This window comes from Phaseolus vulgaris, chromosome 2, assembly GCF_000499845.2.
Source record: "Phaseolus vulgaris cultivar G19833 chromosome 2, P. vulgaris v2.0, whole genome shotgun sequence".
Classification (NCBI taxonomy): Eukaryota; Viridiplantae; Streptophyta; class Magnoliopsida; order Fabales; family Fabaceae; genus Phaseolus; species Phaseolus vulgaris.
Window position 1 is genome coordinate 29,105,401 of NC_023758.2, and position 144,179 is coordinate 29,249,579.

The 144,179-nt window shown below is 31.0% G+C and overlaps 11 protein-coding genes, 1 long non-coding RNA gene and 1 other non-coding gene across 16 annotated transcripts in view; 4 read left to right on the plus strand and 9 right to left on the minus strand.

Annotated features, from left to right (window-relative positions):
• Positions 1–446, minus strand: part of LOC137811281 (transcription factor BHLH3-like) — a 2,034-nt gene extending 1,588 nt beyond the window's left edge. Inside the window, exon 1 of one of the 2 annotated variants that reach the window (XM_068612968.1) lies at positions 1–446. This exon is cut by the window's left edge and continues 481 nt beyond it. In XM_068612968.1, the coding sequence (XP_068469069.1) occupies positions 1–302 (302 nt within the window). In that variant the 5' untranslated portion in view covers positions 303–446. The other variant, XM_068612967.1, reaches the window with a different exon arrangement.
• A 20,930-nt stretch (positions 447–21,376) lies between these two features.
• On the plus strand, positions 21,377–26,484 carry LOC137811282 (probable beta-D-xylosidase 6). The gene is made up of 6 exons (XM_068612969.1): positions 21,377–22,226; positions 22,928–23,094; positions 23,211–23,308; positions 23,406–23,753; positions 24,081–24,497; positions 25,804–26,484. The coding sequence occupies exons 1-6, from the start codon at positions 21,510–21,512 to the stop codon at positions 26,409–26,411; spliced, it is 2,355 nt and encodes a 784-aa protein (XP_068469070.1). The 5' UTR covers positions 21,377–21,509; the 3' UTR covers positions 26,412–26,484.
• A 3,537-nt stretch (positions 26,485–30,021) lies between these two features.
• LOC137811283 (uncharacterized) lies at positions 30,022–31,336 on the plus strand. Its single transcript, XR_011081045.1, has 3 exons — positions 30,022–30,443; positions 30,738–30,825; positions 30,937–31,336. It is a non-coding gene; the product is annotated as an uncharacterized lncRNA (long non-coding RNA).
• A 3,371-nt stretch (positions 31,337–34,707) lies between these two features.
• Positions 34,708–41,056, minus strand: LOC137811284 (glycine-rich domain-containing protein 1). The gene is made up of 9 exons (XM_068612970.1): positions 40,608–41,056; positions 40,038–40,223; positions 39,470–39,587; positions 39,089–39,343; positions 38,187–38,642; positions 36,984–37,510; positions 36,003–36,195; positions 35,636–35,791; positions 34,708–35,542 (listed from the first exon to the last, which is right to left on the minus strand). Exons 2-9 carry the CDS (start codon positions 40,193–40,195, stop codon positions 34,934–34,936), a joined length of 2,472 nt encoding a protein of 823 aa, XP_068469071.1. The 5' UTR covers positions 40,196–40,223; positions 40,608–41,056; the 3' UTR covers positions 34,708–34,933.
• A 3,226-nt stretch (positions 41,057–44,282) lies between these two features.
• On the minus strand, positions 44,283–47,871 carry LOC137811285 (uncharacterized protein At4g37920). Its single transcript, XM_068612971.1, has 6 exons — positions 47,554–47,871; positions 46,815–47,089; positions 46,267–46,432; positions 45,676–45,920; positions 44,885–45,072; positions 44,283–44,792 (listed from the first exon to the last, which is right to left on the minus strand). Exons 1-6 carry the CDS (start codon positions 47,750–47,752, stop codon positions 44,576–44,578), a joined length of 1,290 nt encoding a protein of 429 aa, XP_068469072.1. The 5' UTR covers positions 47,753–47,871; the 3' UTR covers positions 44,283–44,575.
• Positions 47,872–61,172: 13,301 nt separating this feature from the next.
• Positions 61,173–65,298, plus strand: LOC137809326 (ABC transporter G family member STR2-like). The gene is made up of 3 exons (XM_068610454.1): positions 61,173–61,658; positions 63,131–63,849; positions 64,085–65,298. The coding sequence occupies exons 1-3, from the start codon at positions 61,173–61,175 to the stop codon at positions 65,058–65,060; spliced, it is 2,181 nt and encodes a 726-aa protein (XP_068466555.1). The 3' UTR covers positions 65,061–65,298.
• Positions 65,299–67,498: 2,200 nt separating this feature from the next.
• Positions 67,499–77,396, plus strand: LOC137811286 (nodulation receptor kinase-like). The gene is made up of 15 exons (XM_068612973.1): positions 67,499–68,217; positions 68,522–69,020; positions 69,659–70,125; positions 70,530–70,677; positions 71,121–71,192; positions 71,294–71,362; positions 72,692–72,763; positions 72,875–72,946; positions 73,026–73,201; positions 73,895–74,121; positions 74,317–74,443; positions 74,515–74,583; positions 75,900–76,089; positions 76,621–76,753; positions 76,847–77,396. The coding sequence occupies exons 1-15, from the start codon at positions 68,118–68,120 to the stop codon at positions 77,183–77,185; spliced, it is 2,760 nt and encodes a 919-aa protein (XP_068469074.1). The 5' UTR covers positions 67,499–68,117; the 3' UTR covers positions 77,186–77,396.
• LOC137811288 (protein BRICK 1) lies at positions 68,481–80,123 on the minus strand. 2 transcript variants are annotated; one of them, XR_011081046.1, is made up of 4 exons: positions 79,893–80,123; positions 79,552–79,701; positions 73,750–73,806; positions 68,481–68,959 (listed from the first exon to the last, which is right to left on the minus strand). XR_011081046.1 is itself a non-coding variant. In XM_068612975.1 (2 exons), exons 1-2 carry the CDS (start codon positions 80,023–80,025, stop codon positions 79,577–79,579), a joined length of 258 nt encoding a protein of 85 aa, XP_068469076.1. In that variant the 5' UTR covers positions 80,026–80,123; the 3' UTR covers positions 79,460–79,576. The 2 variants fall into 2 exon arrangements, 1 of the variants encoding a protein (XP_068469076.1); XM_068612975.1 differs by lacking the exons at positions 68,481–68,959; positions 73,750–73,806 and having other exon boundaries at positions 79,460–79,701.
• Positions 80,124–82,944: 2,821 nt separating this feature from the next.
• On the minus strand, positions 82,945–92,254 carry LOC137811287 (probable cytosolic oligopeptidase A). The gene is made up of 16 exons (XM_068612974.1): positions 91,825–92,254; positions 91,529–91,696; positions 91,120–91,243; positions 90,579–90,655; positions 89,917–90,060; positions 89,597–89,827; positions 89,437–89,527; positions 89,006–89,127; positions 88,296–88,403; positions 87,961–88,206; positions 86,198–86,343; positions 84,486–84,603; positions 83,868–84,059; positions 83,617–83,682; positions 83,279–83,350; positions 82,945–83,171 (listed from the first exon to the last, which is right to left on the minus strand). The coding sequence occupies exons 1-16, from the start codon at positions 92,179–92,181 to the stop codon at positions 83,085–83,087; spliced, it is 2,349 nt and encodes a 782-aa protein (XP_068469075.1). The 5' UTR covers positions 92,182–92,254; the 3' UTR covers positions 82,945–83,084.
• A 7,709-nt stretch (positions 92,255–99,963) lies between these two features.
• TRNAN-GUU (transfer RNA asparagine (anticodon GUU)) lies at positions 99,964–100,037 on the minus strand. Its single transcript has one exon. It is a non-coding gene; the product is annotated as a tRNA-Asn (tRNA).
• A 20,147-nt stretch (positions 100,038–120,184) lies between these two features.
• On the minus strand, positions 120,185–133,751 carry LOC137811289 (MADS-box transcription factor 23-like). 2 transcript variants are annotated; one of them, XM_068612977.1, is made up of 8 exons: positions 133,434–133,751; positions 133,122–133,332; positions 124,117–124,195; positions 121,804–121,865; positions 121,018–121,117; positions 120,864–120,905; positions 120,738–120,779; positions 120,185–120,640 (listed from the first exon to the last, which is right to left on the minus strand). In XM_068612977.1, the coding sequence occupies exons 2-8, from the start codon at positions 133,301–133,303 to the stop codon at positions 120,482–120,484; spliced, it is 666 nt and encodes a 221-aa protein (XP_068469078.1). In that variant the 5' UTR covers positions 133,304–133,332; positions 133,434–133,751; the 3' UTR covers positions 120,185–120,481. The 2 variants fall into 2 exon arrangements, with proteins under 2 accessions (XP_068469078.1, XP_068469079.1); XM_068612978.1 differs by having other exon boundaries at positions 133,122–133,345; positions 133,434–133,634.
• A 9,208-nt stretch (positions 133,752–142,959) lies between these two features.
• On the minus strand, positions 142,960–143,427 carry LOC137809327 (mediator of RNA polymerase II transcription subunit 15-like). The gene has a single exon (XM_068610455.1). It carries the CDS (start codon positions 143,425–143,427, stop codon positions 142,960–142,962), a length of 468 nt encoding a protein of 155 aa, XP_068466556.1.
• Positions 143,428–143,562: 135 nt separating this feature from the next.
• LOC137809328 (protein MAIN-LIKE 1-like) overlaps positions 143,563–144,179 on the minus strand; it is a 1,384-nt gene continuing 767 nt past the window's right edge. The window contains exons 2-4 of the mRNA XM_068610456.1: positions 144,144–144,179; positions 143,987–144,074; positions 143,563–143,907 (exon numbers count right to left, since the gene is read on the minus strand). The exon at positions 144,144–144,179 is cut by the window's right edge and continues 50 nt beyond it. Of these exons, the coding sequence (XP_068466557.1) occupies positions 143,563–143,907; positions 143,987–144,074; positions 144,144–144,179 (469 nt within the window). The remainder of the gene's footprint in view (positions 143,908–143,986; positions 144,075–144,143) is intronic.

Sequence of the window (144,179 nt, forward strand, 5' to 3'; positions counted from 1 at the left end):
AACTCATTCAACCCAGTGGACAAAGCACCCCAAGTGTCTTTTCTTGGAGCAAGCAGCTCATCCAGAAAACCAAGTTGAGAAAGCTCCATCTTTGTGCTGTTATTTTTTCTCTCTCTCTCTCTCACACACACACACTCTTTCTCTATTCCTCTTCCCTTCTCTCTGGAAAGGAAGTGAATTGTGAAAAAAAAGCAAACAGGGAAGGCTTGATAAGATGAAGTTGAAGCAAGTGGGAGGAGTTTGTTTAAATAATAGTGTAAGATGTAAATATGTAATAGGCTAAAATAGGGTCCATTCTTCATCAAACACCTATGATTACAGAATGTATTACAGTGAAAAGTCTAGTGAAATAGCACCTAGAGGTAGCCTCAGATTAAAATGGAATCTCTTTCTCTTTCCTTCTTCTCCTTTCTCTCTCACTCTCAAGGTGAATTAATGTCCTTTTCACCGAAATAATCACCCAGACAGAATTTTTATTTAATTACCATTCCTTGAGAACTTTGACCCACAATTCTGTCTTTAACGAAAGTGGGTAGAATTAGCATCATAGATTGTCAGTACTTCTTCCATTTTTAATGCAACCCCTCTCTCTTTCACGTTCAAAGCGAAATAATGCATCTCTCCTTCCCATGATGGTTTAGAGTTTAGACTCCACCCCTATGCACAATATTCAATAATTTTGTTTATGGAATACAAAATGAAAGAACAGTTAAAAAGTATTCATCTATGCACACTATTTAGAATTGTGACAATTTGGAACATTGTTCATTTTTCATTAACTACCATTCCATGCATTTTTTTAATTTCTCCATGCTAATCAGTTTCCTTTCACGCCAGCCTGTTTTAACTTCAATTATAGACAAGTGTCTATAATTAACAAGGGGCTTATTAAAGTGGACCAAGTATTAACACACAAATACATTTTAAGTAATGAAAGTTACAGATTTGGGCCTTTTTCTTTGCCTTGTTTGTTTTCATTTCTTTCAAATACTTTATGTATCTTTAACTTAGAAAAGACTAATGAAAAACAGTTTCTCTTTTCTTTTGCTACATTTAGTGATTCCTTTAATCAGTTAAGATTTATATCAGTAGCTAGATTAAGTATCTGTATCCCAACCGGGTATAAAATAAAATACAGGTTCCAATCATTCATTGTTCTATCATTGCACCCTAAAGCTTATTTCAGGCTGAGCTGATAAAATTTGAAGGGTGGTAGGGAAATCTGGCCCTTTTGATCCGTGTAGGTCCCGTAAATAAGTTTACAGGCCTCAGAATTTTCCTCTTAAAAATCTCCAATTGCCAACGATTTTCACCCACTCCCGAGGCAGAGATGAAGTGTGTAATCACGTTGGTAGAACTAGAAGTACTGGTACACACTACTAGCCGACAATTTATACATACAATAAGCATGCATGGGTCTGGATTTTGTGAAATCACCATACAGTTCAGTGAGAGAACACGGTAATGAGCAAAACCATGTTCACAAAATGATGACTTTTTTTCTATATTATAAATTGTTCACCTGTCCTTGTAGCCTGTGATAGTAACAATAAGCCAGTAATGTGCCAAACATTGAACAGTGAGCGATCGCGTGACCAAATTGGTTTCTCATTCAGATGGCTAATCTAATCAAATTAACTTCTTTATTAATTACTTTGCACGTTCATATCCACATTAGGTGATCGCATTGCACCCTCAATTAAATTATATGCATACCCAATTAGCCAATAAGCAAATTACACCTTCATATTTCACTTCTACTACATGCATCTTTTGTTTTGGGTCCAGACTATTATGAACTATGTAGGTTGTCATATAAAGTTAAAATTGCTCATCTGTCAATATCAGCTAGGATGCACCAGAATTGTCACTAGGTCCCCCCACTGATTGTTCAATAGTATTGCGTAAATGTAATGGCAATTTTTTTTGTATTTTGTTGGCTGCTAGCCCTGTAATTAGAAGAAGAAGAAGAAGAAGAAGCATTAGGTCGTATCTGATGATCATTAATTGATTTGCATTTAATGTGCACAGGACCACCATGCCCAGATTTTGCATGCTTGACTTCACAGTTCTGAATGTCTGGTATCACATTATTATAGACTCCTCTCTCTTAAGACTCTGAATTGGTTTATGGCCACATTATTGTATGGCTCTATCCATTGAAAGATGTGAAGTCTATGCATGCTTGCTTATCTCATTTGTACGCTAACTTTAGCTTTATTCTTTTTGTTACTATGAATGCATTATTGTTCAAGTTGAAATTTTAAAAACAAAAAACGAAAACCAGGACTATAAATTATCCCATCTCGAGATTTTTCTTGGTGGTTCAGATGGTTTACACACATTGATTATGCTAAAGAATAGTTCAATGAAAATGTTTAAATGATGAATTGTAATTAAGGCAACAAGATGAAGAGTAGAGTTTCACTGTTATGGACTTAATTTGGAAAAATGTACCTCTCATTCAATTTGTGTGGTTGGTTTGTTGCCTATGGTTATGGGTAATTAAGAGACTTGGCTATAATGTTTGTACTTTCTTTGTTTATGGGTTCCCTCCTTTTTTTTACCTCATTTTAGGAATTTTTTTTGTGTATGCATGCGTTTTTTTTTCTTCTGTGATTCACTCCAGTGAAATTGAAATTTCGATGGCAAATATGTTTTTAAAAAATTTTAATAGATGTTTTACTCACCATCATATTTTTCAATTATCTCATTTCAATCTCTAGATTTACCATTTTTAAAAATATTTAAAACTTTAATTCCTTTATATCCAACTATTTATTACTATTATTAATAATAATATTATTATTACATTAGTATCTAAACATGTTTTTTTAATGATTATGGCCTTGTAAGATGTAAAATAACTATTAACCTCGATATTTCATAATTACATTGACTTTGATTTGAGTTTTTTTAGTATTAGTTGTACGCTCTTTATCTAATAAATGTATTGGTCTTTTTAGTGAATTTGTCCACTAATTAAATGATTACCCATTAGTTTGTTTAAAAAATTGAAATTAAAAGCCAAACTTATATATATAAGCGAGGGAAAGCCTAAAAGTTTTATAGAATAAGTTAATGACAAGTTTAAACATTGATGTTAAACTCGAATAAAATTTGTCAAGGTGTGACAATTTCCCCGTCCAAACCATAATTGGTGTATATTGAGAATTTTGAATTAATTAATTTTAATGATTCAATCAATAGAGAATAAAAAAAAAATAGGTTGAATTTTATCAATATATAGCAGAGGAGATATCAGAGAGAAAATCATCTTTACACATTGGTTAAGGGTGCACTCAAAAATACTTTGAATGTTCTGGACATAAGATAGATTACTCCTTTTTATCTAGAACAAGTTTTAAAATTTCTATTTATTTTTCAATGTTATTAAAAATATACATTAACTATTAGATAATAAATAATAAGTTTTAAATAAAATATTTTATCGATTAGAGTATATTTTTAATTGGTAATTTATAAATTATTCAAATTAGAATATATAAAACTCTGTGATTCTCTCATCCTATCCGATCCTTTTAATGTTTCAATATGAAATTTTAAGGTCATTCTTACTGAGAATTTAAAAAATTTGATACAAAATTTTAAGGTCTTTTTTTATAAAGAATTCAAAATATTTGATGATAAATATATTATTTAGATAAATAGTTTTAAAAGATTAAACTTTTAAAATTTAATGAGTAATGGAATTACAAAACTAAAGAATTTCAAACTTTACCAAAAAAAGGTAAGATTTTCAAAATCTTCCTTCTTATATATTTATGTCTCTTCTTCTTTTCATATTATCTCATTACTTTGATTTTGGTTATATCCTTGTTTGATTAACACTAATTCGATTTTGGTTATATCGTTGTTTGATTAATGCTAAAAAGTTATTAGGATCACTATTTTTTGATGTCGGGTAGGTTTTTTTATTCATGCTGATAAGAAATTATTACTATTGTTTTATTATCGTAGACCGTTGTATTTCTCGCTCAATATTAGTTATAATTATCTTAGCCAATGTTGGAATGTTATTTTTTGGCGAGTATGAACTAAAAAAATTCGATTCATATTTATTGTGGACAATTTTTTATCAATGTTTGCATTGATTTATTTCATTATCGGTTAATGTTATTATTTGCAATAATTCGAGTTGAAAAACTTTAACCAACATCAATTAGGATTGTTTTTGTCAATCTCTACAAGGAGTTTTTTTAACTCACATGTATCAATAAAATCTTAAAAATAATACTAACTAATATTAGTCTAAATAATTTGGTTAACATCAATTGAAAACAAATTTGGTCCATGTGAATTGAGAAAAAAAAATTGTTAATAAATTAATAAAAATCTTGACGAATTTTGCCTTAAAAATAATATAAATTAGTATAGATTAAAAAAATTATTAATATTGATATTTTTGAATTGTTAATAATTATTTAATATTAAAATGCTTCATCCAAACAAAAATAAAATATAATAAATTTGATTCTCTTATCTTAAAAAAGCATTTGAAAAATAAAGCCGTTTAAAATATCATCAATTTAAATAGTGGTCGACGTTGACTACTAATTTTGTGAAACCAAATTAATATATTCAAATTAAATGTTGTTTTAATGTATGATCTCTTTACAAAGACATTAGAATTCATTATCTATATATTCAAGATAATTTGGGCTAACTTCTCTTTCTAATACACTTGTAGTACACTATGAACTCTCCTTAATCATCAACAACACTAACTCCTGTCTTTATTTTCAAAGAAAAAAAAATTCATAAACGATAATTTAATGACGAGATTAAGATTAAGGCTCCACAACTCTCTTAGATTTGATTGAATTCAAACTTAGTATATTTGAATGTTTAAAAAAATTCTATTAAATGATACATATTTGATCCATCTTAGCTTCTAACATAGATTCAACTTAAATACGTGTTAATTATGTGAAGGAATTAAAACAAAATCATTTATTCGTTTTGTTATATACATGTCAAAAAATAAATTCATTTTTTTAATTTTATGAATGGTTAATGGTGTATTTATTATTTTTTAAAAGTTGATGAATTCATTTATAAATACTTAATATATAAAAATTAATTAGATTGAATGTTTTATTGTTAAATCTTTCTTAAATTTACTCTTTTAAAATGTTCTTAAAAATGTAGTTTAAATATTTCCTTAAAAAAATTCAAAGTTTTTATAACATATCCTTTTTATAACATTTAATTTTATAAAATATTCCTCCTTGAAGAGATTGTTAGTGAATGAATTAAAATGAACTTTTATTAAATAAATCTAATTTGATGTTATTTTCAAATAAATATTTATGAAAAAATGAATTAAAAAATCTTTTTATCCGATTTATGATCGATTAAATAAAATTGATCCAAATCTGTTTGGGACTACCACTTACATGTCGTAGGCTAAATTAAGAAATCTTCCCCCAAAGCCTTTTCTCATTGGATTCAACACTCTTTCTCATTATTTCACTTTTAGTATAAAGATGAAGACAACTACTTCATTTGGAGTAGGTGCATGCAAACTTCGACCAACATGGACCTAAGTCTTTTCTTTAGGTCCACCACCACTACTTATTTTTTATTCTTAGTAATTTATAGAATATGTTTCGATACATTTTTAGATAAACATTTTTAAAAAATAAATGAGATTCTCCATAAACTACTCATAAAAACTCTCCCATATAACTGTAAAGTTCTTACTTTTAGTTTATATTTAAGTTAATTTTAACTTTAAAAAATGTGTTTTAATTTTTTCTTGTTTCCTTTATTTCTAAAAATACTCATGAAAATGTTTATTGATTTAACAATCTATTTGGTTCTACTATTTTTTAGTGTATTTTTTTTAATTAAGTTTCATTTTTAAAAAATAGTTTATTTCATTAAATTGATGGAAATGGTGTTAAGAAAAGTATGATATAATAAATATGTTACTCGTTGAAGATGCGACATTCACTAAATAAAACTAATTTATAATATATAAATTAAAACAATTTTTATCTTTTTAAGTTAGTATTATTTTTTATTTATAATATATGAATTAAAACATTTTTTATCTTTTTAAGTTAGTATTATAAGAATGAGTTAAATTTAAAGTAATTATTTTAATAGGATATCAGAACATATTTTGCTTTGTACTATCCGTTATCGTTTTATTTTTTAAAAATGAATTATAAAAAAAATGCCTTAGAAAAATAAAGTATGAAAAAGATTAGTAATCGACAATGGTAAAAAAAGTATTAATCATCTATAAAAAAAATTATAATTAATTTCCATAAAAAACTGAATACCTTTGATCACGTTTTTATTGATAAAATTCACATTTAAAAGATGGTTCCATTTAAACGAATTTAAATTGGGTGAGGAGTAAGCATATACATGAACCGTGTTGGTAAGTCAAATTAGTCCTTAATGATTACATCACTTTGTCCATTTCATGTAATTCACAAAATCACATTCACACGTATTTGATTGTGACTTTGAGATTGATATTTGATACCACACTTTCAGTTTTTCACCCATAAACTAACCAAGCCTCACATTATTTTCTCCTTTGTTTTTCCAATCATACCACATGCCATTCATGCCCTACCATCAAACAACTTTCTGTTCCTCCTTCTATTACTTTCACCATCTCTTCAATATTCCTTTTTTTCTTTTCTAATTTTTTTCTCTATACACACCACGGTTAAAACTACCACTTACTGTTTTATTAACTGTTTCGTAACGTGCGCATTATCAGTGAAAAATATCTCTGAAATTTTTTATATCCATAATTTTTTTAAGTGGGTAATTATAATACTTGTACATCCTATATTCAAATATTTATTATGAAAAATAAAACATAATAATGTTAGTTTTAAGTATGAAGATGGAAACAGTGATGAAAAAGAAGGTGATGATGATGGAAATATGAATGCAGAGGTTGTTTGGTTGAGTTGAATTGAGTTCAGAGAAGAGAACATAACACAAACACGAGAAAGACAGAATCACACAAATGAAATCAGCAGGTTGCGCCCACAGTATTCAATATCCCTTCAAAACCGCCATTTTTTGTCCATTTCCTATTATTTTTGGTCCCACCCCTTCAACCTTTTTCCATGCATCTTCTCCATTTTTTTTTCTATTTTTATTATGCTTTTTTTAATTTCTTCTTACTATATTAAATTTTTTCAATTTTTATTTTATTTTATATAAATTAATATAATTTCTTCTCACAAATTATTTATAACAATAATATCACGTTCAGATACAACGCAAACAATGCATAATTGTTTATTATCGAAAATAATAAAATATCCCAAAACGCCGATTTAATAAAAATAAATTAAATGAAATTAAGAATATTCTAAATTTAAAAATTAATTAGACGAAATTGAAGACATTAACATAATAGTAATAAAAGAATTATCACTAAGGCTTTTATATTTATCAAATAATAGTCAGCTACTCAACAAGAGATCAAACCACCAAATCTGTGTTATGTGCTTACTTCTAATTACTGATTTTAATTATATTAAATGTTAACAAGAAAATTTATCATTTGAAATAAAATATGACTATATATGTATTTATCATTCAAATCTTATTCGTTTTTTGATTTTTTTAATATAGGAAACATATATAGAAATAGAGTCATTGATATAATTGCATTGGGAATAGTTGTTTTATTTAATTATTATAATACAAATTATTTATTTTCATAAAATGTTTTATTTAATTATTCTAATACAAATGATTTCTTTTCATAAAAACTATTTATTAATATAACATGAGATTTTTTTTTTTTTTTCTGGATTATTATCTATATTGATATTAACTGGATGAATGTTGGAGGACTACATAAAACAGAACATGTACATGTCTTGAATAATTGTACAATATTTTATACATGGGTTAGACTATTCCAAATACTCTATTATTTATGTATTTTTTTGAGAAAAAAAAACTACTGAATGCAATTTTTACCTGTCTTATACTAATTTATTTATAGAATTTTGAATAGGTTTGTGTATAGGTTTAAATGGGATTAATATGATTCTCAAAAGTGAAAACATACACTTCACACCATAATAAATAAATATTTTATTTTTTAATTTTAAAAAATTATTATATTATTATAGATAATGTTAAATATATGTTTTTTATTATTCATGTGTTAATAAAACTTTATGATATCAATAAAATAAAAATAAACAAAATATTAATTTATTATGGTATAAAGTGTGTGTTTTCACTGTTAAAGATGTTAATATATTAGCACCCACCATAATAGTTCAGACATTCACATTAAACGTTACATTAGTTTTCTAGCATATATTCAAGATAGGATCGTTTTAATTTTGCAAATATAGGATTGAAATATTGTTCAAATACTTTTATTTATTATATTTTTTAATTATCAATAAAAATATATATTTGATTATATAATTTTTTTAATCTAACGTATACAGATAATTTTGTTTCTTAAAAGAATGATGATGTTAATTTTGAAATAGATGTTATTATTTAAAGATATGATTATATATTATTGATTTTGTAACATAGGATTGTATTGCAGTGCATGATATGATATGACAGAGGGTAGAGGAGATAGAGAGGTGTTGCAGTGTTGCCTGCTGAGGATGGAAGCTCTGCCTTAAACGTCAGAACTCGTACGTTTGCTATTGTATTTTAGCATCTCAGATGAACAGTGGGGCATCCAAACTCATCATGCTTCTTGCAATTGCCTATTGCTGAGAACACTCATGGGTCCTATCCTTTCTCACCACAACACAACACCACTGTTATCCCAAATAATGAGGCCAAAAAGTGCCATAAAAAGACGAGAATTTTAACTAACATTGCAGAAGGGAACACCCCTCCTCCTTCTCCTTCACCCTCCTCTTCACTTTCAAACATTTTTGTCAAAATCATCAACCCCCTTTTTTGTTTTCCTCTTCCTTCACCAATACTGTGTTGGCCCAATGATAAAGTTCCACTTTTATGTCATGAATTCAAATTCAGAAACAATTTCTTGCTACATGTAAAGAGAAAACTGTGCACACATAATAACTCACTTCAGTTAAAGTATTAGTTAGCTTCTTTCACCTATCAGTTGAACAAGGTTTTGTTTAATTTAGAATTCAGTTATGCTGGTGTCTGTATTTAATTTGTAGGATATGATGTTTCCTCTTTTTCTGTGTTTAATTGGGTTCCATTGAACCTTCTAAGGTAAAATTGCAGTAATGAAGAGATAGTAACAAAAAAATGTGATCTGCAGAATAAAAACATTTGGGGTCAATAATGGGTGTTGTATAGTCTATAATTCGATATATTAAGAACAAACAGATGGGGACAAGTGTATGTCTATTCAATTTTCCTTAGCAGAATTTGCGGACTGGACAAAGTTACGAGGTCTTGCCTGGTCGGTCTGCAGCTATAATGCATCAACATTGCATGTCGGTAAAGTAATCCTTCCTTGTGTCTTACAATGAACTATGCAATCTATGGTTCTAGAGAAAAACTAAAAAATAATAATAAATCACACACAAATATGTGATGGAGACGTATTTATTATGAGAAAGGGTATGTAATTGTTACAGTTAAATTAATCATCAGTAATTTATATAAATATTTAAATTCAAATCTTTTGCTGTTCGTTAACGTAAAAACGATGTACTCCTTCCATTTCAAGCAAATAATCTCTTAAAAGTTTGACATACTAAATATTTAATTAATATAAAGTTAGACAAAGAAAAAGGTGCATGTGATTAAATTCCATTTTTTTAATTATACTTTTATTTAGCCTAAAATTGATTTTTTACACATATAATGTATTTAAGTTAACAGATTAATTAAAAAAACTTGACAGTTTTAAGCGTTTATTTAAAAGTTTTAATATAAAATGGTTGCGTCATCATCCACGGCACTTCTGATATTTCCTAGTATAAATTGTGAAGATTAAATTATAATTTTGAATGAAACTCTAAAGTCAATAAAAAAATGGTGTTTCATCTTCTATTTCTTGTTAAAAGTAAATAAGAGAACTGTGAATCATAGTTTCGTATGATTGTAAAAGAATGAAGTAAAGGGAAAATTGTTTGTTCCTAGAATGTTGTTCATGTTATGAATTAACTGAGTTAGAAGTTTAATATTGAGTTTGCTCTTATGATTTATAGAGTTTGACAAAAAAAAAATTATAATTAGATGTTGAATGAATTGATCTTTGTTCAATTTCAGTGTAAAGATTGAAATACTTTCTGAAGTGTCTTTTTCTATTTTATTTATTTTTTCTTATAAAAAGAATATATGTTATTTTAATTTTTTATATGAATAGGTGTTAAAAAATTTTAATCTCACAATAACCCACAAGTATTATACAAAAATCTTGCATTGAGGTTTTCAGTTTGTTTTCTCTTGAAAGAAACTCACATGAGGTTTTCAGTTTATTAATTAGTACAAAATTTTGTATATTTGAACTAAATTATTCTTAGGTGCAGTCTTCCACAAACCCTCTCTTCATTTCTTTTTATAGGTACATGAAGTTTTTTTAACCTTTAAATTAATTATTATTTATTCATTTCAATATAATAATTATAATTTCATTCTATTATTGCCTCCAAATAAATACTTAATAATTATATTTGTCTGCTATAAACTTCAAACCAATTAGATGGAAGAATAACCTATCTAATGTTTCATAACATTTTACACGTGTATACAATAAAATGTAACTATATATATTTAAATGCTCAATAATTACCACGAAGAATGGAATAGGAAATAGTATAAAGATATTTTAGTAAAAAAAATCAATTTAATGACTAATGTATTTTTAAAATAATAATAATAGTTCTTTTTTAAAGTCAATTTTTTGTCTACATGGTCACCTCTTAAGTTCTGAGTTTTTTTTTTATAAAAAATAAAATAAATTAATGTGACACATTTAAAGTGTCTTCGAAACCTTATAAAAAATCACAGGTTACTAACATAATTATAACCTTAAAAAAAATGGTATGAAGCTAATTGGTCCAAACAAAAATCAGTTACACATTTTAAAACTCAGAAAATAAAGTAGTTAAATGAGAACTTAAAGTCCATTATAGTATTATTGTCCCACAATGTTTCTTTCACCTTCAGATTTCATCATCAGTGTTATAAAGCTGGTACTACTCTTCATCCTAAAATTCCACTTTTGTTAAAACTGTTATGTTAAGCTTACGCTATATTACAATAAAATTATAAAATATAAACTAATTTTTAATAATAAAACATAATTAATTATTATAGTGATTAAATTAGATATCATTTTTAACAATTTTTTTTTTTGTTTTTAAATTAGTTTATATTATTGTTAAATGGTTTCTAAATGGGTATCTAATTAACAATCAATGTTTTTACTTCCAAATTTAGAAACTAAATTCCAATTTAGAAATTATTTAACAATAATAGAAACTAATTTAGAAACTATTTTTTTTTTAGTTTTTAAAATTATCTCTAATTTAATTATTATAATAATTTTTTTTTTCTATTTCATGTTTTTCTTGTAGTGATAAGAATTAGTAAAAAATTTATATAGATATTTAACATATTTATTTGTATTTAAAGTCTGAAGTTAAAGTTAATTAATTTTACATTGATCACGCGTTTAGTGAGTGATAAACAATAATACTTTCGAGATAAAATCAACATACTTTTAGAATGGTGTGAAGAATATTAATAGAATTATTTTAAACTTCATATGTAAATAACATAAATGTTTATATTCAGATGTTTATTATTTGTTCCAGTTCACACTGCATCTTTAAAATTAGTTTTGTTGAGTTTAAATTTTAAACTTAGATTCGTCGTATTCCGAAACGAATATGAGTTTTACTTTAAATAATTCGTTTCAAATTTATCTATATCCTTTAAACATAATTTTTAAAAAATATGTATGTACTATTATTAGAAATATTAGAACTTTATTTGACACACTAGCGAGTATTATTTTGTATAATACGGTATTATATTTATACCGAAATAATTTATTTAAAATACATATATTATAAAATATAATCTAATAGCAGTTGTAAATTTTACGATTTAATTATATAACATTTTGTTAAAAAAGTTAGAATGATACTGTGGAATCTCAAGTTGAGTACTGTTTTTAAAATTCAATAAATGTTCCTATTAAATTTTAAATAAATAAAAAACTTTGTTTAAATATATCTTACGTAAAACTTTTAACTAATGCGCATAGCACAAGTGATTGCAACTTGTAATCCTCAAAATGGTGGCTATAGTGACTAAAACAATCTAAAGCAATGCACACGTATATGCTATCAATCATAGAAGTAAGTTTGATTTGAATGAATGAGATTACTTCCAACTTTTAATGAAAGCACACACAAGTGACTGCAACTTACGACACTGAAATTCATGGCTGCAACAATGATATATGTAAGTTAGATCAGAATAACCCAGATGGCTTATACCACTTTTAAGAGTAGTTGTAAGTAATTAGTTGCAACTTGCAACCCTCAAATTCATATTTAACAATCACATGAAAGAAAAATAAAAAGGTGAAAGAGGGTGGCAAACTAAAGTTAGCTGCATTCAATGGCAGTTGTCAATTACAATGGAATGTCAAAGTGAGATATATCAGAAACATGATACGAAAAGGGTATTTGCTAGCTAATGATGAGAATAATATAAATATGATTAAAGTTGTAAGTTGAGTTGATTGCTAAACAAAAAGTTTAGTTTGCTTGGATTTAATTTGGACTTAAAATGCTGATAATTGAAAATGGTTTCTGAGTTATACACACTTCTACATTGACTTTGCTTATGCCTCAAACTCAGATATTCTATTTAGCTATCATTTCCATTTTGTTTTGTTTGGTTCATGGAGATATCACTGTTGCATGAGAAATCAAGTGATACTCATGGTTTGAAACTTTATAGGCTTCTAGCTACTAATGAAAACAATAGCTTCATGTGGATCCAACTATTCACATCCCTCGCTTTATATCACATCGAATTGAAACTTCTATCTCTGTCCTTTTATACTTGTCTGCTTTTACATGTCACTAAATCACCATATCAAACCAAGATATCATTGTTGTAACCTTTTTCAAAACTCTCATGCTAGATTATTTTCCATAGAATGTGTGTAAAATGGGATGCTCCATCAACAAAATTCCAAAAATCAGATCCTGATCATTAGATATTCATGCACCTTACTTGCATATGCATCAAGAAACACAAACTATATATGTGAGCTTTTATTTCTGTTTACAGCCGCAAATTCATACACGAGGTGGTGGAATTTTTAGCAAACATTTTCATTTTTTTTCATTGATTGCAAGCTTGCAGCAGCAATGTCAAATACTAGATAATGATGTTTGTATAAAGTTCATACCCACATTAGATTTATGCTTTGATCAGCAGTTAGATTTTTAAGATATAATATAAATTGTAAAACCATGCTACAATAGGACAAATAATGAAAAACGTGATCCACACTTTCTTGTCTTAATTAATCCAAGTTGTCATGGACTGATTCTATTTTGTTGTTTTGGTGTCTTGAGGAAGAGTTAACACACACAGAATAATACATTGATTGGCACATACTTTGTTTGTTGTATTGATGCATGAAAGTATAAAGTATATGAAATTGAAAGATTCCAGGACAAACGCTATAGAACCTTGGTGTAATCGTCCAAATGAGACAGGGGCTATCCAAATCAAACTTTATTCATAAATTTTTCTGACTGAATTGGCGTTAGTTGGGGTTTTTTCCATTTATAGAGAGCCTCTGTTTTTTCCTTTTGACGTGAGGAGAATTCATTCTAACTTCATCCTATTTTCAACATGTCGATCAAGACTTGAGACAAACATAAAACATAGATTACGACAAAGTTTACTTGATTTTCTCGAACCAGATTTTCTACTGGATATGTTCACACCACTATAATGGACTACTTCTTCCTGCACCCTCATAGGTTCTTGCACCACCCCTGTAATAACAAAATTATCTCTATAAAAAAGTTAATTTTTTTAAGTGTTTTCATATTTCAGTGCCTTCTGGATTAAATAAACTTAAATTATCTTCTAGATTTGAGGTTAAATTTTAAATTATGTAATCTGAATGTATTTTTATTTTATTTTTTATTATATAATTTGAAAGTCTTTTTTAAATTTGTGAAAAAAAATTAGATTGTATAATCCAAAATGTATTTTTAAAAAAAATAAATTCTGAATTATGTAACCCATAATGTTATCATAATAAAAAAACAAGAAACCTTCTATCAGTGAAAATTGCATTCTGGAAGTGCCTTGAAGTGCTGGGGTACTTGGAGTGCATGAGAGAAATAAGAAGAAGGAGTAGGATGAAAAATGTAGGTGAGGTTTTAGGGTTTATTTATTTTTTAAGTAAAGCACAAAATTGTAACTGCATAATTGCTATGGGTGTCACAATAACCTCTGGGAGTGCAGGAAGAAGCAGCCCTATCATGAATGGTGAATCTTCTTGTCTGGGCGTACTACCCAATCTATAGTTGGGCCTCCAAGTTAAATTTAAGCCCAATTAGTGCATTAAGCCCAACTCAAAGTATTCATTTAATAAAAAATGTGTCAATCATGTTTCATGGATAGATTTTGTCACATCATTCAGAATGAAAATGTACAAGTCGTACCGAATATAAATTCCTCAATAAATTGCTTGAAGTAAAAGCATTTATATATTATTGTTAAAACTTGAGGCGTGTCATTATTTTAAGAAAAACATTTCAATCCACCTTATCTTGTTAATCTAAGTGACAGCGAATTTATTTTTTTAAAACAAAGCTTCAAAGTCAAGTATTATAAATAAAAAATAGATGTAAAAAACTAAATAGCAAACCATTTTTATATTCATTAATAAATATTCATAAAAATTTGAATTCCAATTTTTTTAATAGAAATACGTTAATTATGTAAAAAAAAATACTTTGTTACTTAATTATATATGTTACCATATAAACATATTAACTTTTGTAATAATTATTTGAAAACTTTAGTTAGAACACACTATCTATACATAATTGATTTTCATAATCCTGTCATGCATGACATTTTTATAATGATATTGTGTCATACGAGTTAACTATACAAGTAATTTCTTTCAAAATCTGTTTATATTGATAAACTTTTGACAAAATTGTATCATATTTAGAAAAGAAAACCCTATAAATGCTCATGTGCATAATTATAGATGTTTTGTTGAATAGCAACTGTTTAAGGTTTTACATCATTAAAAAATTATGTAAGGTATCTCTTTGTATGATAACTAGCGGGAAATAAATAAAATATTTATTTTAAAAACCAATTGTATTTTTAAAATAATTAATTATAAACATATAAATTTTAAGATAATTACTTTCTGTAAAAATAATTATATTAACATAATATATAAATATAGTTATTAATGAGAGAGATATACAAAACTATTTATAATATGTACTTTTTCAGATTTTTAATATTTATAAATATAATTATTAATAATATTTATATATTAATTATTAAAGTGAATTAAATCATTTATATTCTTTTCGGTAATGTTTATAAATATATCAATTATAATATTTTATTATTTAAACGTTATAATTTAAAATTAATCTTGAAATATGATCACTAAATATATAAAACAACACTTTAGTAATATTTACAAAAACAATTCCACTTCAACAATATTTAAAAAACAATTCCACTGTAATTTGACTATAAGATCACTATAATATTTTTCATAACATTTCAACATAATATAAATAGTCCACTGAATCCCTTAATCCAAATTTTTCATTTTCCTTCAGTATTGTTCAAGTTCAATATAGATTTTTTTTTTCTTATAATAATGAACCATCCCTTTCAACCTAATGCTTCAATTTTTCAAAAATGAAATTACAAAAATATAGAAAGGTTTCAAAATTCTATGGAAGATAAAATTTTGCAAGAAAATAAATAATAATATTAGCAAAAATAAATATTTCAAAGATTATAATGAATTGTAGAAATAAAATATATACCAAATGTATAATAGAATATACATCCACTATTATAGAAGGTTAAGATATTTAAAAGTTGTAAATTAAAAGAATAACTATTTTGAAAGTCATTTCCATTTGATAACCCATTTGTCTTTGATCCAAATCTAAAATGAAAAAAGGAATCTCAAACAATTAAATCAAACAAAATACTTTTATTCATTTCAGAATCATGGCTATCAGAAGAGCCATTAGATTTGCTTTCGTGCAATCACATAAATATAACAATCACGGGAAGAACAAAAAAATTATTAAAAGAAAGTACTTAAAAATATCATGTTAAATAAATTGTCACTAACATATATTTTGATTATATATCTGATCCTATAATATCAAAACTATTGTATATAAAATAAACATGTATCACTTCCATCATTGATGTTTAGCACATTAGACACTTTCTTCTACTTTGGTGCAAATCATTTTTACATCTTGAACACGTTTCACATCTGCAAGACAAATACAACATCAATATGTAAGTAATTTACATCAGGTACAAACAAAATTACTAATTTGTAAAAGTAAGACTCTTCAACAAAGGTTGAAACTTAAAGAGATGATTATAAAATGAAATCAACCTTTCACATTTTTCCGCAATCAACAATAAAGAGAAGCACTCACCATATGTGTAACAACGTTTTTTTTAAGAAGCAGAAGCCAAAGACGCCCCCCCCCCCATCACGCACATTCTTTCTTCCTCTCTCTCCCTTTAGAATCTGATCATACCACGTTGTAGTAGAGGAGTTAATGAACATTTTTACCCGATCAGATTTTCAAATAGAGTAAGTTCATTTTTGCTCTAAATATCCTTTGTTCTCTGTTTTTTCTTAGGATTTAGTCATCAATCTTGGTGGGGTCAGTTGAGAAGTTTAATCCTCTCAACTTATTCTATTATATACTGAATTTTTGTTCTGTTTGGATAATTTGCATTAGGCCCGTAAAATCTTGAAGTTTATCCAGACTGTGGGGAATAAAATTCTAAAAGTTGCTTGGAAAGCAAGCAATTGAGGTAAGGGAAGCTAAATTTAATTTTTAATAGAACCCTAGGCTAGAAGATCTGGATATGGAAGGGACGTGGTCCCAATATTCAATTTCTCTTGCAGGGATGTTATGTGTTGATGTATATTGAGTTGTTTGTTTATATATTATTTAAATTTGTGGAAATATTGGGTTTTGATGATTTAGTATTAAAGTTCTATTTTTTTTATGTGAAATAGACTTTTGAATATTGTTGATCACTTTTTGAATGATATTGTATGACAGAATGGTATGGAATTGAATTCATACATTTGGGATAATGTATGGACTGATGTTTGTTGTGTATTAAGTATTGATGCCTATGTGGTAACAGAGATCTCCGAGCTTCACTGATGATCTAAGTCACATAGACTAAGATATCAGGTGGTGAGAAACTGATGGAGGAGTTCATACACACCGTGACATATGAGATGCACAACTTGGGTTGTATTGAACTTACCCTGATCCTTTCTGTTGGATTCGTTGGTAATCTTTAGATCAGGTGTTAGTCTCTGGTAGGACTTACTTAATACGGGTCTTCCAGAAGACGTTGTTTGTTGAATATTCTGGATGTGTAGATCCATGAGAGATCTATGTGATTGATTTATGTTGGAATTTGAAGAAGATTGAATAATTGAGAAATTGGCCATGTAATTTGATTTTCTCTTTTAATTTAATTTCGTATATTATAAAATTTTATTTTCACTAGCTTACCCTTGCTTTTTGTGTTGTGTTTAAATTGCGATGATTGTACTATGTACATGAGCAGATGACCATATAGGTGCAGGAAAGCCTTAGATGTTTCAGAGTTTTATTTTGAACTATGGATATGTAAATATTTGTATTTCTATAAATCCTAATCATGTATTAGGAATGTTTTTGAAAAACTCCAAGTTTGTATAGAAATACGTAGAACTTGTATTGTAATAGTTAGATGTTATTTTCTGGGGTGTTACAATATGCCTTCAATAGCGACATCAAAAGTTGTCGTGTAAATCCTTGGCTCAAGTCATAAACATTTAGAGTAACCCTGTGACCCTCCTGCAGCCAAATATTAAATTTTAGATGTTAGGGAGAAACAGAAAATTATGAAAACAGACACATCCGAAAACATCACTAATACCACATACTAATGGTAAAATTCATATATTTTAGAAAACAACTAACCTTGTCATCTCTCTTTGTTGCTTTTCTGAAATCACATGAGTGAATATACGATCATCATAAAAAAATTTGTCAAATATCAAAATAAGTAACAATTATAAATTATTATAGTATAAAAAAAAGTAAAAATAGGGCCACCCAACGAACTTGGTAGACAAAATCAACTCACTAGTTCCTTTTTGAATCTGCCTCCGGTTTTAACAAAATAAAATTTAGCAGTAAAATTTAATAAATAGAAACTTGAAAATAAACACTACATTGACATTTATAAAATTTAAATGAAACATAAAAGAAATTATTGAAGCATAACATATGAATTCTCGGTGAGTGATATTGGTGTGTGCTAGAACATATTTCAGAGAAGAAGTCGTCGGAGCTTCCTCGGTTGGCCAACTAAATGAATGAATCGTCCTATTTTTTCTTTGTGCTTGTATGAGAGATTTAAAAATAAAGAAACCACAATGTCATGTGATAATAAAGTAAAACACTTTACATGAAAATGTGTTTCTCATTGCAGTAGAATAATCTTATCTAATACCAGGAAGATGATGGGTGGGGACCATCTTACGGATTAAAGTTTTCTTTTTCTATGCAAAACTTGGATTAACGCAGTTTGAATAATTTTTTGAATATCCCAAACAACATATCATTTTTGTACAACAATGTCATCTGATGGTAAAAGTGGTGATGTTTCAATCCTTGGTTTCCATCAAATGACTCAGGAGGCATTTGGTGGTTCGACCATCTGACTCTTGTTATTATATTCAAGAGCGAGACTATGTGTGCAAAAGAAAACCTAGTGAAGGAGGACACAACAAATATCTTTAATTTTTTTTTAATAGAGAAGAAGATCAATTTAAAACAGAAAAGTAACTACCAATCTCTGCGGTCCACATCTAAAAATAAATATTAACAAATATCTTTAATTTTTTATTTAATAGAGAAGAAGATCATTTTAAAAGAGAAAAGTAAAATATTCATCTCTCCACTCTCCAACAAGTTAAGTAATAACAAATAAAATAAAATATTATTTGAAAATTAAAAAACTGCTTTATTAACTTTTAAAATTATAAAATGTCCAAATAACCAAAATAAATTAATAAAATAAAATATTAAGTAAGGATAAAATAGAAAAATAATTTAGAGCAGTTAAAGTGAGGAATCGCTTTCTATATAGATATAGAATAACCAAAATAAATTAATAAAATAAAATATTAAGTAAGGATAAAATAAAAAAAAAGAATTTAGAGCAGTTAAAGTGGGGAATCCCTTTATATATAGGTATAAATATGTAGATATAGATTAATAACAATATTTAGTATTCTCTTTTTATTAATTGTACTAATGATACCTTATGATTAATACATAATTAAGAAGTTAATATGCATTTATTTCTTATTAATGGTACTAATGATACTTATGATTAATACAAGACTAAGTAGTTAATATTCATTTATTAATAGTAGCTTTGATAAAATGGTGATCCTAAAATTAATTAATTTAATGTAATGCATTTATCATATATTAATATTATATGATCTATAATAAAAGATTGAATAAATAATAAGAACTTGTATTTCATACATACATGTAGTTTGTTTTGTGAAAAAGTTATTATAACGACCATGAACTGGTATAGAATTCTGTTTTCTACCCTGTTAATGGACAAATAATATATTTATTAATAAAATATTATTTCTTTTGAATGACATGGAAGTTGAACAAAACCTCAATACCAATTTTATTTGATGTCAAGAGAAATTTATTATTGTAAAATCATGACATTACAAATTATTATTTTATTTTTTAAAACATATGTATATAAAATATATGTTATAATCTGTAATAATAATTATAAATGTACTATATATTAATTTTAAAAATATAATTATTACAAACTTATAATCCATATTATTATGATAACTAGCGGGAACATAGGCACTGAAGTGCCTGTGTATCCGCATTTTTATCTTTTTAGTATTTTTTTTATTTTTCAAAAACAATTTCTTTTGATAACATTAAAATGAGAAGTTAAGGAGTATACAGTTAAAGAGTAGTGTGTATCCGCATTTTTTATTTCTCTTTTTTTAGTATTTTTTTATTTTTCAAAAACAATTTCTCTTAATAACGTTAAAATGATAAGTTAAAGAGTATACAGTTAAAGAATAGGTTAATAAAATAATAGAGAGCGGTAATTAAAAGTTACATATGGTAAAGAGAATGAATGAATTTTCAAAATTTAAAATTCAAAATTGCTATTTGAATTCAAAACCGTCTCTCATAGAAAATAATTAAATAGAATTTGAGTTTAATATTTTTTTTATAATTTTTAATATTTTATTAATTATGGGTAAAAATATATGTAAAATATCCAAATAACCAAAATAAATTAATACAATAAATTATTAAGTAAGGATAAAATGGAAAAAAAGTTAAGAGCAGTTAAGAGGGGAATAAGAAATGACACAATGACCATAATACAATAATAAAATTAAATATTAATATAAGGATAAAATAGGAAAAAAAATTAAGAGCAGTTAAGAGGGGAATCCCCTTTATATATAGGTATAAATAATATTTAAAAACTACAAAAATTTATAAAGATGGTTCCTCTTCATAACCGTTTTTTGGTGTAGATAATTTTTTTATTATTCTACCTTTATTTAATATATCTCATTTTATTAATACAATAAAATATTTTATCATTCATATGAATTACTTAAAAAATAATTTTATTTTTTTAGATTAATATTAAGGGACAATTTTTATATGCAAACTAACTCTTGACTTTTTCCTTAATTCATTATTTTATGGCAACATCATAAAGAAAGAAAGGAAGAACATACCCTCACCCACACCAAATGTCACATCAAATAAAATAACCACTATTTCTAATTAGTCTCTCCATTCCATTTCAAAGCAACTCTATTATTTGTTAAAATCATCATTATTTTGTATTTACCATCAAGTGAATCATAACCTTAACGTGAACATCATCAGACTCTCTGATCCCAAAATTGTAAATGAAAAAAGAGAAAAAACTTGAAGAAGAAGAAAAACTCAAAACAAAATAAAAGAAAAAAAGGTAACAATTATAAATAATAAATAATAATAATAAAATTAAAATAAAACATAAGCAATAATGTTTGTAACTGACATGAACATGTTAGCAGTTGTAGTGGAAGAAGAACCAAAGGAGCATAAAAGCTTGTGAACACTTTAACTTGATTGTATATCAAAGAAAGAAAGAGTGAGATGAGGAAGCAATGGGCATGGAGTTCCATGATGATGTTGCTTTTGATGTTCTTCCTTGTCTCTGAAATAGCCACCACAAGAAGCAGCGACTACGCTTGCAAATTACCCCATCACTCTTATCCTTTCTGCGACGCTTCCCATCCCACTCTTACTCGAGCGCGCTCCCTCGTTTCTCTCCTCACTCTTCCGGAGAAGATCCAACTTCTCTCCGACAACGCCTCTTCCATTCCCCGCCTCGGCATCCCTGCCTACGAGTGGTGGTCCGAATCCCTTCACGGCATCGCCCCCAACGGCCCCGGAGTCTCCTTCAATGGCACCATCCCCTCCGCCACCGGCTTCCCCCAAGTCATCCTCTCAGCCGCCTCCTTCAACCGCTCCCTCTGGTTCCGCACCGCCGCCGCCATCGCCCGCGAGGCCCGCGCCATGTTCAACGTGGGTCAGGCCGGCCTCACCTTCTGGGCCCCCAACATCAACCTCTTCAGAGACCCCAGGTGGGGCCGGGGCCAGGAGACTCCCGGGGAAGACCCCATGCTCTCTTCTGCCTATTCTGTTGAGTACGTCAGAGGCCTTCAGGGGCTTAGCGGAATCCAAGAAGCTGTTGGTGATGATGATGATGATGATGATGATGCACTTATGGTGTCTGCGTGTTGCAAACATTTCACTGCTTATGATTTGGACAAGTGGAAGCAGTTCGCGAGGTATAACTTCAATGCTGTGGTGAGTTCTCTTATCTTTCCTCTTCTCAGTGATCATATTCTCTGATGATTAATTACTTCTTACTTTATATAGAGAAATGAATAATAGTCCTAAACAGATAAACAAGTATGGATATGTATTTAATATCTTGAGAATTAGTAGGAAGATAGTGTATGAGTGTTTTTAGAATTGGAATTTGATTAAAATGCACACCTTACCATCATTATCCTCTACGGCTCGAGACTTAAGGATTATGTACCCTCCTAGATTTATGCTAGCCTTTTTGTGACGAACTGATTCGTATACTGTTTAGTTCTTAGGCAACCAGGTTAAATGTCGTTAAGGGGATAACACAATCATACTGGGGTACTGCCACGATGGAGTAACAGTCCATGGAGTTTGGCACTGACCCTCGGTCATGCCAGGAAGCAAGAGAATACACACTTGAATAGACAAGAAATGGTAGAGCTTTAGACCATCATCTAAGGCTTTCCTAAATTCATTGATTTTTATAATAATTACTTTTTTTTTATCAGCAATAAAAATTAAATAATTATAATAATTACTTAAAAAGTCATTCTTAGAAGTTAGAATTAAATCTGGTTATTTGATAATGTAAAAATATTTACATTAACAATGCATATAATTGTTCTTTTTGTAAGGCTTTTGTTGTTATTTGTAATGTGTTGGTTAGGTGGCATCAATTGGTTCTGTGATTGTAGGTATCACAACAGGATATGGAAGACTCATATCAGCCACCGTTTCGTAGTTGTATCCAGCAAGGGAAAGCAAGCTGCTTGATGTGTTCCTACAACGAGGTGAATGGTGTTCCTGCTTGTGCTAGTGAGGAACTCCTGGGACTGGCTAGAGACAAGTGGGGGTTCAAAGGGTAAGATTTTTGGGTCTCTGTAATTTGTATCATCGTGAAAAACTATAATGAAAAACAAAAAAGAAAATAATCTTTTGTTGATTATCAGGATTGGTGGTTTTGACTTTTGATTGTAGGTACATCACCTCAGACTGTGATGCTGTGGCCACGGTTTATGAGTATCAGAACTACACCAAATCCAGTGAGGATGCTGTCGCTGATGTTCTCAAAGCAGGTGCTTTCGTTTGTCTGATTAAATGCATCTTTCATTGAATTTGTTGCAGCAACATTGTATGAACTGGACAGTTTTTGACACTTTCTCAATTCATCAGGTTTGGATACTGATTGTGGAACGTTTATGCTTAGACATACTAAATCTGCTATTGAACAAGGTAAAGTTAAAGAGGAAGATATAGATAGAGCTCTTCTTAACCTTTTTTCTGTTCAACTGCGCCTTGGACTGTTTGATGGAGACCCTGTAAGAGGCAGGTTTGGTAAATTGGGACCAAAGGATGTTTGTACCCCAGAACACAAAACACTGGCGCTTGAAGCTGCAAGGCAGGGAATTGTACTGCTGAAGAATGACAAGAAGTTTCTTCCCTTGAATAGGGATATTGGTGCCTCCTTGGCTGTCATTGGTCCAATGGCAACTACAACCAAATTAGGTGGTGACTACTCAGGTATTATTTTCATATTGGAATGTTGTAATTTTTACATCTTCATTTGTTTGTTTCATTTAATTTTCTTGCAGTAGTTACCTGTGATCAGGATATCCCTTTTACAAAACCCTACTCTCCAATACCACTGCTTTATGTACACAGGACACTCATGCCTGCTAAAAGGCTAAATACTTTCTCTATTCTGAAATAATGGTTGTTTTAGCAATTTACGACTTGTCTGTTTAACAATTTTTTGGTCCCCTCATTACTTTAAATGTTTCTTTATCTTTTAGAAGACCCCTCACGTCCGTGATACTGAACTGCATGATTTTGCACCTAATAATGTAGGAATTCCTTGCTCCTTAACAAGCATATACGAAGGACTTAGAGAGTTTGCAGAGAGGATATCATTTGCTTTAGGTTGCCATGATGTATCGTGTGAGTCTGATGATGGTTTTGGTGAGGCTGTTCACACTGCAAAACAAGCTGATTTTGTTGTTATAGTTGTTGGGCTTGATGGAACACAAGAGACAGAGGATCACGATCGAGTTAGTCTTCTCTTGCCTGGTAAACAGATGGACCTTGTATCTTCTGTAGCTGATGCTAGTAAAAACCCAGTCATTCTAGTTCTTATTGGCGGAGGACCTCTTGATGTCTCTTTTGCTAAAGAAAATAAAAAAATTGCAAGTATTCTTTGGGTTGGGTACCCTGGTGAAGCTGGCGGAAAAGCCCTAGCTGAAATAATCTTTGGAGAGTTTAATCCAGGTATGTATACTTACAAGTTATAAACGAAAATGCTGTTAGACAAGGGTGTCTTTATCCATTTTGAACATTTGAAATTAGATGAGGCTCTTTGCACTCCAAGAGTCATAGTTGCTAATTTAAGCTAACCGCTGTTAAGTGAGCTTTTTCTTAAATCATTCTTAATTAAATGTGATCGGATGAATCACAACATTATTGAAGTTTGACAAAAATCAGCAAAACTCTAATTGAGTGCAATTTTGGGAATTGCATAGACTAGTTGCTAGGATTGTCAAAATATTCGCTTCAATGCATAGGATTGTACAATCCAACATGTTTCGTGCTACCATTTGTAAGAAAAGCTTTGCTTTTTGATTTATGTTTGAGGTCCTAACCTGTTGTGCCACCCTTGACTTGTCATCCTTCAGATGTCTGTGGTTCTTTGTTCTCATTTCATCCTTCCAGCTTGCTCTTCTCTTTTGGGTTTGATCATCTCTTTCTCTTTATCCAACTCTTTTCTGGTTCTCTCTTCCTGTCTGCGGCCAAAGTTTGACTTATTTTGATCTGGTTCTAAAGGTTGCCGCAAACTGCATTTTGTTGTTAACTGGAATTTTCTTTTTATGCTTCAGTTATGTGTTTTTGAAAAAACGTATTCACTTATGACTTTGAGTTATACAACACATTGCAAATAAATCACAATTTTTTTCTCTCTCTTAATCTGATTTGATTTGAGAATATAAGGACTTACGGATACCAAAGCTTCTCTCAATTTAGGCATAAGAAATCACTGACAAATTTATTGTTTTGAACTAATATAATTATTTTTCTTAAAAGGTGTGAATTAGTTGAAAGAGACTTACAATTAGGGACTGTGCATGGATATTTTTATTTAAATAGAATTTCACTTTATAGACGAATCTTACTGTTTGCGTCTTTACCTCCCTTCTGTTCCAGTGCTCAAAACTCCATTTTGACGACCTGGGTTGTTAGCAGGGATTGTAAATGGACAATTAGGGTTTATTTTACCTGGTTAAGGCATAATTCTACGTTAATTATTGAATTAGGATTGGTCCAAAACAATTTACTTGAACTTGAAATTCAATGAACTCTTTTTTATAGAAATTCAATGAAGTCGTTTGCTTTTCATGTGTATGTATAGTTGTGCCTTTGGCATTAAAAGTCACAATTAGGTGTTTTAGTAGCTTTATTTTTAAACTATATGTGTTTATTGTGGTTACTTATGAAGTACTGTATGCAACACTTGAATTCAAAATTTTCCTTTTCAAGTCTCAACAGAAGAGTTTATATCCATGTCCATTTTTTTATGCAGTTGGAAGACTGCCAATGACTTGGTACCCTGAGGCGTTTACTAATGTTCCCATGAATGACATGAACATGCGAGCTGATCCTTCACGTGGTTATCCAGGAAGGACCTATCGCTTTTATACTGGAAGTAGAGTGTATGGATTTGGGCATGGTTTAAGTTACAGCCATTTTTCGTACAATTTCTTATCAGCTCCAAGTGAAATTAGTTTGTCAAGAATAACCAAAGATGGTTTCAGAAAAAGATTATTACATCAGGCAGGGAAAGAGGTTAATGGAGTTGATTATATTCCAATTAACGAGTTGCAAAATTGCAACTCATTCAGTTTCTCAGTGCGTATTTCTGTGACGAACCTTGGTGATTTGGATGGAGGTCATGTTGTAATGTTGTTCAGTAAAGGGCCGAAAGTTGTAGATGGTTCTCCAGAAACCCAATTGGTTGGGTTCAGCAGTCTGCATACTGTTTCTAACAAATCTACTGACACAAGCATTTTGGTGCATCCTTGTGAACACTTGAGCTTTGCAGATGAGGAAGGAAAAAGGATTTTGCCAATGGGCCCCCATACTTTGAGTGTAGGGGATGTGGAACACATTGTTTCAATTCAAATGTATTGATTGCTTGTAAAATGCTAAATGTGTAACTTATTGAAAAATTTATAATAAAATTCAAATTATGTTCGTGGAGAAACCAAGTTCTTTAGTCATGAATTTGTTTATTTAGTTTTGTACCAGATCCGTAGGACAGCTAGAGGGCCAGCATGATGGACACGATTAAAATGATTAACAAGATTAATCAGTGGTGAAATATTATATTTTTAATTATGTTTCAAAATCAACTTTGATCAAATAACATGAAATAGGCGCACATTTCAAAAATAGGCAAGTCATCGAAATTTTACTTAAAACGTGAAAGTGTGTTTTTTGTGGTACCCTCTAAATTTGGAGTTGACAAAGACTAGGAAGTAAAAAAAAAAGCACGGAAACGTAAAGAGAGAAGGTTATATATTCTTATGTCATGATCGTTGGTCACTGGTCCCAGTTATTTTTTAAACACTTCCCATCTAAATTACAATAGTTCGCTATTTTCACGCTAAAACTTTGAGGGTATATAATGTTTTTATGTTCAAATATGATTCAACTAGAATTTATTCTAATTTTATAGGAATAATTGAATTTTCATTCCTTCATATTCACATCCAATTCTATAATAAAAGCAATTTGGTGGAGAATTTATTCGCATTTATTTATTATTGTGGAATTTAGCAGATATTATATTATCAACCATGAATACGATTCTAAACCCAACCATATTTTCACACTAGCTGCTTCCAATAATCTTTTAGAGCTCCTTAAAGAAACACTTGTTGAATTTTAAAATACTTACTTAAAAGTTATACAAAAATTCGATTATTTAATAATTTAAAATAAACTCATAAAACTTTTAAATGTTCTTTATAATTAGATTTTAATTATAATTATGACTTAAATGTGTTTTTACTCTCTATACAATAAGTAAGCTTTTCTTTTGGTTTCTCTACTTTATTTTTGATCCTTTAATACTGAACAATTTTTTTTTTTATAGTTTTTATCCAGTTTTAAAAATTTATTAACTATTTATGTGTTTAACAAAATATCAAATGTCAATTTGTGACACTTTTATTCAATTTTTATGACTAGTAAGATAGATGATATTTATTTATCATAAATTTATATTAGAAACTAGAAATAGTGATTTGAATTTTTTGAGAGATAAAAAATAAAGAAAAGCATTTTATAGAAACTAAAAATAGTAATTTTAAATTTTATAGAGGGGAAAAAAACAAACTTTTCTTTTACTTGGATCTTAATAAAGTTTGTTATTTTAAAAATAAAAAATTATTAATCCTTTCATCAGTCATGTATAACTTAAAATTATGGTTATTAATGTCTCATTTTATATATATAAAAGCGTGAGAAGAAGTGATTGGACCTTTGGTTAACAATGACAATTACCAACATATTTAATTAAATAAATCCCCTAAATTCTGCCCAAGAAACTCACATTTTGATAAAGATGCTGAACTGGGACATTGACATGGCAGTGAGTCAGAATAATTTTTAATTAAAAGAATACTTGAATCCCTTTTATTTAATATAACTTTTAAGGTTTTAATTAACTTTTTTACATTCTTAATCTAACTTTAAAAAAAAGTAATTTAAAAGATAATTAGATAATTAGCAACCACTCCAATAGGCAAATAGCTATCTCATCGTCATGTTCTTTGGAACTTTTCATAGCTGTCAGCCATCATCAAACAACTACTTCAAAAACACCATCTCACCAATTCAAATTCAACTCTCCTTTTCATTTGCCTTTATGTATTTTTCTGACATATTCTTTCCAACCACCAAAATTTACAAAGGAAAAATGTGATGTGAAATTTTTTTAGTATTCTGATATTTGAATAACGAGTGAATATCAAAATTTAATTGAATAAAATTACTTTTTAAAGTTTGTTTGTATTTATAGATATTCAAAGTCTATCATATATATCTATAACGATATAAGTAGGATGTTAATTTATACATAATTATCTCAAAATTTATGTTTTATATTTTTATATATCTTTACCTATTAATTGGTTATATTCATTTATTATAATCTATAAACTGAAAATAATTATAAATAAAATTAGCATATTAAGATTATCCAGAATAAATACAACTCAGTTTCTTTTAGTTATGATATATTCATAAAGTTATATAGATATTAATAACTATATTTTATTCACTACAATAAAATATAGAAACCAAATTTTTGGGATAAAAAATAATTAGCTGTTATAGTGACTAAATTAGATATCGTTTTAGAGACTAAAAAAAAATTGATTTCTCAATTAGTTTATATTATTAGTAAATGATTTTTAAATTAGTGTCTAATTAGTAACTAATGTTTTTTGTTACCAAATTTAGAATGTAAATAATTAGTAACAAAAGTTTAGGTTACTAATTAGACATCAATGTAAAAATTATTTAACAATAATATAAACTAATTTAAAAACTATTTTTTTTTTAATTTTAAATATCTAATTTAGTCACTATAATAATTAATTATTTTTGCTAATTATTTTTGTGTATTTTTAGTTTTTATTTGATGATTTTCTTGTATTGATTAATTGATACAATATGTATTTTATTGTATACTATATATATATTTATTTTTTCCTTCTTAAAAATGTATGAGTTCTGTCTTATTAATTTTTTTGTAACGTGGCTCTATAAGGCATTGACATTGGCAATGCAGTGATACAACAAATATTTGTTTTGTGAAGATTTTATATAGTTTTGAAAGGAAATGAAAATGCATGGATTCCTATTTCCAAAGGAATTTTGAAATTTGCAATGAATGTATGTGATTGCATTGTGGCCGAAAGTAAAAGATAAGATGTTGTTTGTTTTTGACAAAATGGCATCACATAATAATACCTAAACAACTAGTACCAACGCGCGTCACTTCTTAGCCTGTGGGATAAGGTTCTTTCTGGGGAGTAACACCCTATTTTTAAACAATTCAACATTTTTAATCTTCAAAATTCTATTCTCTCTATTCCTTTTAATGGGAAAACACCTCTCAACCCTACACCATTAGTCAATACCTAATCCATATAAAACAGATAAAAAATAAGAAAAATGTTAGTTTAAAAAATACCCTTAAAAGAGATCACTTTATAATTTTTAACCTTCTATTTTTAGAATTATAATATGGACCAATTACGATTGGTTGTGAACATATCATCACTAATAAAAAATAATTATTAACTCATTACTTATTCATCAAGGCCATACATATCTTTTTCTTTTCTCTCTTTATATTCTCTTCCATACTAATAAAAAAAATTCTTCATTAATGAATTTAGAGCATTGGTCCAAAAATGGATTTTTATTAAAAAATTAACAATGCCCTCCTTTGTAATTCTTAATATACTCTAAATAAAATTTTCTATTTTTTTTTTCATTTCTTAACTAGTGTCTACAAATTAAGTCTAATTAAATATATTAAGAATTTTTATATTATTAACTAGTAAAAAATATATACGTATTTTTTGTTAAACCATAATTTTTATTCTCTAATAATTTTCTTAACAGAAAAATAATTTCACTCTTAATCAGAGTTTTAAAATTCTAATTAACTTTTTCCGAAGCATGTGGGTTTAAGTTTATAGCGTAAAGCTATTAAAATAAAATTGTTGGCGTAACTCTCATAATAGGAGATGAGTTTTGAACAGGGGTAGGTTCTGGGAGATCTTGGTACGTGAGAGAAACGTTGGAAAGTTGTTTCTTCTTGTACATCATTTTCATCAGAAAAATAGGTTTTGGTATTGGTGAACGTGAACAAAGATAACAAAATAATGTTTTTAAAAATTAATAATAATATATTTCTAAAGCTAACAAGGGAAGGTAAGAAAAGAATAAAATGCTAAGTAGATTTTGCGCCTGAAAAAAGCATACATAACTCAGGACTTTCTTCTTCTGCTTCTGCTTTTGTTTCGATTTTGTCGCAGAAGACTAACTCATATCACACCTTAGATTAGAGTCATAAAGCTCTCTACTTTGTGCCACAAATGAGTGACCCCAAGTATGCATATCCCTACCCTCCTCAAGGACAAGGTAAACTTCTATTCTTTTTCTTTTGATTATGCCATGGATCAAACCAAAGCATTTACATATTCATTCTTAGTTACATGCTGCACTTTGGAAAACAACTGCATCGTGATTGTACTCATAATAAGTTTCATCCTCTGAATTCTGGAACAAGTCTAGTGTTGTTTTTCTCTCATATGATATGTTCATGGAGGATACAAATAAAATTTCATTTATCTTTTTTTTCCAGATTTGGTTGTGTTCTTTCTTTATGCATCAATTTTATTTATTTCTTACTTTGTGGAGAACTTTTGTTGGCAGGGTACTATCAAGGTCCTCCAGTGATGGCACCACCGCAATATTATGCTGCTCCACCACCCAGAAGACAAGCTGGATTCCTTGAAGGATGGTTAGTTCCCTTCACTGCACACCTTTTCCTCTATTACTTGTATTCTTTCCCCTTCTTTTTTTTTCATCAACTTTGTGTAATTGACAGAATCCCTCTTTGTTCCTGCCTCAGTCTTGCAGCTCTGTGTTGTTGCTGCCTCATAGACGAGTGCTGCTGTGACCCCTCGATCATATTTATCAGCTGATGTATAGCATCAAAGTTTAATACTGCAAGTGGAAAAATAAAATAAAGAAGCTTCAAATATACATGGTTAGAATAATATCTGCACTGTATATTTTACCTTTATAACATGTCTGTCTTGTTCTTGATTAGCATAGTTTTTTTTGGAACTTGGTCATTGTTGTTCTTGGTGTGTGTGGTTTAGCCTACGGTTCTTCAGTGATTTCAGCTGTAATGTGGAAATTGGAAACAATTGCTGTGCATTCAATTGGGTTGGTCCCTCGGTTCCCCAATTATATTTGTCTTAGGTCTAATCATTTTGAATTTGGAATGTGGAAATTATTACTTGGCATACCAATGTGACTTTATATATCGAAGCTGGGTGTGACCCTGTAACTTAATAGTACAGAATCTTTAATATTGAAGTTTTGATCATGATGAAGTTATTTTTTTTTTTATTAAAATGGGGTCCGTTTTAAAAAAATTACAAATTTAGGTAAGTCATGCCAATTCGGCACGACTTCATATGCACAAATCGTCTCAATTAGACACGATTCTGTTATGTCATACCGAAGTCGTACCAACTTGACACGACTTCTGCCTTGTCATACTGAATTCTGTCCTGTCATACTGAAGTCAAACATGATTCATACACGATTATCCAATTTTTTGTTCCTTAAAACTAATACTCTTAGAAAATTATGTATCAAATTAATTTTTAATATTACATAACTTACTACCCAATATATAAATAATAAAATAAAAAAAATAAAAAATATGACGTGTCAGAAGTCGTGCCAAGTTGGCACGACTTCAGTATGATAGGGCAGAAGTCGTGCCAACTTGGCACGATTTCAATATAACATGACAAAGTCGTGTCTAATTGAGACAATTTGTGCATATGAAGTCGTGCCAATTCGTAATTTGTAATTTTTTTTAAATGGATCCCATTTTGGTAAAAAGCAAAAAAAAAATAACCCATGATGGTAAAAAACCCCTAATATTGAGCCTTATAACACAGAAATTAAGAAGACTAAAATGGAAAGAAGCTATTCATCCATGAGATAATCTTTTCAATTATAGAATAACTTGTCTTATTTATAAAAAAATTGTAACTCTTCTTATTTTTAATTTAATTTTAAATAATAAAAAATATAATGAAAATAAGTTAATCAATTTAAAATTATGACATGTGGATAATTTTTTGGAGTACTGCACCTCCATATCTTCTTCTGGAACTTCCATAACATAAAAATACATTTTTATCCTTCTTGTGCCACCCCCATAGAATAACTTCCGGATTATGTAATCCAGAAACGCATTTGAAAAAAGACTTCTGAATTACATAATCCGGAAGTTAAAAAAGACTTCGGATTATGTAATCCGGAAAGTAATCACGCATATGAAAAAAGACTTCTGGATTATATAATCCGGAAGCTAATTATAAATTTGAAAAATCACTTCCAGATTATGTAATCCAGAATATTACAGAGGGGTATTTTTGGAAATACGAAAATCTATGGAGATGAGAGGAGAAGGTATGGAGGTGCAGGAAGAAGCAGCCTTACTTTCTATAGAATGCCCTTGCTCTACCAAATTTGCAGGATATATGCCCCAGGCCCACAACTACAATTTTTCTTAAAACAATTAATACGCATAATTAACGTATTTTACGTCTTACATATTCAATATAAATTCAACTAATTCCAAATATAAAATCTATTAAACATTAAATCACGTAAAAAAAAAGAAACAATTTCATTAACTTTTTATTTTGTCTCTTATGAGTATGATTTATTTTTACCTTTTATGCCTAACTTTTTTTTTTTTAATTTACTTATACATTGTTGTAACAAGAATTTTTAAAAAAATTATGCGAGAGTTTGAAAGATAATAGAATTTACAAATTTACAAATATGTGGCAATAACAATAATTTGTTAGTAAGCATTGTATGATATATAATTGTATTTTTAAACTTATACAAAATCAATAAATATTAAATTAGATATTATTTTTTTAATCTATTCGATATTATTTTATAGATTAAAAAAATATTATTATTTAAATTATTATTATTTAAAGTGACTTATATTATTTATAAAAAATTATAATGTAATTTTTAAATTGGTATCTAAATTAGCTATCAAGATTTTAGTTATTAATTATATTGTTTTAACCTCAAGTCGACCGAGAAGATATCACTAGGATCAATTACCACATTTGAGGTATTGTATATTTTAGAGATTGAAGTTCCAACACTGTTCTTAAAAAGCGTCTCTTTAGAAGGTTAAAGAATAAAGATGTATATAAATTGTCTCTGATCTCGACTCTTAAGCGATGTATGACTAAAGAAATATCGAACGTATTGGAATAAGTCCCCCAAATGAGGGTCTAAAGGAACGAGTTTTCGATTTCCAATATGACGCTAATGTTCTGACCTAAAGTTTGTTGAGATTGGCATCCGTCAACAAAATGATCACCCAAAGATGATCATCTCGTGACTATTGAGAGCAAATCAAATCAGATGCTTCTATTTCTTATTTTTAATGTTTTCGATCTCGGTTCCATAGGAAGATGTCATAGAGACCGAGAAAAATAGATCATTCACAATCATTGATGAAGGATTCCTTGAAAAGTTATTAGTAATCCTTTTGAAAATTCAAAATAGAAAGGATGGTGATAGTGCAAATACAATCTGTGTTTTTAACCCAACCCAAGCTTAAGAAACTTATTCAATGGTATGCTAATCGCTTTTGGTCCCAAATCTTTGGGGTTGCTTTTTCCAATTACATTTCTTTATGTTATTTGTACCAGTAATTGGTTTATGGATGAGTGCTCTTAGGATAGTCGGTTAGGCCTTGACCTTACGTGCTTATGATTTCGTTTCTCAAGAAATTTTGCGCAGCGGAAGATCCTGAATTTGATATTTTATACACCAAAAATATTCTCTTAAACGAAGGTATTCGTGTGTGGATTGCAGCTCAAGATCAGCTTCATGAAAACCTTATATTCCCTGAGGAGGTTCTACCACGTGGTAACGCTCTTTAATGGAACTTTAGCTTTAATTGGTCGTTACCAGGAAACTACCAGTTTTGCTTGACAGGTTGGGAATGCTCGACTTATTAATTTATCTGGAATATGTATTTTTCACATTGAATTGAAGTTCTGCCACGATTTTACCTTTAAAAGATGTATCGGTGGGTTAAAGGAGAAAGGTATAAGAAAAGTGTATATAATTTATCATTGATCTTGACGGTAAGCAATCTAAGACTATGTTGAATATACCGAACAATTATTATTTAAAAATTTATAAAATAATTAAAAGTCGTAAATGTTGAATATTGATGGAAAGATAATGTATATGCATACAATAATGAAAAGTTAATAAAATGATTTTAATTTACGCAATTAAATGATTTTTTTTAAATGCTATGCACCAACCTTAGCGAAGAACTTCAATATTATTTATAAATCGGATAAAAAAATTAGTTCCACAGATCACAAATTAAGACATTATGTTACAATTTAATTCAATAACAAAAATATAGTATTACAACATATATTACTAGAGCATTTCTAAAATTCACATGCTCTAAGTAGCAATTAAATGGATGAATGTTGAATAAATAGAAGCAATTTATTCAAGACTCAGTTCAATCTTTCAAATTTGGCTATCAAAATCCATAACATCATGAAGGAAGAAAATATTGTCACGAGTAGAATTTATTTCACATCATAATATTTTATATTTTATATCCTTAAGCATTCACAAACATAGGACCATAAGAACACACTCAGAGGTATGTTTAGTTGATTATTTATTACACATTCAATCCTTCCCCATGCTTTTCTGTCCAACAAAGGCAGTGATGGAAGAGAAGCAAAGCTTAGGTCACAGACACACGTACGTTCATATATACGATGATAACATGCATAATCATGCATGCTTCATGCAGTAACTGCTTCTTCGTTCACGTACTTTAGCTCCTCCTTCAAATGTCCATCGATACCACTTATGTCCTCACAACCACCACCCTTCGACATATATCCGCCCGCTCCTCCACAGCCTCCACCACAACCGCCACAACCACCACCACAACCGCCGCAGCCACCACTCTTAATCATATTTCCACAGCCTCCCCCACAACCACCACCACCACAACCGCCGCAGCCACCACTCTTAATTATAGTTCCACAGCCACCAGCACCACAACCGCCGCAACCACCACTCTTAAGCATATTTCCACAGCCTCCGCCACAACCACCAGCACCACAGCCCCCGCAGCCACCACTTTCCACTGCATTCCCACAGCCACTCCCACAGCCACCGCCACAGCCACTGCCACAGCTTCCACTGGAGAGTCCAGACTTCTTAGATATACCATCCTCTTCACTGCACACATTAGAACTCAGCCCCATTCTGTTCAAGACTGCCCTTTCATTCACCTTCAAATCTTTACTGTTAGCAATGGCGCCTTCATATTCTTCCTTTTTCATTACATTAGCAGCAATAAAAGCCAAAATGATTGCGGGCAGCACCATCCACTTTTCCTTTGCCTTTACAAAATGAGCAGGAGCAGAAAAGCAGAAAACAAATTAAGTAATGAAAAACAAATGTCTCTATAGAAAATGTGTAACATATATAAGTACCGTGACATGTTTAAATCTCAAGTCCAGCAATGCCATTGCTTTGCCATAAGGCTCTTCTACGGAGAATTCAATTGCTGTCAGGAAGTCCATTTCATTTCTCCGTTTTCCATGGTGTCCCAGTTCATACTCTAGTTTTCTTCCAGGAAAAAATTTCAACTGTAAAAGTGACATGAATTTAATATTATAACTTTGAATCTGTCTCATTTGACGCATGTTTAGAAATCTTATGTGCAGCAATGCTATTGAAAATTGTACTAGTTACTGGATATGTGAAATATCAACTGAGTAACAAAGAATTCAAGATCCAAGAGAGCTCTTGGCCAGGACAACATATTTTAAAATAGAATACTTCATAATAAATACATACAGTCTTGGCACCAGTAAGCTCAAAGAGATGGCCATCGTTTGTGCATTTGTGTGGAAGGTGGAAGAACCACAGATTCTCCAAAACAGACCACCCATTTTCAATAAACTCAGCTAGAGTGCGAGTTTCGCCGGACTTCATGAGGCCAACAACCTTCGTTCCAGGGTTTCCTATGTTCTTTGCATTCTCCAAATCCCTAAAATGTAATTCGTTATTGGGAAGATCATCATTAGCTTAACTAATTGAGAATACTTCATTACAAGAGACAGTAATACTGGATAATGTACATAAGATAGACTGTGTGGAATTCTAAAACATGTATGACAAACACAATAAGATCTAGACACTGTCAGAATTTTTCATATTTTTTTACAACTTTTCTTACCTATATTTTATGGAATTTTAAAAGTTTAGAGAAAAATTTGCAGAAAATTCATTTCTTAAAAATTCCGTAAGAAAAGTCTAGTAATGAGGGAAAAACTTCTTTAGGGACGTAAATCTGTTCAACTGGTTCAACTGCTTTACAAGTATACTCTCTCTCTCCCATATGAATTTATGGACTAATGATCTTATTTTGGAACCACAATTAGTCATAATTGTGCTTGAATGTTATACTATTTGTATCAATAAGAATCCAACATTATGAACTGTTTATCATATATTGGGGTACACTGAATGGCAAACCTCAACAATATCTACATGCAGAAAGCTACAGTGACAGTAAAAATTGGTTTTCAATTTACACATCTAATCTAGGAATGAGATGACCGCAAGCACTTAGTAGGAACAGTATTCACATGCAAATACAACAAGTTGATATTTTCAAGACACAAGACAAGCAGCAAAGCAAATCACTTTTGAAGCAGTAACTAGAACGCATCAATCACCTAAGACCAGTCCCCAACAAGACCATAATAAAATGAAGTACACATTTTGGCAAGGACCTCCAATTGTTATCTGGCATAATATAGAGGGTAGATGTACCTCATTTTAAGGCGCATGATCCTGTTTCCATTTTCATCAGTGACATGAGTCCAGCTATTAGCATGTTCAGATCTAACAGAAGGGTTAAAGAGGCATTCGTTTTTGGAAGATGGACGAGACAGAGTCATTTGGAGTTTATATGGGGCAGGAACTGGGACAGAAAATGAGATGGCTACTCGTAACAAGATGGGCTTTGAGCTCACAGTACCAGAACTTGGTACCAACTCAAACCATTTCTCAACATGGAGTTTTGAAACTGGGTCAAGATAATCTTTTACAGAGAAAGAAGCTGAAGCGATTGTCTTTGTTGATTTTCTTAGAGAAGAATAGGACGTGAGTTCAAAAAGCAGCTCTCCCGTAGGTTCACACTGGAAAGATGCAACCTGTTTCTCTCTAGATTGTGATAAAATAGTCAGTCTTCTTTTAGCACCAAAGAATGCATCAGGCTGTGATTTGGAAAATAAAACAAAGATATCTCCTTCCTGGCCTTCTGGTAAGTTTTTAACCCCAACGAACTCCAAGAGAACCTGATTGGATGTACGAGGGAATTGCAAATGTTATCTCATATAAACAAAAGCTGTTTCAGTGATGGTTATTCAATTTATGCCTATATACAAGCAGAAAGAAGACGAACAACAAGAAGTAATAGCATTATGATCCCCAAAATCAAGAAAGATTGTCCTTATACTATGGTTCCATGTGAAAGCAGACAAACATACTCAAGAAAGACAACTTGTTGGAGGCACTAGTATTATGCGATTAAGCTCCTGGTCTGTATTTATATACACAAGAATGGTTACATTTTGTAGCATGTCCATTATTTAACAGTTACCTACCTCTCTAGAACCCAGATAACATAACATGACTGGCTTGCTGCTAACAAAATCCTAACCCTGACGGACCCTTTATAAACAAACCTTCCAACTTCATTGATATAATTTCAAACTGTTTATATCGCTGTTATGATGAAAAGCTTTACAAACCACTGAACTATTCTAGGGAGAAACATTTAAACTAAAATTGATCCAATAAAAAATTAGTAATACAAACTTTTCATGATATGTGGCATGGAGTTATACTTGCATATTCGTGTACATGACTCAATAAATTTTGCATGGAATTATTAATACACGTATACACGTAATTCAGAGCTAGAGCTTAAAACGTGTAAGATATGGAACATAAAAGGAGATCTTAAATTACCTCCATAACTTTCCGATCTGGTAGTGAAATTTCTTGTGGGCACTCATTTGAAGAAACAACCTTCTTGAAAGTAATGTTAGATGAAAGAGGGTTATTTGTTATAGGAGATGGTGCATTACCCCTATACATTGCTCCAGCCTTCCAATATCTTGTACCAAATGTGACTTCCCACTGTTTGGTGGTTCCAGAAAAACCAACATCCAGTTTCTTGCCTTTAGTTCTGTCTGCGTCTGTATCGTCATGTTCCAATACTTTTCCAAGTGCTTCACTGAGGTCTTTACAATAAGAAACTGGGTGTAACTGATGAGAGTGCCAGATTAGGTCAATATCATATGTTGGAACACAAAAGCGTTTTATACCCTCTTCTTTGTTTTTCTTGATAAGATACAGAAACCCTCTGTATCTGGCCACAGATTCCTTGATAAAGAGATCATTTTTCATGTGGGGTCTTGATACCTATGACAAAGAAAACATATATTGAATCCCTTGAGATGATGCAATATTATGTACTGGCCACGCACAAGAAAGACTATTGGTAAATTAATTTCTCAAAACTGTTTGTAATTCAACTAAACTGAAAGATGCGTTCATATATCACCACATGATAGTAATGTTATTTGGAGATGCTGTCAATTAAGAATGTTGGAATAAAATTGTCTGAACCTTAGATTTTTCAAAACAAGGTAATTTTGAAACCACATGCATGTATTGGCAAGAAAACAAAACACAGTCAACCACAAATTGATAAAATTGAAGAAGAGTCAGGTTGAACACAGCCTAAAGCATGCTAACATTTAAATCAGGGCTTTGATTTTGACAGAGCCAGACTAGAACTGGCCTGGTAAAACTTGGTAATTCTGTTAGAATATCAAGCTTATGAAGAAACTCTAACTTTCCTTTACCTGGTAAAAGAATGGACTCTGCCTTTTAGCAGCTGAAATCAGATCATACTTGGTGTACTTTTCAAGCCTAGAAATCCTTTCAGAGATATCCCCTGGGAGAATATTAATCAAATCAGCATTGAAGAGCTCATCAGGGTACAGTTGATTCCAGATTTCTTCAGTTTGCCTGCCACAAACTCCTTCTACACTGGAGACAACACCAAAGTTGTCAAGTACCCGTCCATAAAGCTCCTCACAGTCAGTTTTGTATCTTACCTGTGTAATAAATTGGAACCAAATTTTATTGCCAGTACCTCAACCCAATCAAACAGCATTGTTAATAATCAGGAATAATATATATATATATATATATATATATATATATCCTGGTCTGAAGCCTACCGGGTTGAGTCTGTGACAGTGCCAGACCCATTCACAGTCAAGAGGAACTACCAAAGGTCCTTCAAAAATCTTAGACTCAGAATGTTTGGCAAGCAAGGGAAGCCAACAAGCATTGTACCTGAATACACACTTTCATTGTTATTAGATCAGCAGAACTAATTCCTTGTTTGGTTGAAAAGATGCTGAAGGATGAAAGAGGATATAAATGATCTTTTAAAAGTGGAAATCACCTTACTATTTTCTCAATCTTTGTCTTCATCTCTTCTCTGTTTCTATTCTACTAAACATTTTAGTTTTCTATTTTTTTATCTATTTCCACTTTACTAACTAATTTCTATAACCTATTTTTCTCCTCTCTTCCAATCAGAACATAAGAAATTGATCAACTATAATGAAAAGCTGTGATTTGACCGCAGATACATGATTTCAAAAACAAATTATAATCCATAATAATTCTTGAGTCAAGCTTAGTGAACTAAATAAAATAGTAAAAATAACAAGCAATTGTTCTTTGAAACTAATTAAGCACGAAACTTTATCCGCAGGAAATACTTCATGGAGTGTTCACCTATAAATAGCCCTCTCAAGGGCAGGGCCATCATAGAGGTGACGGTTCCTGTCAACAGCTGCAAGGAACTGAAGCTGCCTTTTTGCTACAACTAAAAGATCCACGCTTAATGGAATCTTCTGAGCTTCATTCCATGCCTTTTCTTGTTTTGCATCCATCTCTCAATTTAACCTGAAATACAGCAACCTTCCAGAAACATTTTGGTGTAAGTTAAAGTGCCCTTTTAGACAGTTGTCCCAAAATTTGCAGTCAAAATGGAAAATTTATCCGCAAGAAAGCATGCTCCACCAACATGTTTTGTGTTATCCACAATTACCTGAAGATATCTTATAATAAAAGAAAAACATCGTATTTGAAAAGGGTCTAAAGAACAAATATAAAAGAAAGGTATCTACAGGTTGGTCAACAAGAAGTTTTCAAGAGAAAAAGGAAGGAAACCTTGAAAATCTATAAATTAAGCTCATGTAACAAAAACAAACATATTACGATCATCCACAACATACAAGCAACATACAAATTCATAGTATCAAAACCAAAATAAGAGAACAAAGAAGGGCATTTGGGGATTACCAGTTTCACAGAAACTGTGAGGCAGAGATGCTATAGCTGCAGAAACGGAAAATCCTCAAAAGATGGATCTGAATTTGACTGAGCTTCTTCTTATGTACTTTTCTGACTCTGCAACATCACAATAGACATTACATGATTCAATTACTGTCTTATGTTTTGTATATGTGACTTGTACTGCAGCTCAAACTACTCCCAACCATGTTGTACGTTTGATCTAATTAATAGTACCGCAACACATTCTATCCATAATCATGACTTGTACCAAAAATTCCAATAATTTTCTTGAAATAGTAAATAAGGAAAAAATATATTAGTTAATTTTTAATAAAAAATAACATTATTTTTACTTTATTGTTACAAGAACTTTTGGATTTTGATGTAAAAAAGAAGGAAGAACCTTCTAACTTTTGTTAAATGAATTATTTATGATATTCCAAGACAGTTGTCTTAAGAAAAAAATATCGATGCTATAGAAAGGTTAATAATTCTTTTGAACAGATTATGTTCATATAATTTTTTTAATCCCTATCTTTTTCATCCAGCTCTCTTGAAATCTTTTTCTTATCTATTTTAGTCCTATATTCAGTTCATTTTCCTTATCATTTTATTCTCAATATAAGTTGTGAACTTTTATCGTCTCATTGAAAAAAAAAACATTTAGTTTTTTATTATTTACATAATATTATATTTCTTTTATAATATTTATTAAACACGCTATCACTTATTTATTACGAAATCTTGAAAGAGACTCAAAAGGATTTTAAGACGAAAAGAAAAGACATTTTGTATAAAAAACACTAAAAACTTATTATTTTTTATAACATATTTTTTATTTTTTTATCAGCAAATAACATAACATATGGTTATGGTTAAATATGCAGGGACCTTGTCCCTCTTTTCTATTCTATATCGTGTACCCTTTGCTAACTGCGATAACGACCATTGCGTGAACAAATAACATATGAATATAAATATATTAGAAAAAAGATAAGGCCCAGTAAGTTGCAATGAAAATGGCTGAGTTGATACTATAATATGATTTCAGCACAGTTTTCCATCAACAAAAATAAATGGATCATAAACGTGAAAGTAAAGTTGGAGAACTAGAAAATCACGTCATAATTGTGATTGGAACTGCTTCAGTGCAGATACTTCGTTAGGAATGCAAGGGGATGCGGAAGATATGGGTTTTACTGTTTATATTCTACAAACAGATATTTACGTAAATTTATACTTACTTTATTATTTTCTCCAATATCAAATCTGTGTCTTATTTTTTTATATTAGACAATTACTTTTTTACAATATTCTAAATTTTAATCATTTTTTTTATAAAAAGTAAAAATAATAATAAAAAAGTAATATTATCAATAATTTAATATTATATATAAACAATTATAAATAATTAAAATTAAAGTTTTATGACAACTATAATCTTTATTATAGTTATAAATGTTGAGAAGAAAATATATGGAGGATATGAGTAAATTTGGTGAATATGAAAAGAGAGAAGAAAATAAAAAATAAAAATCAAAGAGAAAACAAAATATAAAAGTTAAAAATCAAAGAGAGAACAGAATATAAAATATTTTAAGTTCTCTAATAAATTAAAAGTTTATACTATTAAAAACTTAAAATTGATAGTCAAACATCTTTATTGACAAAAAAAAAACAAAAAATAATAAACAACAAATAAAATATTAAAATTGAACGAAATAATCAAATATGTATTTTAAAAATGATTTAATCCGATAAAATAGAGGTTTATGTGTTCTTGAAATGCAAACAATGAAAAAAATGCGTAGTTGAGACTATGATGAGAGGAGAAACATTTTGAAGATTTAAGTGAACTTGGTGGATATAAAATGAGTTGAACATTTAAAAGAGGAGAAGAATGAAAAATTTGTTGCAAAAGAAAGATTTTCATAATAAAATGAAACAAAAGACCTTATAGAATAATGAAAATAAGTTTTTTTTTTTACTTAATAAACTAAGAATATTTTTATAATATAAATCAAGGACACGCATGAGAACCAGACGAATATGTATATACGAATTTTCGTTCTTATACTTAATTTAAAAATTAAATATTGGTCATACTAATATTCAGTTAATGCAGAGATTTTTCATTAAATCTGAGATGAGTTTAAACAATATCCACAAATATAATATATTTAATGTTTATGAAAAGTGCCTAAGGAAAAATTGAGGGTCTTTAAGGTCAAATTTTACTTCATAGAGATATCTTAGGAAAAAGTCAAACATATATAATTTTGATTAAGTACGTAAGTATAATAAAATGTGGTCATCCATCGTCTGCATGGTGAATGTTTTTTCCAGTAACAAATCATGAAAGACACAAGTGTTTTGTTTGTATGATAATACAATACTTTGGAGTCTTACCTTATGTATGCTAAGGGATTTATATGCTCACGCGTACTTCTCTAATATTTATACACTTATTTTATGTTGCAGGAAATATTCGTTATTTTTGTTTGTCAAGAAGATCCCTTCAAGCTCCAATCACATTAAATAATATCATGGATGAAGAGCTATAAAGTTGCTTTCTTCAATAACGACCTAACACAAGTTCATTTCAATTCTAGTCCAACTAGATGTCCATTACTGTGTGCATTTTTACCATATTTTTGGTGCAAAAGCCTATGCTATTTAGGGAAATAAGTATTGCTAGCTATAAAAGATGTTGCTTAAAAAAGAAGACACATTTAAAGTAGCATGAAATGAATTTAATGCATAATACATGATGTTAGATATATAGAAAGGATACTCAAGTGAGCTAAAACTACTGCTCAACGACCAAAAACAAATTTTCAACCATTATATTCTTTCAATACCTTTATAAAACTACCTTTCAAGAAGAAGAAAGAATAGAGGACATTGCAAATGCTGTTAGATTTTGTATGCCTCAAAAGCTTCTTAGATAACACTATTAGTGTTCATCTAGCAAACAAGGTTAGAGCACATAAGTCTTGTAATTGTTAAAAGACACAATTCCTGTCTAGTATGGAAAATTTGATGATACCTTACAAAATGTTTTATGTTAGCCAAGAGTGGTTATTTGGAAAAGAATACTCATTGACTTAGAAATAATTTGTTAAAAAAATATATGAATATGGTTGGTAAAAAATGATTATGTTCCCAAAGAATACTCGTTGAGTCAGAAATGACGTGTTGAAAGAATAATTGAACCGGGTTAACTAGGAGTAATTGTGATCCAAAAGAATACTTGTACGTGACCAGTCAAGAGTAATTACAATCATAAAGAATACTCAATAGATTAGTCAAAAGTGACTAAGATCCCAAATAATATTCAAGGTGTTAGTGAAGTGTGGTTACAATTCCAAATAACATTCGATTATACTTCACAACATTAATCTGCCTAGTAGATCTCAATCTGTTGATTAAGAACTTGATGTAGTTTGTTGTGTCAAATGAATCAATATAAAATATAGTGTTTATTTCTTCTCTCTTTTTCTCTTTTTCTTTTTATGTTATGATCGTCTATGTTAATTCAAAAGGAGAAATAACCTCTCTACTTTATGGTTCTAGAAATCAAAATATGAAATACAATTCAATCTAAACAAATTAAGATTTTTTCTTCCGATCCAATCCGAACGAATTCAAATTTTTCGGTTTTGAGTGGTTCAAATTAGATTGATACGTTGATGTGCCCACCTCCACTCAAAATGATTTATCATCATCCAACTTCCTCAGGTGGATGCTTCATAATTTACAGCCAGAAGTACAATCCTCAACTTTGCAATGAAAATCAGATGAAATATGGTAATATCCAACTGGAATGTATTACAAAACTTTGAAAGGGTAGTAACTTCTTTGATCTATCTCATGTTGAGTCTTTTCTCCACTTCAACACTTCATACTCTTGATCTAAAAAAAGGCAGGGAACAAGAAACATATTGGCAAGAAGGATGTTCGTGAGACGCAACTTAAAACTCTACTGGTTTAGAGTCATCTTTAGTCTCAGACTTCTCAGCTGTATCTTTTGGCATATATTCTTGTTCAATAGTATCTTTGAGGATAAACAACCTCTGAATTACAATAGGGTCAGTCATCTGCCTTGCTTCTCTCAAATCTGTTTCTTCCTTGTTCAGATGATACGCATCAAGCATGATCTTAATCCACTTGTGCAGCTCCTTTGGGGTGCTGCTTAACCACATCAAAATTAAAGCAATATATCATATTTATCACAACAAAAAGATAACAGTTTAGAATGAACCAGGAGGAAATTCTCTTACGTGTATAGAGCATTAGGGTCTTTGGCTTCATTTTCATTACCAGGGGAGAAAGCCGTTGCCAATGCAGAGAATCGCTCCTCAGGATCTATGATGTTTAACAAATGCTTGAGTAGCTTTATTTCCTTTGGAGTAATACTCCTTAGGCTGCTCTTTGTGGCCTTGTACAATTGATACATTATATCTTTCACCTGCACAGAGGACATATGATAATGCAGTCTAATAATATCTTCTAATCTTGAGCAGTCAAAATTAAGGTCCAACATGCTAGATGAACAAGAATGAAGGCGTGCAGATAATACAGATTGATTTATAAATCAGAACAATCAATTCAGTTTTTTCCTTCCTAAGACCCCCATAAAGATTCATACTTTAGCTTCCTATCCTGGTAGGTATCAGTATTATATAGGGAAAGACATGAAAACCTCTTAAAATTTCCATCCCATGTAACTTCATAGTCATAACCAATGTATGTAACTATGCCTTTCTGACTCTCTGCAATATAACCCCAACAACCAGCATTTTTCTTTCAAGTCCTGTATTTTAAAACTTGAAAAATAAGAATGCACAGTCCAAACCGCTTTAAAATTAGCAGAGCAAGCAGAAAGCTACAGAAAAAGAAATTTTTGTATGCTTATATATACAACTACAAGAGAAACACATTCCATTTGATTTTAAGTTTTATAAAAGTTTTTTATTAATATTGGCTGGGCACAATTACAAATACATGGCGTCCTATCTTTGAAAAGGATGGAATGACAGTACAAAACCAAGGGGCAACATAAAATTCATACCTCATTCTTCATCGTTGTAGATTCTTTTGCTTTAGCCCAAGCACTGCTTATCAACAATATCAATGAAGAATCAAGTTCCTTTGCCTTTGCAAGACTTTTGATCTTCTGACAAGCAACATCAATAGAAGGAGAATTGAGGATATCATCAAATTTGGTCTGTGCAGCATCTAACGTCTCCACAACCTCTAGAGTATTATCATATGCACTGACAGCTGACAAACATCTACTCCCCAGCCTGGAAATTCCTGTTCAAAACACGCCGATGCCAGTCATTAGAAACATCCTACACAAGGGGCAGGATCACAAGTGTTAATTTTTTCCAGGGTGCAAGGGGTGGGTTCATTATGTAAATTTTAAATGCAGTACCAACATTAAACCCTCAAAGCTTAATACTATAAACATCTCATATCTTCTTCCTTTGTAAAAGAAATCTAATTTTATGATCAGTTCGTTCTTTCTTATTACAAGTTACAACAATAAACATTCTTAACTATTTTACTCATTTTTTCTGGTGATTACTGGTTATAGAATCAACAATCGTTGAGCCAAATACCCAAAATCAAACATTTATTTGTATTTCTACATAATTACCATCACGATCTTCCAAGCTGTCATACGTTTCTGAAATAAGAGAGAGGTAGTGGAAGAATTCTCCTGTAAAGTCTCTACGCCGTCGTGCAACTATGGCATTGATGTCTGTTGGACTATCTTGTATTTCCTTGAGGAGTTCACAGTGTCCTTCCATTTCATCATCAATCTGCAATGCTTACTCCTGATCAAACAAAAACCGGGGAAAGAAGGTCTAAAGCCAGGCAACTGCCTAGATATGAAAGTAAAATTGATGTACAGATTTGTTCTTTCTTACAAAATAAATAATTAGCAAAAAGAATAATAATGCTATATTATTATTAGTTTAGCAAGAACTTGCAGGATAATGTATCTGCATCTTTTCCGCTAAAAAAAAACTGAATTAGATTTTTGTTTTCTCTGTTTGAGCCAAAAAAAGGCAAAAACCAATAGTTTTTGTGAAAAGTTTCTTTGAATTTTTCAGCTTCTATTATGCAGCAGAAGGATCTATTTCTTTAATCAACATTGGAAGGGGGCATGGTTGTGAAGAACATAAAAAACATGGAGACTACCTTCTTCACTTTTCTTTGCAATGAAATAAATTTGTCCTTCATAATTGGGTCATTCTCCAAATCGGCCCTTCTTTGGCACCTACTGTAGAATCTATCCTTGTATTTTCTCCATTCCTCTCTGAATATCAAGTACCCCTTCCATTCTTTTGATTTGGTTTTCTCATTCAAAAAGAAATCTATGATTTTGTCACAAAATTGAGTCATATTGTAACCATTTGCGATTTCAACCTCTTGCTCCTCAGCTTGAGCCGTGGAAGCACTGCTAGCCTGATGACCTGAAAGGAATTTCATTTTTTAGTGAGACACAAATAAATACACTTAGAAAATAATCAGAAAAAAAAGAACAAGATAAAAAAAAACATACCCCAAAAAAGAGAAAATATAAAGATGCTTTCTTTTCTTGTGATTTGTTAGCACATAATGGAAAAACAGTGACATTCTAATTTCTTACACTGTCAACAATTCAGTAAACTAAAACGAAACAAAAACTGCTGACAAATAAAATAAGTAGAAAAAAAGGATATGGAACTATATAGTGTGAATTTCACAGGTCTGCCCTCCCCTTCACATTATATTACTACCCAACCCTAGAGACACCCTTAACACTTTCAAATAAAGACCAAAAATTAAAACATTTTTGATAAACCATTGAAGTTGAGAACATAAAAAGAATACAGCATATTAAGAAATAAACAATGGAGAACAAAATGACTGGAAAAAAGGGGGAAAGGATACTCACTGGACAGAGAAGTGCATATAATGACATGGGGTTTGAAATTCTGAACTTTAAGGTTTTGTCTTTGGCTTATGAAGGAAGGGGAGAACTTTGAAGCAGTATAGGAGGAAGGAGATGCGGGGTAACTTGGGGAGAGGTTACTGTTGAAAGGGGTGAAGGAGGTGGTGCTGTTGAAGTACCCTTTCATGTTAAGGTTGTTCATTCTCACGTTTCACTCTTCACATGACAGACAACAGAGGCAATTCGCCCGAATCTTGTTTATATATCATCATCTTATCCGTTTCATGAACAACTCGGAGTTCTGAATAGATTAATAAGAATAAAATCATTTGAACAAAAAATGGTGATATTTGTATATTTGAAAAAAATGACAAACTATTTCTTAAAAAGAATTTGGATATTTTTTTTTAAAATTCAGTAAAATTAAATTTTAATTTCTGAATATTAAATTTAAAAAACTAAAAATAGTTTTTGAAATTTTTACTTTAGTTCTTCAACTATGTTCAGGGATTAAAATTATATTTTTCTTAATTTTGAGAAACTAAAATAAATTTTTTAATTTGGAAACTAAAATTAAAATTACCTTAAATTTCAGTAACAAAAACATAATTTAGCCAAATCAATTTTTTTGAGGGAACTTCAATAAAATAATAGTTTTATATAATTAATTGCTTTATATATGTTAAAATATAGGTAAACTAGAAATATTAGCAAAATAAACTTTGAGACACGTTTTCAAATATATTTAGTGAAAATCTAACCATGATGATTGTATTGATATAAATAATTTTTTTTGAGCATATATAAAGTGATTATCAATTAATTAAATATATTCTTAAATTTAGATCCATTGATTAATTTACTTTGAATATTTCCAACAGATTAATTCATAAAGATGTGTGGAGGATCAAATTAAAACTGAGTTTAGAAGCAGAAAAATATATTAAATCAAGATTCAACTAAAGTTGTCGAGAAATACATTAATTAAGTTTCTAAAATTACTATATAATTTTTTTTTTTGAGAAATTATTCATTACTTTTCTATCCAATTGAAAATAATAATGTGGTTTTAATAATGGAAGAATGTTTTAATGTTCATATGTGAAAAAAAAGAGAGTAAAATATGAGAAGTTAAGCTGATGAACCAAAAAGTTACCTTACTCAAATGAAGTTAAATCAAATAATAGAAATTGATTTTAACTTAAATCAATTTCTATTAAGTTATATACGGAGTATAGAAAACTGAAAAAAATAATCTTTAACTGACAATTATCTCTCTCGAACAAGAAGTGTCACGAAACATTCAACTTGAAGCATAATTATTTTCACTCTCTTCTCTTTTCACTTTCATCCAAATTCTTTATTTATTTTGGTGGATTATTTGGATTTTCACTATGAATTGTTGTAGCCAATCTTTGTATTTTGGAGTTGAACTTGTACTGTAGGGAGCTTAATCATGAAGTCTTTTGTATTTCATACTTAACTTATATTCAATGTAATTACTTTATACTTTCATTTTTGTTAAATTTTGTTTTGGTTTTGATCAAGCAAAAATTGAAACGAGTTGAACACTATATTTACAATTTAAATTAAAAGTAGAACTTGATAAACACTAATTTTACTGGGAACGAATTAGGTCATGAAAATGGTCAATTGCAGTAAAAGAAAGAGTGTCAAAACAAGAATCGTGAGCACAGAGAAAAAATAAGGAGAAGTTTCGAGAGAGAGAAAAGATGAGTGAAAAAGGATTTCATTAATCAGCGTGTGAATGTACAATATAAAATGCTTACAAAATGGTAAAACTAATATAAGCACTAGTAAAAGTCCAAAGACCCACAAAGGGCCCAAAAACAGAAAACAGAAAAAGTACTTAGAATAACAACCATAACTAAAATACAACAGTAACAAAAAGATATTTTAACATCCCCCTCAAGCTGAAAATATATATTTTTCATTCCCAACTTGAAATATAAGGTCTTGAACATCTTATGCGGAAGGGGCTTCGTGAAAAAAAAATCAGCAGTTTGCATGGAAGAGGAGATAAGGAGCAATTTGATCAGTCCTTGATTGAATTTTTCATGAACTACATGATAGTCAATTTCTATATGCTTTGTTCGTTCGTGAAAAACTTGATTGTGAGCAATTTGAATTGCTTACTGACTATCACAATATAAGAGAGCAGGCTAAATGAAGGGAATTCGAAGATCTTGTAAAAGGTAGACAAGCCACTGAATTTCGCATGTGGTGGCAGCTAATACTCTGTATTCAGCTTCAGAGGAGCTTCTTGAAATCATTTGTTGTTTCTTTGATTTCCGGGAGATCAAAGTTTCACCCAAATATATACAAAAGCCCGTGATGGATTTTCTGGTCTTGGGGCAAGTGGCCCAATAGTATAGGAGTATTGTTATGGAGAAAAAGACCAGCACCAGGAGAGGCCTTTAGATATTTGAGAACATGGAGAGCTGCCTGAGAATGAATGTTGGTAGGTGCAGATACAAAATGACTGAGGTGGTTGACAGCATAGGCAATATCTGAGAATGTATTGGTAAGGTAAATGAGGTGTCCTATCAGTCTTTTATAGGAGGTAGCTTCTTCTTCATTGAGCCTTTCTCCTTTATCAGCAGTAAGGCGAAGAGTATGTGCCATGGGTGTGAGAGAGGGAGCACAAGCAAGCATACCAGTTTCTGTAAGGAGATTTAAGGTGTATTTTCGCTGGCTAAGGTGGATACCAGTGTTGTTCCTTGCAATTTCTAGGCCAAGAAAGTATGTAAGATCCCCTAAATTCTTGATGCAAAAATGTTGATGAAGCAAGGTTGTGATTTGATTAATTTCAGCAAGGTTGTTCCCAATTAAGACTATGTCATCCACATAGACAAGGAGTGCAGTTATTTTTTCTCCATCATGTTTGAAGAAAAAAGAGTGGTCAGCAGTAGAAATATTATAGTTATGAGATTTGAGGAAATTAGAAAGTTTGGCGTACCATTGGCGTCCGACTTGCTTGAGGCCATAAAGAGACCTTTGAAGTTTGCACACTTTATTTCTATTTGCTGCTGCAAAACCAAGGGGAAGCTTCATGTAAACTTCTTCATTTAAGCCACCATGAAGGAAGGCATTGTTCACATCCAATTGCTTAAGATCCCAATTTTTTGCTACAGCAAGAGCTAGGAGAAGCCTTAAAGTGGTTAACTTTGCTACTGGTGCAAACGTATCCAAGAAGTCTATGCCCTCCATTTGGTTGTAGTCTTTCGCTACTAGCCTGGCTTTATATCATTCTATGGTACCATTTGAGTGATATTTGATCTTGTAAACCCATCTACAACCAATGGCAGATTTTCCAGGGGGAAGATATGTAATACTCCAAGTCTAATTAGCTGCAAGGGCTGCTAATTCATTCTGCATTGCCTGGACCCAAAGAGGATTCTGAATGGCAGCCTCATAGTTTTGAGGCTCATCATGAGAAGAAATAGACATTATGGTATGTCTAAAATTAGAGGATAAGGAATTCAAATTAATGAAAGTTTGTATGGGATACTTGGTACTAACCTGATTACTGCTAGTCTGGAAGTCTTGCAAATAGATTGGCATCCTCCTGTTACAGTCAAATCTTTTAAGGGTAGCAGTAGGAACGTCATTGTTATCAACACAAAGATCATCATCATTTTTATCAGGAGAACCATGGTCATTATGCATATTTATGTCATCATAAGTTTGAGCACAATGTTGTGGTATGGGAAGTGAAAGGCTGTTGGCATCTTTTTCATTTTTCAAAAGATATGGAAAACAGTTTTCATAAAAAATAACATTCCTGAAAATTTCAATTTTGTGACTTTTTAAGTTTAGAAAAATAAAACCTTTGGTGTGTGTTTTAAAACCAAGAAAGACACCAGGAACAACACGATTGTCCAACTTCTTTCAATGAGCAACAAGAGTAGAAGAATAGCACAAACAACCAAAGATACGCAAGTCAGAAATGTGACACAACTTTCTATGCAATTTTTCATATGGTGTTGCATTATTGAGCAAAGGAGTAGGAATACAATTAATTAAGAAAACAGCATGCTGCACAGCAAAATTCCAGAAATTAGCAGGGAGTTTAGACTGAAAAAGGAGAGATATTGTAACGTTTAAAATATGTTGATGCTTTCGTTCAACAATACCATTTTGCTCGGGTGTTTCTATGCATGAAGTTTGATGTAAAATGCCCTTTGAAGCAAAAAAATTTGTCATCACAAATTCAACACATTTATCAGTACAAATAGATTTGATTTTTGTTTGAAAGTGGTTTTCAACGTAAGAGACAAAACTCACAACATTAGCTCTAATTTCAGACTTATTTTGCATAGAAAAAATCCAAGTAAAGTGGGAAAAATCATCAACTATAGTGAAAAAATATCTATGATCGTGCATAGAGATAACAGAACAAGGACCCCATATATCCATATGAATTAAATCAAATATATGTGCAGAATGAGTAGTTCTAAGAGAAAAGGCAGTTTCTTTTGTTTAGCTTGATGACAAGCATCACAAAAATAAGACTTTTCAACAGATATATCAAGATAATAGGTTTGTAAAATCTTTAGTCTTTCATCAAAAGGATGACCTAATCTTTGATGCCAAAGACCAACAATTTTAGTTACACAGTTCTAGAAAGGAGAAACATGTTGTGTAATGGATCTATCTAAACAATATAAGCCACCAATCAAATCAGTTAAACCAATCCTGTCTCTGATTCCGTTGTCCTGTATGATACACTTGTTAGAACAGAAAGTTAAATCACATTGAAGACAAGAAGTAAGTTTGGATATAGAGACAAGATTGAAAGAAAAAGTTGGAACATATAGAGCATTTATAAGACTAATTTTGTAATTGAGATTAACAGTTCCAGAGTAATTTGATGTAACATAGTGTACATTGGGTAATTTTATGAGAATAGGATTGATACGATGATAAGTGGAAAAATCAGATAAAGTAAAACATACATGATTTGTTGCTCCAAAGTCTAAAATCCAAGTATATTTATTTAGTAAAGGATTCTTTAAGGTATGTGTGTTACCTACAGAGTTAGAGTCCCGGTCTTGTTGACTTGTATCAGTAGCAAAAGATCCAACCTGATTCACTTGAACTTGTCCAGCATAAGTGTTTGCTTGCTTGAGAAGGTTGGTTAAGATTTGATATTGCTGATGATTAAAATGAGTATCACCATTCTCATTGTTGTTGGAATCATACTCCTCTTGAGTGGCAATGTTGTTGACAGAATAAGTCTTACCATTTTGGAATTTGTAACCGGGTGGGTAACCATGCTTTTTATAGCATGTGTCGACAGTGTGGCTAGTTCTATTGCAGTGTGTGCAAACCTTTCTATTACTATTATGGCTGACCTTTTTTCCATCCTGATTGGGAAAACCATGTTTCTTAAAGCACACACTATCATTATGACCATTCTTGCCACAAAAAAGAACAAACAACAGAAGACTGCACATTACTCTTGTTTACCATGGGCTGAACATTCTTTATATTAGCAATCAAAGCATTGCTACTCAATTGTCGTTCTTGTTGGGCTACTAAAGAAAACATTTTTTATATAGGTGTGACGGGTTCCATTAAAAGGACATGGGATTTAACATTGTTATACTGATCGTTTAGACCTCTCAAAAATTGCAGGCCTTGGTCTTCCCTTTTTCGTTTAGAGACAATAGAGGAGATATTGCAAGTACAATTCTTACAGATGCAAACAGATTCGGGTCTGAAATATTCCAACTCATCCTAGATCACCCTTAATTTTGTAAAATAGTCGGTGCTTGAGAACTCACCTTGGCTTAGCGAGGATGCCTCCATTTGGAGGTCAGAAATGCGTGAGAGGTCACCTTGAGAATATCTTGTCTTGAGATCATTCAAAATTTCTACAGCTTTGTCCATCCAGACAATGCTTTGACGGAGAGGGACGGAAACAGAGTGGACCAGCCACGAGACCACCATGTTGTTGCACTGATTCCATGCTAAGAAGGTGGAATCTGTCTTTGCTGGTTGTGTAGCGGTTCCATCTACAAACTCGAGTTTATCCTTAGCGCTTAACGCCGTAAGCATCGACTGGCTCCATGAATGATAATTGTTAGAGTCCAACACCGGCGAGACAAGAGGAGTAGCTAGATTCTCACTTGGATGGAGATACAAATAACTTGGGGTTGATTCCTCCTTTTCCTTCTTCATGTTGAAAGAAAAATCTGTCCAAAAGAAACCAAAGAAGGAGTAAAATAGAAAAACCAAAACAAGAAAACGAGAAATCAAAGAAAAACAGAGGAGGAGCGGAAGAGTGAAAGAAAGAGAAAGATCGGTGAGACAGGATCAATAAGAGATCAGAGATGAAGCGCAGCAGAGCTCTTCTAAGAAGAGCTCTGATACCATCATGAAAATGGTCAATTGTAGTAAAAGAAAGAGTGCCAAAACAAGAACCGCGAGCACAGAGAAAGAATAAGGAGAAGCTTCGAGAGAGAGAAAAGATGAGTGAAAAAGGATTTCATTAATCAGCGAGTGAATGTACAATATAAAGTGCTTACAAAATGGTAAAAATAATATAGGCACTAGTAAAAGCCCAAAAACCCACAAAGAACCAAAAAACAGAAAACAGAAAAAGTATACAGTAACTAAAATACAACAATAACAAAAAAATATTTTAACATTAGGGTTTCTCGAAATTTACTTCTTCTTTCTTTATTTATGTAATTAGTTTTTGTAAAGGTTTAAGTGTCGAGAATATTAAGAGAAATGGATTTTCAAGGAATAAGAACAAGATCATTTATTCTTCTTTCTATAAGTTAAGATTCTAATTATATTAAACTTCGATAATGTTTCTCATCGATTTCTTATTATACTTTTTATTCCAATTGTTTGGTAAAATGCCACAAAAACTTCTATTTGGCACTTTTATTTATAAATTCATGTATCTACTCATGCACTTAAATTTATTAATAAATTTTTGACAATCATAATTTATTACTTAAATTTTTAACAGAAAATGATTGATAAAAATAATATATAAGAGACACATTCATAAATACACTAATTTAAGGTGTTTTTTTGTTGTTGAAGGTGGTCTCAAATATTTTATATGTGGTTAACTCACTCTTTCTAATATGTCCATTAGGAATAAAAAAAATACATAAACATAGTTACTATAATATTGTAATGCTTTGAGGATTTAACCGTGAAGCACTCTTGCAACACTTGTATGATTGGCTTACCACTCTAATCTAAAATTTTGGAAAGACCATAAAAGCACTTGACAAACTTAAAATAAGGTACCCGTATTGTTGCTTAAATTTCATGTCCTTTCAATTTTTCTTTTGTGTGCTAAGTACCAATCATTAATTATTTCATTAAAAGTTGAGTTATAAAAAAATTACCTACAAGTTAGACTAAGATACAAACCAAATATTAGGTTAATTATATTTAAAGCAATTTTTGAATGGGTTGAAAGGGGTCCTTCTGCTAACTGTACCTGACATCCTATATAGCACTGTATCCGATAGTAGGATGGGTATCTATAAAAGGTATTCTGATATCTAAATTAAGATTTGGTATAAAGTAAGTTAAAAGTAATAAATATTGTTTAATGATGTGTACATTTACTTTATGTTTATTGCAGGATCTAATAGGTTCTTGTTTTGGGTCTATATTAGGATATATCACAAAGTTAATTTTAGTGTTAAAATATGATTTTGTAATACTTTTTAATGAAGTTAATGTACAAAAAGTTAATTATTAGTTCTCTAAGAATCAGATTCAATCATATCATCCGTGTCTTTCAATCAGAAAAATATTATATTAGGTCACCTTATACAACATTTGATTATACCTAGAAGGAGATGACAATATTAACCATCTCTAACGTTAAATAGAATAAATAAATAATTTGAGATTGGCTTATATCTAATAAATAGTAGTTTAGGTTGTCCTAACAAAGACTTGTCCTTTCTTCACCTTCACAAACAAATGAAAGGAAGCCAGAGTAACTTAAGCACTCGCTGAAACATCAAAAGCTTTAGAAATATATTTTCACTCTCTTTGCAGTTAACTTTTTTTTTATCAGCAAAAAATAATAAAATAAAATGAGATATTTTAGGAGTGTCTTAACCTTTATACAAAAACACCCAAAACAAGTTTCCTACCACCAACCAACACATGATCTAACAAACATTACACTACAAACCAACAATAAACCAGTTCTAGGTATAGGAACCCAACATATACAGTTACATCAACCCACCAAGAGATTACACTCTCAATGTAGGACATGCAGTCAACAACTGAACAAGATCTTTGTCAGCAGGCAGAGGTGCCAAACCAAGTGCCAAAACTCGACAAACCGATCCTACAAGGAGGATAAGTACGCCAAAAAAAACCACCAAATAGATCACACCCTTATTACAGGACATAACAACCAACAACAAAACAATGTCTTTACAGCAGGCTGAAGAACACCAAATACCCAAGAGCCAATACCAACAAACCCATACATAGACCAGAGGTAACCTTCCAAACCTACAAGAATCAGTCATAGCCAGATAGACCTGCACACAACACAAACACCTTCCAAGCGCAACCCAAGGCCACACACCTCAATCCAACCTTGCCAGATAGGAGTAACTGATGAAACCTGCACAAAGCACACCACCACTACCAAGACTGGAAAAATCGTTAGTTAAATAACGCAAAAAATCAGTCTTTCAAATACCTCATACAACAATGAGGTTCCAAACACCAGTCTGAGTAAGATAAAACAACCAATTTTTCTTTTACTGTGACCCAAGACCAAGTCTTCCTTTGTACCACGGTAAAAACCTCCACTAGATCCACCCGCCCATTCTTAAACACAACCCTATTCCTGTGATTCCAAATTTCACTTACAATACCTACCCAAATACGCCCCCCCCAGCACCTGGTAAATGCATGGTTCAAGCCTATAGGTTTGAACATCCTAAAATACATTTGTGCATCACGATGTAGCACCGAAGAGAACCCCAGCCACTCGAGACACATACCCCAAATTCTCCAAGAGATCCTACATTCAAAAAATAAATGTCTTACCGACTCTTCTTCCACACCACACAGGGGGCAGCGATCACTCATCAAAGGTATGCCACATCTCGAAAGATTGTCTTTAGTGGGAATGACATTACATAGCACCCTCCAAGCCATAAATTGTACCGAAGGTAAAGTCTTTAGAGTCCAAAAATGCGAATAAATCCTCACCCACTACAGACTCCTCCCCCATGAGACACTTATATGCTGCCTTCACAGAGAAATCCGTATAATCCACATCCCTCCAGAGCCATTTATCGGGTTTAACTCCACCCTCTCTTGTTAACCTTTTGTTATCCTACAGCTGCATCAGAAGATCAACCAGACTGGATTCCCGCATAAAAAAATTCCTTCTCCACCGCAGCTTCCACAACCAATTATTATTATTCTAAACCCCAACTTATGAGAGAGTACAAACAGTATCTAAGGAAATCGAAAAAAGCCTAGAAAATTTATGCAGTAGAGAAATGTTGTCCAACCATTTATCCTCTTGGATATTTACAAAAGAAATTACATATACGAGTATATAATAATATTAAAAGAAAAACATTTTCTATGGAGTTTTCCACCTCAAGAATATTCTCCTCAGTACACGCAAGACGGAGACTCTACTCAACAATATTTTTTGGTATTGCTTCACCTAAATATTATTAATTAAGAACGGTACTGATAAAGTAAAAAAAAAAAGAAACAAAAAAAGATAATTTTGACGGCAACAAAATGTTATATATAGGCGATGTGATGTGTCGATTTCTTAAATTGAAATTAAACCGATAAATACAAGCTTGAATGAAAAATATTGTGTTTTACCTTATCTTTCTATCATAATGCTGTGATGATCATGATCTTGTTTAAACAAATTCTGCTGGTGATTCATGTTTGATCATTCCAAGAAGAAGAATGTAGCAGAACACCCAATAGGAAGGGAAATAGAAAGTGAGAAGAGAAAAACAAAAAGAGCGAATCCTCTCTTTGATTTTTTTTTTTTTATATTAAAATTCTTTTAATTCTCGCACAAAATCAAATTTAATTAAGCAAGATCAAATTTAACTGAAATCAAATTAATTAAGCAAGTTGTACTTGCACTAAATATATAAATATATATGAAATAGATTGCTTTTGAAATTCGTCTTCCCTTTCCCTTCTTTCTCTTCTCGGTCACTTTTTTTTTCGTTTCTTCATTTATATCTCCTTTCTCAGTTTTTTTTACTGGATTCCTCTCGATCTTTCGTATTTGTTTGCTGAATTCCTCTCGATCTCTCGACGTACAGTGTGATAAATGGAGAAACACTGAATATTAAGTCAATGTTTTATTTTTCTCATATCATTCTAAATTTTAAAAAACTAAACTAAACATCTTATCTATTTATACTACTTGACAATGGATCTATTGAACCTCTCACATCATTTTAATCTTTTTAGGCAAATGCTTTCTACACCATATGAATTTCAATATGGACCCAACTTGTTATTGAAAATGATAAAATAATATCTTTTCAAAATGACAAAAATAACCTTAAAATAAAATGAGGATGTAAATAAAAATTACTTTTAAAACCTTTTATCCGAAAATATTCTAGATTTGGATATCCAAAACACATTTTTGAATTCTGTAAATTTTTATCTAGAATGTATTTTCAATTTTTATTTATTTTTTAATTATATTTACTATTTCAGATTTTTAAATCGGAAATAAGAGTAATTTTGGAAATTTAGAAAAATGATAGGATGCATATTAAAATTAATATGGTTAAGAAAAAAATTGTCATCTTTTTTTTTTACTTCACACTAATCAACTTTTATACTTAATTAATTTTATTTACATATTTATACATGTCTACATTTAATCTTGACCGGCCTTTCTGGCTACTGATCAGTTCACAAGTATTATATATATATAATCTCCAAACATTCGGTAACATGTAATCTCAATTGTTGACCAGAAAATTAATAGTAATACATGAACATGTATAATGCATTCGTTGAAATATCTTCTCTTCTAGTTTACTAATTAACAATGAGATGACTTATTTATCCTATAGTAAGGGTGTGCATGGCAAAATTCAATCTAAATCCAAATCCAAATAAGTGGATGGATTTAAAATCCATATCCACTTTAACTAGATCAAATATATTTGGATTTTTTTAAAATCCATTTAAAGTGGATTGAATCCAAATTAAATTCAATTTGTTAATTATATTAAATCCACTTTGTCAATTACATTAAATTCATTTTGATATGGATAAAGACTAACTTGGCTCGAACTGGGCCTAAGCCGACTCAACCTGAACACAGACCAACTCAGCTCTACATCGGCCCCGACCCAGATGTCTCGACATCAGTCCGGGTCCGGACGACTCGACATCGGCCTGGGCCCGAACGACTATACATCGGCTCGGCCCGAACGACTCGACATCAGCCTAGGCTCGAACAACTCGACATCGGCCTCGGCCGAACGTCTCGACATCAGCCCGGGCCCGTCGACATCGGCTCGACATCAGCTTAAGCCCGCTCGGATCGACATCGGCCCGGGCCCGATCGGCTCAAAATCAGCCCGAGCCTGGTCGGCTCGACAGTGACCAGGCCCGCTCGCCTCGACATCGGCCCGGGCCCACACAACTAGACATTGGCTCGAGTCTGGTCAGCTTGACAACGGCCCGGGCCCGATCGACTCGACAAAGGCCCAGGCCCGGTCGGCTCGACATCGGCCTGGGCCCGCTTGGCTCGACATCTGTCTGGGCCCGCTTGGCTCGACATCTGTCTGGGCCCAGTTTGCTTGACATTGGCCCGGGCCCGGTCGGCTCGACATCTGCCCGGGCCCACTCGCCTCGACATCGGCCCGGGCCCGCTCAACTCGAAATCGGCCCGGGCCCGCTCGACTCGACATTTGACCGAGCCCAGTTTGCTTGACATCGGTCAGGGCCCGGTCGGCTCGACATCGGCCCCGGCCCGGTCGCCTCGAAATCGGTCCAGTCTCGCTCGCCTCGAAATCGGCCTGGGCCCGCTTGAGTCGACATCGGCCCGGGCCTGCTCGACTTGACATCGACCCGGGCCCAGTTGACTCGACATCGGCTCGGGTCCGGTCAGCTTGAAATCGGCCCGGGCCCGCTCGACTCGGCATCGGCCCGGGGCCGCTCAACTCGACATCTACCTGGGCCCAGTTTGCTTGACATCGGCCCGGGCCCGGTCGACTCGACATCGGCCCGGGCCCGGTCGACTCGACATCGGCCCGGGCCCGGTCGGCTCGACATCGACCAGACCCGCTCACTTCGACATCGATTTGGATTTGCTCGGCTCGACATCGACCTGGGCCTGAATAACTCAAAATCGGCCCGAGCCCGCACGACTAGACATCGGCCCGGGCTCGCACGACTCGACATTGGCCCAAGCTCGAATGACTAGATATCAGCCCTGGCCCCCTCGACTCGACATCGGCTTGGACCCGCTTGGCTCGACATCAGTCCGGGCCCGCTCGACTTGACATCGGTCCGGGCCCATTCAGCTCGACGTGGACTTGGGTCAACTTTGCTCAACCTGTGCCTGAATTGTCTTGGCTCAACCTGGATCGGGCCAAGTCAAAATCCAACCCAAAATACAAATTGGATAATCCAAAAATATATCCAATCCATATCTAATCCATATTCAATTAAATGGATTTGATTTAAAATCCAAAAATATGGATTTAGATTTGAAATAAATCCATTTAAATGGATTAAAACTAATATGGATATAGATAATTATGGATTGGATTTTGTAATTTGGATTTTTTACCCACCCTTATCCTATAGCATACTCTACGAGAATCAAATAATTTTAGTTTTTCACGTGTTTCAAACACACAAAAAAAACTTGAAGTTAGTCGAATTCAAAACATAATTATTTACTAGAAGAAAGCTTGTGGATCATCACCAATTTGATTCGAAAGGAAAAGAGATTCCAGCTAAGAAAATTACTCTTTCACTGTCCTTCGATATTTGTTCAACAGCTATGGTAACTTGTGCTTTTGAAAGGGAGTTACAGGGATAAGGATCTTAAGCCCAAACTGTGACACAACGTAGGTTCAATATCCATTATTGAAAAGGATGGTGCTATAATATCATTTTCCAATAAATCTTATTGCGTTTGATCTGCAATATTATGCCAAAAAAAGAAATCGAAAGTAATTTTTTGTTTGTTTTTCCAATAGTTGAAATTGGTAAGTCCGTTAGCATGACACATAAATACAAGAATGAAATATATATAAATATCCAAAAAAGTCTGGTTCATTGCCAGCCTTTCTTTACTGAATATTATATGAAAAATGATACATATGCATGCTTACGTTTAAGCGAATATAATGAACCAAGCGATGAAGAAAACGAGAAGCCACTTTCAGCTTTTCGATGGAAACAACCCCAAATGGATTCTTCAACGAAGACAGCATGGTGAATAGCTTTGGAAGCACCATCTTTCACCGGCAGCACAAAGCACTATTCCCTCTCTTTTAATACATCCTTAACCATCCACCCTTTCAGTTTCAGAGCCCTTCTGAATAGCCTCCACTATGACTCAAGCCAATGGCCACCATCGTGTTGAGACGGTGATTGACATAAGGAAACCACCCGTGAGCTTCACTGGGGGTCTTGTGTTTGAGTGCCTCACTTACACTGTGACAAAAAAGACGAAGGTGGAGGGGAAGTGGTCGAGTAAAGAAGTGGACTTGCTGCATGATATCAGCAGCTATGCACCAAAGGGTTGCATCACTGCAGTGATGGGTCCTAGTGGTGCAGGAAAGTCCACTCTCTTGGATGGGCTTGCTGGGAGGATTGCTAGTGGAAGCCTTAAAGGGAAGGTCTCATTGGATGGTGCAACCATGAGTGCAAGTTTGATCAAAAGAACTTCTGCATATATCATGCAGGAAGATAGGCTTTTCCCTATGTTAACTGTGTATGAGACTTTCATGTTTGCTGCTGATTTTCGCCTTGGACCACTCTCACTTGCTGATAAGAAACAGAGGGTGGAGAAGCTCATTGACCAGCTTGGCTTAACGGTATTCAAATCTGCTACTAATTAATTCACTTCTTTTATATCTTTTTAAGATATAATTTCTTGCTTATATATGTGTTCATGAACACAATTCAAGCTTAACTCATGTAGATAAAGAAATAACAATGATTTAGGGTTTGACTTCAAAGACACGCAATTTAACGAATAAAGTATATAGGATCGGGATACTTTCACAACACACACAAAAATAAGACTTTTTAATGAAGTTTGAATCTGTGTGAAAAGATGATTTTTTTAAAAAAATTTATAAGGGAGTTACTTTGATTATGTAGTTGTTAAATTAATATTTTTTTAAAATAAAAATATTTATTTTTAATTTAAAATATTAATATGTATTATTATATTTTTAAAGTTGTTCATTAAAAATGTATTTTTTTTTAGAGTTATCAAATTATTCTTTCTAAAGATGAATATTCACATCTTTATACATTCTCTGCAATGCATTATGGGTGATCATAATTTTTCCAGAGGTTGGATTTTCAATATATATTTTATATTTAGTTAAGGTTGGATTTTTAATATATATTTCATATTCAGGATTGACAAATCAATTTACAATATAGAACTAACACCAATCCTCATGTTACTAATTCCTCCTCTTACTTGATTTTGTGAGATTAAATTAATATAAATTACATTTTAGAAATTTGTATATATTTATAGGTTAATCCAATTTGACTAAAAATCAACCTTTATTTGAAAAATGAAAGTAGCAAGAAACTAATAACTAAAAAGAGGGTAATACTTTACATCTACTAAGTAACCCATAAAGTGGATATATTTTTTTGGGTGTGTGTGAAAGTATACTTTTTCAAGTTTAAAAAAAAAGTATTTTTACATTCTACACTAACAATTAGATCACTCATTTTTAGGATAATATAATCATTAAAAAATGAACTTTTATATTGATAAAGGAAAAAAAAAAGATAAAAGGTAAAATAGGAGGTGTAAGGTGGGTATAAAAATATAAGGAGTATAAAAATATCTTATAGAAATAGAAAAAAAAATATTACAAGTGAAATGTACAGTTTATAATTGTGATAAAAAACAATACAATTTTCAAAAGGTGTTAATAGGTTAAATGTCCTGCACCAGATCACAAATGAAACTGAAAAGAGAATTATTTTTCGCTCGAAATAATTTTAAAATTATTTATGAAATTACATTTTGTAAACTGATTTTTTACCAATGGTCAAAATAACATTTTTTTTTTCAAAATTATTCCTTCTCTTCTCTGCGCATAGGTTCACATTTTCAAACAGAAAAAAAAAATATTTCTTTACTAATGAAGTTATCAATATATCAACACTCAAAACTATATTCAACTAATAAAAAATATCAAAGTATCATTGTCCAATTTTGATGGAACTCATCAAAGTATCTTATCTCTTTTCTTAATGAGTTATCTTTCTTTTTTTCTTTGTTTGTGTGTTTACGTTTGTTGTGGTGGTGCAGTCATCTCGGAACACTTACATAGGAGATGAAGGGACAAGAGGAGTGTCCGGCGGAGAGCGGCGGCGCGTGTCAATCGGCGTGGACATCATCCACGGCCCATCACTTCTCTTCCTGGACGAGCCAACCTCAGGGCTAGACTCCACCAACGCCCACAGCGTGATCGAGAAAGTGCACGACATCGCCCGCAGCGGCAGCACCGTCATCCTCACCATCCACCAGCCCTCCTCCAGAATCCAACTCCTCCTCGACCACCTCATCATCCTCGCACGGGGCCAGCTCATGTTCCAAGGGTCGCCGCAAGACGTGGCCCTCCACTTGTCACGCATGCCACGCAAAGTCCCCAAGGGAGAGAACCCCATTGAAAGTCTCATTGACGTGATCCAAGAGTACGATCAGAATGAGGTTGGCGTTGAAGTACTTGCAGAATTTGCACGCACTGGGGTCAAACCACCTCCTTTGTCTAACCACCAACACTCGCTCTCCACTGTTGCACCCTCTCATGCCCCTTCCTCGCACCTTAGCCACAGGTTTGACGACAAGTCTCTGGACTTTTCTCACTCCTCGCAGGTAAGTAGAAGGGCCGTGGACGAATTCGATCACAGTCTCAGAAGTCCTTATAACAACACTTCCATGTCTTGGAGCACTGGGAACAGTGCAGCCTTTCTCAAATTCACACCTGCACGGCTTAAGAATGATCACAAGCTCAACAATACCACAAGGTTTGCAATATTTCACTATTTTCCCAAATCATAAAATTCAGAAAAGTTTAAATATAAATCAAACTAATTCAAGGGATAATTCATATAATTTAATTTGACTATATTTACAAATAGCACACAATATATAGTTATCATAATTTCCAATTGGATCAGGCATAACACTTTTGAGTTACAGTGTATACAAATAACTAAGTATTGTTGTTGTGATGCTTATAATGAATTGTGTGATGAGCAGAAACAATGCTTCAGCTGGCTACTACACATACTCGAGTGAAATCCTTCAAGCGACTCCAACACCCCACAGCAGTGACTACACAGTGAATGAGAATGACTACCTCACTCCATCAAATGGCACAGAAGAACACCTTGGCGCAAAGTTTGCAAATTCTTACCTAACAGAGATATGGATTCTCATTCGCCGCAACTTCATAAACATAAGGCGCACCCCTGAGCTTTTTCTCTCAAGACTGATGGTTCTTACCTTCATGGGGTTCATGATGGCCACCATGTTCCACAACCCTAAACAAGATTTGCAAGGAATCACCAACCGCCTCAGCTTCTTCATCTTCACAGTGTGCCTCTTCTTCTTCTCTTCCAATGATGCCGTCCCAGCCTTCATCCAAGAGAGGTTCATCTTCATAAGGGAAACTTCTCATAATGCCTATAGAGCTTCCACTTACACCATTGCAGGCATAATCACTCACATGCCATTTATTCTTCTCCAAGCAGCTTCCTATGCAGTCATTGTTTGGTTTGCCCTGAAACTTCAAGGCCCTTTTCTTTACTTCTTGCTTGTTCTCTTCGTTTCTCTTCTGTCAACCAATTCATTCGTGGTGTTTGTGAGCTCAGTGGTGCCAAACTACATCTTGGGTTATGCTATGGTTATTGCCTTCACTGCCTTGTTCTTCTTGTTCTGCGGATACTTCTTGAACAGCCATGACATTCCCCGTTACTGGCGTTGGATGAACATAATTTCAACGATGACATACCCTTATGAGGGGCTCTTGATGAACCAGTACCAGTGCAATGATACGTTTGGATATATTGATCAAGTACCCATTATCGGTTTTCAGATCTTGGATAGTCTACATATCAAGACTGATGGACGTAGGAAGAGGACAGTTGTGCTTATAATGTTTGGTTGGGCTGTGCTATACAGGATTTTATTTTACCTAGTCCTTCGTTTTGCATCAAAAAACCAGAGGTCGTAGAGAACTGTATCTTAGGGAAAGTGTGCGAGTTAGTGAATCATTTGATTTGTTTTGCACTGCAGACATGGAGGAACTGTTAAATATGTTGCTTCAAAGTATTTTGTTTTGCATCAAGCTTTGTAAATTATGTAGCTTGATGGGCTTTTTGTATACCGTACAATAAAGCAATTCAAGGAACTAGATTAACAAATCTCATAGCGTTATTTAATTTTGTTTGCATAATAAAGACCTAAACTTGCCAATGATCTGGCTTTTTCAGTGTTTTCTCTAAGTCATTGTGCTATAATGTGTTTATGAGTTTATGGCAATCTGATGAACTCCTATTTAATGCTGATCATCTTTCTTAGGTTGGATTTTAAAAAAAGTATTTTAAAATATAATTTTAAGTTTAGATCTTATCATGCAGTTTACAAAATTTTCCCCTAAAATATGACACAAGAATACTCAAAAACTAAATTACACCCAGTAAAGGAGAACAATATGGAATAGAAAAAGGGACAAAAAAAAACTTATAAGTGTATAATGTTTAAAATATATATATGCTTTGTAATCCATATATGGATATAAAGTGGAAAACATGAACTTCCACCATGGGGGTGAAGAGGGGGTGGAGTGAAGAAAAATAGAAAACGAAAAGATATAGTGTAATTGGTAGAGGAGGAATCGTGGAGAAATAGAAAAGAAAGAGAAGCAATAAATGGAAAATTGGAATTGCTTGGTTGATTGAAATGTGTTTTTTATTTTATTTTGCTGTTTAAACCTGTGAGTAATATAAGAAATGCTAGGTTTTTATTTCATATCTTTTTTTCTAATTTTCTCAAACCCAATATATTCATAGATTTTAATCTATTTGATATTTATGTTGTATTTCTTTTTAAATTTCCTATATTCAATAATTTTACTTTTTTTATTCTTAACCATTTAAAAAAGGATATAATAGATAATGTGGTACAAAATAATAAAATTAGAAAAGGGATTATAATTACTCTAGTTCATTTCCATTTGAAAGAAGAATTTTACATGAAATGAATGAAAAGAAACATTACTTCAATTTCAAAATTTTGGGATTTCCCCTTGACGTAATATAAAAACGATTAATGTTGAGTAGATAATTCCAATTAGATTGACTTATTAAAGATGAATGGAATGTTTTGTTTTTATTTTATAACTATTATTTTGGTTGATGATTGATTATGAAAGGTCTTCTACCAGTTGTTGTGGCAAGTGTTGGATGATTTTTTATTTTATTTTCCAAAGATAATATGTAGAGTTGAAGCTTGGCCTTATAATAGAGGTTTTGGGCATATGCATGTATTATTAGCAGACAAAGCTTAATACAGAAATATGCGTAAATCCATTGGAAGTATCAATTCACTTTGTCGGGTATAGGCAAGCCAACTCGAATGGAATAATCATATTTAAAATCTTAGGCCAAAATGTATAATATATAATATATAATGGGGAAAACCTTTAATCATACCCAAAAGGCTAATTTAACCTGAGTTTTTCCCAGATGATTTATTAATGTATGCCACCATTGATTAGGATTTCAAACTTGAAGTGAAGAATTAGGAAATTGAATTGCATTGACTTAATGTTCATGTAAAATAAGGGAAAAAGTAATTGATTTTGTCTTGGTAAGGATAATTTTGATAGCTGATGTAGCAAGATGATGATGACTGCATCAAATTCTTTTAACTTAAACATTAATCTTCAATTTGAATCCTTTTACCAGCTTTGAAATTACCGGCAATATATAAATATTCTATGCAACTTGTTACTCGGACTAATACTATAAAGAACAATATTCTTTTTTACACAAAATACAAGTTTATGGTTAATGAGATGTGCTTGAACGTGTTATGGGATTGAGATTGACCAAACAAAAAAGTTATATGTTAATCATATCAACATCTATCCTTTCTGTATATGACTAAGAAGCTATATATGAGATTAGGTAAGCAATTATATTGACAATAAATTCTGCTAAATTTTGATAAATGGATAGTAATTTAATTTGTGAAGAAATTTTTAGTCTGATCACGCTTAAAAGTTAGGCTAGTACTACAAGGATGTGAAGGGGTTACCTGCTCTTTTGGGGTTTTCTTGAGCCACTTCCTCTTCATACTTGGTTTCAAATGTTTATCTGTAAGTAAAATATTATAGAAAACATGAAAGGGAATAATTGGTGTGTTGATAGTGCTAGGCATGAGAATGAACAGTCTCGTCTTTGAAACTAATCACAATTCCTATATTTAGTAATTTTTTATTTGAATTCCTTTCCCCCGTAACTTCATTACCTACCTAAAGCGAAATCAGATACACGAGACTCTAACAATAATGTCCATAACCATTTGTATAAAAATGCATAGGTCAACATTAGTGAAAAGCTAAGTATACAAATTTATAATAAATATATTCAACGATACGTCACTTACAGTTGCTACGTATACCAGAAAAGTTCAAATTTGTTCCATGAAGATACCACTCTTATTTTGATCATTTAACATCCATGGTTTCAAATGAGAGGAATGAAGGCAGAAGAAGACGAAGGAGTGGTCTGTCCAATTATTTTACACCATATCAATATTAAATACACATAATCAAGCAACCACCACCACCACTCCATGAAAAATAATGTTTAACGTCAATAACATATAAAACTATAAAAGAAATATTTAACTTTGGATTTATACTAATTCAATCTCCTTACTCGTCTTCCATCTCTTTCCTAGCTACTACCTCCTGCCGTTTCCAGGCTTGAAGTCAAACCCCTATATCTCAAGAATATTTGTTCTTCTAATCCTCCATCCAATTCAGTACTTGTGCAAAATGGCGTCAAAATCTTTCACAAGAGACAAGTTCTCAGAATTATGGGATTAAGCAAGCTTTATTTCATTTCTCCCCTAATCTGAGATATAGGAAAACTCAAGAGTGTTGATGATCAAGGCAGAGAAAGAAATGGAATTCAGAAGAAGATTTATGGTACTAGGTGATGAAGTGTTAGTTGGCATGATTCAAGTTTGCAAACCAATGGGGTAACCTCTATTTCAGATTATGATGGAATTACCAGAAATTTGGGTATTGAGACTGGTTGTGGCAAGTGCTGTTTGTCTGCATATATTTATCAGATCAGTTTCTGGCTTTGCAACTGAAGGTTAGTAACTTAAGGTTATAATTCTCTTAGATCATGATGTCTATTACCGGTATATTTTCCAATAATTGTAGCAAAAAAATTAATATAAAGTAAAGGTCAAGTGATAATCACAGTTAAAATGAGAAAAAACAAACAAAAATTTGTGAGGATGAAGAAATAGAACTGGTAGTTTTATACTTTCAGTTTCCAAACAGAGAGAATCTTAAAACCATTTTACACTTTCTTTTATTTATGTTGCTCAAATTTATTTAGGGGAAAATCCCTTTTAGTACAAAATAAATATAATCCGTGACATTTTTTGTAGGGTTTGAAAACATAGCATGTTGTGCTGATTCAAATTACACAGATCCACAGACCACCTTAAACTACACAACAGATTACTCATGGTTCCCTGACAGAGGAAGCTGCAGAAGACCTAAAATTGGGTTGAATGAAAAAGTTCGACTGTTTTCTATAGATGAAGGAAAAAGATGTTACAATTTGCCAACAATTAAGAATAAAGTATATCTGATAAGGGGCACATTTCCATTTGACAGTGTAAATTCTTCCTTTAATGTTTCAATTGGGGTAACACAATTAGGTGCAGTGAGACCATCCACGCCCCAGGACTTTGAGATTGAGGGAGTTTTTAGGGCTACCAAAGACAACATAGACTTCTGCTTAGTGAAGGGGGAGGTGGATCCCTTTATTTCTCAGCTGGAATTAAGGCCATTGCCTGAAGATTACCTCTCAGAGGATTTGCCTGCCAGTGTTTTAAAATTGATAAGCAGAAATAGTCTTTGGGGCACAAAAGATGAAATCAGGTACGTCATATACTTTAGTTTGAGGTAAATTTCACCAACATTTATCAAAAAAGTGTATCTCCTAGAAATCTACAAGGCTTAGGAGTCATCATCACTTAATGGTTTTTATGGAAGCATTATATTCACAATATTTAGAATGGATGTTAAATATTCAATCAACATATTTAGGGGATAAATAATAGCAATTTGCATTGTTCTTGGTCATGCTTTAGACAATCAAGTAGAGCACCATGTGCAAGAAACATACCTACAAATGCATGAGATAACCTATCTTCACCTAATAGACAGAAGTGTAACACACATTTATGTACAGCTTTTTCTCTTTATGATCCAATGATGTACAGGTTTTTCTCTTAATGATGCAATAAGATGCATCGTAATAAAAATAACAACAAAACGAGAAGCCAAAAATCTATCACTCAATCCATTATAATGTGACTCACAAGAATTACTGTCATCACATATACACCGTAAGTGGTGCAAATTGCAAAAAGGGTGTCAATGGGATTTATCCTTAATTTTCTATTGAAGTGATTTGTGTTTAGTGTTTGGTCTATAACTTTGTTTTGCTTCTTGGAACCATGGACTACGAACATGAACAGAAGGTCTTATAATATGGCTACTTTACCAAATTATAGGTTCCCAAATGACCCAAGTGATAGAATGTGGAAAGCAACTTCAAGTCCACCATCTGCTCTCCTATTGTCTTACAATGTTAGCAATTTTGACCTCAAGTCCAACATGACACCACCTCTACAAGTTCTACAAACTGCTCTTACCCACCCTGAGAGATTGGAGATCCAGAGTAGCCTTGACACTGAGGATTATGAATATCGTGTCTTTCTCTACTTCCTTGAATTAAATAGCACTGTCAAAGAAGGAAAAAGGGTGTTTGACATCTATGTTAATGGTGAGATTCAACGGGAGAAATTTGACATATTGGCTAGAGGGTCCAACTATACATACACTGTCTTGAACGTTTCAGCAAATGGTTCACTTAATTTAACCTTGGTCAAGGCATCTGGTGCTGAGTTTGGACCCCTTTTGAATGCTTATGAGATCTTGCAAATGCGATCATGGATTGAAGAGACCAACCAAAAAGATGGTAAACGTGTTTGTGTTGTTTTCCTCCTTTTTTGTGTGGGGTTATTGCCTTTGGGACCTATTTGGATAAACTTCTCTCTAAGAATTTATAGAAGAAAAAGCTAAGAAAAAATTATATCAGCTTCTTCAAAAGTAAAATTATTTTACACAATCTAATTTGTAGAAACTTTCTCATATAACTCTCTAGAGTTTTATTTTTTAATCTGTGGTGAGCTACTTTTGAGTAGTTCATATATTTTTTTCTTATTTTTCTCTTTTAGGAATCCTTACAGAGAAGTTTGTCCAAATACACCCTTAGTTCTTTGCATTCCATTTGCTTATTCATTTCTACACTTAAGATGGTATATGGGTGTATTTTAATTTGTAACCAATCTTCAATCTCTTTCTCTCTTATTTTTACTTCAGTGGAAGTGATTCAGAAGATTAGAGAAGAACTGTTGTTGCAAAACCAAAACAAAAAAGTGCTAGAGAGTTGGACTGGAGACCCTTGTATTTTCCCCTGGCACGGAATAGAGTGTGATGGTTCAAATGGCTCGTCTGTTATCACCAAGCTGTAAGTCCTTCAGTTCTAGTTAAAACACTGCCTCATGTATATCAACTCATTATGGATTTAATAACCCAACACAGGATGATCACAGTGGAAATGAAATGTAACCCTGGTGAATTTAATCCATAGTGTCAGTGATTTGAATTATTACGTGATTTAAAAACTCGCTCAGCTGAGAGTTTTTGAAGAAAATAAGAAAGATGGATTTTTACTCCATGTAATACTTTACCAAACATGCACTCAATCTCACAACTATGTCTATAGGAATACCTAGACAAAGACCAATATAGATAGCGGCTTTAATGCATTGATACATGCAATTGTCAACCAATCCATATCTCTAGCTAAGTAGGTTCTTGTTTAGATAAATGAAGTGTTTTCTTTATGTGTTTATTCCCCTTTTCGTAAACTTTTATTGTTATCTACATTTTTTTTTTCCTTATTACCAGGGATCTTTCCTCAAGTAATTTCAAAGGACCAATTCCTTCTACTGTTACTGAGATGACCAACTTAAAAATACTGTATTGCCTTCAAAACTCTAATTCAATTGTTTCTACTTCTATTTTTGGAGGATAATCTGGGACTGTGATATGCATTGATGTAATTATTTGGTCATGTGCAGGAACCTGAGCCACAACAATTTCAATGGTTATATTCCCTCGTTTCCACCGTCCTCCTTGTTGACATCAATGTAATGATCCCTTCTAAAATGTTTAGCTATGACTGGATGTCACAAGCTGAATTATAGTACTTCTATTATACTTGTTGATGTTATCATGAAAATAAGCAGAACCATAACACTTAATTACTGAACAAATTGCTAGAAGGTTCACTTTTACTCGGCTCAACATGCATTTACCTGAAATTTGATTTAAATGGATGGCGAAAATTGCATGATCTAATAAACAAGTTTTGTTTGTAGCCCTTATTCTCCTTCTTGAAGGAGCGAGGAAGCATAACCGTGTAGTAATACATGGATTCTGTATCATATACACATATGAACAATACATGTTGGGAATCCCTTCTTAATTAATGGGAGACCATGACCAATGAATCTTGTTAAATGATCCATTGATTATATTCAATGATGGTTATTTCAAACTCTTGAAGACTATGAAGTTCAACCTAGAAAGTTGAAGATAATTTTTTGAAGGTATCTTGAAAATGTGACAAACATTAGTTATTCGTTATCATTTTATGAAGAAGTCTTTCTCTTCTTCTCGATATAAACGGAACTTGTGAGGAAGAAAAAGAAAGCAAGTGAGAAGAGTAACATAGAGAATAAATGAGAGAATTGATATCCACCATAGTGTGAGACTAAAAATCCTAGTGAGAGGCTAGAGAGACATTGTATTTCATCCTAGTTCGGTGAGATTAAGTGTTATCCTCATAGAGTGAAAGAAACAAATATTGTAATTCTACTTTTATAGTGAAAACATTTTCTGAACTAGGTCCCATAGGTTTTTACTCCTTAATCAAGTTAAGGAGGTTTTCCCACGTTAAAATTCTTGGTGTCATTGTTCTATTTTGCTCTATTTTCTTTTGTTTGCTTATTTCTTCTAAAGGTGCCCATTTTGTATCTACACAAAGATGGGAGAATTAGTTATGATTTTCCCAACAATACATAACTGCATTAGGGTTACACTCAATTGAAATAAATCCTTCTGATTTGATATCTCAGTACATGCTCTAACATCCTATGCAAAACTCTATGGAATTAGGTTAGTAACAGAAGAGGTAGAAAATATCAATTAAGCAGTATCTATAATATTCATGTGCATCCTAACCTTTATTTCTCTGTGACACTTTAGTAGGTGCAGATATGCCTCTATATGCGATGTCTGCATGGATAATATTTGGAAAGATATGCTTTGACATTATTATGTTACATATACTGATCTTATTTCTTCCTTCCTGCACTTAGATTCAAATCATAGAGAATTTTCCTACTAGTGTCATCAAGAAAATTACCTACCACTGAAACTTGTTCCTGTGTTGATTGATTTATATTTCCGTGCAGAGATCTAAGCTACAATGATCTTATGGGGTCACTTCCAGAATCAATTGCCTCACTGCCATATTTAAAATCTTTGTAAGTATTTGAGTTGACATTCTATTTCATCTATACCAAGAAGTCACTTTTAATTATTTAGTTTTTTAATATACTTTCTACAAATTTTGCTTGTACTCTATTCATTCTTAGGTATTTTGGCTGCAACAAACGCATGAGCGAATACACTCCAGCTAATTTGAATGGTTCACTGATCAATACAGAGTATGATGCACTCTCTGAAACGGGAAAACAGACGCTTTAATTAAAGCATAATTTGACTATTTTAGCATTAATATTTCAGTTACGGAAGATGCAAAGCAAAAGAACCTAGATTTGGACAAGTATTTGTCATTGGTGCTATTACATGTGGATCACTTTTGATCACAGTGGCAGTTGGAATCATTTTTGTTTGCCGCTATAGACAAAAGTTGATTCCATGGGAAGGATTTGGTGGAAAGAACTACTTAATGGAAACAAGTACGCATTTTGTCTTTTCTAATCCTTTTTTCATCCTATGTCTCTCTGCATTCTAAAACAGTACATTTACTTTTAAGATTAGAAAACACAAATATATACTCACTTCCCTTTTTAAATGCAATCCCGGATCATAAGATCAATGGTCTTGAAAGATTATTACCTTTATTATGTACATGGTTTTACATACAAAAAAGAATTAGTTTCAATTTCTATTGGCTTCAAAAAGAACAAGCAAGATAAATATGAATTGAGATTTTGGTGTTCTGAAGAAAGGTTTAAAGAGACATACATCTTTAATTGCATTACCCTTCACATTTTATAGATTTCAACAGCCCTTGTCTTCAATATTAATTCCACTTTTCTTCTATTGTTTAGCTTGTCACCCGTGCATGTAACTAAAGCAAATTTAGGGTTAAGCTACCATTTCAGTCAGGAACTCGCACATAATGTTGTGTATTGTGATGAAAGTAACGAAGGGGAAAATCTATTAGAAAATTAACATATGCAAATTTCTATATAAATGACTGTTAAAAGTTTGCATTCCATACCTGTGCACTTAGCACGAGAACTTCATTGATCACACCGCTATCAATGTGTTTTTTCTTCTGCGTGAGAGGGACACTGATTTTAGCATGTAGGTTTTGTTCAATTTACACTTGAGTATATGACATAATTTTCTACAAAAACATGCAGATGTAATATTCTCTTTGCCAAGCAAAGATGATTTCTTAATAAAGTCTGTATCAATTCAAACATTCACTTTGGAAGATATAGAGGTGGCCACAGAAAGGTACAAAACATTGATAGGGGAAGGAGGATTTGGTTCTGTTTACCGGGGCACTCTAAATGACGGTCAAGAAGTGGCAGTGAAAGTCCGTTCAGCCACATCAACGCAGGGAACTCGAGAATTTGATAATGAGGTACAATAGGCATTATTTAGTTTATTAGATTATCAAAGTTCCCAGGAAATTTTCCTAATTAACATTTTTTTGCTGCAAGAGTAATTCAAAAGTGAAGTCACTACATCCCTGGCTCTTACATTCCCCAACTCCTCTTTTTTGAAGTTTTAACAATTGCCTACTTTTCCACCATCTCATCTGTGATGTATCTTGCAGCTAAACCTACTTTCTGCAATACAGCATGAAAACCTAGTGCCTCTTCTTGGTTACTGTAATGAAAATGATCAACAAATTCTCGTGTATCCTTTCATGTCCAATGGTTCTTTGCAAGATAGACTCTATGGTAAACATTCAAAATCCTTTCAGATTATTTGTTTTGATACCCACTAATTCTAAATTTCAACTTTATAACAGGGGAACCTGCAAAGAGAAAAATATTAGACTGGCCAACTAGACTCTCTATTGCTCTTGGTGCAGCTCGAGGCAAGTAATATGATGTTTTACTTTTACTAAGCTGCAGCAAATATACCTAATCAACACAACAGCTTGAATCATATCAGGAAGGAAAATAAACTAAAAAGAGGCATATTGATTCTATTGAATAAAAAACTCCAGGAAATGATAAGCTTTACTGATTGACAACGATGGGGGAAATCATATTGATTTCTACCACTTTTTAGCTTAGAATGATTAAGATGAAGGTATTTGAGGGGGAATTCCAGAAGAATCCGACAAATAGCATGCATTTCATGATAGTATTTTCATACCCAATGGCAACAATCTACAAGTATTACCTCAACTCTCTTCAAACAATATATTAATTTTAGTTTTAATAATTTTTTGGTGTTATTGGACTGTTGAGTGTTGACTTTAATCTTTTAAAACATTAAATCCAGCAAATAATGATTTAAATCAGAAGAGTAACAAGCTCATGAATTCTTAATGTTAACATTTTAAGAAAAAAAGATAATACTAGTCAAAATGGGTCACTCTGAAGCCTTTTGGCCTATTTTGGTTGACTAAAAATGAGGCCTATTTTCTAACTCCTTAGGTAGTTAAATGAATGTCTTTCATTGGATAAAGTGAGAGAATTATTACTTTAACATATTAAATTAATTTATTATAATTAATAAATAAAATTTAACCTATAAGTATGGATAATTTAAGTTACAATATTATTATATTATTGTATTTTTTATCTTTCAAATAAAACAATAAAATAATTTATTTTTTTAAACTATTTCTTTTATTTTAATTTTTAATTATAAAAAAGAACCGGCAAACCACCTGGGCTTGCCTCTAGCCTACCAAGTTAGCGGGTCAGAGAATACTTACTGTCAATCTATACCATCAAACTAGTGGCAGGTTGGTTGGAGGCCAGCTTTGTCATGCATAGTAGCAAAGGAAGCTTTAAAATTTGGGGAAAATTGAGGCTACTATTCCTCAAATATCATAAGCTTTCAGCAGATTCCTAGTCTAGCTTAAAAATAAGTTATTCTAGCCTCTGTTCTGTTGTTTTAGAATTGTAGATAAAGAAAATATGGTGAGATTTACTGGGAGGAACAGGAACCACATCACTGATAGTGTTTCTTCATAGTTGCAATGCATTAGAAGAGAGAGAGAGAGAGAGAGAGAGAGAGGGAGAGACAATACTCACCAAGTAATATCTGACAATGCTTTAATTGGTTCATCATGGATCTAAAGAGAAACATGGCATGATGCATCCTTAGTCTTATCTGTCTTCATTACAATTTTAATCAATATCATGTTGAATGTTAACAAATTTTCTAATTAAGCAGGTTTGGCATATCTCCATACATTTCCAGGACGTTCAGTAATACATAGGGACGTAAAATCAAGCAATATACTTCTAGATCATAGCATGTGCGCTAAGGTTGCAGATTTTGGTTTCTCAAAATATGCTCCTCAAGAAGGTGACAGTAACGTTTCTCTTGAAGTCAGAGGAACTGCAGGGTACCTGGATCCTGAGTAAGTGGACATTTTTATCATGTCTTAACCACAACTTCTGATACTGCTTTCCTCCATCACTTTGAGCAAAAGATTTATTACACTACCCACATAAAGGATTCTAGGAATCATCTCAAAAGAAAGGCCCTTAAACACAAATAATATTTGAAAAAGAAAGGCCCTTAAACACAAATAATATTTGAAAAAGAAAGGCCCTTAAACACAAATAATATTTGAAAAAGAAAGGCCCAAACTCTCCTATCATTTACCGCATTGAGTTCTGTGTCATGGAAGCACTGTCAACTACAGACAGATTGAAGAAATGTTTCTGATGAGAATTTCCTATATGAAGAGTATATTTATTCATAAACGTATAGAAACTAGTTGTTCTATATACAAGTAACTACAAATTTCAATAGATGATAATCTGTGAGATTTCAAACGAGAAGAAAAAGAATCTGTCACTTCAACTCTATTTTACCTTTGTTACAAAATACAACTATAATCTAAACAACTTTTACAATACCAGAAACTTATCCCCATGCATTGCAGATACTACAAAACCCAACAATTATCGGAGAAGAGTGATGTCTTCAGCTATGGCGTGGTTTTACTTGAAATTGTGACTGGTAGGGAACCTCTTGACATAAAGAGACCACGGAATGAGTGGAGCTTGGTTGAATGGGTATGGTCCATGTACTAAATGTTTTGTTTTATTGGATTGTACTAAATTACATTTTGTTGACGTCACTAAGAAATAACTTTGCATGCATTGCAGGCTAAGCCATATATAAGAGCATCAAAGATGGAAGAAATTGTGGATCCTGGCATCAAGGGGGCATACCATGCAGAGGCAATGTGGAGAGTGGTGGAAGTAGCACTGCAGTGTCTTGAACCATTCTCAGCATATAGACCAAACATGGTGGACATTGTCCGTGAGTTAGAGGATGCTCTCATCATAGAAAACAATGCATCAGAATACATGAAGTCCATTGACAGCCTTGGAGGATCAAACCGCTACTCTATTGTCATAGAGAAAAGGGTGCTGCCCTCAACTTCATCAACAGCAGAATCAACCATCACCACACAAGCCTTGTCCCATCCACAGCCGAGATAGCAAATGGTTGAAAATGGAATTCTTTTGATTCGTTTTTCATAACTGCTTTAGTCATAATACATTTCATATGGTAAAGGAGAAAATACTAGTTTTTGTGATGGTAATTTCATCCTATCAATGCACCTTCAAACTAATCTCTCTTGCTCGGCCTCATTTTTATGAGTGAAAGGAATAAAGTGGGTCAAATGCAAAAGGCCATATCATTTGCCAAGTCCGAACTTGACTGATAAAAAATTGCATAAACTAAATTGATTGTGATTTAATATTAATACAGTATAACTGTGCATTGAACAAAGCTAAATATGTCAAACTTGACACATTGGTGGACTTGGACTGGTTACATAAACTAGGACGAACACCTAAATATGTAAGGAATATTCTAAGTCCAGCCAGGAACTTACTAAGGGGTCCTTTTATCTCTTTTTTTGTTTGGGTAGAAATATGTCAACAACATAAATGTTGGCCATTTGAATGATCTTTATTATTTGTGTGGAATCACGATCGAAATACTAGTGATAAACAATAGTTGCGTCAGTGTCTTCCTAGATCAACGGTTTATGGAGGAGGAATGTGTTGAGCATAAAGATCAGACACGTGTTGTTTCTTAGGAAGCATTCATAAAACTCAAACCTTAATGAATATTTCAAGTTTTGGACTGTCCAAACTCTCAAATGACACGGATGGAAAAGAAAGGTTTTATAGTATTTTGTGAAGCAACTTTATTAAAAGAAAACAATTTCATTTGAAACCAAACATCCTCCCTCTGAGTTGATCGCGTCCCTGAAACACCTATTCTTTGATGGGTATTATTGAACAAATGATTGACCATTACAACGCATAGTTTTTCACTAGTTATTACATCTTACAATATATTCTATAACATTTTTTCACAACTTCATTTTTTCCCCATATTATCTATACATTACTATCTTTATCTTACCCCATCTCCTCATCTTTCTCCCAGTCGTAGAAAAAGTAAGAGAAAACACGTGCAGGAACAAAAATTTTCATTTTTAACAGGCTTGAGTAGATATATTCAAAATGTACTGTCCTAATGCTGGACTGAATGAGATAATGTAGGGCAAAAGATTTTCAGTGACGCTGATTCAATCAAAGATATATTCCGTTTCAGAGTAAAGAGGGGAAATTTAAGCTATTCAGAATTTGACACACAATTCCTACTGTTATCAAAGAGCCAGTTCAGACACTTCTTCCTCCCTTTTTATCCCTGGCATGGCCCTAATTAAGAAATAACGTGTTGATGACAATAATAAAGAAAATGTCTGAAATTGCATTGACAGCATATCTGCCATATTATGCAGTAGCAATACTAAAAGGTAGCATAAGAAATATTTGTCTGATTAAAAGGCAAGCTTCAGGTCCACAGTTACAGTAAAGTGATAATAATTTTTCCCCTCCAAGGAAAAATGACCTACAACTAATCACTGAGATTTTTTGCATGATCAATTTCATAAACTACACTGTTTCTTCCACATTGTAAATTATGCCCCTTAAGAACACTCAAATTACTGCTACAATGAGAACAAGCAAAAGAAGAGGTGGAAGGAAAGAGATTGGACAGTGTGAAAAATTCAGTAATTATCCAATGGCATAAAAGAAATGCTGTTGAGAATAAGCGATAAACTGTTAAGGGCAACATTAACATTCCTCACTGTGTATACGTAAAATGTCAAGTGATTGATTATGCATTAAAAGTATGTCGCAAATGAAATTAAGGTGGCAGAGGAACAGCATTTATCATGTAAGCTTAAGCACTGGGCATGCAATGAAAACACATAGCTACAATGAAAGGGACTAAAAGCCTACGTAGATAAATTTTTCTTTAAACACTCGTAAAAGCAAAAAAAAAAGAAAGAGAAAGACAAAAAGAAAAAGAAAACTAAAATTAACTTATATATTAGTTGATTTATAGAAACCTTCTTATATTAGTTCCTTTAAAAGCTGATTTTCATAACTTATTTACATAAACTAATTTCGGCTAATTTAAGCTTATGAAGATTTTTCTTTTCTTTTTCTACTTATTCTTTTCCTATAGATGCTTCAAGACAATTTTATCCAAATCAATTTATAATGACACTGGAAGGGGCTAAGTTAAAAGGCATTGTGAGTTAGTCACATGGCAAACAGGGAAGAATCCGAGAATTGCAACGTGCTTATGAACTCCAACTTACAAATAAAGCAGTGCAATTAACTATAGGATCACCCAATAAATAGAGAAACCAAGAGTTGTAGTTACAGAACAAAGCATGACACTGATCAAACACTTCAACTTTGATTTATGAACGACTTACATATATCATCAAGAATTCCGTTTAGATTTTACATCATAGGTGGAGAGTGCTTACAGGAAAGCCGTATTACAACACAAAATCATGTGGCAAAGAGAGAAGGGTTGGCCGAGGCATTGCCCACTTGAACTTCAAGCAGTTCCAACCTGCGCTCCAACACATCCAGCTTCTCGTTCAGAGACGCCAACTTGCTCTTCGTCGTCGCCTCTGAAAAACACATTAATTTTCAAAGGGGCAGAATAAAAATTCAACATTTATATGCTTTTGGCGTGATTCAACGTGCTCCAACACTCGTGGGATACCCAACAACGAGAAGGACACAATGGTGATGCGGTTTCACGGATAGATAAAACGACACCGTGACGAGCCGTTTGGGAGAGAAGGAAAAGTGTGTGTACCAAATTGGACAAGGAAGTCGAAGAGGCGACGAACGTTGAGAGAAATGTGAGAGATGAATTCGCGGTTCTCCCAATCGGCTTGCACTGCGATTCCCACGTTCACAGCATTTGTTATCCCTCCCGCACGAGCCATTCTTCTTTTCTTCTTTTCTTCTTCTTCTTCAACTCGCTTTCAGATCCAATGCTAATGCACTCTGCACATTAGAATGCACAGTTTGCTTCCTACTCCTCTTTCACATGGCTATAAATATAAATATAAATATATATATATATATTCAATTACAAATTATTTTAAATGCTATTTTCAAATTAGTTACTATAAAAGAGACAAATTTTTTTATAACAGTGTTTGAGTTTAGTATTATAAAGTGAGATTTGTGTTAGAGTCCACTTTTTTTTTCCTACATTTCAAAATAAGGTGGTAAATGTTTTTTAATTGAAAGATATTTTTGTTTTCTCCTTTTTTTGACAGTGGCAGGAAGTGAGTTAGTTGAAAAATGGTAATGGAGGGTTGACTTCATTATTGCCAGTGAGAGAATTGAAAGATAACTTCAAACTAACATAACCCACTTCAGTTGAAGCTTATCATTATGAAACTTTTTTATATGATTTTTATTTTTTTTAATTTTTGTTATAGATAAAAATATCTGAATTAAATAGTAAAAACTTAATGAAGATTCAGAATTGAAGCACAGGCCTACTTAGTAAATAAGACAAGTTGGAGGAGAAGAAATTAAAGAAAAACACGATAAATAAAAATTAAAAACAAAAAACAATACAGGCTTTGAATTTTCCTTGCATCATAATGGGTTATTTATGTGGTATGTATTTTATGAATATTACATAATTGATTAGATTAAAGAAATAATATTTTATCTTCTAGACAATATGATATTTTATGTATTTTTTTGGATTCGGTGATTACTATTTACCCGATTGAAAAGTAAAGAAAATTTATGTTTAGATTAAGGGGTTTGTAGTGGTTAGAGAGAGTGAAAAAACAGAAAGTGATGGAATAATCTTTACTAGTTTGTGAAGATTTACTGAGAAAGTTTTGCTTTTACCATGTTATCCTTTGTATCCTATTATTCCCATGAGAAAGTTTAGCTTTATATTAATTTTTAAATACAATGATAAATATGTAAAATTACGTTTTTATTTATTAAAAAAATATAATTTTAATCACACTTTTCATATCACTTATAAATTTTTATAAATTTTTCCTACATTTTTCATTCTATTTATCTTAATCCAAACATCTTAACTTTTTTTACATTTTAGGATAAAGGAAGAAACATATACAACTCCTTAATTTTAAACATTTAATAAAAAAAATTAAATATCTAATCAATAATTTACTTAGAATACGGTTTTAGATACAATAAGAAAAGCTATTAAAATTATCCGGAACACCTTCCCAATTTCTTTGTACTTTGTTTGAATTTGGAAAGAAATGAAAAAAAAAAAGTGAAAAGCAAACACTTTTAGACTCACAACACAAATATGAAGAAAGTTAAATATATTTATTTATTACTAATCTTTTTATTTCAATAATATTACTTTAATTATTTATTTTATTATAAAAACATAAATATTAATAAAAAATTAGTTATATAATTAATTATGTCAGTAATATTTATAATATAATCAATTATGTTGAAAACATAATTTAGATTTTTTACAAATATTTCGGTTTTTAAAAAAAAATATAGTTTTGTATGTTTTTAATAGTTATATTTTTGTTTTTCTAATTTTCTATTTTTTATATAACCTTCCTTTTCTCAATAGTTTAAATTGGATTAATTTTTTGTCAAGAAATGAACTCATTTAAAAATACGTAATTTATGGTGTAATTTCATTTTAGCTTTTCCAAGCAACTTGAATATTACTTGCTCATTTCCATTCTGTTTAATAATTTTGCATTGAGAAAGTGGAAGATAATATTTGAAAGAAAGGTTTGTTGAAGGTATTTGAAAGACGTGAAGGGAAGGAATAGAAGGTGTTAGAACGTAGCCTTCACAATCATCTACCAAACCAACCACTAACACTTGTATTGTAGGCCCCTCACTCTATTCATTCCCAAAGATCATTGTCAAACACCTTGTAATCAAATTTATTGTTAAGGAACACGTTTCTCAGACACAATTTAAAATTCATTTTAGTTGAACTTTAGAAGCAACAATGTTTTTTTAACTAGAAACAACAATCCAAAAATACTCTAAACTCATCTAAAAAGTTTATTCTATACTGATAAATCTTATTCATGCGGTGCTGCAATGATTTATGTATTATATAACGTTTCGAATCAGAATTTGGAGATGGGTGAAGAAAGTTTGCAAAAATATTAGTTAAAAGAAAGGGTTTAATTGTAAAATCTATTGGTATATATATATATATATATATATATATATATATATATATATATATATATATATATATATATATATATATTAAAATGTTATATTTAGTTGATGTTCAATCTTTTTATATCAAGATAAAAACTGTGAAATGACTATAAGGATAATTTGATAGTGATTCAATAAAAAAATCACTTAATAAATTCTAAATACTTTAATATTATATTAAAAAAATAAATTTTAAATTTAATTCAACTTTATAATATAATAATCTTACAAAATTATTAATTAAAAAATATTTTTTATCTATCACATCAATAAAATTACTCACAAATTTTCTTTCTCCGTTCACTTTTTCACTATTTTTCTTAATCCAAAGAACTTGACTTTCAATTCTTTATTCCTCATTTCCATCTTTTTCTTCTCCCTTAAATCCCCTTCATGAAACAAACACAACCTTAAATTCCTTCTAAACTATATATTGTTGACTTAAGTCGAAATATTCTAGCAAAATATACTAGTAAAAAAAATGAAAATCAGTTCCCTTTAATTTCCATTCAAAATGTTATAATTATTTCATTCAAAATCAGTTCCCTTAAATTCTTGGTAGATTATTTCTTTCTACTTGTTTTTCTCCCACTCTTTCGTTCACTTTTCTTTCAGAGAGCGAATAAACCATAAATCATAAGAGGATGTTGTGAGAATGTAAATGGCAGAATAATCATTGAAATTAAATTCCTAGAAGTGTGGTAAAAGAAAATTTAAAAGAGTAAGAAAAATATAAATAAATAAAAAGTAGGATTCCCTTTTTTTATTTAGTATAGAAGTGGGAAGTCTATGAGGAAGCTGCAACTGATAATAGGCCATTGTGCCTAAGCAATGCATCTGGTGTTGGTTCTCGGCCACGGAATTGCACAAAAACCTGCATACACCACACCACCATTACTTACTACATACATGTTCAACACATTAGGTAAAAATACATTGAATCTGTCTTATTAACAGAGTGGACAGAATAAATTATCTTACATCCAGTGGTTCCTTGCCACCTCCAAGAGCAAGAATGGTCTCCCGGAACTTGTGCCCCGTTTCTTTAACAGCCTGTACATTTTGAGTAAAACACATAATAATCAAACTCAAACATGTAACAATAAATATATATACCAACTTGCAATTTACATGTATGGCAACAAGCTGAGTAAAATTAAGTATTGCTGAAGTATCATTAAACAGGATTAATAAGGAGTATTAAACATGGAAAATAGAGGATTTTCTTTATCAAACACAAAGGCAAGTCCATAAAGAGTAAAGTACAACAATATTAACAGTATACCTCCTCGCACAGAAAAAAGAAAAAAAAAATGTACCTTGTCATTATCCAATCCAACATCCTCAAATGCAGAGAAAGCATCTGCCGACAGCACCTCAGCCCACTGCATAACAGACAAATTTACAGTAAGAAATAAATAGCTCTTTCTCCATTCGTTGGAGGGACAGGGATATTTCTATAGGGGAAAAGGGAGTCCACTGCAATCATAAAAGAAAAGGAGTGCAAAACACATCCAAAGATCCTCAAGACACGAAATGTTAATCAACATTAAAGAAATGGAGAATATACCTTGTAGCTATAGTATCCAGCAGCATATCCACCTGCAAATATATGGCTAAAGCTGCAAAGGAACCTGTCCTCTGGTAATGGAGGAATCACTTGAGTTTTCTCAGAAACTCTGCGGTCAACATCATAGATGGACTCAGGTCCCCCTGGAACATATTTTGTATGAAGTTCCAGATCTACACATGCGAACTTTAACTGCAAATTATATTTGTATACAGATTAGAAGGCATCATGGGAAAACATGTATTTTAAAAATACAAGAAGCTAAGGTCAGAGTTGGCATTGATAAATAAAAACTAGGAACAATTATCATAATATTGAAGCCTTACAGACTAGTTAATGAAGTAAAGACATGCAGATTTTAGTTTTTTTGGGGGGCAGGGTTGCCAGAGCACTATATTTATGTAAAGGAATAAGGAATAAGGGATGGGAGATCCCAAATGTACCTATACTGAGGCAGACTGTTTTTTAGACCACCAAAACCAAACGAACAAACTATTTATCACATAATAAAGTTCTGAATTTGAAATGAAGCAGTTTAGCTTTGATAAGTTAACAAGAGTAACATTCGCAACTTTAAAATTACAGAAAGGAATAACCAACCATTACATTCACACTGACCTGTCGAAGACTTAGAGAGCCAGCTCGAAAAGTCCTAGCAGCAACAAGCTTCAAATATACTTCTTCAGGTAGACTCTCGCCAGTTTCAAAATGCTTTGCAATGCCCATTAAAGTTTCTCTATAGCAACAAAAAAGAAAATATGATAAACACGAAATACTTGATGTTTTGATTCAAAAACTATAATGTTAGTTTGCTAGTCTCGGACACACTCTAGTCATATTGGACAACCCTTACACAGTGTTTGGCTGATAACAAATAAGATTAAATTTTGAAGTACCAATGATTGATAAGATATATTCAGGTTATAAGATACAGAGGAATTCACCAATTTAATTAATCACAAACAAAACTTCATGTGTTATTCGACCTTTTATGCTCAAGAACAGTAGCCAGTCTACTGTACATACGAACATGCTACAATCTTATAACGTTAGATGAAGTATTAAAGCAGTAGCAAATGTCTACATGCTAAATTGACTTTACTGCTTACGATGTGGATTTTGATAGAAAACATGCCTTTATGCCTAACTATACGTACCTATGCAAACTTCCGTACCCAAAGTAGGTAATTTCATACAACAAAATAATCCTTCTAAGGGCTAAACACACAGTTAAAAAACACTTTCTGTCAGATACACGTGTCTCCTCCAAAAGAGAAAAGCCCAAAACCTAGGAAGGAGTTTACGCTACACACATCAGTCACATGAAAGAACATTTCTATAAAAGGCAAAACTCGGTTGCATGAAGAACAAGAACAGTCAACATAAAACTATCTTTTTCATGCAAAAAAGACTGCACACATTTTGTGAGCATACAGATGTTTTAGTCGACCTTATAGACTTCAAGAAAAAAATAACTGTAATATTCTTCACCAAGTGACGTTAGATTCTCATAAGGAGTGTTTATTTGTATCCTCTCTAAGGGAAGTTTTCCTATAACTGTCATTCAAACATATCTTTGTTTGTGGCCAAGAGTGGTAGCTAAAGAGTACTTGTGAAAGGCAGAAACAGCTTAGGGTTAAAGTATACTAGACATTCTTAATCTTAAAAGAGACTGAAAAGTTTGTCACAGTAACACTGTACTCGTGTAAGCCAATAGTGGTAGTAAAGAATACTTCTTATAATCAGTTTGATGATTATAGTGAAACCTTTCAAGAGTCACTTGAAGGAGAATTAGATGTAGCTCAGGTTGAGTGCGAAACTCATTTTTAAAAGCATACACGTTTGTTTGTTAGACTGTCTACTAGTAGCTATCTGTTTTCAAAGTGCTTGCAAGTTTTTAAAATTCTATTTAACCCTTTCCCGTTCTAAAGTTAACATGTTGTTTCAAGTTTATGAACAGAGAGTACTCCTATGCAACTATCCCCTCCTATTAGGGGTTAAAAGGGATTAGCTCGAAAGAAAAGCACCACATACAGGTGAAGTGAAAAGCAGTTGAAATGTTGAATATAAAAGCAAGAACAAGCAATGTTGGTGTGGACAATGGCAAGTTGGATAGAATCAATTTATCAATTTTCCACGACATGTGGCAAAGTTATTCAGAAGACATTGATCAAAAAGAGGACCAGGCATATAATAATAATATAATAACTATAAACAGTTGGGGGTAACATTAAAAAGTTCTTTCTTAACTCTTGTTATGAAGAAGTGAACGGCAAGAGTAACATCCGACCAAGAGAAGGGTATAACCTCACGTGGACATATTTACTTACCTATGGTAACACCAGTTTTCCATGAACTGAGAAGGTAATTCAACAGCATCCCACTCAATCCCTCTAATACCAGCAACTAGACCCTCATCTTGCTTAGTAAGCATATGCTGAAGTGCATGACCAAATTCATGGAAGACAGTCTCCACCTAAGAAAAATAAAAAGATAGTGTAAACCACATGATATAGATAGGTGCACAAATTAGTAACTGCTTCTAATTTTATACACAATTGTATGCAAAATATGGTCTGTTTGGACAAACTTATCATAGGCACTTCTATAAAACAAAAATGAGATGGAGTTCTTCATAAGCTAAAATAGCTTATTCACAAATTGAAAATAAGAATTTAGAAAAACTATATCAGAGAACTTCCACAAATTAATTTATAAATAAACTAATTTTAACTTAATAAAGAAATTCATTGCAATTTTTACTTTTTTTTTCTTTCTAAGAAGTACTTAGAGAGAAATTTGTCCAAACATATATTGTATTGTATCTCAGTTGATATTTTATTAGGCAAAATTTTAATATTTTTTAATTACTTGTATCGCTTAATTTGTCAAAACCAACCCAACCTAACCCAATTCTAAATTATCCAATCAGGTCATTTCCCACTAAACCTGACTTCCCTGCAGCCCATAATAAGAATCGGGTATCATGTTTGAATTCAAAACATATAGGGGGTTTTCTGAAACTAACCTATAGATGACGGGTCTTGCATTTTAGCCATTCTATATTTTTATTATAAGCAGCCATCTGGTGCAACTACTGAGTAGTTTAACAACTGCCACAAACACGAGAGCCTTGAAAAGTTTAGACTTAGTAAGGCTTTGTCTTTGTCCACTATATCAAATCCAACAATATGTTTCAAGATTTTCCTTAAAATTTTATGAGTTTAGTATGGACGGGAAATATTCTGTTTTCCATTACATACTCACTTATGAATATTTTGATTGCACTGCCATCAAGATATAGCGTAGAATTTTAAATTTTATTTCACATTGGTTAGCATAAGTAGTAGTGACTTGTGTCCCTTAATTAAGTGATCCAAGGTCCGAATCCTGGTTACATCATTTTGGATATGGAATAAATCATGCGGGGAGGGGAATATTCACGTAGTGTGCACTCAAGGTCTTTGGTATTAGTCATTACCTCTGATACTGAAAACAATAAAGCTAACTCAAACATAATTAACGCACTCAAGGTTTCCTCCTTAACCCCTAAAACTAGCTCAAACATAATAACATGCTAATTAGTACAAACCTGTGAAAACACAGGCACTGCATGACTATGCCGTTTATGTTCCTTTCAAGTTAAAATCTCAATTGATTTAACATTTGTACCCAAGAACCAGAGTTTCCCAAATAAGGCTGAGTGCTACCAAACCAGACCCTTGTTTATTAGTACAGAAGTATAGATGTTAATCCTTCACTTATTTAAGAGGAAGCTTTGCAATAAATGCCTTCACTTCAACAAATTGCCTAGAATACAGTCAACTGGAAAAATATTGACCGAACATCCATTGAAATCAAACCAAATATCACTGCTCCAAACAAAATAATAAATGAAAGACAGTAATTGTTCTAGTAGCCCTTTACTCAGACTAAAATAAGCCAACATATCAAGAGCAGACACTACCATTCGCAATGAGTGTTTTAATTAGCTTTAAATCATAGCCTACTAAACCTCTTTTCTTTCTCACAGATAATGATCATAGCAAAAAGTTATAAAATAGACAGACACATAGTGCAAAATTGAGGTTACCTCACGGAATGTCATTAGACTTGGCTTGTTTCCTACTGGAGGAGTTTGATTGCAAACCATGTGAGCAACAGGCAACCTTGCTGAGGTACCATCACGCGATAATACACGACTTCGAGCAAAGACTTCATCCATCCATGCACCTTGCCTTTTCTCTGCAGGACGACTGTAAGGATCAAAATAAAAATACGCAATTGGACTCCCAGAAGAATCCTTAACACGGAAGAACTTGACATCATTATTCCAGACCTGAACAACAATAATCATGTGTCAGGAAGTTTAAAATAGGTGCTCCCCATACAAGAATCATAGCTAAACAAAAAAAGAACCTAGTTTACCGGAGCTACACCATCAGCTGATTCAATTTCAATGCCAAAAAGTGAGTTTGCAAGTTTAAACAGTCCATCCATAACCTTCGGCAGAGAGAAAAAGGGACGCAGCTCTTCCTATGAGATACAGCAGCAGAAGCATGAGCATTTCCAACTCCAATAAAATGTTTACAGTAAAAAAAGACAGACACATTGAAAGTAATAAAATCTTGTTGAAACAGCAGGTACATCAGTCAATGGTGTGAACAAGTATTAGCAAACCATAAACTGTAATTAGAGGGTAAGGCTGTGAAAGGAAGAAACTCTTGTTGCAATTGACATGAGTATAAATAATAGCTTCCAGAATTTAAAATATGCAGTGAACCTAATTGTGAAATATGAAACTTTAAACTATCATATTTTTTAAAACACACATCCATAGGATAATTTACAACAAATATTTTGCAGGCTGGTGATAATTTCTTGTTACTTTACCATAGGAAAAGAGCATTCAAACTGACTGTAAGTCATAACAATTCAACAGCTGATAAAATAGTTGTATAAAAAGTATTGATTGCATGAACAATGTATTTATTACTAAATAATGTAGAATGGAAATTAATTTTTCTTCTAATCGTTCTATATTTCTTTATTCTCCAATGTAACAGTTAATTAACCTTGTTTCTTAAAAGATTTTTTTTTCTTTCTAAATGATAACTGAGATAGTGCAATAGAGCAACCTCATTAATATCATATTTTGACTCGCGTAGCCTCTCACTCCAAAAGCTAATGTCCCAATGAGTCAAATCACTAGCTTCTAATGCACCCTGACTTTTGGAGAATTCCTTAAGGTCTTCAATATCTGCAAAGAAAGATGCAACACCTAACTTATTTCCTGGTTAAAGGAAGACACACGTCTATGTAAATAACCAAATTTAAATAGACAATACAATCCCCTAGGATGCATATGTCAGAACTATCATGAGTTGGCAATTTAAAATCCTTCCAAAACAACATGTATTTCATGCTATTTTAGAATATTAAATGACAATGAAAGGCAAACTCCAGAAAGCTTATATGCAATGCATTATCCCCATGCATAACTAATAAAAGTATATACAATTCAAAGCCTGATGCAAACACAATCAGAAACACATTTTATACACACAACCTTGCACTGCGGGATCCCAAGAAGCTCTGCGAAGCTTTTCAAGAAGTTCTTCTGCTTTATCAACAGTTGCCATTTTGGTTGCCATGCTAACCTGAAAGATTATTTATGCATAAGCAACCAACAACAGGGTTGTATTCTCAATATGGCACATAAATCATACCTCAGCATAGTTATTGTAGTTGAGAAGTCTGGCCTTTTCCAACCTTAGCTTTAAAATTTGATTAATTATTTCTGTATTATCCAAATCTCCACTAGATGCCCGTGATACATATGCTCGGTAGATCTCCTCTCGCAAAGTTCGGTTGCGAGCATGTTGCATAACAGCAATAAAACTAGGAGCATCCAATGTAATTACCCATGGCCCATTCTCAGCGGTGGCATTTTCATGCCCCTGCATTTGCCCATTAAGTAATCAAAACTCAAAAACATAGTTCATTGTCACAACTTGAGAATAATACAAAACATGTAAGATATATATACCTTAGTTACTGCACTTTGTGCAGCCAACCCAAGAGCAGTAGCAGGTAATCCTTCAATTTCCTTCTTATCTGTGATTAGCTTTTCAAACTTCTTTGTGGCATCTAGAACATTCTCCCCAAACTTTTGTGATAACTTTTCCAGCTCCTATGGATGAAATCCAGAAAGAAAATAAAAATATAACTAAAAGAAAAGCACCAGTGCATGAAATATGGTTAAGTTATGAAGTCCAATCACTATGCTTTTAGAATTTGAGTATACAAAAAGAATTATTTAATTAAAATTTTATTACTTGGTTTAATTTGCAGTTGGGATATTAAACAAAATCCTCCACCCTTCTCAATTCCCAAAAAAAATGTATTGCTAATAAAATTGGGATTTCAAAGTGCTCAAAATCCATACACTGCATTTGGATCTTAATTTTCAAAGTTAATGTTGCCTATTCTGTTTGTCAGTCACATTTTCATAATATTTATAATTAAGATTTCATTTCTACCCTTGACTGAGAAAGGTTAGGCCTGGTTGCTTCCACAGAATAGAGAACAAAGATCAAGATGTAACCAAATTAGCGAACCTAGGAGATAACCACTAAACGATGGGAATCAAATAGCATGTGCGACTAAAAGCTATAGTTTAAGCTTTTTTTAGCGATTTAAATGCCACACCTGTTCAATTTTGTTAAAACTTTCTCTTTTATCGTCTTCAAGGGAAACTCCATTCAGAACCGCCTCCTTTATTTGGCCTGCAAAGACACACATTCTTTTATTAGTTAAATGTAAAATAATGGACCCAAAATAATACGTGTTTAAAATTGAGTGAACAGTGAACGGAACAACAGTTTGAGATTTAGCATGGCCTAGAGTATAGATTATACAAGTTCTTCAGTTACGTGTAAGACCCACAATGTTACACAGATATTACATATCACAAATCAAACACTAACAAGTAGACGACAACATCTCTTTCAATAACCAAAAAGCACACCATCAAATTGGTGACTAAGCAGATTCATGAATCAGAAAATTTTACACCAACTTCACACCCTGCGGCTTTCACCTTATTAAATGAAAGTCTATAAGCTGAGAAGAAGCATTGTGATACAGAGCCACAGCAATTTCGAACAACTTTTACCGTAAAAGCATGGCAGCACTGAAACAAAATCACATCACAAGAACAGCATATCAATAAGATATCATAATAACTTACTGTCAACAATGCGCCTACGAGCATCACTTAGTGTCTTCCAATCAGGAGACTCTTGAATGGCTTTGAACGCATTATAAATAGGTTTGCTTTGACCCAGTCTAAGCTGAAACTTAACCTTCTCTGCCTGCAAACAAAAAAGAAATCCACCAATCTCGTAAGCAAACCAAAGCTACTGTTCTCATCATCCAAATATAAAACAGCCGAATAACATCTTCCAACATGGCTAATGTGTTATAAGCGAAGCAAACAAAAATACTAAATCCCATAAATTGTTACACTGTACCCCAATTGTATAAAAAAAAATTATGCTAATACAAAAACAAAACAGAATCAAAAGATTAAAAAAAAACACGCAAATGCACATTACAAAAGTACCCAATTTATTTAATTTTCAAATTAAAAACAATACCTGCACATCTTCAATAGCAGAACGTAACTCAGAACTATCCTTGACAGCCTTCAGATGATTGACCATGCCCCAAACAACAGATAACCGGTCAACTATCTTCTCCAACGGTTCGACCAACTTTGGCCACGACGGTTCCACGTTTCGTTCCAGATCCTCCAATTCACGTTCCTATCAAAACCCCAAAAAAATCAGCATCATGCAAACCAGTCCCGAAAACCCGAATCAGCACCGACCCATTTCCCGAACCCCGACGGAGAATCAGAATGAGAGAAAAGTATGGAACTTGTTATTATTACCAGCTCGCTGAGGAGGGCGCGAATTCCGGGTCGCACGTGCTTGGGCTCGACGACATCGAAGGGTGGGAAGTCGAAGTTTTGCAGAAGAGGGTTGTCTTCGATGACAGGATTGGGCGAAGAAGCGGCCATGAAAGGAGAAGTGGACTTGCGGAGTGTGTGGAGGCAGAAGGAGAAGGAGGAAGACCAGAGGGGACAAGGATGGGATTTTGGTAATTGTTTGAGGTGTGAAAGGGAAGGAGAAATGGGGGTGATGAGTAACGGGGGGATTGAACGAGAGAAAGGAAGAGTGAGGGTGAAACGTGTTGCCATTAGCATGTTTGCTATAAGAAGGGTACCTACAACACCTGACCGTCTCATTTTTAGAGTTTCTGTATAAAATGATTTTTGTGGCCAGGTTCCTCAAAAATCTAGCATGGGATACTTTTGTTTCTGTTTAACTTTCCTATTTATTTATTTTTTTACTTTTATTCTTCTAGTTTAATTTCATCTCACATTCAACTCTTATTATACCTTAATTTTCACGCTGATAAAAAAAATCCTTAATTCTCACTTAGGTTTTGTTTGTACTTTTATACTCTTTTAGTTGAATTTTATTTCACATTCAACTCTTATTATACCTTAATTCTCACTTAGGTTTTGTTTGTACTTTTATTCTTCTAGTTGAAATTGATTTCAGATTCAACTATTATTATACCTTAATTCTCACTTAAGTTTTAGATTATCACTTAAGTTTTATTTGGACGAGAAAGTTAGTGCGAAGGGAATGGAAAGAATTAAAAGAAAGTAAAAATTATATCGTTGGATGGTAGGAAAAAATAATAAATATGAATTTAAAAATTCTGTATGATATGATTGCTTTGATTGAAATGTGAAAAAAATTTATATAATTTATAAATTTATCTAACTATTTCTATATGAAAGTGTGAAGAATTTAAATTAAAATAAATTTAAATATTTGTGTTTAAAATTTATAACTAGAAAATAAATCATAATTAATTTTTTAATGTCATTATGGTGTAAATAATATAATTATATTATTAATTAATTTATGAAAATATTCCTGATTTAAATTTTTGAAATATTTTAATTAAAATAAATAAAAATGTTTAAAATTAAAAATTTATATATTTGTGTTTGAACAACATTTAAATATGTTGAACCAATATTATTAGGATTATGCATTTTTTTATGCTACCTAAAATATTATAAGAAAATGGTATATAAGAAGATGGTAAGAAAAATGAAGAATTTTTATTATCTTGAATGAGATTTTAACATCATATATAAGTGGGTGGAGTTATGTATGGATCCACTAATTATGGAATTCTATTATTATTAAATTTAATTACGTATAATTGTCTATAATATCGTACAATAATAACGTATAATTTTTTATAAATATTGTCTATCGAGTATTGGAACAAAACATAGCATCAAATGTTATTTCAATTTTATCACTAAATTTTTTAATTAAAAGTGTTTTTAATTGACTGCGCGAAGACAACATATATTTTTTTTTATGTGACCAATTAGTTTTAAATAAAGTTGTTCATCATCCAATAACACAAAGTTATCAATTGTTCATTAAGAATTATAATCGATTATGCATATGAAACCTTTCATTAGAGTGAATGAGTTTCGTCTTGTTTTTTTTGGCAAATACGATGTGGTTTTGGGAGGCTAATGTGTATTTACATGCATGCGAAAATTCAAACTTAGATTTGTAATCGGCTCATTTATCCAAAACTTTTCATGTATGTCATTCTTCCCTTCCCTTCTCTTTTTCCTTTTAAATAAGTGAAAATCAACTCAACCATAAACAATACTAACACTTTCTCAACCTTTAAATTCACTCCAACACTTTAAGCCTGTGTTTGGATTGGGGAATAACAGTGTAGCCGTAGACCGGATGTGGGGTGTCACCCCCGTTTGGATCCACGGATGGTGGAGGGTGTGGGTGAGGGGAAAGTTGGGCCAAATGAGAGACTTTTCAGAAATGAAGAAAAAGGAGAGGGTGAGGGAGTGAATGCCAGGTAGGATGAGTGCAAAGTCATTTGTGCCATCTCTAGAATTTTGGACGTATATGGACGTGAAGCATGCATGCACAGTGTTATGTGAAGAACCTTTTCAGCAAGCACATGAGATTCCTGACCATTGTTAAGGAATCTCTTTGACCAACTTCAAAGCTCAATGAATACATAGTTAAGTTTGTGAGAGAGTGAATGAGCGTAATAAAGAGGTGCAACACTATATATCTGGTTCCCAACCTCACAAAGCAAAGGAAATTCAGTTCTTCACAAAGCACAAACCTATAGAGCTTGGAGAGGGTCGTGAGTAAACATAGTGGTAGGAGAGTGTGTTTGGTTCTTCGTTTGTGACCTCAGGTGAGCTTTGTGTGAATTTAGTTTCATGTTTAACCGATTACCACTGAAAATGAACATATGACATAATCGATTATGTGGGAAAAAATAGTTGATAATCGATTATGCTCATGACATAATCGATTACTTGTAAAAAAATTTGTGAGATAATCGATTATGGTGGTTTTTGAACTGGAAGCATAATCGATTATGTGGCATAAACCTTTGGATAATCGATTATGTTATATTTTAAACTGAGGTGATAATCGATAATGTTTTTTAATTTTCCAGATTTTTTATTTTCTGTTTTTTGAACTAATTTTTGAATTATTTTTTTTCAGACACAATTTCATAAATCTTATACTTGCATTGTGTTGTGATTTTGTTATGCTCTTTTGAGGTATGTGTGTTTTTTTTTAAATTGTGTTTTGATGTTTATTTTTTGTTTTGAATTTAATTTGTTTAAATTATTTTAAAGTACTTGTTAATTAGTTTTTAATTTTAGACGTGAATGTTTAGGAAAATTGATTATCTAAAATTGTATGTTCTTAATGTAAAATTTTCATAAAATTTGAATATGTTATTTTTGTGACAATTTATAGATTGAAATTAGAGATTTGAATCTGTTATTTTAAAATATTGTTATTAAAAAGATTATAAAAATTGTTACAGTAATTTAAAAACAGAAAAATCAAATATACAGAAGATTTTTTTAACATTTAACAATGTTAATAAATAAATTTATGAATGTGTACATTGTATTTTTTTTTTAACTTTAAAGCTGTTAATAAATAATTTTTTTATTTAAATTTACAGAATAGATTATTTTTTAGAAATTATTATTTTTACAGTGTAGATATAATTTTTTTAATGTTATCTTTTAAAACAAATATTGTATTAATTAAAAAAAATTACATAATAAATTAGAATTTTTAATAATATCGTACATAGTTACTATTTCTTGAACATTTAATTCTTTATAAAAAATATATATTTATTTACTTGAAATGATTATTTTTATATAATGGAAATAAAAATTTTGAATGCTATATTTTATATTTTTGGACATTTTACATATACATACCTAGTGTATATGAAATACATATAATTTATTTGGAATTAAAATTTAACAGAAAAAGATTACATAATAAATTTAATTTTTTAATAATATGTGTAGATAGTTAATATTTTTTTAACATTTAATGTTTTATAAAAAAACATTTATTTATTTGAAATTATTATTTTTATAGAATGGAAATACAAATTTTGAATGTTATATTTTTTATTTTTTTTCATTTTACATACACATACCACAATGTTATGAAAATATATATAATTTACTTCTCATAATTTACATAAATTGTTAATATTATTATTTAAAAATTAAATCAAATATTGTAGTAATTTAAAAAAAAAAACAGGTTACATAATAAATTAGAATTTTTCCTAATATGTGTACATAGTTAATATTTTTTAACATGAAATTGTTTATAAAAAATAGATTTATTTATTTGAAATTATTATTTTTACATAATAGTAATAGAAATTTGGAATTTTATTTTTTTTTATTTTTAAAAATTTAATTCTTTATAAATAATACATTTATTTATTTATGGTTAATATTTTGACATAATGCATGAATGCAAATTTGACATGTTATAAATAATAAATGTCAACAGAAGATTTTATAGAAATTAATAATGTTATAGAAAGTTTTATTGTTATATAATGGAAATGTAATTAAAAAAATTAATAATGTTATACAATTTTTTATTGTTACATAATGTAAACGTAATTTAAAATATTATAAATATTATTGTACTAAAACCCTAAACCAAAAATAAGTTAAGAGAAAATATATTTATTTTTGATTGATTAAATTATAATTATGTTAGTCTATATTTATTTTGTTAAGTTAGGGACAATCCCTGAGGAATGTAATTTTGATCGAGCCTTAACATTATTGTCCATGCTTAGTGAAGATGTTCAGGGACAAAATGTTAGAAATGTCGGTAGTCTAAAAATGAATGACCGGCTACTACATTACACATGGGTGCATATTTTGTGCTCTCGTGGAAGCAACTTCGCATAAGTATTAAATGAAGATATTTTCATGTTCTGGTGCATAAAAAATAACATAATGATTAATTGACCACATTACATCATGCAACACAAGATGAAATGTCGGGATAACAACATGTTGCTGTCCTATGCAATTTTGATAACACGCATCTTGCAGGTGTATGGCTTCGACTTGGAAAATGGACAAGCGGTAATGCTTGGATGAAATCATTATTTAGGCAAAAAGAGTATGACCAAATTAAATATATTCCAGGTCAATGGTGTATGACAACTTCGTAGGCCTCAAGTGGAGGACGAAGGAGATAATGAAGAGGATCAATTGGCAAAACAACATGTTCAAGGTGCTCAACCTCAACCTGTAATTCCCAGTCAAACTGAAATGTTAACCCAAACTTGGGCGGGGATGCAAGACATGAAAGAAAGCATGAGGAACGTTAACATCCGTTTTGCCAGGGTTGATGAAAGGATGGAGCGGGGTGATCAAAGGATGAACAAAATGGAAGATACTCTGAAACATATTCATCGTCATCAAGGCCATTGATTGTCTATTTGCATTATGTTATTGTCATTTATTTTATTTCTATTTTTCATGTTGAAATTGTTTTTGTTATTTTTCACCTTGAACATTGAGAAATTGATATTTAACATTAAGCTTCATATTATTTTAAATGCAAGTTCTTTAAGATTTGAATTCTATTATGATTAAAGTAAATATTTCGAGTCCATTATCTAAATTGGAAAACGAATAACATACGTAGCCTTCAATGTCTGCACATGACATGACATCATCCTCTAGTTTGCACTGGTTGTGGTGCAAAATCACGTGGTACTTTTACCCATGCTGCTGGGAGCACAAGTGCGTTAATTGCTCCTATTTGTGATTGTGAACACTTTGTTGTTTTGAGAACAACAACAATTGAAAAAAATGTCGAAAAATGATTTTGGGTTGTCCCAAGTACAAGGTAAATTTAATTCAATTCGGTTTCATGCAAACTTAACTATGGTTATTTAAATTTTTTCATTGTTGAATTTTATTTTTTTATTCAAAACAGGTTACAAGTGACATTGTTCTAAGCTGTAATTTTTTCAAATGGTACAATGAAGACTTGCCGATGACAAAGATGCAATCATTATCAAACAACAGAATAAGATATGCCTTTTAGAAACACGTTTGAAGATTTCCACAAGAAGAGTTAAAATGTTATTAGTGGGATGTCTTTTCTTTTTCTAATTAACATTATTATGTTTTTAAGTTTTGCATAATTTCAAACTAACATATATTTTATCTCTCTCTACATCAAATGTAATGACTTTATATATTTTTGCAACTAATTAATGTTCATGACATCTTTTCTTAAATTATATTAATGTTATTATTAATAGTAATCAAAATCATAATTAATAACAATTATATATTTATATATTTATATAACATAAAATTTATTAAATAATCATTAATAATATTAAAATTATCTACAAACAAAAATTTAACTAATACAAATTTTTCAATTAATAAAATTAAAAATGAAAAAATCATATTTCATTTCTATATTCTATTTTTTAATTAATTTAAATTTTAAATTATTTTTTAAGTTACAATTGAAACTTACAATTATTTTAATTATCAAAATTATGTACAAAATTAATAATATTTTTTTTATTAATTTTGTACACACATGGACAAAAGTATACTTTATTATTATATATAACATAATATAATAGAAATTAAATAATATAATACTAATTATTTTAATTAACTTAAATGTTCTTTAAATTAATTAATATTTCATTTTCTTATTTATTTATATATAAGGGTAAATTTGTAATCTTACAGTTTACACTATTCAAAATATATTAAAATACTTCCACAACTATCACATCATTCACACTTTTCAATAAATTTTCTTTACACATCCACTCTAACATCCCCCAATGAAAACACCCTCAACTTTCTCTACACTTTCTTTACATTTTCACTCCCCCACACTCTCAACTTTCCATTCGTCCACAACCTCTAATCCAAACCAAACATAAATTCATTCCAAACAAAGCATTAGTCCCTATGTTAGAAATCTAATACAAGAGACTTAGGTATTGAGGAGATTTTTCATTTTTAACTTTAAATATATTCTTTTTAAAAAAGTGATATATAAAATTTTAAATTTAACTTAATTTTACAAAATTATTTTTAAAGTAATATTTACACTTATTTATATATTATAAATTAATATTATCTATTATGTGAGATTTTAACAATAAAAAAAATTTGAAATTTACTTTAGACTTAATTGTAGTTTGAACACAAATTGAACTTTAAGGAATTAGGTTGAATGAACATGTTATATTGGTAGGTAATACGCTGAAACTCCTTTTTTTAGACTTTTTTTTTAAGTCATGTCGTGCTTAAATATGCAGTGTAAAGTGAGAAGGTGAGATTAAAGTGAAAGAGTAATTTTTAGTATGTTTTTTTTTTATTTCATTTAACTTGGTTGCAATGCTTATAGAAAAAATTACATTTTTATTTTAGATATTTTGTTTACTTTACTTAAAATTGGTTGGATTAATCGTCCTTTTTCTCTAGACCTTTAATTAGTAGATGATAAAAAGTAAGAATTTAGCTAAAATTAAGTTGTTATCTTAATTTTAATTGGTATCTCATTTTGTTCCATGTGAAATATGCTAAGACGGTGGAGATAGGTAAGGTTTTTGTATAGTTTTGGTTCCTTGTGATGATCCCCATCTCTTTTGGGTTAGTAACTTGTTTGTAAAATTACTTGTTTTATTTTTTATTTTTCACACCTAGTAATAAACCAATGATTGAAGTAACACCTTACACGTAAAAGAATTGAATCAGCATCGAGTTCAACTTGATATCCAAGTTTTTCATATTAGGATTCGAATTAGTTGTATTCATCCAAAATTTTCCGCAATGTAAAAGATTGTGATGGTGAAAACAATGAATAAACAAGTTTTCCTTTTAAATATTAATTTAAGGCAAAGAAAAAAATTCACCATACCAATTTAAACTTGTACTCTATTACCTTTCAAATCTTTCAAAATTACTTTCTATTTCGGATTTAAAAATTTAAAATTCAAAAAATACAGTTCAAAAAAACCAAATTAAATTATATTCTGAAAAATAAATTTAAAATCCAAAAAATACATTTTGAAAGAGAAAATTCAGAAAAAAAAATTAGAAATGTATTTTGAAATTTTAAATTTGAAAATGTATTTAAAAAAAATTATTCACATTTTCATTATTTCACTGGATACAAATTGAGATTTATATGATGGAGGAAGAAATTGCCTTAATTTAAACATGATGATAAAGCCCTTTCGGATTGGGCTAAGCCTGTGTGTACAACGATATGCTCCTTACTCTTTCTTCCTACACCTCCATTCCTTCTTGTGTCACCCCATACTGTGAAAATACTGTTTTATCTTTTTTTTGTGCCATCCATACATAATCTGAAATATGTTTTTGGATTCGGAAGTGTTCTTTAGGTTTATAAAATCTGGAACTCTTTTTTAAATTTGAAAAAAGCTTTCAGATTATGTAATCAGGAAGCTAATCACACATCTAAAAAAAAGACATCTGAATTATATAATTTCCGAAATATTAAAAAAAAAATTGCTCCACCCCCACATGAGCCCAAGAAAAGAAAATAAAGAACAATGCAAAGAAAAAAAACGAAAACGCTAGAAGGAGGGGTTGAACCTCCGACCTTGTGGTTAACAGCCACACGCTCTAACCAACTGAGCTATTCCAGCTTGTTGATTACATAATCAAATTTAAAAATAATAAAGTAAAATATTCATAAATATTAATAATCCCACCACTTTTTGTCTTTTTCATGTCCATGTGATGAGTGGGATATGGAGAAGTTTTGGAATTGTATTGATCCAATTGCAGCTGCACAAATTTGACTTGATTGTCTGGCATTTAGAAGAACAATTTTGCAGCTTGAAAGGTCATAATCAGAAATCATATATGGTGGGTCACTCATGTACAACCTACATCATAGCCATCTCTTACAGGTACTACTAATGGTGATGATAAGTATATTGGGTCATATACTTAATTGATTTTAACTAACACGGACAAACTTATTAAAAAAATTCACCAAACAGGGCCTAACCTATCAATTAATGAAGAAGAATATAGTGAATAAAATAAAACAAAAACCACTTTACACCACAGACAATATGCTTTCAATTTTATTCCATTTTTTATTCTTTTACATTCCTCTCTTTGAATCCGTGCGATTCACCATTTTTTTTTTCGGAACGAGTTTAACATTTATTAATAAAAATTATTTTATAGCATATTAAATAACTATTTTTATATACTATATTTGAATTAGAATAATAACAATAACATTATAAAGTAATTAATAATAAAAATATTATAAAATTGTATGGTATTAATCTAAAATATAATTTTTTTAGAACGATTTGACATAATGTAATAATGTAATGTGTAGACTTTGGAGGAGATTGAAGAAATGAATGTCTTATGTCAACAAATCATTATATATTAATTGTAATAAATTTTCAACAATTTTTCAATATAAATAATTCAAATTTCTAAATAAATAAATTCTAGACTAGTAATTATAAATGTTTATGCAAACTCTAAATAAATATTAACTTTGAACAAAATTTAGACGTATTACATTTAGAATCCAAGAACGAGTTTACTTTCGTAACGCATGCAGTGTACATAGATGTATTTTTCAAAACTTGAAACACAATCTTGAATCAAAAGAAATGAAATCCATTTCTGATATGCATAATAATTAAAATACAATAGTAATGTTAACATTAATAATATTAATAAATATAATAATAATAATAATTATGACTGATTTTATGTGACTAAAAAATGTAGTCATTATTTCAGTTATGAAATCGTAAAAATAATTTTTGGTAACTAATAATATTAGGAAATTGATTTTAAGTCTAATTCAATCTCATAAAATTGGCTTATGATGTGAGGTTTGTACCCACTTATATACTATGAAATTTCCTCATCTCTAGTCGATATGTGAGCTCCAACACACCTCCTCACACCGAAGTGACAGCTCGTGCGTGGGATAACATATTATGGGTGGTCCGATAACGGGTGGCCTAATAAGCCCAACAAACACTCATTAGGAATAGACTCGAAAATGGCTCTGATATCATATTAAGAAGTGAACTTTAAGCCTAACTCAACCTCAAAAGCCAGTTTTATTAGGTTGAGTTAGACTTAAGGTCCACTTTGTAATATGGTATCAGAGTCATTTAAAGCCCATCCTAGCGAATGTTTATTGGGCTTATCAAACCACCCGCTATCGGACCGTTATCGGTCCACCCATATTATGTTATCCCACGCATGAGTTGTCACTCTCGGCGTGAGGGAGTGTGTTGGAGATCACACATCGACTAGAGATTGAGACAATTCATTGTATATAAGTGGGTGCAAACCAAATCTCATAAGCTGGTTTTATGAAGTTGAGTTATGCTTAAAGTCCACTTTGTAATAAATAATTACCACATTTTTCGGTCATTGCTTTCGTTCACTATTGAACAATTTTTTAGTGGTGTTCTTTATTATTTTTATGAGGAAAGGCAACTTATTCTACACTTTGAGAAAATAATATAAATCCATTTTTACAGGTTGATTCAAGAGAGGAATCAACCTGTAACATAGTTTAAGGAAGTCTTTGAGTTAGATTTTTATGAAAATCAATATGGTTATATGAGATGAAACACCAATGATGAATAAATTATGCTTTGAAGCATTTGATTGAACTTGAAATATATTATGAAAATTGTAGATGAAGAAAATAGTGAAAAGTTGTTCGGTGGTAAAGTTTTTTTTTTAGGTGATTTTAGACAAACTTTGTGTGTTTTAAAAAATGGATCAATACATGATGTGGTTAAGTAATTAATAAATTACTTTGAATTTATGGAAAAATTACAAAATTTTAAAGTTTTAACAAAATATGAGATTAACACTAAAAGAAAATCATGAAATAGAAACCAATTTTTAGAGACCAAAATAATTAGTTACAATATGAACTAAAATAGAGACTATTTTAGAAACTAACAAAAAAATTGGTTTCTAAATTAGTTTATATTATTTTCTATTATTGTTAAATAGTTTTTAAATTGGTATCTAATTAGCAACTAAGGTTTTAACTACCAATTATTTAGTTTCTAAATTTGGTAGCAAAAACCTTGGTTGCTAATTAGATACCAATTTAGAAACTATTTAACAATATAAACTAATTTAGAAACCAAATTTCTTTTTAGTTTCTAAAATGGTCTCTAATTTAGTTACTATTGCAACTAATTATTTTGGTTTGTATAAATTGGTTTTTATTTCATAATTTTCTTGTAGTGTAAACACGACAAAAACCAATGAAAGTGCAAAACATATCACATAATTCATTGATTAGATTTTCAACATTAGAGATAGAAACATGAATTTAAGTGAAGATGTGGAACAAAATATTACCATACCACAATATCTTTTAAGTTGAAAACAATGAATCACCTTTAGTGTCATTGGTTGAGTTTTTCTGTCCTTATTTTATTTTATTTTATTTTACCTAATATGATGTCTTCTAATTTTTTTTTTTTGGTAAAACAATATTCTATCCTACAATTGAATATGAGAAAAAAAGTGGATGATTTGATTTTATCTTCAATATTTTGTGAATAAAAAATTATTTAAGTTTAAAAACACACTGTTAATCAATGATAAAATTTAAAGTGAATAGTTGACACCAGGGATTTGTGTGTTGTAAGTAGTATATTTTGTTTGATAAATTAAATTTTAATTTTCCTAATTAATTTTGTGAAGTTTATTTATCAACTTTAAAATAATATTGAAAAGAAACTAAATTTACTACGATAAGAAAATAGAAAATGGACATCAGATTTTAAATTAATTGTTCATTCTATTAATTAAATAGAAAATATTATATATATATTATCTATATAATTTTATATATAATTTTAAAAATAGATATTTTAATTATATACTAAGTTTTAACGAAAAAAGGCATATCTATAGATTCAACTAAATGTATTTTTAATTATATTATATATAGAGAACTCATATTTGCATTATATTATAAAGGAAATAATAAAAAATAAATTAAAATTACTGTAAGATAATATTTTAAAAATGAAAATTTTATAAATTATGGAAAGTATTTATATATATACACATATATTATATTTTATATGAAAATTAATTAAAAAGACATAAAAATATAGAATTAAAGTAATTAAAAAATAACTAAAATAAAAGAAATAATATAAATAAAATAAAATTAAAAGAGAGATAATAAAACATGGTACAAAATATTAAAATTCAAATATTAAGTAAAAATAATTTAATAGAATAAATCATCCTCCACAATTATTAAAAATAATACTAAATTAGGCACCTAACAAAATTAAATGATTAAAAAAATGTGATTTTGTTGTAGATGACACATATTTAGTGTTGAGAACATGATATTTGTTTTAACACTTACAGAAAATTATGAAATAAAAACTAATTTATATAAACCAAAATAATTAGTTGCAATAGTAACTAAATTAGAGACCATTTTAGAAACTAAAAAGAAATTTGGTTTATAAATTAGTTTCTATTATTTTCTATTATTGTTAAATAGTTTCTAAATTGGTATCTAATTAGCAACCAAGGTTTTTGCTACCAAATTTAGAAACTAAATAATTGGTAGTTAAAACCTTAGTTGCTAATTAGATACCAATTTAAAAACTATTTAACAATAATAGAAAATAATAGAAACTAATTTAGAAACCAATTTTTTTTTAGTTTCTAAAATAGTCTCTATTTTAGTTCATATTGTAACTAATTATTTTGGTCTCTAAAAATTGATTTATTTGATGATTTTCTGGTAGTGTTATATAAACATTCAATCGTTTTAAATTATTTAAAAATAAATAAATAATATAAGAACATATATAACTTAAATTTATATAATACATGTCAAAGAATACATTAAACATTGTATATTATCCATGATGATATATCAATTTTCAAATAGGGTACAAAATGAAAGGATTCAAACACATTACATAATACTTCAGGAATTTTTTTTAAGATAAATAACAAAAAACAATATATTAATTTACAATTTTGGTTTGTGATTTTTCATTCTTAATGTTTCTTTTCAATGTCTCTAAATAAATATCTATATTTGTTGACTAAAGTAGTTGCATTATATCTTTTAAGTGAATTCTTTACCATTTGTTATACAATGTCAATAGATGAACTATCATTGTTTAAATGTTTTTATTGTGAAGACTTACTATTTTCAGAATACACGTCCTGAACAAAATTTTCTCAATCTTAATCTTAATGGTTAGAGATAAATAAATAAAAATTACAAATTTGGTTAGTGATTTCTCAATCTTAATGTTTATTTTTAAAGCCTCTAAAAGAAGATCTATATTTATTGACGAAAAAAGTGACTGCATTATCTCTTTTAAGTATAGTCAATACCATCTGTTATATGTAAAATACTTTTGCAATGTGAATAGAGAAATAATAATTATATGAATGATTTACTGTGAAGAAATGACAATTTTCATAATTCACATCCTGAACAATTTTCTAGTCTAAAAGGACCTGTTATGTAGAATACCTCTGCAATGCTAAAATATTACTGTTTGATTTTTTTAGAATGAATAATTGACCATTTCTAGTCCCATTTTGTTTAATATCAATAGAATCATGAATAATATGAATGAGAAACATGTAAAACTATTAAGAAAAAATATAGTAACTAGTATGTCTTTTGAGTGGATCACTACCATATAATTGATAAAAACATTATTAGTGTACAAACCAATTATCTGTGATTAAGTATCAATTTGAAAACTTGGTTAATAAATCTTCTAAAGAAATACGTTTTAATGCTTTACAAAACGAACAATTTTGTATTTTAAAAATACATGTTATGCATAATACCCTTGAAAATATAAATATTTTGAAGTCTAGGTATAATACCTCATTAATTAAAGTTGAAATAATAAGATAATGATATAATATACATTGAAAAACTGACTTTTCAAAACTATATACTTATAACCGTATTCTGAACTTTTATAGATACATAGTTCCTAAACTTAGTGTAATCATATTATAAAATTATAATATTAATTATGTATTTTATTTATGTTTTGTTAATATTATAATTTTATTTTCTTATTTTTATTTTATAGTTATATATTGTTATTAATAGTATAATTATTTTTTTTTCAATTTTTTAAATAAATTTATGTAATATTTAATTTTTTATATTATATATAATTATATTAATAATTATAATAGTAATAAAATAATTAATATTATTAATAGTTTGAATAATTTATATTATTAATAATTTGAAAATACATGCACAAGGTATTTAGTTAAAATATAAAAATCCTACATGGAATCAATAAATCACTACCAATCTCTTCATTTGAACGAAGAATAAAAAAAATGTGTTTTCACCTCTCTCACCTACTTTTTCACTCTAAAAAAACACTGAAATAAAGTCAAGAAAAATTAGAGAATTTTCTTTAGTGGGACAATGTATGTAAGTTGATAGCTGAGTCATGCAACGTGTATAGGGATAACCACATGTGTTCCATAGAGAACAAGTCCATCTATATTTTTTTGGCAAACTTTGTTTTGATTATTAGTTTATATCTTTTTCTCAAATTTTCCAGAACTAACAGGTGACAAACATTTTTATTTATGATCCCTCAATTATTATATTTATAGATATCTAAACAATAAAGTAATAACTTTATTTCATGAGGAAAATGAACTAACAATAACAATATTAAACTCTTTTTTCTATAACCAGATAATAGTGTGTAATTGTTTATAGCTATTGAAGTCTTATTTTATTCAATCTCATTCAACTTTATATGCAATTATAATAACTTGATTTGAAATGGGGCAGTGGAAAGAAACAAGGTTTGAGATAGGGATTTATCATTTACTAGGTGCCTGCATGTGGGCTCACAATCTTTATGTTCCCATCTTCTATCCACATTCAACATGTGCATAAGATTCTTATAGCCACCAGATAAGCCCTATGCTTGTCTACGTAGCTCATGACAATAAGTCTACACAAAAATTCAAATTTCTAGCATCCAAACAAAGAATCATACTTACTATGTCACAAACCACTCAAATCAGTTTTTTTTATGATGATAAGGGACTAAAGTAATCTGAAAGAGTGCTATGAAAATCTAAAACTAAATGATTAAGGTTATGCTTCCACAAACATTTTTGGTTCAATAGGTTTTTTATCCTTCAAAACCTTTTAGCTAACGACACTATCCTCTGTTCTTCACCACTTGGTGAGGTAGAGAGACACGACAGATTCCCAAGTCCCCACACAAATACAGCTTTAGGTGTGGTTTGTGGAGCTGTGATTGTACCAAATTCACATGCCCCCATCCTCATCATTTGTAGCTCTTTTTGTCATTGCTTAATTTTTTTTACCTTTTCTTTCACAAAGTTTTTCTCGAATGTTTCCGTTACTGAATGGTTTACAAAGAAATTATTCCAAGGAATTGCTTGGCTCATGTTCTGTCCTTTTCCTTTCTCCTTTCCATTACTCTAATCTTCCAGTCAGAAAGGGCTGGTGCATGTCCTCATCAATCCCACCATTTTGTCTAGCATTGATTGGAAAATTGAAAATCTTTGATCATGATATGGTGTTGTATTTCTAATTTGTGTAATGCCATATCCATTAACCCCAAAATCATAATGTTTTTTCCCTTAAATATGTAATCAGTGTACAAAAATATGTGTTGAAAGATACCATTGTTACTCTTACTGGGTGAAAGTTTCGGTTCAGTGAAAGAAAATATTATTCATCTTTAGTGATTGATCTTATATCTGTCTGTCTCTTACCCTAAAAAAAGAACGAATTAATATCTCTGTTTCATTTTGTCAAACTAATAATTGATAATAATATGATGATTCCCTAATAATAATTCAATTCATTGATTTTCAGATTTGGCTCTCTGCCTTACACCGATTGCTCTTTTGTCACTCACATATGGCTACTTATTTTCTAATCCATATTGTTAACTCCAATTTATAACCAGAATAAGACAAAGTACCATGTTATATAATTAATGACAGAGTAAATTAACATACATTTAAAAAAGTTGAGAAGAAGAAAACTTTGAATGGGAATTACCCTTTTACAGCATATGGTACTATGCACAAATGGTAAGAGCTTAAAGGCATTATAGGCTCCTCAAACCAACTCTTAGCTAAAGAAAATAATTGAGAAGATAAAGAAGCATACACACTCAGACACACACCTCAAAAGGAAGGATAACATGTCAAACTCCACACCAATGGAAAAGGATCTCACAATGACAGTGCAGCGATCCTCTTACATGCCGGGGTGCATGATGTCCCCTTCGTGCTTGCCAATCCACAACGAGTTCCAGTACTCAAGAATCAAGTACTGCAGCAACCCCAGAAAGAGGGTGAGAAGGTGGAGGAACATCCTCAGAAGGTTCATGAGGGAGAGCAAGACCTTGTGTAGATCCAAACCTATGTCATTTCAATATGACCCTGTTAGCTACTCCCAGAACTTCGATGAGGGTTGCCATCTTGATGAACCTAGGCCAGGGCTGCAAGAAGTTAGGTGGGATTTACATCATTGATTGTGTAACTCTGGCTATTACCTGTTTAGGCTTGAATGTAAGAAGAACATTGAAATGGCCTGTTGTTTTGACACATGCTAACTTTTAGTTAGTGTATGGTACAAACAAACAAACTATTCCTTCTTCAAGATTGTATATGGTGTATCTCATTCATATTTGTCACAATAGCAAAGTTCTTTTAATTGAAAACTTTTCTGTATATATTGGATCCACCAGTAGTACTGATTGATGCAGTAATATTACTTTACTAAGCAATCTTGTGATTGCTTCAGTTCTGGTTGTGTTATGTTGAATGCTGCTTTGTTCCAATGGTTGGATTCTCCAAAAAAAATCTATTCTTTATCGCATGATGCTAGCTAGCACTTTGTAGTCAGTGAAATAGAGTATGTTTTATCAACTAAGAAACCCCTTCATATTTTTCATTAGGAGAAAAAGGCAGATGCTCTGCAATTGAGTTTTTCTCTGGATTATCAAGACAGAAGAATGCAGATTCTGGAGTGTGCAATTTAATGCCTTTCTAACAGTGACGGCCTAAAGAATATGATGTATGGTTCAAAAAGCCATTGTAATGAGCTAAGCATGTTAGCTTGTTGTTTCTAGTTTTGACCATGGGGTGTGGTTGTGGGGTATATATGGTTAACTTAATCACATGTACAAAAAGAACATGGTGGTATTGGGAATTATTATGTACAGAAATCTGCATTTTAACACTTTTCTTTTTGGTTTTGGGTAGCATAGTTGCACTTCACTTAGAGTTTTTCTTGCTATTCTAACACATAAAGGGACAATTATTCCAAGAATCAAAATCTGATATGAAATTAGAAGTGGATCTGAAAGATGCTGTAGAACAAAATGAAAAAGGAAAAAGAAAAAAGAAAAAAGAAAGAAGAATATTACGGCCACCTAACCATTTTTCCGTTTTCTTTAAATTATAAAAATTTTAGAATCTTGTTAAGATACATAGACATGATTAAAAAATGGTTAACTTTTATAATGGCAAAACTTTATATTAAAAAATATGAGCGCATATTTTGTGATTAACCCTTGTTACATTTTTATAGTTTATTTAGTCATTTTTTATATTACTTATTTTGTTTTGATTTTTTTTTCTCTTTTTAATTTGTAAATGATATATTAAATTAACATAAAATTAGCTTAATAATAATTATCTTTCATGAAGATATATATTGGAGATTCTATGTAAACTAAAATATGACAAACCTATAATACAACGAGTAGAAACTTTATCTTACATATTAGTTTTATAAAATTAATTCAATTTAAAGTTTACTTTTTAATAATACTCTTAATTACTTTAATTTATAAATAATAGATGTTACGTGGCTCTAATATAAAATTATAATTATTTTAACAATTTAATTTGTTTCAAATTATGGTTGTTTTACCAATTTAAGATAATATTTGTAATTTTTTTAGTTATACCCCAAAAAAAAAACACACACATATATATATATATATATAATATTACATTTTACGAAACTGTTATATTAATTAGTTAGTATAAAAATATAATAGTTCCCTAATGCATATACATTAAACTCAAATAGCTATAGTTTTTTGAAACTAAGGGAGAAGGATTATCTTTTTCAAAATTCAATATATGATCCAAATTTAAATTCAATAAATAAACTATATTTAAAATTTAGATCTAATAAAATAGATTGAATAAAATAGACTGAATGTAAAATCTAGATTCATTTTTTTTAAAATCAAATTGAATTTAATCTTCTAAATTTCAATTTCAATTTAAACTAAATTAAATTTATTTTGTATAGATTTTTAAATTAAATTTAAATTTATATTGAATTGGTCTTATTTGGGTTCAATTTGATAAGATGGGCCTAACATACATTAAATACCACCAAATCAAATCTTACATTCAACTTGATCAAACCAAGCATGAACTAGGCTCAACTAAATCCTATTTGACTTTAGCTTTATGCAACCCAATATGACTTAAGTTCAATCTGACTCACCCTGATTTGAGCTCAGCTCAGTCTTAAAAAGCCTAACTTGATCAAGACCAAGTCTAACCCATCTTAACTTGGACAAGTCCCAATCCAACCTAACACAAACTTAACTTGACTCGATCCAACTTAACTTGGACTCAACCCAACTCAATCCCAATATGACTCGGATATAAAACCCAACCTAGTTTAACCTGACCTGAGTTTGACTCAACCTAATATGACATGAGCCTGAACCAACCTAACCTACTTGAGCCTAGCTTGACCTTGTGTGATTTGGGCTCGACTAAACCCAACCCCAACCTTTCCTAAATTGGACCCAACCTAACATAGGCCAGACCCAACTCGTCATGCTCTAGGCATGAGCTGAATCAACCAAACTCAGGCCTTGGTCGATCTAACTCAATTTTGACGTGGACCCAGACTTACCCAAGCTGACTTGGTCCAAATTGTTCATGGGTTGACCCAAATAAACTTGGTCCAACCTGAGCATGAGCTGACTCAACTTGACTTGGGGGCCAACTCAAACTAACATAGACTCACTTTGGCTTAGCCTAAACTAGGCCTAATTTGACTCAATCCGACGTGGACTTGAGCCCATTTGGCTTGACATGTACCTGAGTTGACTTGAGCCTTTTTATGACTCATATTGACTTGGATCCAACATGTCTCAACTCAACGTGGCTCCTGGCATTGACTTGATTTGTCCTGATGTAGGCACACCTCAATTCAGCTTGACATGAACACAAGTCGACTTAGCCTAACAAAGATTCAAGCCAAATTAGCTCGAATTGGGCCCAAGCCTATTCAACCCAAAATGGACCCAAGATGATTCAAATTAATCTAAACCACGAAACATTGTCAGGAGATGACTTGACCCGACCTAGACCTAACTCAATTATGCCTAACTTGTCTTAGCCTTATCTAAGCCCCATTGACTTGGTTCGACCTAGGGCCCACTTGACTTATTCTTACCTAGGTCTCACTTGACTTGCTTGATTTTTTTTTTCAGCAACTTGACTTGCTTGATATTGAACTACCTTAGTTCAACCTAATGTGGACTCGACCATATTCAATTTAACCTGAACCCAACTTGATCTAACTTGATTTGGGCCCAACCTCATCAACTTGACATGGTTTTTGTCCAACTTAACTTGACATGGGCCAAATTCAATTGAGATTGACATAAGTCTAACTTAGTCCAGTTGGACTTAAGCCTGACTCGACTTGAGGTCAGACCAACTTAACTTGGGACTGACTTTGTCCAACCCAAACTGGATTTATTTTAACTCAACTTGACTTTTGCATGATTTGGTCTCACTTGTCCTATATCCAATTTAGTATAACATTGCATAACTTTGACCCAACTTAGCTTAACCTTACATGAATTGGGTCCAACTCCCCGTCATTCCTTACTTGGATTTAACCTAGCATAACTTGAATTTATCCAAATTCACAATAATTTTGAATTTTCAAAATAAAAATATTATCTAATTTATATTCATTTGAAATCTAATTAAATGGATTTAATCCAAAATATGTATTTGGATATGAAATAAAATCATTAAAATAAACTTAAAAATAATATAAATTTAAATAATTATAGATTGAATTTAAATTTTTTGATTATTTTTTAAACCCTAAGTATAAGTTAATTTTCTCTCTCTTAATATTGAAGAATTTTCTCTCTCAACTATTATTATTTTTTCTCCATACTAAATTTGTTGAAGTAAAAAATATATTACAATTACATTTGGCAATAAAAATAAAAATTTATTACTCATTCAAAATTAAGAACATTTGTCAAGATGAACTTTGTTAAAGGTTAAAAATGCATTTATTTTGAGATAAGAGAAGTATGCAAAAATATTTAGTTTCACAATAATACATAACAATTAATTTTAAAAATAAAAATATTAAATTATTATATTGGCTAACTTAAATATTATTTTATAAACTAAAAAATATTGATATATAAATAATTTTTATTATTAATAAAAATTTATAAAATAATTTTTAAATTACTATTTAACACTAGATTAATTTAAAATTTAAAGTAATTAATAAGTAAAATCTTGGTAACTAATGTTAGATATCAATTTAAAAATTATTTTATAAATTTTTATTAATTATATAAATTATTTTAAATATTAATAATTTTTTTAGTTCATAAAATAGTATTTAATTTATTTAATATAATAATTGATTATCTTTATTTTTAAAATTAATTATTATTCAATGATTTTAGTATAATATATTTATGATTTGAGTTTTAATTTATGTTTTTTTAAATAAAATTTGTCATGTTAGATATCACTATGCAACTTGACTGACACCTCAATTAACAACAATAATTTGTCATCACATGAAAATAGTATTATTAAAAAAAATACAAAAATATGGGAAGACTAGATAAAAAAAAATCATGTTAACAAAAACGATACATAGGTAGACCATATCGGTTCATATAAAGAAGTATAATAACAAACTAGATGGAAACCTATTATATCAATGAAAAGTTTTTCTATGAATAAATCATAAATTAACCAACTCATTTCTTTTACGAAAAATATGAGTAACCCTAAACCTGATAAATCTAATAAGTTTAATTTGTGATTTGTAACGCCGTAACTTTTCTTAAAAAAAGAATACACAAAAGCCACAAAACCCTTCCCCCTGTGCCATTTATTTTTCTTCCTTATCTCTCTTTTCCTTTCTAGATCTCTCCCTTCTCTCTTAATTTTCCCTTCCAATCTTCATCTATTTTCGAATCTGATCATACCACGCTGTAGCTGAGGAGTTAAGGAACATTTCTACCCGATCAGTTTTTTAAACAGAGTAAGTTCATTTTTACTCTAAATATCCTTTGTTCTATATTTTTCCTTAGGATTTAGTCATCAATCTTGGTGAGGTCAGTTGAGACGTTTAATCCTCTCAACTTATTCTACTATATACTAAATTTTTGTTCTGTTTGGATAACTTGCATTAGACCCGTAAATCTTGAAGCTTATCCAGATTATGGGGAATAAAATTATAGAAGTTGTTTGGAAAGCAAGTAATTAAGGTAAGGGAAGCTAAATTTATTTTTTAATAACACCCCAGGATAGAAAATCTGAATGCGGAAGGGACGTGGTCCCAATATTCAATTTCTCTTGGAGGGATGTTGTGTGTTTATATATCGTGTTGTATGTTTATATATTATTTAAATTTGCAAAAAAATATTAGATTTTGATGGTTTAATATTTAAGTGTTTTTTTTTTTATGTTAATTAAGCTCTTGAATGTTGTGGATCGTGTTTGGAATGATATTGTATGATGAAATGGTGTGGAATTGAATTCATACATTTGGGGATAATGTATAGACTGATGTTTGTTGTGTATTAAGTATTGATGCCTATGTGGTAACAAAGGTCTTTGAGCTTCACTAATGATCTAAGTCACATAGACTAAGATATCAAGTGGTGAGAAGCTGATGGGGGAGTTCATGCACACAATGACATATGAGATGCACGACTTGGGTTGCATTGAACTTACCCTGATCCTTTTTGTTGGATTCGCTAGTAATCTTTGGATCAGGTGTTAGTCTCTGGTAGGACTTACTTAATACGGGTCTTCCGAAAGACGTTGTTTGTTGAATATTCTGGATGTGTAGATCAATGTGAGATCTATGTGATTGTTTTATTGTTGAGATTTGAAGAAGATTGAATAATTTGAGAAATTGATAATGTAATTTGGTTTTCTCTTTTGATTTTAATTGTGCATATTATAAAATTTTATTTTCACTAGCTTACCCTTGCTTTTCTTGTTGTGTTTGAACTACGATGATTGTAGACGAGCAAATGATCTTACAGGTGTCGGAGGGTCTAAAGAGCTTTAGGGTTCTGATTTTGAAACTTATATTGTAAATATTTGTATTTTTATATGTCCTAATCATGTATTAAGAATGTTTTGAAAAACTCTAAACTTGTATAAAAATATGTAGAACTTGTATTATAATAGTTAGATGTTATTTTCTGGGGTGTTATATGTTTCTTATATAAGAAGTCTGCACTTTAGTTCTGTTCATTGTGATAAGTAATACATGCTTATATGTCGGAATAATAAGATACAAATTTGCTTTATATATATATATATATAAAAAGTAAGCAATGAGAAAATAACTAAAATAGTTAATAACTTAGATACTTTTTATCTATAAAATGGTTGCTAATATTAAATTTTATGTTGTCTATCGTTTTAAATTTTAGTACAAAATGTGAAGTAAGATAATAATTTTGTTCCATTTATGAGAATAATATAAAAAAATTATCGTACAGTTTTTTTTTTATCAGCAATGAATAAATAAAACTAAAGGGATACCCCTGAACTTCCTATATCATCCACAAAAGAAACTCTCCTTTATGGTTGGAGCAGAACAACCTTAAAGTGAGAAGACCATACCCAAACAAATAACCAAGTTACCTCAAAGCAACATTCAACTTTACCGAAACACCCATAACCGAGGCCACCTACATTCACCTCGCCAAGCGACGATTTACCCATGCACGTTGCATAACTTCGGCGACCACCGACTACACACAAATGGAGAACGCCGCTTCCTCGACCGACGATCTTGTTGACCTTTGCATAACTTCGACGACCATCGACTACGCACGCACGGAGATCGTCGTTACATCGACCGTCGATCATGTTGACCTTTACATAACTTCGACGACCACCGACTACGCACGCATGGAGATCGCCGTTTCATCGATTGAGATCGCCGTTTCATCCACCGGCGATCATGTTGACCTTGTATAACTTCGGCGACCACCGACTACACACATATGGGAACGCCGCTTCATCAACCGACGATCATGTTGACCTTTGCATACCTTCGGCGACCGCCGACTACGCACGCATGGAGATCTTCGTTTCATCGATCGGCGATCCTGTTGACCTTTGTATACCTTCGACGACCACCGACTACACATGCATGGAGATCGCCGTTTCATCGACCCGGTCTCAGCTCGAAACAACACCTTCCTCGGACCTCAACTCATTCTGCCAACAAGATCTCCCTTGCCTTTCTCTATTCCGCCACCAACCATCAAACTTTAAACCTTCCACTGCAGCACATAAACTACTTATAACTACTAATGCAAATCATTGGGTTCAATACCCAATCAGATAAAGAGTAGGTAAACTTATTTCCTTTATGTTTTAACCATAACCATGACTTTATCTGGGCCTGTTGAAAGACTTCTTCCGCATCCACAACACTTTTATTAAAAACTAACACAGAGCCATAGTTGACGTAGCCCAAGCAGAGTTTTATTATATAGCTGCTATTCAGAACTCCTTCTACTTTGGTCCCACCCCACACCATCAGCCCAAGCTCTTCGTAGGGGCATCGTCCAGCACCACCCTACGCCTACCACCCCTATCAGCAGAGATTTCACACTATGCACACGTAAACAGTCCATAGCAAACCTCCACCAAGGCTATCTTCCATCCAGGACAGTGCCACTGCAGAACAAACCGCCCCACTACCCACTCTTCTTGACGAGGATCAGAACACCTCCCATTCTTCTCACCTCTCCGCACTCTAAGAGTATTTCTTTTAACTGTTTAACCTCCATCACTGGCTCCCACACCCCGCCAAGCCTCTTACAGCAAATTCGTGAACAAAGCCGTCAACAGATGCCCTTCCTGCCACCCTACTCAACCGTAAGAGACAATCGACCCTCCTTCTCCCAAGACGACAATCAGACTGGGCCACCCAAAACCCCACTCAGTTTGGCTACCACATCCTCCTACTTATAGCTGGAAAAGCAGGGGTTTGGATTTAACATCCAATCTGTAAGGGAGTACGAAAACCTATTCCCTTTGTGTTTCAACCAAAGCCACGACCTTTGTTGGGCCTTATATAACACTTCTTCTACATCTACTACACCTTGGTTAAAAAGGACTACATTTCTATGTTCCCACAAACACCACACAACAGCTGCCCACATCCCTTTCCATACTAAGTTTTGCTTATGGTTTGCTTGGAACAGATGGAAGCTCTCTAAGTGGGCCACAATGTCGTTATGTTGCACAAAATCAATTCCAATCCATTTGAAACACATTGTCCATACTTTCCAAGCCTGTTCACATTCAATAAAGAGATGCTGATACGATTCATCAACAGTTCCACACAGCACACATAACTCAGAGGTTAACTGGACGCCTCTCCTACTCAACGCCACTCTTGTCGGAATTCTGCCCCTAAGCACCCTCCAAGCCGTGGTCAACACATTGGAGAACATCTTGACCTTCCACAAAAGCTTGAACACCTCTACTTGGGGGCCCCTTTCAGAGTCCACTAAGCACTCATAAGCCGACCTTACTGTGTAGCCCCCGGACTCTTCGCACCTCCACACCTGGACATCGTTCACATCCTTTACAACACAAACATTAGCAATGTATAAACGAAGATCAGATTCCAACCGTGTTTCCACACAACACAAGCATTATCGTACAGTAATTTGGACCCTTTTAGTATTTTAGATTCCTCAAAAGTCCAAATCGTTGCCTTTTAAATTAGGCCAAAAATTCATCGTACAAACAAAAGTCATTTTCTTCAAGTTACGTTACATCCCATCCTAGATTTTTTATTTTCAAAATTCCTAAATTAATCTTACCTCCATGTCGTTTTTTTTTTCTTATAGTGATGTTCAGGAGTTGATAAACATATTTTATAATGGAAATATTATATTTTTAAAACATACTAAATATTCACATTGTATAAAACATTTTGGATAACATACATGTATTCCAAAATTTAAATTTAATGGTGAAAACGTGGGTTGATTTATCTCATTTTAATCTGTCTCACATTTGGTCAATAAAAAACAAGTTATAACAGGTTGGATTGAATAAAAATTTCTGAATTACTTTGTTTAATGATATGTCTGTACAATTACATATGTGTGAGCTGGAAGACCAATTCTCACAAATTAAAAAAATCAATAAAACTATTGACAATTTTTCCGTCACAAACTAGAGTATTTCCATAAAAAATAAAAATTTATAATAAGTATAACCGTTAAAAAATAAAAAATAAAAAATTTATTATAATTACAAGTAAATAAGAAAAATATTACATAAAAATATTAAAGTAAAACATAAATAAAATTTAAATTTATTTTAAAAATTTAATTATTAAAAAATGAACTGGATGATCCGATAACAAACATTTTAAACTTGACTCAACCTTGTAAATTTGGTTTACAAGATAAATTTTGTAATAACTTATATATTATATATTTAAAATATTTTAATATCTAATGGAAGTTAGATTCCAACACTAATATTAATAAAATAATTAAAAAAATATTGAATTATATCAATCAAACAATTATATATAATAATAAAAACTAAAAAAGTTCTTGACAATTATAAAGAGTTTTGTTAGACTGTAGAACGACCCAACTATAGTGACCCACATTGTCATCTATTTATATTTTGTAGTGATATTTGAATCTGTTACATAAAATGTTGTTCTTTTAAAACACATCTACTTTCATAATTTTTATTTAGTAATACATTTTAAAATAGTTACAAAACAAACCATGTTTACTGTTTTTTTTCAATAAATAAATATGTTTTGAAATTTGTTTTTCACAGCCTTGTTAATATTTTACAGAGGAGATAGTTCAAAAAGTCTATTCTATAATACATTCAAAAAGTTACAAAAACGACTTTCCGAAACATCTTATTTAAAATAACTATATATCTTTTATGTTTGTGTCTATTTAAAATAGCCATTGTTATATAACTCATAAAATATCATATTTCGGTTTCAAAATAATATATAAAGAATATTTGGAGTGACTAAAAAATTTTGAAAGATCTGAAGGAAAAAGTAGTGAATAAACAAATTTTCCAATATATATAAGAAATTTATTTCCCTTCTACGAATAGTTCCACAACATTGACTGACACAGACCAAGAAAGGTAACGTATCAATTTTTGCCACAATTATAATGTAATGTTTGCGTTGGAACACACGTGGAAAACTGCGTGACAAGTGCAGGTGTGCAGTAGGAGGTAGATATACATATGACATCCTTACTTTATACAGAGAATAATGAGTAATTTTTTTTTGAGAATTTAGAATGTATTATAGCAAAATATGATCTTTGGATAGAAATTCTGAAGAAATTAAAATTTTATAATTTTATTAGAGTACCTATATTGCTAAAAAAATTTAAATGATTTTAAATTTTATTTAAATTTTTTATATTTCCAAATTTATATTTTGTTTGTCATAGTTTTCTCTTAGTTTAATTAATTTTGGTTGAGATTGTCATCGACGTAATTAAAATTCTTATGGGAGGATTACTTTACACTTGATATCAGTTAGAGTTTTTTGTTGTTATCGTTAACAAAAATTCTTATGTGATTAAAATGGTTAGATTTTTATTGTTGTAGAAATTTGTTATTTTTTTATTTGATATTAGTTCAATTTTTCTCAATTAATATTGGGAGAGTTTATATTTTTGTATATGTGAATTATATATTCTTTCAATAAACGTTCTATTGTGATTTTTTTTTGTCCATGTTTGTGGTAATTTCTTTTATCATCAACATGAATGTTAATTTTTCTCAATATAGTTTGCTGTCCTTTTTTTTTTATGTAACTTGAAAACTATCACCCAACATGAATTATTTGTCAGCTGAACTTGATAAAAGAAAGTCAGAAAAAAAACCTCAACTATCAAAATAATAAAAAATAACATTGATTGATGCCTCAATAATTGTAGACATACTGAAAACAATATTGGATATCATTGATTTTTCTTTTACAAATATTAAATAAAAAAAATCTTATGTATTCATACAAGACTCATTTGATTGTTAAAGGATATATCCAAATGGAAGGTTTGAGTATTTTGAGAAATCAATTTGTAATACAACTTGGTTATGTTCAAAGTGCAGGTTCATTCTTTATTTCTGTTGATATATTTGATGACATTATGTTGGTCGACAATAATATTTAAGAAATTCAACGTGTTAAAACTCATATTATAACTCATTTAGTATTAAAGACCTTGGTACTCTTTACTATTTATTGGAATTAGAAATAAGTCGTTCACCTTCTGGTATTGTTTTCGATCAATGAAAATTCCGTATAGATTTTCTTTTTGATAAATGATTTGGCTTGCAAATCTATCACTTCTCCCACTAGGCCTAATATTAGTTTTGTGGTTCATAAGCTAAGTCAATTTGTTTCAAATCCATGAGAACATCATATGACAACAACTCCTAATATATTATAACATTTGAAAGGATGTTCTAGTCTTGATCTATTCTTTTCCAGTAATAATCAAATTATTATCAAAGTTTTTTCTAATTTTGATTGGGGAACTTGGATTGATTCTAGAAGGTCTATCATTGGTTATAGTGTGTTTATGATAAACTTTCTAATTTAATGGAAGTCTAAAAAGCAGTCTACAATGTCGAAGTCTTCTTTAGAGACAAAATACAAAACACTAACTTCATTTGTATGTGAACTTCGGTGGTTACAATATTTATGTCATGATTTTCATACTAATATTTTTGAATCTTTTGTCGTTTATTGTGACAATAAATCTGCTATATGCATAACAAAGAATCTCACATTTTACGAGAGAGAAAAACATATTGAAATCAATTGTCATTTCGTTTAGACTAAATTTCAAGAAGGCTTCATTCATTTCATTCTTGTTTCTTCTTCTAATCAAATGGCTAATAAGTTGACCAAATCTTTGCATCATCAGTTATTTCATGACAACTTATCCAAACCGAACATAAAAGATATACATGCTTCAACTTGTGAGGCGCTATTAGATGATAAATCTGATCTCATATGAATATTTTAGTTTTTCAGTTATATCTGCTTTATGAATTGTAATTGCACTTGTTATTTTTTTTTTACTCTATAAATAGAATACTCAATAATATGAATAAGTGTAGAATACTCAATAATATGAATAGGTGTGTAACAATTATTTGATTAATAAAATATAGTGCTATCTTGAATTCTTTTCTTCCTCTTCTTCTATTTATGGTTTCTTTCTATGTATATGAGATATATAAAACTAATAAGTAGCACAACTTAGTATTTTATTCTGTGTTTTTGTATGGTTAACAGAGAATTTTTGTGTTGGATATCATATATTCTATGGTTTACTCCTCCAACAACAACTGGTTAAAGAAGGAAAAATTTATGTCCATGCTGTGTTATTCAAGATTTCTTTTCATATGAAGATTTACAAGCAAATGTCATTTTGCTATTAGATTTTATATAACCAATACAATATCAGGGAGTGCATTGTTCTCTTCAGGTATTCTCTGAGGAAAGTAAAGTGAGTAACATTCATCCCCTAGGCCTATAACTCTTCACTTCTTTGGAGTTGCGTGATTCATTATTGAGCTGCAATATCATTATATATCTTTCTTTTTCCAAACGCATTACTAATATATTAGAACAAATTAGACTTGACCATTATTTTGTGGCAGTGTCGGATGTGTCATAAGCTTCTTGTTCAGGCTGGCATAACTGAAGTTGGACTAATTCTTGTGAATGCCCTCCTACATGCATACCATATGGAAGTGGATCAAATGCATTTCTGCTTGTTGTCGCTGTATCGGTTGTACCATAGACCTGGGACATCAGGCCTCATTATTAAGCATCTGTGTCAATGTTAAAGTATCACCACTTTTATGCATATTAGTGTGTGGTATTGGTGAATGAGGTTTACCTTCTTGTACAGTTCCACATTTTCCTGGAAGATAAGGTTTCCCTGTATGTGAAAAGAAAAATGTAAAGATCAGTCAATGTTATACAAGTTATGAGACGAATAACAAAAGTTATTTCTCAGAAAGACCTTTCGGTTCAGCTCTTGGATTTCATCTTTTAGAATTTGTTCCTGCAGAATTTGACTAAACTTGTTAATTGATTTGGTCCTTAATGAGATTAATCAAGCAAGCAAATTTACTTCCATTCCATTCATTCTCATGTGAATTTAAAAAGCATCTCACCTTTTTTATACGGACACCTTGGAGGCTCATTTCCAGTTGATTCTCTAGATCTTGTAGGTTTTTGACACTCAGACCATAAAGTTGTTCTCCCATCAATTGCCTGTATCTTGAAAATGTTAGTGCTCTTATGCATGGGGCTCTTAATGAGATGTGTGAATCCGTTGGTTTATCTGCTATTAGAAAAAATGAAAAATATTTTTTCATTTTACTATTTTGGAGTTTATGTGGTGTATTAAAGTAGTGTGTGATTGATAATGAGCCATGCAGTTGGATTTGTATTCAATTGTACTGTGTACATAATCCCAGGATTGACATGGAAGTTTCCTTGATTTAATTTAGAGAAGAAAAAGTAAAGTAAGAAGGTCATCACTTCTGCCACAACCTTCTTTATGGATTGTACCTGGTGAGACATAGTATTAATGTTTATTGTAAGTAGTCTAAGATGGAGATAAAAGTGAGTGCTGCTTCTTCATGGACTATTTTTCATGTTATTCTGAAAAAAAAGAACTACTTGTGTGAGTGATTAAGAGCAAGAAAGTATTTTGTGCATATTCAAATATTTAAGTCTATGTTTCTTCATAGTAGGTCATGCGTCATGATGTTTTATTTTCTAGAAGAGTCTACATTTTCATTTCTTGGATCTTCTTGTGCATTTTGTGATCTATAAACTCGCTGATACATTAGTAGAGGATTTCAATCTACAGGTCGTCACTTATATAATTCAATCTTAGGCTTATAAGTTCCACTCATGTAAAGAATTGCTAACTAAATTTAGAAAGGTTGTACCGATGGTTTTCTTGTAGGATCTGTAGTTGTTGCCTTAGAATCTCTGCCTCCCTCTGCCAAAACTATCAAAAATCAAGTAAAATGGTATACGTAAGTAATTCTGAGGGAAAAGAAATGCAAGGTATGTTTTGTCATCATTTTTTACTTAAGTCCAAAACAAATGCTTCAACATGCCCCATAATGGATATGAAATCACTATGTTTAGTGGTTGATAGTCATATTTAGAATCAAATATAGAGCCATATACAGGGAATGCTGTAAGACTACTCACAATATATTTATAAATATCAAGCAAAAGGCTGAAAGAGTTTGTCAGGTGTTGCTTTTACAGTGCCTTCATATCCCTAAGAAATGAAGTTGTCTTAAATAGAGAAAACTACGACAGTAATATCCACTACAGGAAAAAGTCAAAATTACTAATCTTGCATATATAGTTTCCCAAAATTAACAAACACAGTAAAACATGAAAATCTAACTGCAACATAGAACTTTAGTTTAAAAAGCCTTGTTATTATTTAACTCCCTATAGGAGACTGTGGTGGTATCCCTTTCCTTTTTCCTCCAATTTGGAGGAAATAAAATAATTTGTATTTGAAAGGGAATAAGGGATGAATTTTATCCTATACCTTCCTCTGTTTCAAAATTCTGTCTCCAATCCTTCCTCACCTATTTCCAATTTTTTCATCCCAAACAGGTTCTTGGGTGCATAAGGACCATTTTATCAAATATACGGTTTTAATTCTAGAGTTAAAGGCTGGAAACTTCTATTCTGCTTTTATATATGCTTAATTTCACGTGATTAATTTGTATAACTATTATTGAAGATCTACAAGTAGTTCATCAAGTCTGAAACTTTAGATCTGTAATTGATATCATTAACTGAAATAAGTGACAATAGTTTAGCATTGTTACTCAACGAAAATAAAGTTAAACTAAGATCAACACGACAATGATTTGAACTGGAAATAATTTTTTCTTTATTTAAGAATACAACTCGTTATACTATATGGCATCTCCAATTATAAATATTATAACACAACTTGGCTTAATGCTTGAATATATTCTAGTAATTAGATATTCGAAACTCAAGTGTGACTTGGAGTAGAAATGGGTAATACAAACAATATATAAGAAAAAACAATCCACAAATTTATAAGAAAAAACAATCCACAAATTCACAGTTTATTGTATTAAAAAAAAGTTGATTTTAAGTCCAACTCAACAATCCACTAATATACAATGAAATTTATTAGTAATCTGATAAATGATGACCTTAACAAATTTTTATTAACATAAACTTTAAATAACATTTTAAAAGGTGAACTTTAAACCTAACGCAATCTTATAAAATTGTCTTATGAGATGAGATTTGTATACACTAATATATTATGAAATATTTTTATTTTTAGTCGACTTTTTATTTTTAGTCGACGTGAGATCTTCAAACATATTGTCTTCAAAGCATATTTGTAGAAAGCATATTTGTAGAAAGCATATTTGTAGAAGAAATGGTTTATACTTTTTGCACAAAATTCCTTTCCAAGTTTAAGAAATCACTTTTACTTTAAAAAAAATTACATTCTATCAATTTGATGATGACCATAAGCTCCTCGTTTTGCAGACCCTTGTTTGCTTGCAAAAACTACACTCATTGGCTTTGACATTTTAACTTTGTAAATATTTATTTATTTTTATTCAAAAACACTTTTAAGCTCTTTAATCTCATTTCACAGTCTGTGATACTTACAATGATTGCTAGGTGTGATCCCATATAGATTTGTAGTTGTGATTATATGCAAGGAGGTTGAACTAATTGTTATGTAATAATCACAAGTTTGTTCATTCATTTTTAGGTTGTTCTATGTAAGTTATTTTTGAATCACTGTTCTCTGTGTTGATCATAAGGTTTATGGATCATGCAGCTATAACAGTTTGTGTTGTTTGCATGCTTAGTATGCAATTGAAAAATTTGATCAATGAGAAATCCAGGAGCTATGAGAAATAAAATGAACAATTTTGTCACTGTTTTGTTACAAAGGAGAGATTGGCCAAAGTATGATTATTTCATTTACAGGAGAGGGGTTTGATATTTCTCTTAAAATGTAAGAACAGAACCATGTACAGTTCGATTTTGAGGTCCGGTGAAAAATTTTTCATATTGGAGATTACTTCGTACATAATGGAACTGTTCAATGAATACACGAGTAACAACAACAAACACATAAGTGATATTTGAAATACATCTTGCTTATAGTTGTTATTTGTGCCTGAAAAGGGTAAGGGAATTCTGAAGAGTGATTAGCAGGAACATACCTTGACTTCGGATTCTGGATTTATCAGATGGTGTTGTTCTTCTTTGCATGTATTGTATCTCTCAATCATAGATTTCACGCTGGTAACAAAAAAATCTTTCCATTTTTTTTATTTTGTACACAAAATTAAGAATTCCACTGATAAAGAAAAGATGTATCAGAAGACATAACGAAAACAAATCACATCAAACCACCAAAAGATATACCTACCAATAAATTGGGTTCCATGAGAAATAGTAAAGTATCAATATAATAAATAATAAAGGTTAAGTGTACTGCCATCCAAATTGAGGATTGAAGTCAACAAAACTCACATATTGTTTTAAATTTTGAATTAGAGGTGATGTGACTTTTATATATAGCATAATCTGCATCTCTCTGCTATTTCTTCTTAAAAAACGTGACTTGCTAAAAGATAACTTGTGGATTCGTTACATTGTGAAATGCTTTTGCAAAGAACTCTCGGTCATGCACTGAACCTGTTTCTAGTTTTACTAATTGGCTCCAATTCAATCTTGGTGCAGTTCTACTTGCATATGGTTAATAAATTTTTTATCAGCTTAAACATTTGCATGTGGTTAATATATTTTTTTATGAGCTCATCATGTTATGTTAGGAGGAAACTTTTCTTTTAAGCCTTATTAAGAGAGGAAAATAAGAAAGAATAAGTGTTTAATTAGTTTATAACGCAGAAGTTGATTTTAATTTTCAGATTTTTTGAAACAATCTTCTGTATATAACAAGACAGGAAGAAGCCCAAGGAAACAAGTGGGTGCACTTGTTGAGAGTATAGAACAATATGTTAGTTTCAGGGAATATTTTGTACTGTCTCTTGAATCACCCAACAACAGCTTATGTAGTGCTGTATTAGAGTGAAACAGAAGAGGCAAATGACAATGATGCAGTACTGAATATAATACATAGCAATAGGGTGTGAGAATGTCATTTTTGCAGATTTGTGCTCATCATATAACAGCATTGCAAGGGTGTTTGTTTAGTTTTTTTGGATGTCCACTGTTGCTGCAAATTTCATTGTATATATAGAGCATATAATAATATGTACACAATTTGCTTACCTTTGCTTCTGTGGACATAAATTGAAGGTTTAGATAGCTTCTTTATCTAATTGTATGAGCATTGAAGTACGCGTAAAGTATTCATGTTCCTCTATTTAATTGTTTTTTTATTGATAAAAAAATTCATGGACTCTGATGGAGATGATTGTTGTTTTTAAATTTTGCTAAATTGCCGTTGAATTGTTCTGAATAATAGTTATAGAAAGTGTACTACACACTAAGTTCTCTGAGAATATATACGACATTTGGACGTTAACCATCTTAATCTTCAAATGTGCAACTATAGTTAATGAGTAGAGTTGAATTTTAAGATTTAGATTTTGGAGAATGAGTGATTAATAGAGCATATTTTAACAAAGGTTGGGTTTTTTTTAATATCAATCATTAGAGATCTCACATTGATATGAGTGTAAATATAATTTTATAAGTTGATTTTATAAGATTAAGTTTAATTTTTAATATGATATTAGAAATATTGAAGATAAGAAGCATATAAATGGGTGGTTATATAAGATTTATTCAAACTTGAAGTTTACTTCTTAAATTTTGTTAAAATTAATCATTACTAAAATTAATAAATATTTATATAAATAAAGTATCTTAAAAAAAATAAACATTAAAGACACATCTTGCCCATATTTGTTCTTTATTTAAAAGTTCTAGTCTTTTGAAAATTTTTGTTTGTCCAAGATTCAAATAAAGTCTCTTGCTTACCTTAATTTTAAAGACACTTCCTTAATTTTATGGTATATTATTTAGTAAATAACCTATTGCATTAATTGCTCCGTGGAAAAACAAATTTTTGGGTCCTGACCATTTCATTTGAAGTATTTGGTAGTGAGTGCACTACTCGTGCCCTGGATAGAAGAAAGTTAGGTATTCTAAGTTAATTTGGCTTATGGGTTTTTTTGAGGTGTCCATGAGGGTGACGGGTCGAGGATGTTTAATTTGTTTTGGAGAACTAAGGCTTTGGTTTCAGCTTAGGTTACCACTTCGAGGGTGCTGGAAAATAGGATTGCTACTAAAGTCAATTTACATAGACGTGGGATTGTGATTGGAAGTGTTTTGTGCTGGTTCTGTGGGGTTAAAGAGGAGGATTTAAATCATTTTTTTTTAGTGTAGAATATCCTGGATGGTGTGGAATATTTGTTGTGCATGATTAGGCATTTCGTTGGTTGTCCCCATTCATGTTCACTCTCATTTTCTGCAGTTCCGGTTGTGTAATGCTCCAAAGTCGATCTTATTAGGGATGAAGAATATTTGGATTGAGGTGGTTAGTGAGATTTGGAGTCATAGGAATAAGATTATTTTTAAAGGTGAAGTTTTGAATTATTTCGAGATATTTTTTTTGGCTCAATTAAATGTTTAGTCTTGGTTCTCTTATAAATATCCCCTGTTTGTTTTTCTTTTTTCTGACTGGTTGATCCTCTAGTCTGTCTTTATTCACTTTAGTTTGGTGTTGCAATTTGTTTTTTGGCAGGGTTAGTATTTTGAGCAGTTGTCTGAAAGATATTATGTTGTTATGGTGTCTTTGTTTCTTTGTAAATGAATTTATCACTCCTAAAATGATTCATTTGTATATATTATTTATGTTTATTGCTGATATTTTTTTTTAAGAATTTAGCTTTTTAGTTGTGATACATCATTTTTGTTATGGGTTATATCTTATAGTAGTTTTCTTTTCACTTACAAAACTTATCAAATAATCTAAAGATATAGTTCTCCGCTCATAAATTCTCGTGACTTTTACTATCTATCACTTTTTATTTATCAGGTTGCTTTAGACTTTTTAAACATTGCCAATATGTTTAATATTTATCTCAAACTATGCTCATGCACGAGTATAATCATCAAAAGGTGATTATAAAACACATATTTTGGCCATAAGACAAATTAAGTGATGTGAAGTTTTTAGTGTTCTAAAATATTTTCATGTTGAGATTAAAGATAACAAATGGTTAGCATTATCTCATTTTATGTTTATTAACATTTGAAACTTGCTATATCTAAAGCTTTCATATACAAATATCTTTTCGTGAATTAAAGATAGGGTGTTTATAGGATACCTTTAGTCTTAATTCTAAGTGATACAAATCTGTCTGCATATACTATAATATGTCTCATAGTTAAAAAAAACAATGAATAATGAGGGAGTTAAGTTTTTCTTTTAACATAATGTTATAATATCAAGTTCGTTAACAATATTAGGGTTATTGAATCTAAAATATTATTTGTGTTTAACTCAAAGGTTGATTATTATATTGTCCTAAGGTAGATTAGAAAAATAAGATATTTATAACTTAACATCAATTTTGACTCTAATTCATATATATTTGTTGACACATTATAGTAAGAAAACAAAAATAGTTTTTTTTAGTGTCAATATTTTGAATTCATATCCATTAACATTATTGGAGTTATCATATATATATATATATTGTAGTTGTGTTGATTTGTCATCTATACCTATATATAAAGGGGATTCCTCATTATAACTGTTTTTTTTATACAATTTTCTTTCAATTTTAATATATCTCATTTTATTAATACAATGGAGTATTTTGTCATTTTATATGAATTATTTAAAAAATAAAATTATTTTAAAATTAATATTAATGTACAGTTTTTATATGACTTCTCACTCTTTCCTTAATTCCTTATTTTAAGACAACAACAGGAGGAAATAGAGAACATACTCTCACACATTTCCACACAAAATCTTATCTATTGAATAAAATAACCTCCATTTTTATTTTTTGTTTTTCAATTTTGACTCATTTAAAATTATTTCTGTATGTATATTAAATTTCTATTATTATAAAAATTGAGTAAAAGAGAAAAAAATCAATACACATGCGCATTTGTGCCTATGTTTCCACTAGTACTAGATTAAAGACATAAGGTTTTTATAAATTTATCTTTAATTTTGACATCTAAGTAATACATATTTTTTGGACACGCTAGAACAAATTCTTTAATTGAGACTAAGGTAAAATAATAACCTAAACCTTCTTTTAGGGAAAATAATGTACATTTAAGACTTTTGTTGCATTCACAATTCACAGTTTCACACAATCATTTTTACATTTATCATATGCTTACACTACATTGAGTTTATGTCACTGCTGGAACTGGGTAGGGAGTGCAGAATTAGGATCAAACTTTTGGTTTTTGTTGTAAGGAATAGCTAGTCCCTCAAATAAGGGCAGGACTTTCATTGTTTTTTTGGCTGCGGGTTTGTCACTCCCTTTTGGCAACCATTTGGAGGTTGACACTCATGTGCTTGATGAGTTTTTGAGGTGTTGAGGTCTCTTGCTTCAGTCTTTTTTATTATATAAGGTTGATGTATTCCTTAAATAACTCAATTAATTAATTTATTCTTAGTTGATAATATATATATATATATATATATATATATTTTTTTTTTTTAATTTTTTTTCATTCATTTTGTTATTTTTCCATGTGCATCCACTCTGCATTGCACCAAATTTCTTATTGTAGTTTTCTTTATCCGTCTATTAATGTACTCCAAGCATATCTCACATAATTACAATTCAATTTCTCTTAATTTTAATTAGGCTTTCTTGATTTTTTTTAAATGTGAAATTATACTTGTGACAAGATTGTTTAAGATGCGATTTTGGCCCCAACCTAACAAAAGTGAAGCAATTCTTTTATCCTATTAGAGATAACTAAGATTTCATATATCTCTTCAAATTTTAAGTAAAAATCCAAACATTGTATATAATAATAACACATGAAATGAAATAATTTCGCTTCACAAGCAACATATTTTTCTTCACTTATTGAGCTAGGTCACAAGGAAAGAGTTTACATACTAAACACTTTATATTTTTAAATTATCAGTTACTTGGTTTATCTCGATTTAGACTAAGTTTCATTTTGTTATAGGTTCGAATTGAAATTAATTGAACCGTTTTTAATGAGAAGTACTATATCTACACAACTATGGATAAAATAAAATTTAGGGATTCCCTCCACTGTCTAGTTATGAAATTCGAACCAAAAGGTTTTTGTTCTTGCAGCAGGCTGCCAAGTCATACACATATAATTATAGTATTATTGCGTAATTATGGTTAAAGGTTTTTTTAAAAATTAATTTCGAATAATAAAGCACAATATAATCAATTTGAATAGTTTATTTTTTAAAAAGTAGTAATCTCTTAAAACTTTCAGTGAGAAGTTTAAAAAAACATGGTTATTTTTAAAGAAATAGTTTTGTTTTCAATATATTGTTTTGTATTAGGTTTTAACTTTTTAAAAAAAAAAGTATAATAAAGACAGTTAGTCATATTAATGGTATGCATGGATCCTTAAAGTTAACTAGAACTAGCTTTGCAATTTAATAAAGTTTAATTAATAATTAAAATGTGATTCACTATCTTTTTATTCTTAAACATTTTCAAAATTTTGATTTTAATATCTAATAAAAATTTGTTGGTCTTAATCTCTCAACCTTTTCCGTGTTGACATTTATTTATATTTGTTTTGAATTGACATTTATTTAAAAAAAACAACGTTAGTTGAGGTATAACATATAGTGACGTTAAGATAACAATTTATTACACATCTATAATTTTTGCGAGACATTCAAATACAATTTTTTTTAAATAAATTAGGTTTTTTTCATCAATTAGTTTAATATTATTCGCTTATGAACAAATAAACACTATAAGAAAATCATGAAATAGAAACCAATTTTTAGATACCAAAATAATTAGTTGCAATAGTAACTAAATTAGAAATCATTTTAGAAACTAAAAAAAATTTGGTTTCTAAATTAGTTTATATTATTGTTAAATAGTTTCTAAATTGGTATCTAATTAGCAACCAAAGTTTTAACTATCAATTATTTAGTTTCTAAATTTGGTAGCAAAAACCTTAATTGCTAATTAGATACCAATTTATAAACTATTTAACAATAATATAAACTAATTTAGAAACCAATTTTTTTTAGTTTCTAAAATGGTATCTAATTTAGTTACTTTTGCAACTAATTATTTTGGTCTCTAAAAATTGGTTTCTATTTCATGATTTTTTTGTAGTGCTAATATTAATTTGTGTTAATATGATTGATGGTTAACTTAAAAGAATAAATATTTTTTAATTAAAAAATATGTTAAAAAATACATATTTAAAAAGAAGAGTTAACTATGTTTTTAATCCATTTACTTTTAGGTGAAATTGGAAGCCTAATTGTTTCTTTGTACTTTAGAAATTTGGAAGAGATGTTCATAAACATATGACAATAGTTTTGTTTGTCACGTGGAAAAAAGAGTTATAAGAAATATGACTTTGATTATTTGTTTACCTCATCATAAAAGTTCAAGGACTAAAAATATATTTACTTTAATTTTTTATATATAAAACTATTTAAAAAGTATGTTATAATTAATATCTTTGTTTATATTTAAACTAGATTTATCAATTTGAAAGTATAGATCACTTACAAGTTTAAAAAAAATCAAAAATGTACTTTTTCTAGAAAGTATTATGAATAATTTATCTTCTCAATCTAAATTTTATTTTCTTCAAATTTGGGAATGCACTAAATGAAACAAATATTATATTCTAAAAATATTTTACCACAAATGCTTCTAAAAGAAGAAAAAAACTTATTTATAAATTAGCACTAATTTATGTACAAGTTCAAAATAAAAATTTATACAAATTATATATAAGAATTTATATAAATTAGTTTATATATAATATTTATTATAATGTATTTTTGTAATATAAACAAAAAAATATTAATTATAATATATTTTTAAAATATTGTAAACATTTTTTATAGGAATTTTTTTTATTTCATCTAAAAAATTAGAGCTAAGTATAAAAAAAATATTAATTATAACATATTTTTTAAATATTTTTATCAATAAAGAACTAAATAAATAAAATGGAGCATTTCAAGAATATTCTAAGCCTTATACAAAATTCCTACCGTACTCGAATCATTTCACCGGTTAAACTTTCGTATTGACACAAATAGTCAAAGTCAAACCCATTTTTGAAATCCATTTACTACTGACAAACAAGCTAATACAGTTTGCTTAAAATGATCTTTTAAGATTTTCCAAAGTATAAGAAAACAATTAATGTACAGTTTCGACAAGAGACTAAATCAAATTTAACCTAAAAGTACAGTGATTAAAAATATATATAATTCTATAAAGAAATTAGAAAAAAAAAGGAATAGCAAAGTTTTTTGGATCTAGAAAACTGTTTTTTTAGAAAAAAAAAATACATTATATAAAGTTAATCTTTTTTAAAAAAAAACTATCCACAACGCATCCTTATTTTACATGACGTTAGAACTATAGTTGAAAGCGAAAGGTTCAATGCATGCTCTAAGACTAGGAAACAAGAATGCAAGATCATTGTAAAACACTGCTCATTCCCACTTGGTCAAATATATATATAAAAGAAACCAAAATAATAATAATGGCAATGTACCAAAAGTTGGTTATATGGCTAGGTTTTAATTATCTGATAAGGTTGTCTATATCAAAATTAGTGGTGACATCACTTTATCTGGTTCATGCATTTGCCAATGATAGGGATCCTAAATGGGACTTGATCATTTGCTTATGGGAGGGGACATGCTACCAAATGTGCTGCTACCTATCACATCCACATCCTGAATGATATTGACATCGACTGATCCAAGGCATGGTATCAGCTAAAATCGTTTTGAACATATACTTTTATATGTAACCTTCTAAAATTAGAAATGACTAGTTTGATGGGACATCATAAGTAAAAGATGCATCATATTCAAAACCAATCTTTGGGTTACAGCTCTATTGGCCAATGATTACGTTCAGATGACCATTTCCCTTAACAGCTAAAGAAATTGCTGTGGTATACAGAATTTCCAATACTTTCTGAGAAAAATAGCTAGGTTGGATTGATGAGACTCAAGAATATATATATTAATGTTGAAGATAATATAGGTCATGGAGCTGAGACTTTTTTTCAATATACCATTTTCCAAATACCTACTTAATACTTATCATCTATCTCTATCTCCCACTTTCCCACTTCCTGTCATGTTATATCATGTATCATACCTACACTTTTTTTTCCCTCTTCTTATCTCTTCACAATAAGTGTCAAATAGCATTTGAGGTGTCCACACAAATATAATATACTTATCTTTTCCGGGGTCTCTGCCTTTGGATGAGCAAACAGGAACCTTTTGGATTCAGAGATATGAAGTTACATCCTCATGAGCTTTAAGGATAAGTTTTATTTTTTTGGGTTAATTAAGGATATCTATTTTCCCTTAAAAATATTATCATATTCAAACTACAACTCTTTTCATTATTGACTTCAGCATAATGAACACAGATTTATTATGTTTCCAAGATGATACTCTCCCAATATCCTACAATCTCTGGCAGGTTAAATTCTGATCCATCATCAGCTTTAAAATCCATTGTCAGAAACTTGAGAAAAGTGCTGTTAGTTCATATGACATTTTGGGTGGAAAAAATATGAATACACATGTCCATTTAGGACTGTCTAGCATCCGAATAATAATCCTGTAATTGTAGTAATTGTGCAGATATATAATTGCATGATTAGACAAGATTCTCTTACTATATGTATCAACCCCATGCCTTAACTTGTAGCCATGCATTTATTTATCTTTTTTGCATTATGTTCTTCAAGATAGAGAGATTTATAGGTTAAGTGAGACCTAAAATACATGGAAGTCAATCAAATAGAGATTTAATTAAGGTCCAGACAACAGATAAACTTTTTGGTCCCGATCTATTCGTATAATAAGCATATTTATGTATCAAACTACTATGGCAGCAAAGAAAGAGTGGGAGCAGTACGTAAGCACATAAATACCCATGGTTTTACTGCAATTAATTAAAAAAGGTGATGGTGATCAAACCTGGTGCTGGCATACTCGTAAAGCTTCCCCGTGCTGGAGAATATCAGAAGGCCAACTTGTGCATCACAGAGGATTGCAAGCTCTTTGGCTTTCTTGATCAATCCCTTTCTCCTCTTTGAGAAAGTCACTTGCCGGCTGGTGGAATTGTCGATCCTTTCAATCACAATCTTGCCCCTTCCCATTCTAGCTTTCACTTCCCACTTTAGGGTTTCTGAAGTAATTATCTAATTGCATATAGTTATGTGAATAGAAAAAGTGAAGATACACACAAAGTTCAGTAAAGCTGTGATGAGAGAATGAAATGATTCTTACTTGGTTGTGAACTCTATTGAAGATGGTGCAAGGGAAGAATGGTGTGGCGCTGGGTTTCCATTTTATAAGCAGAAAAAGCAGTTTCTGGGTGAAAGGTATAAGCAGGTTTGTGGCAGTAGACAGTGGGGCAGATAACTATGTGGGTGGGAAATTAAAAATTGGATCACTTATAAAACCTGTGACTTTAGTTTGTATACTTTGCACAGTGAAGTATTCAAGGATAAAATGTATTGCTTCAATAGTTTTGAGAATTTTTATGGCGCCGCCAGCCGTATAAGCCTCTGACACGTTAAAGGTGCTTACTATGTTACTAACTACTCACTGTCACCACCATTCTCATAGATCCAGTTCAACTATATTTATTTAGATATAACCTCCAATTTTTTATATAACTAGATTAAAATTTTTAATATTATTATTTTAATATTTTTTTATATTATTTAATTATAAATTATTTTTTATTATAAATATTTATTTTTAAATATATCATATAAAAAATTATATCCAACTTTAAGGATTCTCATATTACAAAGTGGACGTCCTTATCTCTAGTCGATGTGGGATCTCCAACATCTCAGACTATATTTTTCATTTATTTATAACCATTAAGTATAATATTTTTAAATTTAAATATGTAAAAAATATTATTTACGAAAAGAAACATTCTTTGTATTTTAAGAATATATATACAATGTATCAATACTATAAGCGCAATGGAATAAAATTCTACCTATTATATAGTAAATTTGTTGTCAATATCTTAATTTAATAAATTATTTGCTTTATTTAAACTTAGACAGGGTTGGTTTGACAAAGTTAATAGCGTAATTGAAATATTAGTGAAAAACTAATAGTAGTATCATCTTTAGATTTTCACTTAAATACTTACCATATGCATGTTGAGGAATTGATTCTATTTGCTCTAAAACTTGAGTTCTTGGGTGAGTGATAAAAAAGTTATAAGTTTTTCAAATAAAAAAAGTTTTCATTAGTTATTTTGTTTTATTTGACGGATATAATATAATTCGTTTTGCATATAAAAATCGAGATTATCATTCTTTCATAGGAATTTGATCTTAAAAATATATGATAAAAATTGTAAACAATAATTCTTCAATTTTTATTTCTTTTATTTTTTAAATAAAATAAAACATGTAATTATTTGACAGACAAATTTAACCAAAAATATGTAACCAAGATGTGAAATTAATACAAATAGTCCAATTATTTAGATCATGAGTGATATTTTTTTTATTAGAAAAAAAATTAATAAATATATACTAGTTCAAGCATGTTACAATACAATACAAACATCTAAATACTCTAACCTTAACTTGCAAACCCTTAAAAGCTAGACAATCAATCACGAGTGATATGAAAAACAAAAACTGTTTAGGTTTTCAAAAAGAGGACTTTTATGACATGTATGACTATATGGATTGGGTAGAAACATGTAAAGGAACTGAGGCTATCTAATCTCTAACATCTTTTATAGCTTAAAATATCTCTAAAATATTTTATTTAATTAATTTTATTTTTTGTTGATAAAAAAATAATATAAGTATAAGCTTTTCATAATATAGGATTTTTTTTAAAGTTTGACTTTGATAATTATTATCTAATATACATTCATATATACTTAGAAATCTTATTTTGTATACACTAAAATTGAACAAAATAAGTTTCTTCTTTAAAATATGTATATATATATATGTATATATATATATATGTATATATATATATATATATAGTTTGTGTATATATGTACAAAATTTCAAAGATAGAGATAATATTATATACCATTTCATGCTTGATATTTTTTATTATGTTTAGTAAGAATATTTATTGGGTCAGATGTCTTGAAGCACCCTACAATCTTGAAGTACTACAATCAAATAAAAACGAATTTGAGAGATAATTTTTTTTTACTATAATATTGATTAAATTAGATGATATTTTAGATACTTAAAAATTTATTAGTATCAAAATAATTTCTATTATTAATAAAATTTATAAATTAGTTTTTAAATTAGTTACAAATATTTCTGACTATCAACTTTAAATATAAATTAATTGATAGTTAAAATCTTGGTAGTTATTAGATACAAATTTAGAAACTAGTTTATAAATTTAATTAATAATAGAAACTTCCTTCCTTAGACACCAATAACTTTTTTAGTCTCTAAAATAATATATAACTTAGCCAATATAGCAACTAATTATTTTTTATATCTAAAATTAATTTTTGTTTAATGATTTTTATGTAGTGTAATTTGACCCAATCCAACCAAATATAAATATGTTACGTTGTATTTTTTGTTCATGTTGCATTATGTATATTGAACCTAAGACTAATTTTAATTTGATTAAAATTATTAAATAATAATAATGTACTTATTATTTAATTTAATTTATTATTCTATTAACTAAATGTGTATGTTTTGAAATATTAAATTATTTAATTAATCAAATATTAAACAATATAATCCATCTAAACAAATTATTCATTAAAACTAACAAAAAATGTTTTTTATCGCCTAAGAATAAATGAATTAAATGTACATTTAGGGAATGTCTAAGAGTCCAAAATCTATGTACCTCAAACTCCTCAAACTCCAATGAGCCTAAAGCTCTCAATGCAACACCTAAGAATAAATGAATTAAAATGTACATTTAGGAAATGCCTTACTCTTACAAGAAAAGAATCCAAATTTTATGTACCTCAAACTCCTCAAAGTCCAATGAGCCTCAAGCTCTCAACGCAAAGGAGGTGTTTCATTGCCAACCCTTATGTGTCCTTTATGTGATCTGGTAGAGGAAACGGGTGGTCTGTCACCTATTTGTAGAATATAAGATGGTTTTTCATGTATGATTGATGGTTTCAAAGTGAGTGGGGTAATAATGTGTGGAAAGGAAGATTCTTATCTATGGCAGAAAGAATTTGTCTAATCAAGTCTGTTATCACTGCTTTACCGCTGTACTACCTGTCTCTGTTCAAAGCTCCGGAGTCGGTATGCAAAAGCATTATTAGTATTCAAAGGATGTTTCTGTGGGGCTGGGGAAATGAGAAGAGAACGATGTCATGGGTAAGTTGGAAAAACTTATGTAAACCAAGAGAGGAAGGAGGACTAGGCATTAGAGACATTCGAAAGTTTAATATAGAGCTCTTGGCTAAATGGAGATGACGTTGTATCTCAAACGAAAAAGGGAGGTGGAAGGAGTGTCTGGATTCAAAGTATGGCCTGAAACATGATGTAACTAAAACACCACTTAAATTCCAATCGTGGTGGTGGAGAGATCTAGTAAAGGTATGTAGGGAAGGAGGAGGAGATGAGTGGTTTCAAGAAGAAGTTGGTTGAAAATTAGGGAGTGGAGATAAAGTAAGATTTTGGGAGAATGTGTGGGTTGGAAATGCTAATCTCAAATCCATGTTTCCTAGAATGTACTCCCTATCGTTGAACCAGGGTCAAAAGGTGGAAGAGGTAGGTGTGTGGGAAGAATTGGTGTGGAGATGGACCTTAAGATGGAGGCGTGACAGATTTCAGTGGGAGATCCTTATGGAAATCGAGCTTGGTATGCACATCTCAAGGGTCACCATAATAAAGGATGGAAAGGATACTCAGGTGTGGAAAGGTGATGAATCCGGGTGTTTTACGGTGACTTCTGCATATGAACGCCTAAATAAGCCTGAAAGGGGTCCATATATTGATGCTTTCAAGTACCTATGGAAGATTAAGGCATTCCCTAATGTGGTGATCACAACTTGGAGAGTACTATTGGGTAGAGTACCAACTAGAGAGTGTTTGAGTAGGAGATGCGTGATATTGAACACTACTGTATGTGCTCTGTGTCAATCTAAGGAAGAGTTGTGTCAGCACCTCTTCCTAGAGTGTAAATATGCTCTATGTGTGTGGGCCTTGTGTTTTAGATGAATTGGAATTCTGTTTGTCCAAAATAATGATTTAATGACCCATTTTGAGAGCTTTCACTTGATCTAGAGTAGTAATAAACAAAACTTGGTGTGGAAAGGGGTGTGGGCAGCTATAGTCTGGTGTTTATGGGAGCATAGAAACTCATTTGTGTTTAACCAAGGAGTTGTAGATGCGGAAGAAGTATTCCAAAAGGCCTAGCTTAGATCGTAGTTATAGATGAAGCATAAGGCACACAACTTTAACTACTCTTTTGCAGACTGGGTTTTGAATCCAATGTACTGCATTAGTAGTGTTAAATAAGCGGTTGTAGAGGAGGAAGAAATAAAGATGAGGTGAGTCTAAATAGGAGGGTGAGGTGCAGCAGATTCGAAGTAGATCATGTAAGTAGGATTGAATACATTGATGATGTATTTCTTAGTTGAGCACTTTGTGCATAGTTATGCCATTGGATTCTATTGAGTGCTAAGGTGGCTGATGAATGCAGTGGAAGCATGGTCGGGATGATGGAGGATGGAGTGTAGTTTAAAGAGGACTAAGGTTAAATACCTTAGTCTAAAAGTGCACTTCTGGTTTAATAAATAGATGGTGCGACAATCAACCATAAGGTGAGGAAGGTTTATACATGACTCAAATTTGATGCAGTGCGGAAGCTGCTGTGAAGGTTTTCTCTGTGGATGGAGCTGCTGGACGGTTGAAGGGGAAGACCAAAGCTAGGCAGTAAGGGGCCTTGAATTGCAGTAGGTCTCAACAATGTTATTGGTGAGGAATGGGGTGTATATAATCCTGTTTTTGGAGTTTGTAGCTGCTGGTTGGTCAGGGTTTATGGCTTTTGGTTGCTGTGTAGGATGGTGTGTGGACTGGTTTTCTAGCTTTGTGTAGAATGTAATTGCCTTGTGTAGCTAGTGTACCTGCTGTATGATCTAGTTAGGTGTCTTGGATTTATGCTGAACTAAGTCTGGTATGGTGGGTTAGGGGGATGGTGTAGCGCCATTCTGCTATGTGACATGTTGTTTTGCAGATAGTATTTGAACTATGTGCTGGTCCAATTGCAGACATGCTTTAGCGAGCTTAAGCTTTGTGTGTTGTTCATGATCTCTATAGTATGATTCCAATGACATAAAGCTAAAGAAATGGTAAGGCTGGACTGCTTGTTCAAGTGCAAAATCAACATCCCTGTTATGATGTTGAGGCCGTAGGTAGCAAATATTAATGGTTTTTGAGGGCTGTACCACTTTTTTCTCCTTTGTACGTCGGTGTTGGGAAGAATTTCTTGGGTTACAAAGAATGTACTTATCTGTTGTGGAGGAAGTGACTAATTATCTTATAGAGGTAGTATTCTCTCTTTAAGAGTGCAGGGGTAGTTTTGGGGAAGTTCTTTATGAAGCAAAGTTTGGATTCTAAGTGATCCTGTTTTTTGGAGGGGTTTTAAGATAGTTTATATCTTAAACCATTTTTAGCTTTGTATACGGGTTGGGATACCCCTGAAGTATCCCTTTAATTCATATTAATTCGTTACTGATAAAAAAAAATCAATTTATCACAATGAACTGAAACACCATCTGCTTCAGTTTGGTTTGTTTCAACTTAATGAGAAAGGGAACCATGATTGGAAAGGGGGTTGGGTAGCGATGATTTGGAGCATCTAGAATCAAAGAAATGGTGTGGTTTTTAAAGAAGGAAAGGTGGATGCAGAAGAAATCTTTAGTTTGACACAACTATAAGCTTGGTGCCGATAAAAAAAAAAAAAAAAACTATAAGCTTGGTCTTAGAAGAAAAGGAAAATGAGAAATTTTAATTTCTCCTTCTCTGATTGGGTGCTTTATCCTTTAAATTTTTTACATTCCTTAAGTTGATAACATATTTTGGTTATGTGTTTTCTATTGTTTAGAACAATCCGACCATATATAGATGTTGCTTAAGGTTGTTGTGATGCAGATACGATAATTACAGGTGGTCAAGTGGTGGTCACAAAGACAAGGGATATAAGATGGAGGGAGACCGACATAAAGGAAGAAGCACTATGAGGACAATGCCATAGACAGAAAATCAAGAAGCACTAGGGTTTTTTTTACCACTTTTGTTTGGTCGTTATTTCGGTCGTAAATCAATTTAACAACCGATTTTGATGGTCGCTAAAATACATTTTACTTATAGTGTAAACTGAAAGTGATACAAAAGAAAAGTGTAGAAGAATTAGATACATGAGAAAACAACATCAAGTAGACCTTTAAACTATAAGGTGGGATACATATATCAAAACATAATTGTTTTTTTATTATCAAAGAATAAATAAAATAAAGTGAGACACTTCAAGGGTGCCCCAACCCTTATACAGATACTTCAGGGGTGTCCCAACTCTTATACAAAAAAGTGGTTAAGGCCAACCTGCTTAACACCTGAGAACAAACAATCTTCAGGCTCTACAGACCTCTAGATCAAACCTCAAAAGAAAGGAATGACAAAACACATCAAAAGGAATTCGCTACTACTCTATCCGGATCCTTATTACCAGTCTTTAACCAAAACAACACACACAAAACAACCCTACTACAACCAAATGTCTAAAAGCACGGATACAAATCACAAAGACAAATAAAAAATCCTCACCCACAACCAAACCCACAATATCACGCCAAAATGAACCCACTCTCTTCAAATCCCACAAAAACATTACCTGCCTGCCGACCTTCAAACACCAAAAGCTACCTAACAACTTCAAACCTTCTGCAACAAACACCAAACCCCTTTGTTGGCCAAATACCAACGTTAGTAACACCCAGCCCGAAAAACAAAAAAAATAAAAGACAAGTCATAAGAAATAAACTGTACCTCCCGATCCCTCATAAACTTACACTCACAAAGACCCCTAACGTCACCCTTACTTTTTAATTGACTTCAAATAAGCCAATGGGTCCAAGCACCATTGAACGTAAGTAAACGAGACATCGTACACCCTACTCGTGAACCATGACCAGACCTTAAGTTGTGCCAATACGAAGATCTCCGAACAATGCATAATTGTATTCATAAGCACGAAAGACAATAAAATACCCAAAACCTAAATATAAACATGAAACCTAATTATGGGAGAGACTTTTTTAATACTCAACATACTACTCTTCTCCAACATTCACAACATGAAGTAGATCACATCATGACTCGTCCATTTCACAAAGTTGTCCGTGAGCAATAAATCTAAACTGATATGTATACCATAATTGGTTTGGTAAGATAATATTTACATATATATATATATATTATTTAAATCAATTTTTTAACACATCTTATCATGTTAAAAGATATCAAGCATTCTTCCAGAAAACATTCAAGAATGTAAAGTTTTTGTTTAACTTAAATTTAGAAAATAGAGTTTAGTAAGATAAAATTCACACCTATTATAATTAGACCTTATCTTAATAAATCATGGTTAAGAAGAGTTGAATTGTTAAAGAAAGTGAGTTGAAGTGGGTAGGAAGCAGTTGATAGAACAGTATTCGGCAATCGAGGGAAGCCTTGGCACGCGTGTGTGGAGCTAAGACGATGGTTGAGCAAAATGGTACCATTGTTTGCGGCAACCGTAAAGAAACTGGGACATCCCCACGCGCTACTATTCTTAGAAATATACATCATGGTTTTTAGGTCCCTAGTAATTTTAAAAATACTCGATTTGGCGTACAATTTGTAGTTCTCAAATGCTCATAAAGCTTCCTCTTTGTCTCCAAATTTCTCCACCTTTCCACACATCCTTTCCCCAACCCACGTGAACAGTGAACAACGTCCCATTCACCAATAAGATTCGATCTCGCCGGAATTTTAATTTTCAGATGGCACCTCGATCCAAGTACGTAACGTCTACTGCGGATTGATTGACGCAACTTCAGTGCTCTAGTCAAGGAGCTTAGCCAAGTGTCAATCATCAGTTTGTGTACGGAACCTATTTATCCACTATTTTATTGCTTACTATTCCAGCTTTGGAAAATGCTGCTTTATTTTACTGCTCATTCTGCCTCTTCATACCTTCTTTTTCTAGCGGCATGGAATCAGTGAACCACGTGAAACTTAATCATTTTTCACTACACTCTTCACCCTCACATCACACTTTTTCTCCTCACTTGCATGTGTGTCCCTTCTCCTGTCCAATTATGATTCTCATGACCCACCCATATCTATCATCAATTTACGTGTACTGTTCATCAGCGTGGCTCTCAAAAGTAGTAGAACTGAACCATGAGGGCATCTCTGAAACCTAGCTAGCTAGCTACCATGCATGCTGAACTGAATCTTGCTTGTTAATGGTTTCTCTCACTCGATGCCATCCTCAACCCAGTTAATTACATAAATTTATCATCAGATATATAAAAAATTATTCTGCTTGTGTATTTTTTATTTTTGGACAATGATGCAGATTGCTGATATGATTCTGACGGCTAAAGAAATTTACATGGGGTGGGTTTAAAAGCATTTACAAGCTAGCATATCAACATTCGACAACTAGTGGGTTTTTTTCTTCTTTTTTTTTACTTGTATATGTGGACTGTGGGTGACGAAACATTTGACATTCATCAGAACGAAACACTTCTGATTTTAGGTTTGCTCTGTTTTAAACTCCAAATGGAAAACACAAAAGAAAGGATGCATACAAAGGTCGTGTGATGATAATAGAGAACTGATGTTTCACCACTGATTTTAATAATGTTATTAATATTTGAATCAATCAATAATATTTTAATGAGTAATTAAATAAATAATTATAAACAAATTATTTAACTAATATTGATGTTGAATATACCCGTACGTGAGTGTCTATAATAATTTGAAAATTTTCATTTCGTTACTATAGTCATTTTAAAATCGTCATTAGCACAAGTCAGTTCATTACCGCTGATAAAAAAAAATCATTTCATTATGGTCGTTTTTTTGGAAATTTTACCAAAGTGGTGCAGTTTTTTTTGAGATTTACGTAAATGGACAGATTCAAAAAGTATTACAAGAATGAACATTTTTTTGTCAAAGTTGCCAATAGTGTAGGCAACATAAATTAAATTAATTAATTTCTCTACTTTTCTTTTAATTAAAGTTTCCAATCTGATTGGCAACTTCAGTTTAAATAAAATTGAATACTGGATTGGCAACTTCAATGTATTTTATCTCAAATGAAATTTCCAATTTTGTTGGCAAATTTAGCTGATTTTTTAAAATAATTAATATTTTAAAAAAATGAAAGATGTATATAATAATAATTTAAAAATTATTTAAATTTACATGAAGTGAATAAAAATAAGAATATTGAGAAAAAATGTATTTTTATAGATAATTAATATTAAAAAATTAAACTAAATTTTGTTTTCACAAAAAACAAAGTTACCTAAAATTAAGTTGGATTTAAAATAGGTTGTGTAATAAATGTAAAATATTTAGTACTTTTTAAATATTATTAAAATTAAAAATATTTTTGTTGTTTTTAAAAATTTGAAATTATGTATGTGAAATAACGTTTATAGTTGATAAAATTATAAATAAAAAGGGTAGCGTTTAAACAATATTTATAAAATGATATTATACATGATTAGAAAATAGAAATATAGGAAAAGTTGTCATCTATGAGAAGCTGTGCCACATGGTGGTCTTCTTCGTTGTCTTTGTGGTCGTCCTTGTGGCTGTTGTTCGAACTTAAGGGTAGGAGGGGGCGGAGGTGGAATGCCATCATCAGTGCCTTCGATTTCATTGTCATCACTCTGATTTGCGGACACTTGTGAAGGCATTGTTGGTCGATAATACTGCATAGATGACATTGGATTGTAGGCAGATGGGGGTGTCATGGTAGAGCTTGCAAAGGGATTTGACGGGCCAACAAACAATTGTTGTTGAGATGGAAATGTTGAGTAGTTGAAAGGTGGTTGATGGAATGATGATTGGAATGACATGTGAGATTGATCCCTATATTCGAACAACTGGGTCGGTTGAACACCTGGTGGACGAAAAGATTGTTGTTCAAATGATTGAACTTGAGAAGAAGACCCGACATGATGTTGATAGTGAGGTTGTGTAGTCTCCTGTGGCATATCATATTGTTTTGAAAATATGTGTTAATTTTGGATAAGTGAATGAAGAATAATAAATAATTTTGTAATTGAACTTACATCATCATCAGACAATGACTGTATAGGCGTGATGTAGCGGATAGTATGGTTGATGTACTATTGCATGTATGTTGAGTTGTCATGCAAATGACCATTTCCGTTAAACTGATTTCCGTGAATTAGATGATTACGACGGTCATTCCACATAGCTATCCATGCGACATGATATTGTGGCCAATATCGATAAGTTCGTCCTCTCATATCCTCTTTGTGAAGTTGATCAAGGTTGAATGGGTCACTTGGAATACTCTGTCGAAATCCAAATTGACGCATAACCCTGTCAACCTGATGAAATTCAACAGTTGCAAAACATATGAGAGGAACTACAGCCCGTGCAGTTGGGGAAACCTCAATAGTGATCAAGCGCCTAACATATTCCACTCGATATGGAGTCCAAAGAAACTGTAAATAAATGTTTGAAACATCAGTAATATGAAATATTTAGTTAAAATGATATGTTAGTTTATATATTTGTCACAACCTCTTTAGCTTTAATGCCATCAAATATTGCTCGTATTTGTGGAACAGTGGTTCCTCCTATGTGCGTCCTATGCGTCCTCCGAGTCCACCTAACGTAAGCAAAGAAATATTAAGAACTTCGTTTTCTTATCTCGAAAATTAATACAAAAATAACATACCTTTTACCGAGTGGGAAACCAACTCCTTGTTGAACT

What these genes read in the sequence shown, in the direction of transcription:
- LOC137811286 (XM_068612973.1), top strand. Translation starts at nt 68,118, where the DNA reads ATGATGGAATTACCAGAAATTTGGGTATTGAGACTGGTTGTGGCAAGT. An exon ending in AGAGACCAACCAAAAAGATG is followed by an intron (nt 70,126 to 70,529) that starts GTAAACGTGTTT and finishes TTTTTACTTCAG; the next exon opens with TGGAAGTGATTCAGAAGATT. An exon ending in TCGTCTGTTATCACCAAGCT is followed by an intron (nt 70,678 to 71,120) that starts GTAAGTCCTTCA and finishes CCTTATTACCAG; the next exon opens with GGATCTTTCCTCAAGTAATT.
- LOC137811284 (XM_068612970.1), bottom strand. Translation starts at nt 40,195, where the DNA reads ATGGATGCAAAACAAGAAAAGGCATGGAATGAAGCTCAGAAGATTCCA. An exon ending in CAGATCGGAAAGTTATGGAG is followed by an intron (nt 37,511 to 38,186) that starts GTAATTTAAGAT and finishes ACATCCAATCAG; the next exon opens with GTTCTCTTGGAGTTCGTTGG. An exon ending in TGAGATTTAAACATGTCACG is followed by an intron (nt 35,543 to 35,635) that starts GTACTTATATAT and finishes CATTTTGTAAAG; the next exon opens with GCAAAGGAAAAGTGGATGGT.
- LOC137811287 (XM_068612974.1), bottom strand. Translation starts at nt 92,181, where the DNA reads ATGAGACGGTCAGGTGTTGTAGGTACCCTTCTTATAGCAAACATGCTA. An exon ending in GTTTTAACAAAATTGAACAG is followed by an intron (nt 90,061 to 90,578) that starts GTGTGGCATTTA and finishes TTTCATCCATAG; the next exon opens with GAGCTGGAAAAGTTATCACA. An exon ending in GCTCTCTAAGTCTTCGACAG is followed by an intron (nt 84,060 to 84,485) that starts GTCAGTGTGAAT and finishes TATAATTTGCAG; the next exon opens with TTAAAGTTCGCATGTGTAGA.
- LOC137809327 (XM_068610455.1), bottom strand. Translation starts at nt 143,427, where the DNA reads ATGCCACAGGAGACTACACAACCTCACTATCAACATCATGTCGGGTCT.
- LOC137811285 (XM_068612971.1), bottom strand. Translation starts at nt 47,752, where the DNA reads ATGAACAACCTTAACATGAAAGGGTACTTCAACAGCACCACCTCCTTC. An exon ending in TATATGCACTTCTCTGTCCA is followed by an intron (nt 47,090 to 47,553) that starts GTGAGTATCCTT and finishes AATTCCTTTCAG; the next exon opens with GTCATCAGGCTAGCAGTGCT. An exon ending in GACCCTAATGCTCTATACAC is followed by an intron (nt 44,793 to 44,884) that starts GTAAGAGAATTT and finishes GTGGTTAAGCAG; the next exon opens with CACCCCAAAGGAGCTGCACA.
- LOC137809326 (XM_068610454.1), top strand. Translation starts at nt 61,173, where the DNA reads ATGACTCAAGCCAATGGCCACCATCGTGTTGAGACGGTGATTGACATA. An exon ending in TTGACCAGCTTGGCTTAACG is followed by an intron (nt 61,659 to 63,130) that starts GTATTCAAATCT and finishes GTGGTGGTGCAG; the next exon opens with TCATCTCGGAACACTTACAT. An exon ending in AAGCTCAACAATACCACAAG is followed by an intron (nt 63,850 to 64,084) that starts GTTTGCAATATT and finishes TGTGATGAGCAG; the next exon opens with AAACAATGCTTCAGCTGGCT.
- LOC137811288 (XM_068612975.1), bottom strand. Translation starts at nt 80,025, where the DNA reads ATGGCTCGTGCGGGAGGGATAACAAATGCTGTGAACGTGGGAATCGCA. An exon ending in CGACTTCCTTGTCCAATTTG is followed by an intron (nt 79,702 to 79,892) that starts GTACACACACTT and finishes TGTGTTTTTCAG; the next exon opens with AGGCGACGACGAAGAGCAAG.
- LOC137811289 (XM_068612977.1), bottom strand. Translation starts at nt 133,303, where the DNA reads ATGGGAAGGGGCAAGATTGTGATTGAAAGGATCGACAATTCCACCAGC. An exon ending in ATCCAGAATCCGAAGTCAAG is followed by an intron (nt 121,866 to 124,116) that starts GTATGTTCCTGC and finishes GATTTTTGATAG; the next exon opens with TTTTGGCAGAGGGAGGCAGA. An exon ending in ATCCTACAAGAAAACCATCG is followed by an intron (nt 121,118 to 121,803) that starts GTACAACCTTTC and finishes TTCAAGATACAG; the next exon opens with GCAATTGATGGGAGAACAAC.
- LOC137811282 (XM_068612969.1), top strand. Translation starts at nt 21,510, where the DNA reads ATGAGGAAGCAATGGGCATGGAGTTCCATGATGATGTTGCTTTTGATG. An exon ending in GGTATAACTTCAATGCTGTG is followed by an intron (nt 22,227 to 22,927) that starts GTGAGTTCTCTT and finishes CTGTGATTGTAG; the next exon opens with GTATCACAACAGGATATGGA. An exon ending in ATTAGGTGGTGACTACTCAG is followed by an intron (nt 23,754 to 24,080) that starts GTATTATTTTCA and finishes CTAATAATGTAG; the next exon opens with GAATTCCTTGCTCCTTAACA.